The 144,179-nt window shown below is 47.2% G+C and overlaps 1 protein-coding gene and 1 pseudogene across 1 annotated transcript in view; one reads left to right on the forward strand and one right to left on the reverse strand.

Annotated features, from left to right (window-relative positions):
* Window positions 1–135,610: 135,610 nt before the first annotated feature.
* LOC107516845 (nodal modulator 1) overlaps window positions 135,611–144,179 on the reverse strand; it is a 48,265-nt gene continuing 39,696 nt past the window's right edge. The window contains exons 26-31 of the mRNA XM_016157006.2: window positions 142,972–143,055; window positions 141,742–141,852; window positions 139,647–139,748; window positions 137,992–138,111; window positions 136,809–136,901; window positions 135,611–136,168 (exon numbers count right to left, since the gene is read on the reverse strand). Of these exons, the coding sequence (XP_016012492.1) occupies window positions 136,037–136,168; window positions 136,809–136,901; window positions 137,992–138,111; window positions 139,647–139,748; window positions 141,742–141,852; window positions 142,972–143,055 (642 nt within the window). The 3' untranslated portion in view covers window positions 135,611–136,036. The remainder of the gene's footprint in view (window positions 136,169–136,808; window positions 136,902–137,991; window positions 138,112–139,646; window positions 139,749–141,741; window positions 141,853–142,971; window positions 143,056–144,179) is intronic.
* LOC118607321 lies at window positions 141,511–141,629 on the forward strand (annotated as a pseudogene).

The following is a 144,179-nucleotide window of genomic DNA, read 5'->3' on the forward strand; positions in this document are numbered from 1 at the left end:
CCACCGGAATCCCACGGCAGTAAAGGTCGTGGCGGAATTCAAACCCAGGCCCATCTGAGCCCAGGTCCCGCGGGCCTTCTGATGGGACTCCTTGGGGGCGACGAAACAGGAAGGAAAGATCAGAATGAGAACTTGCAGTTCTTCTGCTGTCCTTTTTAGAAGTGTCAACAGGGACGCCAAGATTTCACTGTGGACAGGACTGGCACTTTGCCCTCTCTCGGGAGTCTGGGGTCAAGTTGGCTGAGCCTTGAGCACTGGGACTACCGCCAGAAGGCAGCGGGCAGAGCCGCGTGAAGGCTGAGGGACAGGGCCTCTCCATCCAAGGCAGCAAACGGGTCCTCTGGGCTCACATGTCTCAGGGTCTTTCCTGAAAGGAAGACCCCACCTCACAGAAACGCCCCCCGAGGGACTGAGCGCTGTCCCCGCTGCGTGGCTTTCATGCGTAATTATAAGAGATCTACTGTCGCTTGTTTTCTGACTACAGCCACCGTGTCCACACCCTGCAGGGGTCTGCCCACCTCGGAGCCTTTGAAAGGGCTCCTTCGTCTGCCCCATTGACCACCAGGTACCTGCGTGGCTCACCTCATCAGTTTGTTCAGGTCTCTGCTCAAAGCTACGTCCTCGGCAAGAGCCCTCCCTCCCTTACCACCCTCTCAAAACAGGCGCCCGGTCCCCCCACGCCCCATCGGCTTGCTCCACTTTATTCACTCTCATAATGCTCACTGTCTCCTGACGTTTACCCGTGTGCTGACTTGCTGGCTGTGTCCCTTCTCTGAAAGCCCCATCAGAGCAGGGTCTGCCCACGATGCCTGCCCAAGCTCGCAGCCCCTCAGAGTAAATCGTAGGTGCAGAGGCCCTAAGGCGCAAAGGACCGTGGCGTGCTGGGGGACCGGGAAGAAGGCCAGTGAGGCAAGACGGTGACTCCCAGGGGGCGAGCTCAGGGAGGGATGCGGGGGCCAGGTCAGGGTGGCCTTTCAGACTACGGCAAGCGGTTTGGGTTTAATTCTCAGCATAACTGGTAGCCTCTAGAGAGTTGGAAGCTGGGATTCCGTTTCGTCTAAAGGTCATTCTTGCTGCTGCGTGAAGAATAGACTGAACAGGGCAAGAGGCAAAGCAGACGTGAAGGCTACTGGAACAGTGCAAGGGACGTGGGATGGCGGCTTGGATTACTGGGGTAGCACTGGGCATAGAGAGGTGCAGAGAGAAGGCTTGTGGGTGTCTCTCGGCCATTCGCTGATGAACTGGACGTGGAATGTAGGAGAAAGAAAAAGGCAAGGATGCCCCCAAGTTTAAGGACCCAAGCGGCTGAGTAGATGGTGGTGGCTTGTCCCAAGATGGGAGAGCTTCAGGGAACTGTCCTGGGGGTGGAGGGTGGGGATCGAGAATGAAAACTTGCTCATGTTTTGTTCCAAGCATTGGACCATCCCCCGCTTCAGTGCACAGAGCGCTGTCCATTCTCGCAAAGCCAAGCCCAGATTCCCTGCACGGGGAAGAAGGAAGAAGGGTCGTCGTGTTCACAAAAGACCACGACAAAAATGGGTCTGTACAGGACTTTGCACCAGACTCCGCCGAGTCCCTGATTTTCAAAGGCGTTGCCCAACACACACGCCATTCTTCCAGTGGGGTCAGGGGACTCAGTCCCCTCTGCTTCTGGCCGAGCCGGCCTCGTGATCAGCTCTGAGCAATAGAGTATGTGATGGAAGGGATGTGCCAGGTCTTCTGAGCCTTAAGAGGACTGGCAACGTTCACTCCCTGCCCATTACAAACCAGCTGCCATGCTGGGAGAGGCCCAAGCTACTTAGAGACAGCACACAGAGGAGAACTGAGGAAAAACCCGGCTGAGTTCCCAGCCAAGAGCTACGACCAACTCGCCAGCCACGTGGGTGACCCACATTAGATGGTCCAGCTGAGTCGAACTCCCGAGTGACCTCAGTCCTAGCTAATGTCACACGGAGCAGAAGGTTTGCCAGCTGAGCCCAGCCAGCCTCCAGAACCACAGCAACACGATGACTTACATAATGTCTTAACCCAATAAGGTTGTGGTGGTTTAATATCCAGCAATTGATCACTGAAACACTCAATCTAGTAACTACTGTTTCTAGGATTCTTTCGAGGTAGCAATAAAGCCTACATTAAGTGCACATATCAAATGAAAGACACATCATTATTCTAGAAACCTAAAAAGTCTGCTCAGTGTTTGTCTTAGAATCAAGAATGTGACCACTAAGTGACTCCAAGTTCTCTATCCTCCAGAGTCTCACGTTTACTCCAATTACATACAGATAACAGAACCGATCTGTAGACGACTCAGATTGCATCTTGGCTTATCACCTGGTTTGTCCCTGAATTTATTGCTTCTTCAGAGGGAGCAGACGTGTCCCCTCTCTCCCCCTCACGGGGCATATTTCAATAACACTCCTTTTTGATGAAGTAAGACACAGACACAGTCCAAAACTCAATTTATGGAAGTCAGTGGAGACCAGGGTTTGGATTGAAACTCCCAATCTTGCTTAATTAATGACACACGTTATGGCCCCTGGTCCCCTAACTGAGAGCAGCCTCCAGAGCTTGATGTGTTTTCCCAACGATAAAACGCAATAAATGAATTAGTGTCCTGAGGGATCGTGGCAGGAATAAAGGGAAAGACCACGGAAGATAGATGATGTCTCAACTAATTTTATGATTTATCGATCTCCGCTCTGCTCATTTTGCAATGTGGGAGAGCTCATTTTTCTGCCAGGCCCACAGTGGTGTCACCCTTGCTAAAAGATATGATTACCATCCCCAAAACTGTATTTGTGAAAACAAGAAGTGTGGCTTCTCGCCGCTGCTGACCTCAGCAGTTTTCCTTTATTATGTGTGCCGGACCTGCCAGGAACCGAAATTGATGCGCTTATCCAGAGACTTGTTGGATGGTCACGAGCCTTTTTCTCATTTTTCTTCCAAACAAGTTCATCTTTAAGCAAGTGCAGATTCATGGCTTAAATTACTGAGTTGACACTTCATCTGTTTCCAGTGTGTGTAACCTCACGAGGAGGATCTTTTGTGTGGTGAGAGAGCAGGAAAGGGGAGAGGGACGTCACCGCCAACTATTTGTGGCCCGTGTGTCAACTTGAGTTTAAAGATCTCTGCGTCAGGACGCAACACAAACCGATTTGGATGGCTCAACAATTCCATTCGGCGAATATTGATTGGGTGCCGGTATAGCGCTAAGTACTCTGGGGGTAGTCCGTCAGTCCGTGTTTAGTAAATATTTGCTTGGCACCTACTCTATTCAAAGTGCTGGTGTCATAGAGTGAACAAAACAGATGTCTCTTTTCTCATGGAAACTAGGCCCCAGTGAGAAAAGTTGGAATTTCAAAAGCCAATGACTATGAAGAGGGTAGAAAAGGATGTTTTAGTCAACTGTCGTGCTCTGTGCCACACAACCAGTGCCTTAGGACAACAAGCACTGACAGACAGATGCTCATGCAACTATGATTCTGTGAGGGCATGGCTGATCGAGGCAGGGCTTGGCTCCAGGCCCTCAGCTCGGATCATGTCTGTTCCACGCATCTCTCATTCTCCTGGGAGCAGCAGGTTGCCCAGGGCACGTTGTGCTCATGGCCATGGAGGAAGTGAAGAATGCAAGCCCAGTGACTTAGTCATATTTCGAATCTCTGCTCACTCACACCCTATCAGTCAAAGCGAGCCATGAGGCCACGCTCAGAATCATGGGAGAAGGAGGTAAATTCCATCTGTAACTGCAGAGAGAAGGCAGTGAGTATTCGATAGGCAATCATCCAAACCACCACACAGAATAATGGGATAAACCAGAGGTTTGTTAGCGAGAGGAGAGCTCAGTGAGTAGGGGGAGAGTTCAGTGGGATGATGTCCGGGAGGCTGGCAGGAAACAGACCTGGTCGGGCTGTAGGGCATATCAGATCTGCGACTTCAAACGATCCTTCTCGCTGTTGTGTAGAAGTGGACTGTAAGGGGCACGAGAGCAGGAGCAGGGGGCGCTGTTAGGACACTGGTGTAGCATTCCAGGGAAAAGATGGACGGCGTGGACGTGGGTAGTAGCAGTCAAGATGGAGGGAAGTGGCCAGGTTGAGAAACAGAAGCAAAGGGACATGGTAGTGAACTAGATAACACGTAGTTCATGGCCTTCGAGAGCTAATAAGCTATTAGATGAGACAAGGAGGTACAGCAATAGCCCAGATATAGTAACGTGTTTTTTAATAGAGCCATTAACAAAGCCCCAAGGAAACATGAAGAGCCCTGTGAACTTTGTCTGAGGGCCTCTGGACAATTTCAGAGAGGAGGTGACATTTGCGCTGGGCTACAAATGTGTCATCCCAAATGGCATCGAGCCGGAGAGGAAGAATCATCTCAATCGGATGTCACAAAGCCACACCTATGATGGGCACGCAGGAAAGTACAGCAGTCACACAGAGAGAGGACAACTCCTCAGGAAGACAAGGGCCAGTGGTTTAAGAGTACAGGCTCCGATGTGTTTTACCTGATGCGTACACAAAAAGGAGGCCACCAGGAGGCAAGGTGGGGGACAGGCAGGTACTATGCCACACACTATTCAAGGAGATCTCTCACCTACTAGGAGGGCTGTCCCCAAAAAGACAGAGACGAGTGCTGGCGAGGATGAGAAGAAAAGGAAGTACTGTGCACAATTGATTGGAATGGAAAATGGTACAGCCGCTATGGAAAACAGGGTGGATGTTCCTCCTCCACAAAAACAGAACTACCATATGACCCAGCCGTCCCACCTCTGGGTTCGTAGCCAAAGAAAATGAAATCGCTGTCTCAAAGCAGTATCCGCACTGCCGTGTTCACTGCAGCATTATTCACAGGGGCCAAGACATGGAAACAACTTGAGTGTCCAGCGATGGACAAATAGGTAAAGAAAACGTGACATCTACACAATGGAATATTGCACAGCCGTAAAAAGAAGGAAATCCTGCCACTTGCGACAACGTGAATGAACCTCGAGGGCATATGCTAAGTGATATGGCGGACGGAGAAAGGCGAATACTATACGGTCTCACTCACGCGCAATTCAAAAAAAGCCAACTCACAGGAACAGAGTAGAGTGCTGGTTACCGGGGCGGGGGGGGGGGTCATGGGGAGATGTTGGTCAAAGGGTATGAACTTCCGGTTGTAAGATAAGTAAGCTCTGGGGATCTAATATTTGGCATGGCAACTCTAGTCACCACCACAACTATAAAACACAACCACGTGAGGTGACAGGTGTGAACCAGCCTTAGTGCGGTGATTGTTACACTGTATGTATGTGTATCACATCGCCACACGTGCACTTATAGAACGTTCCATCACATTAAACATACATAAACTTATATCTGTCAATTACGTCTCCCCCGGGGGAGGATGGAGACGTGACCCAGTACACCCCCAGTTTGCCACCATGCTGCGAAAGGGGGAGGTGGTCTGGCAAACATGAAGCCTGAAAGACTTGAATGCATAGACCTCTGCCCACCTCTAGCTTAGTGATTTCTTTGCTCTTCAGTGCCCTCGGATATAAAACGACAGGCGTCATGTAGCATTAGCAGATATATGACGTATCCTAGACTCCCAAATATTTGTTAAAAAAAATAAATTAATATTTAATGCGGCATTGTTTATAATTGTAAAAACATAGAAATTACCCAAAGGGCCTCCATAGGACAATAATTAAATAAACAATGGTGTGTCCACACCTTGGAATATTATGTTACTATGCAAAATTTCCTCATTATAAAAATTCGTTATTGAAAATGTGAGGCGTACAGAAAGATGGCAAGACAAAAATGAAACCCACCCCTAGACAGAGCCTCTGTTAACATTTTTGGGGGGGTGGTATGTGGTATTTTTTTTGAGTTTGAATATGAGCGCCTTCGTGCCCATGTGTGCTTACCTAATACAATTGAAAGGATATCAAACTTATGAAATAGAATGCTGCTTCCCCCCTCAAAATCACTCAGAGGTGTTTTCCCATATCTATAAATTTTTTCAAAGAGGTTTAACAGGATATGATAAATCGGTACTGATTTTATGAGGGTAGAAAACTGGAATGCAAAATTATGTGTTCATCATGACTTCAATCACATAAACATTTCATAGAGACGTGTGTGTGTGTGTGTGTGTGTGTGTGTGTGTGTGTGTGTGTGTGTGTTGTGCTTGTCTGTGTGAATGGGTGTACAGAACTAGACCCATGGCTAACAATGGTTGTCTTGGGTCTTGGGTGCGAGACTCCAGTTGGCTATCATTTCATTGTTTATATTTTTCTGCATCTTCTTCATGTTATACAATGAACATATATTGCTACTACAATCAGAAAATAAAAGAATGTTTTGTAAACAAGGATGACGAATTTGAAAGAAAGTGAGGGTGAGGTGGTTAACCAACTCTGACACTTATGATTCTGTGGTTCCTTAAACTAGAAGTTTATGGAAGCTCGGGGCTTGCCTCAAACTCCCAGAGTTATGACTCCTGCTCTGGCCTTGCCTAGGGGTCATGGGACAAGCTGGAAGGGAGAAGTCCAGGCTGGGAGTCCGCAGGACCCTGAGGGTCTGTCCCATGAGCGCTTGGGGGAGCAGATAAGGGGACAGATCCGGGTGGTCTGACAAAGTCCAAACCAGAGAAAACTAGACTGAGAGACTCCAGACACTGGGAGGTCGGGGGCGAGAACGAGCAGCCAGCCTCCTAGAGCCTGATCCTCGGGGCTTCCCCATGTCCTCCCTCTCCTGACTAGGTGACAAGGACAGTCCCGTATGTCACTTTCCCCATGAAGTTAATGGAGAAGAGGGAATTCTCGCCGCGGGACCCGAAGGGTCATCAGCGGGCGAGGACCAGCTCAGAAAACTTCCACACGCTGCTGTTGCCTGGGAAGAAAAGTCCAAATTCTTTCAGCATAGACGCCAGGGCTCCCCTGACCCCCTCGGGCTCATTCTCCCGTCTCCGCTCACACATGTGCACGCGTGCCCACACCCGTTGGGCCTCTCTGCTCATGCTGGTCCCTCCACCCGGGATGCCCTTCCCTCGTTTCTATTTAAATTCTTTGCATCTCCAAAGCCATCTTCCAAGAAGCCTTTTGAAAAACCGTTCGGTGAATAAAGCAAGAGATGGCTTCTGCTCAAGCCAGGCGCCTGTCCTTGCCAGTTATGTGACCTCGAGCAAGTGGAATCATCCTTCTGATCCCAATTTTCGCATCAGTAAAATCGGATTATAATAGCAGATGCCTCAAAGGGCACTATAAGGATTAAAGGAGAAATTATTTTGAATATCTATCGAAAGGTAGTCACGCCCATTTCAGTACATGCCAGCAAATTTCAGTTGCCATGTCTCGCTAGTATGAGTTCTCCACCTCATCTTCTGGGTAGTATTTCGCCTATTTATTCACCATCTTCTGCCAAAGTTTCCTTTTAGGCCTCCTGGAGTCGAGGATAGTGCAACTGCTGAGAAGAGCACCTCCAAATTTAGACAGAGTTGGGTTGCACCCTGGCCGTGATGTCTCCTGGCTGTGTTCTCTTGAACGAATCATTTCACGTCTCGGAGCCTCGGTCATCCCACGTGAGAAATGGGTTTCAGGTTTAATGTTGGGAGGGTTACGGGGATTAAGGGATGCACGGCTCTTAGCACGGAGCCTGGCACATGATGCAAATGGGTGTCATCTCTGCCTCGCGGGGTTGCAGGGACAATCGCGTGGACTCGCGCCTGCAAAGCCCACGTCCAGAGTCCAGCACATAGGGAGACCCACAAAACCACAAGAGGAAAAATCCAGTGCTTGGTAAATGAGCCCGATGCCCCTCCCTCTACCCCCTGAGCAGCTGTAGGGATGTCAGTTGATCCCTTTTCAGACCAGAAAGGGCCATTCTCTCCAATTCCTCTGAGCTAGTTAAGCCGCCTTCCTCCCCGTCCTAAACAGGAGGACTCCTGGAGCTACATGGGATCAGCTCCTGCGTCATGAGGACCCACGGGCTAGGTAATGCACAGTCTGGCTCATTTGGAGCCAAGCAGAGACAGGCGCTGGAGGACATCCACCAGGCTTATTGCATTTCCTTCCCCATAAAGGAACCCCACGGTCCAGCCCGGCCAGCTCCTCTCATCAACCAGCTAATGGAGTTACAAGAGTCCACACCCCCCGCCCCTAGGAAGCTGACTTTAATAACGGGATACCAAGGAAAGAATGGTGCTAACAGGGAAAGGGAGGGAGGGCAGGTGAGGGCATGAATCTGCCACTGAGTGACACATCCTATATGAAGTTGATTCATGTCGGAGCAAATCTGGGAAGGGACCAGCTGATTCCGGCGGTGAAGTTATTGCTCTGCCAGTTTAATATTTTGCCATCTGCTAACTGAAGGCTCCACTGCCTGCTGGGTCCTATAAAGACTTTTATTTATTATATTACACATGGCAACATCTGCCACCGGATGAGGCTGTACTCAGCGCCCTAATTAAACAAGCACACGCTCCTGCAATTGCAGAGGGCTGGGTCTCACTGTCAGTGAGCAGAACCGCTGCAGGGAGTTAAAACTTGGAGTGTCCCAACCTGAAGCGTTTTACTGAGAGAAGGCAGCGTCTGGACCATTCGGCTGCCCTCCTGATGGTCGCTAAAGATGTGCAGCTAACTAAACTAAAAGCAGGCTGGAAAAAAATCACCTTAAAAAAAAAAATAGGCTGGTTTTATTTAATCTCTTCCACCCTGCCTCGCTCCCAAACAGAACTTGAAGTTCAGGACTTGGTTGGGCCAGCAGTCAGGGTTCCTGGTCTGCTTTTCTCACCGCTCTTGTCACGTGGTCCCCTGCCACACTGCTTTCTTGTGCACTCTCAGAAGTGCTGAACGTCCCTGTTGAAACAAGAAGCCCTACAGATGGGGAAAGCGGGTTCTAGAAGTTCCATTCATTTTGTCATTCATGCATTCATTCGTTGAATAAAGATCCAACCTATCAGGTGAGCTGCTGGACGAGACCGGCTACATCTCTGTCTTCATAACACACGCGTTTGACCAGAGTCTTCAAGTGCAGACCGCGGCGAGCGTTAGGACGGAAGGACGGTGGCTGACATGACGGCGAGCATGAGCCACCGGGCCAGCTCACGGTGGGATCTGTTTCCCCTGCTGCTCGAACAAGTCACAGACTTAGCGACTTAAAACGACACGAATTTCTTATCTTCCAGGTCCGCCGTTTGGAAGTCTGATGTAGGTCACACAGGGTTAAAATCAAGGTGTTGGCCGGGCCGTGCACCCTTCTGGAAACTTTAGGAAGGAAGTCATCCACCTGCCTTGTGTAGCTTCTAGAGGCCCCCTGCTTCCTTGGCTGGTGGCGCCGTCATCCGTCTCCAAAGGCAGCAACATGGCATCTCTCCGACCCTGCTTCTGGTCTCACTTCCTTCTCTCACTCTTCTTCTTCGACCTCTACGGACTCTGGTGAAAACACTCACCCCATCCAGACACTCCAGGACAATCTCCCCGCTTCAAACAGATCGGTATCCACGATTGTATCTGCGTTCTTCATGCCCCTTGCCATGCACCCTGCCGTGTTCACAGGCCCGGTATTCAGATGTGGACACACTTGGGATGGTTGCTATGCTGCCTGCCACAACGGGCAGGGGGTTATTTTAGACACAGTGGCCTCGGGAGGGCTTCTCCTTGATGTGATGACGAGAGGAGGTTGCAAGCAGCTAGGAAAAGGACGTGAACGACTCAGAGGCAGGAAAGAACTTGGAGTGACCACAGTACTGAAGGAAAGCCAGTCATGGACTTGAGATAGTCATATAGAGTCACGGGCAAGGGTGAGGCAGTCCAAGATGGAGCTGAAGAAGTAAAAACAGGACAGTCGTGTACAGTCTCAGAAGCAGCCTGGTTCAGTGATGTAAAGGCCAGATGCAAGAAGGAAACTTACTTTCACTTAGCACCTAATTTTTTACAGGCTCTGTGCCAGGACCTTTAAAGATATTATCTCATTTAATTCCTATGAGAACATAAAATATGCTTTGCAATTCTCGTCTTTCAGATGAGGAAGAAGTGATTCATACAACTAAGTGGTAGAAACTACTTGCAGGACGTGAACCCTGAAACACCCAGCTCCAAAGCCCATGCTCTCCCACCTCACGAGGCTGTTATCCAAATGATTGTGCCTTCCATGCGTCCGTGGAGATAGTGCCAGGACACTCGATCTGCCTCTTCACCCTTCCAATTGGTAGACAGGCTTCAGAATCCAAAAATAACATGCAGTCGAGTAGGCCACTTAACTTGTGCTTTGCTTGTTTCTGCTTTATCAAGGGAGGTACATGAAATTCCTCTTATTTGCCCTAAAGAGGATGGCTCACTGGGGAGACAGAGACGATATGTTTTCCAGTCTCAGTAAGAAGAACATACGTTAGTTAGGACACTGGCTAAGTTGCTGGAACAAGAGACCCCAAAACAAAATGGCTCAAATAAGGTAGGGATCTATTTCTTGTACATATTGGACCAGTGGTCACTAGTCACGGTTCTTCTGTCCTTTGCAACCATCCACAGAGCCGAGTCCCGTCTTACTATTCTTTCTTCTAGAGCATTATCCTCATCCCCAGGGCTGATTGAAGCGGGCTTACTAGAAGCCCAGTGAATATCAGCCTGACGGAGGATGGAATACAAGCATCTTCCTTGCAGATGATAACTTGAGCTTGCACATATCACTTCCACTTATATCTCATTGGCCATAACTTAGCTACACACCCACAGTTCCAAGAGAAGCTGGGAAATGTAGTCTCTAGCTGGATGGTCATGTACTTGGCTAAAGCTTGGGAGGTTTGATTACTAACGAGAATGAGGAGGAAATAATGGCCAGGGTATAATTAGCATTCTCTGCCATAAAGGGTGACTGTCCTTGTTGTTGCTCTAAGATCTAGTCCTTTCCTGCCCACTGCATATTGTTTAAAAAAAAAAAAAATTTAAGGCAGTAAATCTCTATTGTCCAGGGAAAAGAACCGAATTAATTTTTTTTTTCTTTCCAAGACTTGAATAAAAATGGCCTGGCCCTAAGTTGATCTTCCTAAGCTTCTGTCCCTCAAAAAGGCATAGACTTGGGGGACCCATGGTGGAGCAACACACACACACCTGATCTGGAACAGGGCCTTCTGAGGGGAGAGTCCTTGGAACAGAATGCTTTGGGTGTGGGAGCTACTGAGAGCAGAGAGTCAAATGCAGACCCGAGGGGGAGGGGTCACCCTGAGAATCATCAGGCCGCACTGTGAAGTCAAATCCTGAGGACTGCCTGTGGGGCTGGGCTGGTGTCCAACAGCGCCCTCTGTGGCAGTGAGGGACAATAACAGGCCAGCAAACACCAGAATCTGGAGTACAAGGTGTGGGGGCTCCTTCTTACCTGTACAAGGACACTAGGCATAGAGGAAAAGCTGTTAGCCCTTTACCACTGACTATGACGTTGGCCGCGGGCTTGTCGTGGAGCCCTGGGGTTTGTGGGTCTCCCACGGTGGAGGTAATCTCCAGCAAGGTGGCAGAGGGCTCCTGGCCAAGCCAGAAAGCGGAGAGTGAAGCGATTCTGATTAGTTTGGGAAGAATAAATAAATAAATGAAACATGTGACAATGCTTGCTCCTGGGGTGCTTGTGAAATGCTTATTACTGTCAAAAAATAAAAGAGGCGAAAATAAATTCCCTGAAGATCTCTTTAAATATGATGCGAAAATAACAGGGCTCAATAGGACGCAGAAGATCTGACTTAGGAAAGTACAGAGGAGTTCAGGAAGAGCCCAGGCCACCCGCCAAAGACCCTCTGGGCGCAATCTCTGAGCAAAGTCCCCTTTAAGTGACTCCTCAGCCAGGAGCCTGAGGGCCAGGCCAGGCCCAGGGAGAAGGGGGCTTAGATGGGTCTTCGGGGGCACATTTCAACAACGGCAATTCCCTGTCTGTTCTCCAACAAACGCCCATAAGTGGCCTCAAATGCTTCATCCATGAAATGGGAGGGTTAGAAATGATGTTTGCGGAACAGTCCAGGGCAGCAGAGGGAGCAGGGGAAAGGTGGGGAAGGAAATAGTAAGTGATTAGTGTTAAAATAACAACCAACCAGTTACTGTGGCAAGGCAGGGCGTGGGAACCTGAGACTTCCACGTGGGCCGGTTCTCTTATAATATGCTTTATAATTTACAGCACTAGACCCTCCCAGCTCCTGGCAAGAAGCAGAGGCAAATCCTCTCTGTGGCAAAGAGTCTCCTACTTAGGCCCTCAGGCTTCGAATAGATTAAGATAAGAACCTCTATTAGCTTACAACCAAAAGCCATCAAACTCACCAGGAAGTTCGCCACCTTGAGGGAGAATCGGCAGAAACAATAAACAACACACCTTTATCCCCCTGGACTTCAAACACTGGAAACACAGAAACAACCAGATACATAATATGATCAGGTATAGTTGGAAAAAAAAAATTAGAAATAGAATGTATGATTGTTAAAGTCAAAACTTCAATTGAGATTTTTTTTTAACAGCAGAAGAGAGAATTAAAACTTGAACATATAGCTGAAATGATTATCCAGAATGTAACACAAATAGACAGGACGTGAAAACTCTTAAAGAGAGTTTAACCTGTTGACTATTTAATGGTGAGGATACCCACTGTGTTTAAGAGAGGTTTTGTCTCTATAGAAGTTTCTAGATAGAAGATAGAAGAAAACAGACTATTTAACACATGTCTAATTGGAGTCCCTAGGGGAAAGAATAGAGAGATTAGATGAGAGGCAGTATTTAAAGTGATGGGGGGTAAGAATTTTCCAGAAATGGTAAAACCAATAAATCTTCAGATAATACAAGCACAACATATATAAGCAAGATTAATAAAAAGAAATCCATACACAGTGCAATGCAACCACAGAACATCAAAGATAGAGCAACGACCTAAGTTCCTAGAGGGAAAAAGCAGATTACCTTCAAATAGAGCTACGTTTAGATCATCAACTGAGTTTTTAGCCACAACAAGGGAAGCCAGAGACTCTGGAATCGCATCGTCGAAGTTCTATAAGAAAACAACCATCGCTCCATAACGGTGTACCAGGAAAACCTGTCTCCTAAGAATGAGCGTGAGCTGATGACATTCCATACAAACAAAAGCTGAGAGATGCTGTACGGATAGGTCTTCAAGAAAGGGATGCTAAATGGAACGGAACATGGCCCAGAGGGAAGTTCTCAGGTACAAGAAGAAATAGTTAGCAAACAAACTCTTATACTGGTAGGTAAATCTATATGTATCGATCTCTGTATAAAATATTAGTCACAACGTTCCAATTTGTGGGGTTTTAAAAGCAGATGCAATGGGTAAGATGGACGTTTGAGTCAGGAGGAAGACACTGGAGTTCTAGCATTGTGAAGTCCTTCTGTTTGGAGGGAGAAGTTAAGATGTTTACTGACCTTGGATTTTGTCTACACAGTAAAATTGTAAGGGAAAAAGCAAGAGAAAAGGGGCTTACATTTTTTTGGTATTATTAGAATTTGGGGAATTTAAACTTTCAAATTTTGGAATTTTAAATTTCAGAACTTGAAAAAGTCCAAACCAGTAGGGGGAAAATCAGAATATGAAAACTAACTAACAAAAACTTCAAAGAAAGGAGAGAAAAGAGGCATAGAAAAATACAGGTAAATCTTAGAAACCACACTGAGTGAAAGGCAAATCCCAAGGTGTTATTATAGTATGGTACCATTTTTATCAAGTTCAAAATCAAGGAAAACCAAATACATATAGTGAATAACACCTTTGTGATAAATGTATTATCCTAAAGGAATTGAATGATAAACACAAAAACGGGAGAGCGGATTTCTGTGTGAGAAAGGACGGGGCTGGGGGGAGCTAACTAATATGGGGGCAGATCCCACAGTATCGATCATTTTCGATGATAAAGTAAGCAATAATTTCGTGGGTCCTTGTTTTATTAATATGCTTAATAACTTATAAACTATATATAATTCAAATATTACATTAAAAAATACCTAAAAATAAATTAAACAGGTGAAACAGTAGGGGGGTAAGTTCTCTGAGGACGAGAGCAAAACCAAAGCTCTTCTGTGTCCTGTTCGTTGCGTACACAACAAAACCTGCCCACGTCACAACCAGAGGACTGACTGCTCTCCTTAGTCACCAAAGGATGATGAAAACCAAGGCTTCTCTGAAGCCAATGGCAATGGAACACACGGGAGTCTAAATTATATAATATAGCACATAATATAGCATAATAGGCATGATATAGATAATAGTAACAGAAAAATAAGCCAGTTTCTCAGCCATCAATTACCCTGTCTCTGTGTCTTCGAGTGGGAAGCGAGCCTGTAGCTATCCTGGGCTTCGGGTTGTTAAATCATGATGGATGATCCCGTGAGGAGCCAGACGAGATGAGTGGAATTCATTCATTTGCCTGGCACCCTGGGAACGCTTTCACTCCCCCCAGCCCTGCCTGCCTCTCCCCACAACTGGAGGCAGCGGTGGTTCCATACCACACAGACTGACGACGAGGTGGGGGAGAGACCCAGGACCACCCGACAAGCTAGCATCCCAGATCTCACCACAGTGGTTAGAAACTGAGCACACCTCACAGTCCAAAGGGCCGGCGGGGTGGCTGGGGAGCGCAGGAGGGCATGCTTGGCTCTCGAATCCTGCTTCTGCGGCTTACTGGCCCTGTGTCTGGAGGTAGATTATGTCCCCTGTTCACGACTCTGTTTTCTTATTAGGAAAATGGGAATAACAATGCGTAAATTCAAAATTTACACATGGTCATTGGGGACACATCCGCTTGCACCAGGTCTAACACCGCGTAGATTCCCCAAAATATCAGTCTCTTTTCCTTAGTAAGTTCCCTACACACGTCCACCTCTGATCCCCACCTTTAAATAAAGAAGAGCATGCAATCCTGACTGACAGACAGAAAATGCTATTTAAAACTACTACTGACTACAGCTGCTTCTGCCCCTAAGGGAGAGACATTATTTCTCTCCAGACTAAATATATTTTCTCTAGAAAAATACTTTGATGGGCAGCTTTGGTTATGAAATGTGAGCCTCCCCTCCTCTTCCCCACGGCACAGTTTAGAAGAAGACCATGAAGCAAAGAGGTAGCTAAACAGTTCTGCATGATAAAAACGAACAGAAATGCTGGGGTTTGGCAGCACGCTGGGAAGTGGGGTGATAGGAGAAAACGCATTTAAACAGCAACACTTGTCTCTGACAATCCTCCCTGTCATCTTCCCCTGCTCTATTTTTCTCATTAGAAATGATTAGCATCTTCCATGCTCTGTATTCTGCTTATTTTCTCATTTACCGTCTCTATCCCGCCCCCCCCCCAAATAGAATATAAGCTCCATGAGGGTAGAATTTTGGTTCTTGTTATTCACTGCTGTTTCCCCAGAGCCCAGAACAGTGCCTGGAAAATAAGAGGTCTCCAATACATTTTTCTTCAATAAATGATTAAGAAATGACTTCCGGGGAGTTTTGAAGCAGAACCACCACAGCCGATCTGCAGACCAATGAGAACAAATGACTACTGATTTATGTCTGCGTGTAGCAGTTGTTTGTTGTGTAGCATTATTGTACCAACAGGTGACTGCTACAAATAACACTGGCTGGGGTCAGATATGAGGAAAATCACATCAACGCTGTGTGGTTGACCGAGGACCAGCCTGGATTTAATCTTGTCCCACCACCTCTGAGCCTTTTTACCCTCCTCTGTAAGAAACAGACCCTCTATAAGATGGAATCACAAGTAAACATAAGGATTAATTTGCCACTTTTCCTCATAATAAACACTCAATAAACGGTAGCCATTATCTGCTCAAACAATTCTGATGATTGATGGGTTCCCTTAGTCTCCACGTAAAGCTAGTCTTGCTAAAAATATGAACTTTCGATTTTGATCCTGTATGATTTGAAAATAAAGGTGTGAAATTCATGATAATATTTTTGCCCAATAAGTTAGCAAAATGCAATTAATTATAATACTCAAAACCTATGGAACCAGTTATTCTCGTTCATTGAAAATTAGCATGCCTTCCTCTTTTGCTTTTTTTTTTTTTAAGTAATAGGACCACATTCTATTAAGGAACATGAAAATCTGTAGATATTTTAGCCCAGTAGCCACTTTCTAGAAACTACCCTAAGAAAATTATCATAAATTAAAAAAAACTTTATGAATGCAGACCTCCAACAAAGTATACCTGGTTGGTATTCTACTTCCAATTCGGAAAAAGAAAGTCACCACACAGTGCCCCTCTCTTCCAGATAACAAAAAGCCAGATAAGCTAGAAAAGCAGTTTTTAAAAACCCTTCAGTGAGCGAAGGACACAGATAAACCCAAATCAACTGAACCCCAGAAAGTAGCATTTCGGAGGAGAGAAGCGCTCCATCACTGATCTTATCCCTGGCAGGACTCCAGGAGGAAGTACCGCCCCCGATGAGATAAGCAGGACACGGCCGAACTCCTCCCAGGCTGGCCAGACACTTGTCATCTGGCACGATGATTAGAAGCCCAAGGAGCAGCAGCCCCAGAGCACGTCTCCACCCATCTGTGAACACTCTCTCACAGGCCTTTACCCACGTGGGGATGGCAGTCCACAACGGGGGTGAGAGAAGGAGAAGCAAGAGCTCCCCCTGAAACATGTGGAGCCTCCACGTCGAGCGTAAGGCAGCTGTCTTCCGAAACGAGGGGAGAGAGCTAAGCAGGGCGAGAGAGCTGAGGTCGACCCGCCAGAGCATTCCGGACAGGGAGGGCAGCCGAGACCCTTCCCAACACGAGAACTCCCTTCCCGGGCATTCTGGACTTCACAAGGGGTAGAAATGTCCCCTTCGCGATACCCAGGGGCAGAGCATCAGGGCTGAAGTCGGTCTTACAGGGTTCAGGAAGCAGGGAGAGTGGGACCAGAGAAGAAAGTTAGCTCTCCAGAGACCCCAAGGTAGGCAGGCATCTTGGGGCGAGAGCATAAGAGGTTCCTCATAGTCCCTAACACCGGTGGCTCAGCTTTAAATCATAGGCATTTTTCTAGAATCTCACCAGTTCTAATCCTGCCATCAAAACATTTGAAATCAGTAGTAAGCTACATAAAGCTAAATCTGCAACAAAATCCAGAGTGAGCTCAATGATAGGCCAGATAAACTCAGTTCCTACTCCAATGGCCCAGTGTAGGAAAAGGCATGCTCTTTTCTAGAAGTAAATATTTTTTACTTGAATCTCTATTCTTCTTTTATACAAAATGTCCAGTATATGATCAAGCATTTAAAGATACATAATTTTAAAAAAAGAAAAAAAGAGAAAAAAATGTGGTCCACAGTTAAGAGAGGAAACATTCAATAGAAACAGATTCAGAAATAACTCAGATGTTAAAGTTATTAGACAGGGACTTTAACTATGATAAAAATGCTTTTAAACATCTAATGGAAATTGTAGACAACATGTATAGAGAGATGGTATATTTCAGTAGAGACGTGTTCAGCAGGAAATGTTAGAAATGTTAGATGAAAATCAAATGGAATGATTAGAAATGAAAAACATAGCATTAGACATGAATTATTTGTTAAATGAGCTTAACAGCAAACCGGAAAATTAAAAACAAAAAAGGGGAAGTGTCAGCGAACTAAAAGGAAAATCGGTAGAGTATTCAGACTAAATCACAAAGAGAAACGATAACGAAAAAATCAGAACAGAATAGTCAACACCTGAGGGATGATATCAGTGAGCCTAACCTGGAATCCAGTGGTGTGAAGCTGTCCCAGAGAAGAGGAACCTAAAGTCATGGGCTAATGACGTTTCAGTCAAAGACAGACCACGTGCACGTGGATGGCCCCATGAGATTATAATGAAGGTGAAAAATCCTCTTACCTAGTTAACATCACAGTGCAAAGCATTACTCATGTGTTTGTGGTGATACTAGTGGAAACGAACCTACTGTGTTACCTGTCATATAAAAGTAAAACATACACAATTACGTGTGGTACTAATATTGATAATGACAATAAACGACTATGTTACTGGTTTGTGTATTTCATATACTCTTTATTATTATTTTAGAATGTACTCTTCCTACTTATTAAAAAAAAAAAGTATGCTGGATTAACACTGGCGGCAACCTCATACATCTCATCTTTACTGCATCTTTGGATTATATCATTTTCTCTTGTGCTTGACTTAATCTTGTGTTGTTTTATAAATTTAGTGTAGCCTAAGTGTACAGTGTTTATAAAGTCTACAGTAGTGGACAACAATGTCCTTAGCCTTCACATTCACTCACCACTCACTCATCCAGGGCAACTTCCAATCCTACAAACTCCATTCATGGTAAGTACCCTATACAGGTGTACCATTTTTTACCTTTTGTAGCCTCATCTTACTGTATTTTTTCTATGTTTAGATACACAAACACTTACCATCCTGTTACAATTGCCTACAGTTCAGGGAAGTAACATGCTATATAGGTTTGTAGCCTATGAGCAATAGGCCACGCTATAAAGCCCAGGGGCATAGTAGGTTGTACCATTTAGGTTTGTGTGAGTACACAATGATGAAATCGCCTAACGACGGATTTCTCAGAATGGATCCCTGTCATTAAGCTGTCTATGACTGTAATAATAAATAACAGAGAACATTTCAAAATGAATGAAAGATATAAATCTATAGATCCAAGAATCTCAGTGAACCCCAAGATAAACATAAAGAAAATTACTCCTAATTCCACAGCCAAAATCATGGAAACTGATGATAAAGAACAAATCTAAAAGCAAAATTAGAAAAACAATACATATGTGAATGAGGGGAAAGTAAATGATGACTGACTTCTTATCACAAACTAGAATATGGAAGCCAAAAAACAATTCAATCGTGTGTTTAAATCGTGTATTTAAGGTACTGGAAGCAAAAAAAATGGGAGCAGAGAACTCTAGATATAGCAAACATATCCTTCAAAACATATGAAATAAAGATATCCTCAGAGAGACAAAAGCCAAGAGACTTACTGAAAGAAGTTCTTCAGGCTGAAGGAAAATTATACCAGATGGCACCCGAAATCTGCGAGAAAGAATAAAGAGCATCAGAAAGGTAAATATCCATAAAAGGAACAGACCTTATTTTTATATCTGTATTTTCTCAGTTTTTAAAAATAACTATTGACTCCATAGATCAGAAATAATAACAATGTATTATAAGATTTACAGCTATGTCACTATAAAATAGAAAGCAATAAAAACACAAAGAACACAATCGACATAAGTGTAATTACACAGCCGTATTGTTTTTATACTGTTTGTGAGATAGTTAAATATTATTTGACAATATACTGTGAAGATGTACACTGTAACCTCTATAGCAACTTAGAAAGTTATAAGAGGAGGTATAATCTATCTACGGAGGAGATAAAATGTAATATTAAAAGACATGCAATTTTCCCAAACGAAGACAAGAATGAATAAAGAAATAAAGAACAAATAAAATAAATAGAGAACAAATACCTAAATGGGTGACATATCTAACCATATCAAGAATTACATTAAATGTAAATGAACTAAACGCTGTCATCAAAAGGCAGAGATTGTCAAATTGAATATAAAAAGCAAGACCCAACTATCTGCTGTTTTCAAGAAACACAATTTTATTGCACAGATACAGACAGGTAGAAAGTAAAAGGATAGAAAAAATATACTGTGAAAACACTAAAATTAAGAAATATGGTAGGACTACATTAATATCATACAAAATAGCCTTTAAGACAAAGAGTATTCCTGGAGACTAAGAAGAAAATTTCAACGTGATAAAAGGATTAATACACCAAGAAAACAAAACAGTGAAAAAAATACACACGCCTAATAACAGAGTTCCAAAACTCATAAAGAAATAATAAACGGAACTAAAAGGAGAAATAAACAAATCCACAATTAAGTTGGAGAATATATATCATCTTTTAGTAATTGATAGAACAAGCAAACAAAACACTTAGCAAAGAAAGAATATTTAAACACTCTATCAACCAAACTGACATGGTATACACGATACCACATCAGGTAATTGTAGAAAACACATTCTTTTTAAGTGCACATGGAACATTCAGCAAAAAGTACCATATTATGAGCCATATAACGAGTTTTAATGACATTAAAGAATGATATCATACAGAGAAACACAAAAGTATGACATTTGAAATCATTAACAATGAGATATCTAGAAAATCACCCAAGTATTGGGAACCAAAATGACATTTTCCTATATAACACATGGATTAAAGAAGAAATCATGAAGAAAATCAGAATATATTTTGGACTCAATAATAATGAAAACATAACATGTTAAAATTGTGGAATAAAGCTAAAGCAGTACTTAAAGGAAATTTAGTGGCTTTAAATACTTATATTGGAGAAGGAAGTTATAAATTTGATTATCTGTATTTCTACATTTAATAATGTAAGTAGAAAAACCTAAAGTAAGTTAAAGAAAGAAAATACTAAAAGTGAATAGAATGTCAAGAATAATCAAGAAAGAAGAGTAAACACAAATTACTAATATCAAGAATGAAAATAGAACATTACTACAGAGCCTACAGATATTTAAAAAGATAAAAAATGTTAAACAACATATGACAATAATTCAACAACTTATATTAATTAAGTGAAACCACAAATTATCAACTCTGAAGGCAAAAAAAGAAGTCCTGTATCTATTAAAGAAATTGAATTGGTAATAAGAAACCTTCCCACAAAGCAAACTTCAATTACATATGGTTCACTAGTAAATTCTAAAAAAATATTTAAGGGGGAAATAATATCATATCTGTACTTAGAAAAAAGAGGAGGTATCAGTTCCCAGCTTAACCTATAAGGCTACCATACCCTAATAGCATAGTCTGACAAAGATATTAGAAGGAAAAAAAGTAACAAGCCAATATATCTCATGAATATAGACACAAAATTCTAAACAAAATATCAGCAAATGGAATCCAGCAATATATAAAGTAGATAATACATCATGACCAACTAGGGCTTATTCCAAGAAAGCAAAGTTAATTTAACATGAAAGTCAATCAATGTAATTTATCACGCCAGCAGAATGAGAGAGAAATCATTTGATAATTTTAAAATATGCAGAAAACACATTTGAGCAAAAAATTACCAATCTTCATGATAAAAACTCAGTGAAGTAGAAATAGATGGGAATGTCTTCAATATAATAAAGCATGTCTATGATAAACCTACAGTTAATATCATAATCAATGTTAAAACATTAAGCCTTTTTCTCCTAAAATCAGGAAAAAGACGAGGAGGACTCTCCCATCACCTGTGTTTAATATTAACATACCGATGATCCCAGTCAGGACATAAAGTAAGTAAAAGAAATAAAAGGCATAAAGTTTGAAAAGAAGTAAATGGTTGTTATTTATATAAATATTCCTTTATAACCTGGGAGCAAAATTAATGCCAAAAATAATGGATCCTTTTAATAAATTTTGGCGAATCCATTTAATACACTATTTTGTAGTCATTTAGAATGAGATTCTATAAAGAATGCTAATAAAATTGGAAAATATTTGCTATAACCATCTGTAAAAGGCATTCTAGGGGAATTCTGAGAAAATATGAACTTGTTATTAGATGATTTTAATAAAGTATGTTTCACTTTGTTAGAAGTGATAGTGATATGTGGTTAATTGGAAATTCCTATTTTAGAAAATGCATTCTTAATCATTTAGGGCAAATAATTTAGAACTACTGACATTTGGACTGAATAATTCTCTATTGTTGGGAGATGGTAGGGCTATCCTGCTCTTTGTAGGACTTTTGGTGGCACCCCTGGCTCTACCCACTAAATGAGCATTCCCCATATGACAACCAAAAATGTCTCTTGACATTGACAGACATTTTCTGAGGGGGTCAAAATCACCCTCATTTGAGAACCACTATTTGAGGGTTAAACACCATGAGGTATGTGATTTATTTTATAACACTTCGGGGTGGGGGTGGGGGGTACCAACAACAGACAAAATAAATATAACAAAAATTAGTGTGAATCCTAAGTGATGAATATGTGGGTCTTTATTATAATATTCTATCTTCTTTTCTGTACGTTTAAAAGTTTCATCATAAGTCAAAATAATTGCAGTGCACCATAGATGTCGAATGCAATACTCAGAATTGTGCACTAGGATTACAAATATGTGAAATCATGTACAAAAAAATACTCAGAGAAATATATCAAAGTGGTCGTAGATGAGTTAGAGTATAGTTCATGGTTGATTTCCTTTCCCAGATTTTAAAATAATCTATAATTACATGCTTTTGGATTGAAAAAAAATTGACAAATATAAGAGTGTTGACATGCAATATTATTACTCATGTGTGGTCTAATATTAGAAGAGAATTAGCGGTAAACACAGCAGGGACAGAGAACTTTCCGAGGTAGAATCTCTGCTCTGGCTCTCTGCAAAGAAAGCATCTGCAAAGCAGAATGGCTCTGGTTGGGTCATAATCTGGATAGTGACTTCCCTTTTTTCTTCCCTTGCTGGCTAATTGAGTCATGTTAAACAAACAGACCTTCAGACTTCACACCAGATTAGTGTTCTTTGTAAATAAAATTATGGTTGGGAACATGCTTCCCTGGGCTGATAAGTAAATTTAGGAATTTAGAGATTTGGCATCGCATGCCAAAATGTCTAAATATCAGATTCTTCCTCATGTGTGAGTAAATGCCAAGGATCATCAAATGCCAAGAGCTCAGCTCACTCCGAATCAGAGGCTCCTCCAATCAAAAGAGCTCACCTGGAAAGTGGTCCCTTTCTCTCCTACCCCGCTGTGTGCATAGAGGTGGTCACCGATGTCCTGCCTGGTGAGGGTATTGCCTGGTTTCTATGACAACAAGGACAATACGATCTCTGAGGATTCTGCTGGCAAATGGTCTCTTTCTTTTGAATTCATGCATTCATCCGCATCTCCATTGAGCACCAGAGCCTCCTGTGATGCCAGGCATTTTTCTAATCACTGGCTACAACAGTCAACAGTGAATGAAACAAAAATCCCTGCCCACACAGCGCTTCCTTTTTAATGTATTCTTATTCAAATTTTCCCAAGATCTAGGAGTTGTGATCACACGGCTTTCAGGGAACGGATCCTGGGCATCTTCTGCCAAGAGTCGTTCAGGCAATGTATCTATTGTTCGTGTAAGGATAACAGTCTTCCGATATTGTGCCCATCACACAGCATAAGTTTTGCACCATTTTGGAAGAAGCTGACCAGGAAGTGCCCTTGAACCTTTCACTGCCTAGGAGACAAGGAACCTGAACCTGAGCTAAGAAGGGAACCGACTGCTCTGGGTGGGGTAAACTCTCCACTCGTGATGTCCTTTTCTCTCTGGGTAGCCAGCTGCTCACCCATCATGCAAGGATCAAGGGAACAGGAAGTGGGATCAGAGGAGCCTTCTGGCCTGGCTGCCTCAGTTCGAATAAAACCTCTGTCGCTTACCAGCTGTGTGTCACTGAACAACACACTCAACTTTCCAACCTCAATCTCCTCATCCAGAAAGCGAGGATAACGAGAGGACTTCACAGAGTTGTCTGAGATGCGCGTGGGATGTTTCATAGGAAGCAGTAAGCACAGTGCCTGTTGCATAGTAAACACTCAAATGTTAGCTATCCCACACTAATATCATAGAGTATATGTAACATAATGTACATTCGTCATAATGCTGTAATGAGTCATTAGTCTTTGTTACCCAGAAGCCCCAGTTACAAACCGAGCACCCACTATGCCCCAGGCATCCTGCTCACTGCTGTCCAAATGCTCTCCTTTAATCCTCCCAGCAGCCCGTGATGGCAGTATTACCATCTCTACTTTACAGGGGAGGATACTGAGCTCAGAGAGGTGAAGCAACCTGCCCAAGTGCACACAGCCGTGAGTAGCAGTCACTGTATGCAACTGAGAATTACAAACGTACTCATCCTTCAACTCTGCAATTCTACTCTCCTGCAGGTATACACACACCTGTGCAAAATGACATATGCACAATGTTATTCATTGCAATGTGATTTGTAACAGCAGAGGATTGCAACTAGCCTAAATGTCCATCAAGAGTGGAATGATTAGATAAATCATGATATCTCCATATAATAGAAAAACATGTAATTATAAACAAGAATGAAAGAACTCTCTCTACGCTAATTTGGAAAGATAATCAAGATATATTGTAAATAAAAAAGGCAGGACACAGAACCAGCCGTGCAATTAAAAGAAAAGGAGTACATATACATTTGTATTTGTTTATATATACCTGAAATTCTACAAAGATAAAGGACAAACCACTAACAATAGCTACCTGTGAAAAGGGGGTGTCAGAAGTAGGAGGGACATTTGCCACTGGGTACCCTGACATACTGTTTATTAAAAATTTTTCAAATCATGTGAATGAACTGCCTATTCAAAAAATGAAACAAACAAACAAAAATCTTTTAAGAGCATCACATTGGGAATCAAGGATTTGAAGAACAGGGCAAACTTGGACAACTTCCTTTACCCTGATCAGCCTCAGTTTCTTCATCAGCAAAGTCTCGGGGCCCTAAAACACTGTCCTTACCTACTAATAGCGTCATTGTCATCATCGCTACCATTTTAAACGCTGACTATGTGCCAGGCCCTGTAATAAGCCCTCACTGCATCATCTCAGGCAACTCCAGGAAGTAGGAACTATCATTATCCCCATTTCACAGTCGAGGAAACTAAATTCACAGGAGGGATGCAACTTGCCCAAGGTCACACAGCTTGTACACGGCAGACCTGCAATTTGAACCCAGGTCTCTCCAGATCAAAGGTCTATGTTTCAACTCTACGGTTTGCCGCCTCCATCCAAAGTGGTAATTTTCCTCCTTGTGCTCCCTGCTCCATTCAACAAATCCCTTCCACCAGTTCCCTTCTGAGCACCGTCAACTTCCACCAGGCCTGGTCCTCACTCATTTCCAATCACCCTTTATCCACCATAGCTTTGGAAATGAACTGTTACTAATGGCTAGTCATATGTCAGCCTAATGAATGGGATGCAGACTTCCATTAAAATAATGAAATTAGTGAGTTTCGAATCTGGTTACATCGCATGGCACACAGCCTTAAGTAATTACCAGCCCACGCTTTCCCTCGAATTAAAGTCAGTTTATTTATTTAAGGTCTTTGGTGGGGCCATCTCTATTAAGCTCACATCATCTATTTGGGGATGGATTTTTTTTTTTCACTTGTTTGTTTAAATGATGTTCGGGCTATTCCCCTGGTTAATAAAGTAGTAAACACAACCAGATGCAGCTCTGAACCATGTACAGAAGCAAAGAATATGTCAAAGAATAATTCTTTGAGGGTTTGGGTTTTGTTTGTTTGGTCTTTAAAAAAAAAAAAAATTCCCAAAAGATGGAAACAATAAGAAAGAAGCCCTTTGAGCTCCAGGAACTCCAATTATGCCGACATTTCTGCAGCAGAAATACACCAAGACCCATTCGGCAGGAACCCAGTGAACTAGCTAATCAGATTTCCTTGGATAATTTGCTCCAAAGGTCAGCTGCCTTAAAAAGAACCCAGTGCCTCATTATTCGGTAAAGCAGGCTGCACCCGGGCTGGGAATTGGAACTCAGCCTCGCATGGCAGAGAAGGAAATCTGGAATTGCTTTTAGCAATTCCTGCCACCTTGGCCTTGGCCGAAGTCTCATCCCACCCTGTAATGAGCCTACAGAAAAGATCACCTCCAGTGGAAGCACCTGAATTTGTGCTATCTCTGTCTCCAAGAGATCTCTGTCTCTCCTGTGTGCCCGGAGCATGGAAGGTGGGGGGCTCATCTGGAATGTTCATGCCGTGGTAAATTTCATGGTAAATTTCAGGAGAGGCTTTTACTGGTGTGAAGGGTGGGTGGCCAGACCTTGGTTCAAACCACAGTCAAATTCTACAAAATACCTGTCTAGTACTCCCCAGAACTATTGAGGTTGTAAGGGGCAAGAAAAGGAAAGGCAGAGAAACCGTCACAGACCAGAGGAGAATAAGGAGACATGAGGCCAGATGCAACTTGGGACCCCAGATTGGGTCGTGGACACAGAAAGGACATTGGTAGGAAAACTGGTGAAATCCAAATCAAAGCTGGAATTTAGTTAATAGTTAGGTTCCGATGTTAGTGTCTCCGTAACGTCAGGTGGTAACATTGGGAGGGCATTCTGCATCGTCACTGCAACCTCTCTGTACATCTCTAATTATTTCAAAATTTAAAAAATATATTTTGTATATTGTAAAACAAACAAACAGAAACCCTCCACAGTGTATTATGTGCAGTTCGGTGGAAATAATTAAGTTTAAGTTTATTGCATAATGAACTTGACATAGTGGTCTGAAAACAAAACGATACACACTCGAGAGAGGAGGGCAGAGCCAGTCCTGCAGTTTAAACACGCTCTTTTAGAATGCCAACGAAGACATAAACAAACAACAAAAAAGTAAACTAAAATTATATTCAAATGCAATGGATGTTCACGCTCTACCAACTGGAACAGGAAAACCCTGACAAGGGAACTGAGTTCCTCCGTGTTGGCTGGCCATGCCCACCCAGCCCCGCCACTCCCCGCTGGGGGGCTGCTGTGTGACAAGAAGAGCCTCAAAAAGCAAACGTCTCTGCTTCGGCTCCCACTCGCAGGGATTTGTAAAAACCCCAGACCCGGCTCTCGGCCTCCGATCCCTCCTCTCCCCAGGATCTACATGGAAAGAGGCGTGTGTGGGCGTCTACTGGGCCCCACCAGGTCGACTGAGACCCAGTCCTGGTGAGGAGGAATCATGGAGTCTTTGGGGGAGGAGTGGTTGAGCTGAGTCCTGTTTCGCAGATGGCCATCTCCCTGCCGGGTGCTCACGTGGCCAAAGGGGTGAGGGAGCTCCCTGGGGCCTCTCTTATGAGGAAACTAATCCCATTCACTAGTCTCCCCCTCATGACCGAACCACCTCCTAACGGCCTCACCTCCTAATACTATTGCCCTGAGGATTAGGCTTCAATATATGGATTTCAGAGGAACACAAACATTCAGTTCACAGCAAAGGTTTTGTGTGCTAAGGATTTTAACTTGATCTTGAAGGTGACGGAGACTTTTAACCAAGGGTCAGTGAAACGGCAACGTGTGCATTTCATAAAGATTCAACTGATGCAACGGGGAAGGTAGGTGGAAGGTAAGGCCGTGAGCAGTAAGGCCAGAGTGTGAATGCCCTGCCCAGAGGCCCTGGGCTGGGGAGACTTCTCCAAGGCTGCTGTGGGGAAGGTGCACGGAACAGGGGTTCACGCCACGATGAGAACTGAGTTTACCGTTTCTCTAATAGCTTTGTAGGTCAGCCCCAACCCTACTCGAACTGGAAGACACCCTCTGCCACCCTTCCATCCCATACTCCGAAAGCCTGCCCACCTGCACCGTGCACCTTTGCTGCCAACCCTCTGACTCTGTTACACTGCATCTTAAATCATTAACCTAAAGATCTCAGTTTCCTGCAAAAACAAGAACAAAACAAACAAACAAAAAACCAAGGGACTCGTGTGTGCTTACTATGTTAACAGCAGTATCATGATATGGGCACCAACTATATCAATGATGCTAGACTTTTATCTGCAAAGGCTGGTATGGTTGCCCCCATTCCACAGATAGGAAAGCTGAGCCTCCAAGAAGTTGAATAAACTCATCGCACAGCTCTTGATGAGGGCAGGGGTGGGATTTGGATCCAGAAAAGCTTGACTGCAATCACCCCTTCCATGGCACCTCACTCTCTCACTTCTTCTAATTTCTCTTTCCTCATTTACTGTGTTTCCCTCGCCCATGGAACCAAACACAAGACCAGATGGCTGGACCTGAATAAAATCCGTATAGCTGCACCTAGCTGTTTTTGAGACGCCCAGTCTTCCCTGCCAAAGCTCTAATGTTCCAATACTCCAGCCTTGCCGTGGCTGGCAGAGCAGCAAGGACAGTGGTTCCAAATGTCTTTTCTAACAGATCAGAGAAACAAGGTTGGTCTGCCATCTAAAATCAAATAATGGCTGCCTTTTCTTTTTTCCTGAAAAGAAAACATTGATGGATGGATGGATGGATGGATGGATGGATGGATGGATGGATGGATAGATGGATGATGGATGATGGATGATGGATGGATGGATGGATGGATGGATGGATGGATAGATGGATGGATGGATGATGGATGGATGGATGGATGATGGATGGATGGATGGATGGATGGATGATGGATGGATGGATGGATGATGGATGGATGATGGACAAATGGATGGACAAACAGACAATTATCCATTTACAAGTATAAACTATTTCTAAAAGAAAACACAGCGGTCATCATTCCTGGGAGGGGACACAGTGGCTGGGACAAATGTGAGACTGGGAGTTGCCTTTTACTGTACAATCTTTTGTATCCTTCAAGTTTTGAACCATGTGTGTCATATATTAAAATAAATAGCAATATAAAAATAATTTTAAAACACTCTGTTACATAGATATATACATGAATAGGTGGCTAGAAGAATAAATCCTCAAAATTTTAAAAATGTTTTAAATAAATAACTTTTAAGTGTTAAAAAAAAAAGTCTTTTTCCCACTGATTTTCCTTTAAATCTTGGCATCAATTTCTAATCTGTATAAAAATCTAACATAAGGTGGTATCCAACTTCACACATAATCGATTACAAAATTTGGTTATTTTAAGTCAAATGTGTCATAACGTTGCGGTGTTTTGCGAAGAGCATCTTGACTTCATGGTTTTCAGGCTCAGATCTACTACTCAAGGACCACTCCACGCAGTGAGGGAAAACAAGCTGAAGCCTGAACACACGAGCCCACCCAATTTTCTTTAGTTAAGCTGCCATTCTCAACTCGTGCCTCCAACCCCACCTGCATGCCGGGCCTCTAATACCAACCCTGCACCACTGGAAGAGGCTAAGGAAGGCCTGTGAGTAATCAGACCTTGCCAGGGGGAAGATAAGGAGACAAATGACTTCCCCCGCTACTGTCAACAGTATTTCCAGGAAGAAATGAAGAAAACTGTCTCTTGGCCATAAAGGACGTATTACTTTCCTTTCCATTGGTGTGGAAATGGAGCAGAGTTGCTTCAAAACTGGGTTTTTTAGCTTTCCCAGGAGCTGTTTGGGTTCCATACCCCAGAGAGGGTTACAGTGTTCAACAAAACTTTACAGCGTTTCTCCCGGGTTGTCATGGACCCCAGGTCCTGCCCTCGGAGGAGTTATGCTCTAATCCAAGATATAAAATATAATCCGAAAGAGGGGGAGGAAGTGTTTGCATGTCAAGTGTCTATAGCAAGTACTAAGTTACTTGCATGGAGGGAGGATGGTGGCAAGCGTGTGACAGGTTCCTTCCAAGTCCCGAGTGTGAGGGTGTAGGCGATGTAATAAGAACTATCACGGGCATGTTAAATCACCTGTGTTAACTACGGAACACCAGTTACAACTCTAGTCCTTCTGGGAGAGTTTGGAAATAACAAATTTCTCATCAACGAAAACAAAGGAAAACCACTTTGGTGTTAGGGTGTCTCAACTGACCGTGGTGGCCCAATGGCGCCATCTGGTGGTAATCCCTGCCACCGTTCCTCCTGCGGTCTGTGGCCCCTGCCCCGCCCTTGCCCAAATGCTTCACTCTCGGTGTCTGAGTCTTAGCAAGCACTGCAGAAGGGGTCCGGACAAGACAGAGCATCCTCTTGACTAGGACAGTAAGTAAAAAACATCTTAAGGAGGAGAAATTTGAGCGGGGTCAGCTGCTCTGTAGCTTCCTTTGGGGTCTCCTGTTCCACCATTATGCCTGTCCCTATGGCCCAGCACCGCGCTAAGCCATATGCTTGCACTAGCTCTGGATCCTCCATCACCCTAAAAGAGGGATACCATCACTGCCTCCACTTTACAGAGGAAGAAAGTGAGGCTGAGAGACATTAAACTGCTCAGCTGAAGGGACTCGGCTAATAAGTAGCAGAGCCAGGATTCGAACCCGGCTCTCTGCCCAACTCCAAAGCACACTGCTGTTCTTCGGGCCTCTGCCCTGCAGGCCTCCGCTATTGCTTGTGAAAAAGACAACCATCGCATAGGAAACTGTTCAATCTGAAGCATCTCTGCTTGCAGCCAAAGTGGCCGCCAGACAGTCCGCCCATGCGAAACAGAAGTCCCCGACAGCCCTGCGGGCCTGTGCCCTGGACCCTCTTGGTACCTGGCCAGCAGACATGGCAAAATGGGAAGGGTTGGAAGGCCTGGGGTCCAAGTCCCAGCTCTGCCCCTGAGGAGCTCAAGTAGGACACATCCACAACTGAGCCCTTGATCTTTCCAGAACAATCGTTCCTCCCCTGCTGAGCTCATCGGCTTCAGCTCTCCTTCCCACTCACTTCCCTCCGTAGGCCTCCTGGTTCTTCCTTCAACACAAGAGGTTCCCACCTCAGCACCTTCGCACGGGCCACTCCCTCTCCCTGGAAATGCTTTCTCCTCAAAGACACACGTGGCTCACTCTTACCTCAAGACTTCACACAAACGTCACCGTGTGAATGAGAACAAGCCTGGCTGCCCCCACCCCCAGCTGCATGCCCAAAGTCCTTTACCTGCTGTGTGTTTTCCATAGCAGCTGCCACTTCTACAAGGCTATATAGTTTACTTATCTGTTTTGTAGTTTATTGTCTGCTTCTTCCACTAGAGTACAAGTACCTCAAGGAACAGTAGGATCTATATAGTAAGTATATGGGTATCTCCTAGGAAACTGTTTCAGATCTGCTGTATGTTTGAAACTTTTCATAATAAAAAGTTAGGGTGATATGCCCGAAAGGCAGGCATTTATCTGCTTTGCTTACTGATGTATCCTAAGTGCCTGAAACAGAACATGGCATATAGTAAGTGCATGACAAATACTACCGAGTGAAGGAATTCATGAATAAATAGTGTTACTTTGGACAAGTAATTTTGTCTCCCTAAAACTCAGTGTGTCAACTGTAAAGTGGGTAAAATAGTAGCTACTTCATTTATTCAACAAGTATTTATTGATCATCGGCTGCACATCTGGAACTGTGTGAGGTACCAAAGACACCATCGCTGGGAACAAAGTAGACCAGGCCCAGCTCATGGGGCTTACGATCCAGTAAGCAATAGGGGTAGGCAGACATAATCACAATTTCATGTCACTTCGGTGCCACCCATGACATCTCATAAAACTGGTGCACTCCAAAGTCAGTCTTGGGGGTTCAGGAAGGAACTCTGAGCTGAGCAGCATTTAAACTGAGAGCTAAGGTTTGTGTAGGAATTATCTCCTCAATATCCACTTTCTCTTTCTTCCTTATTAATAGAATCCTGATGTTTTACTTTGTTTCCTGAGTGCGATAATGTATCCAGTTGAAAACCTTCCCTCATAGGCATCTCTTGCAGCTGTGGTTGGCCACCTGACATGGTGCTGAGGGGTGAAAGGAAGGGGAAGTATACCATTAGCCCTCTGGCCCTTTTTCCTTCCTCGGCTTCCATGCCTGCGGACATGACAGCTGGCGCTCAAGCAGCCATTTTGCAACCATGAGGATGGAGGCTGCAGGCAGAGCAGGAAGGTCGAAAGCTGGGGTCCCCACTGACATCTCTGACCCACTCTACCAGCCATGGCCTGTCTACCACTGAGCTTATTATTTTCGAACCAAATAAAACCCTGCCTATTTAAGCTATTATAGTAGATTTTTCCTATCTTAATAGCCATGAGAATCCTGTTTCCTGTGCAAGACACTGGTGAGGTTAAGGGTATGAAAGTGAAATAGTCTAAGGCCAGACAGAGCATAGCACGTGCAGAGGCCCAAGGGTGCAAGTGAGCAAAGGCAACTGAAGCAACAGGAGGAAGTTCGGTGTGGCTGGAACGGGGTGGATTCAAAGCGGGTGGATTCAGAGCAGTAATGAGGAGCCACTGCGAGCTGCTAGGAAAAATGAGTCAATTTACACAAAGTGGCCAATATGTAGTGGTTGCCCAATGAATGGTAAGCACCATGTTCATTTTTCGCTAAACTATCTTACTGAGGTCTAATTGACATGTAAGTTGTATACATTTAATGCACACGGTTCTGAGTCTGCGGATAAGTACACACCCATGAGACCATCGCCACCATCAAGGCCATAAACATGTCCGTCACCTCCCAAAGTTTCCTCCCTTTAGTACAGTTACTGTTGTTTTGTGTGCGTGGTAGGAATACTTAACATGAGATCTCCCCTCTCAGCAGATTGTAAGGGTACAGCAGAACACCGTCAACCGTGGGCTCGACGCCGCATAGCAGACCTCCACGACCTCTTTATCTTGTGTAACTGACACTATGCTCGCTTTGACCATCACCCCTTCCGCACAGTAAAGGAAATAACGAGCAAAATGAAAAGATAACCTGTGGAATGGGGGGAAAAATATTTGCAAACCATACAGCTGATAAGGGGCTTATAATCCAAAATACATAACAAACTCATACAACTCAACAGCAAAAATACAAACAATCCAATTTTTCAGATGGTCAAAGAACCTGAACAGACGTTTCTCCAAAGAATACATACAAAACGACCAACAGGTACGTGAAAAGATGCTCGACATCAGTAATCATCAGGGAAATATAAATCAAAACCACAATGAAATATCAACTCACACCTATTAGAACAGCTGGTATTTAAAAAATAAATAAAAGAAAAGTGTTGGTGAGAAAGGGTAACCCTCATGCACTATTGGTGGGATTATAAATTGGTGCAGCCGCTGTGGGAAACAGTATGGAGGTTCCTCAGAAAACTAAAAGTAGCTCTGCAATATGATCTATTCCGGGTATTTATCCAAAGGAATCGACATTCAAAGAGATAGCTGTGTTCCCATGTTCACTGCAGCATTATTCACAATGGCCAGCAACCTAAATGTCCTCAGATGGACGAATGGATAAAGAAAATGTGGTTTATGCATGCAATGGAATATTATTCAGCCCTTAAGAAGAAGGAAACCCTGCCATTTGTGACCCCGTGGATGAACCTGCATTATGTTAGGTGAAATAAATCGGACACAGAAGGACAACTAGAGTACCATCTCACTTAGGTGTATGTTTCAAACCTCGGATTACACATCAACAACTCCTCCCACAACCTGGAGACGCACCCGCCAGAGACCCCAGACGCAGGGGGACGCGCAGTGGAAGCGCGCCCCAGCTGGACAGGCGGGGTACTGCTCTGTTTGCACTTGCCGCTGTCAGGATTCGCTCCTACGCGGTGACTCACCCGCCGGCCCTTCTCTAACTGACCATGCTCCCCGGCGACGTGCAAGCTCATCTCGGATGACAGCAGAAACTTCTCGGTGAGGTGGCCTACAGAAGCGGCCTCATCCCTCCCTTCCTTGTCCCTGGGCTGTTTCCAGCAGACGACAGCGAATGCCTAAATGAGGATTTGATCAATGGGGACCGGGTTGATATTGATAAAGCGGCTGCGGTTTCTGCAAATCACCCAGTGCTCATAGATACTGAAGATTAATCTTTACAAAGACGGGGCAAAGGGGGAGGGGAGAAAAAACCAAGTCGATTTAGTTTCCGATTATTACTTTCTCCAGAAAGCACTGAAGAGTCAAAAGTTTAACTGATGTACATTAGACAGGGAGACAAATCCAGAAATATCACCCAATTACCCGCTAGCTTCTGGAAGGTATTTGTCATGATAGCAGGTGGGTTTGCCTTCTATAATCAGGAAGGAGAGAAGATGCCACAAAGAGGGTGCCGACTTGGTCCACTGCACAAGCGCTAACCTCGCCCGACCGACGTAGGCCTGGATATTTGTCCTCAGTCTACAGACTGTCCTTGAAAACACGGTTCCCCTGATTTCCTAGTTATTTTTATTTTATCCTTTAGAAATTATGCTGACTGTTCCTTCATGGAACAGGGTGGATTTTTTTTTTTTTTTTTTTTACTACAAAGAAATAATAAATAAAAGTGCTTAGCCTCTCTGGGCCTCTGATTTCACATTTGGAGCGTGGGGATAAGCCCAGGATATATTAGCACAGATTCACACCCCCGGCTGTGCTGGCATGAGGGGCTGGATACTTCTCTACTGTTGGGGGCGGCAGGGGAGGGGGGTCTGTCCTGTGCATTGTAGGGTGTTTAGTGTCATTCCGGGCTCCACCCAGTAGCAGTCACTCCTCCCCACCCCAAGTTGCAACAACAAAATAATGTCTCTAGATACCGCCAAATGTCCCCTGGGGAGGGGAATACAGGGGACAAAAATACCTGCCTCTAGTAATGCGCAAATACATAATACACACAAGAGTTGGAAAATGCCATTCAGAAAAGCTGCCATATTGCACTCCCATAAGCGACAAAACCAAACGCTATGCATAAGGCCAGTTAGAACCACTTTATTCGCAACCATGTCACAGCCGGAGCACCTGAGGCAGAGTTTTTCAGAACGTGCATCACAAAGCAATTTCCCAAGGCCGGAGCGGGCTCCACGGGTGGGCCACCTTATGGTCCCATGCATGCAGCCTGGTGCTTAGCACGCCCCGCTCTGCTACTGCTATCTTGAAATTCCTAATAAGCTTTTAACAAGGAGCCCCGCATTTTCATTTTGCTCTCGGCCCTGCAAACTATGTAGCCAGTCCTGCCTGAGGTGCTTATTTTAAACCCAGCTTCCTGAATAAAATGACTATTTCAAAGAGATAGCTGCACCTCCGTGTTCTCTGCAGCAGTATTCACAGTAGCCGAGAGACAGGGAAACAAGCTAAGTGTCCAGTGATGGACAAATGGAGAAAGAAAATGTGGCATTATATCTACAACGGATTATTATTCAGCTACACATACACAAACAAAACGGAAATCTGCCTTCTGCTACGATGTGGGTGAAACTTGAAGGTACTATGCGAAGTGGAATTAGACAGAGAGAGAGAGAAATACTGTATGATATCACACATAGGTAAAATCTAAAACAGCCAAACCCAGAGAAACAGAGGGTGAGATGGTCACCAGGCACTGGGAGATGGTGGGCATGCGGATATGTCGGCCAAAGAGTACAAACTTTTAGTTGTGAAATGAATAAGTCCTGGGGTCTGATGCACAGTGTGGTGATTGTAATTAATAATACTGTATCGTGCACTTGAAAGAAGCTATGGGAATAGATCTTAAATGTTCACACAACAACAACAACAAAAAAAATGGTGATGGAGATGGATGTGTTAACCAACCTTATCATGGTAATCATTTCACAAGGTATGTGTGTACCAAGGCACCTCTTTGTACACCTCAAACTTACACAATGTTATTTGTCAATTATATCTCAATAAAGCTGGGGAAAAAATTTAAATAAAATAAATGCAGGTTCCTGGACCCCACTATTTTTCAATATAATTCAGCTTGACGTCAGAGCCTGCACAAGACATGTCTTTGATTCTCTGACTTGAAATGAGCAAGCGAGAGAGGCTTTTCTCTCTGAAACCTAGGGAATTCCAGTTAAAAGTCATCTCTCATTTTAAATGTAGAAAGTGTGCAGCAGAGACGCAAGATGGGTTGGAAGACAAAACTCTGACAGTAGTCCAAGAGGGTTAAGTGACTTTACGGAAATAAATTTTAAAATATTTAAAACATTTAAATTGTCAAACTTTTGCATTTTTACTTCTAAATGAGTTCAGAAAAAAATCAGATTACTTGAGAGGAATGAAAAAAGAACAACTTTTATAAAACCAAAATCGCATTCCTAAACTCTCCACCTGCACGTAGAGGATGAGACCGACCTGGAATTTCCTGTAAGAGAGAGAACCAAGTCCTCACTGTGGATGCTTTGCCAGTAAGATTTTCCAAGTACAATTCGCCTTCCAGAATTTGCTGGATCTGATTCAGCTTTCTTAGTATTAATCAGTTTTCACTCACATTCCAACTATTTCCCCCCTCCCCAATTTTTTTTTTTTTTTGAAACAACGACCTAAAAACTCCTGGGAACTTTTGCATGAGAGGAACTTTCTAGACTGCATTTAGATGCCATATTTAATTAGCTATCAGAAAGCGAGATGGGTGGAACTTCCGAGGAGCTGACCCCACGTGATGATATCATGCTGCCCTGATCTATCGTCACACTGGGTTAAACACACGGCCTCTATTTTAGAAACTGAAATGGGCGTGGAGCGTGCCAAAATGGATTACAGGTACTTGACGCTGTGGGTCCTCAACCTGCCTGGCAAAGATGAAGGAGAAACTTAGAGCACTTGGCAGAAGCACAGAATGCAAAGGGAGCCCCCACCTGACGTTGCAAATAAAGTACACGTTTTTATCTGAAGGAAAACTACAAAAAATTGTTCTATTTCTTTAGGTCGTTTTTTTTTTCTTTTAAACTTGATCAGCGATGAGCCCTTTTCTCTGCTGAGGCCCTAGAAGCTCTGCGAAAGGAAATATGCAGGTGGAAACTGCGTGATAAAAGGGGGAGATTTGGGGAGCCCTATAGAAATGGTGGGGGGAGGCAGAGTTAGGGGAAAGAAAGAAGGATCTAGAAGCCCGTGTGCCAGAAAATCACCCCGTCCCGAAGACCCCAGTCTTCGGTGGAGTCCCATGACTGATTGGAGGGGTGTATAAACCCCCTAGCTCCTTCGCCCCTCAGCTGAGGTAACTCTGGAGAGCATGTTCTACACTGAGGCCAGCAAACTTTCTGTGCAGAAGGCCAGATAGTAAGTATTTTAGGCTTTGTGGGCCATAGGGCCTCTCACGGCTACTCAACTCTGCTGTTATAGTTAGTGCAAAGGCAGCTGTGGATGATATATAAGTGAACTGGTGTGACTGTGTCCCAATAAAACTTTATTTACAAAAACAGGCGGCAGGCCAGATTTGCAATGGGCCGTAGTTTGCAAATCCATGTTTTATGCCGTTTTCGAGTTAATCAGGGAGATTAAACTCTGTGACCCCCACAATGGTTACCCAACCTGATAATATACACTTTGTCAGCGACCTTCCTTTCCAAGCCTGTCCCCTTTGTCCTAATAGACTATCTCCTCTCCAGTCCTTGCCTCAGAGTCTGCTTCTGTGAGAAACAAATGAGACACCTGACTAGGGCACTTTTGGCTGCAAGTAACAGAGAGCTGAACTTTAAATGACATGGGTTTAGGAGGGGCAGATAAGTTAATTCAATAATGTCAGAGCATTAGTTTTCTTCGTGTTCCTTATAGCTACTTGCCTAGAACAGAGAACATGACCAATGCTAAACCAGTCACAGCTAAAAGGGAACAGGATGAGTATGCCTGCGTAGGCCAGCGGAGACCCATACCCTGGGGTCTCAAAGTACAGGCAACCGACGCATGAACAAAATTAGGGAACTCTTGGCAAAGAAGGGGTAATGGCTGTTGGGTAGGCAACCAACACATACCCAATAGTAGATGCTCAAAAAATGCTGTCTCAATATATGAATGCATGGATTGCTGAATTTAAACAACAGGTGGCAACTTTCTAGAAGAAAGACAAAGTAGAAAAGGTCATCCGGGACACAGAAGTGGTGCAGAATAGATCGAGAGTGACCTAGACATTCAAAGGAGATCTTAGAGGCTCTACATGGCCCGATCACCTAACTCAGAGCCTAACTCAGAACTAAAGGGGGACAGGAGGGTGCGTTCATTAAAAGTGGGCACAGAGGGCCAGATAGTACTTTACGATTCATGATGCTCGTATCTGTCTATTAATCTTACCGCCGGATCCAAAACACAAACCCAGGTGATAAGCCAGGCCAGGTATTGAAAAGAACAAAATACCGTTGAAATTTAAATGGACCAAAACAAATGGCTACAAGTAATGAAGAGGTCATTAACTGGAGAACTCAATATTGTTAAGATGGAAATTCTTCCCACTTATCTATAGAACCAATGCCATTCCACTCAAAATCCCAGCAGGGATTTTTTTTTTTTTTTGAGAAATTGACAAAGTAACTCTAAAATTTATGCAAAATTGCTAAGAACCAAAAATCACCAAAAAAGAGAGCAATGCTTCAGACTTATCCCATCACCTTATCAACATTCGCTGTGAAGCTAAAATAAAGACAGCATAAATGGCGGAACAGAAGAGGAAATCCAGAAACTGTGTGACGAAGACACCACTGTGATTCAGTGAGGAAAGACAGTCTTCAGCAGGTGATGCTGGGTCAGTAGGACACCAATATCAAGTGTCAAAAGTAATGTAGGGCAACTGAAAGTCTCATACTTTACTGGTGGACGTGTGGATTGGTACGACGTCCTTGGAAAACTGTGTGGCCATAAGTCGAAAGCAACCCAGTGCCCATCACACGTGGAATGCTACACAATTAGAAGACGAAATATGGCTACATGCAACAACATGAGGCTCTCCCTGCCTACCCCTGCGTCCTCCCCATTGTCCTCCACAGCCATTTCTGCCAATAAATTTCTTGCACAATGAATCCGGCTTTTACCTTCGGCTTCTCAAAATGGCCGAGGGGCAGACTGCGGGAAGTGAGAAATACGGCGAGGAGGTAGGACTGTGGCCATCTGAGGTGGCAGCCGCTGGTGGGAGTCCTGCCCTTCAAAAGCATCTCTCATGGTGAGCCTTACAGATGCAACACCAGGGGGGCCCTGAAGAACTGCCACTGGTCCTTCTGGAGCCCAGGCCTTCTCTCCGGGCTGGCTGGACGCGAACCTCAGAACGGCCGCTGTTAGAGCCGCCTGGGTCCATAACCACGGCAATCACGGGCGAGTGCTGTGTCTGTCCCCAACTCTGCTCCCTCACCGTTTTCCATGTCCTTCCTTTTAAAGACTTATTTAGGAAGACATGAGGCACTTTGCTTTAAAAAAAAAAAAAAGAATAAAAAGCAACAGAAGAAGTGTGTTTTGAAAATCAGCTTGAAACACATCAACAACCCTGTCAAAAACAAAGGGGAAAAAGCTAAAAATGTTCATGTCCCTTCAATCACTTCCACCAAGACTTCAGAGGGCACTTCAAGCAGGGAAATGAGCTCAGGCCCCTGGCAATACCCCAAGTTTATCTCTCCTGGGAGCAGGCCTACTGTACCATTTCCCGTGGACCCTTCCCCTACCACCCCCGAGCCCACTCCCATTCAATGATAAAAATATAGCCTTTAGAAGAAGAAATCAAATAACTAGTTAGAAGTAACACGTCCCTAGCATTCACTCACCCTCTTCATCCTCACCCCGTCCTTGCAAAAAAAAAAAAAAAAAATCTCATTTATCATGTTGATTTTCTCATCTCTTCCACACACCACGCAATTGGGTAAATAAGTTCTGTATTCAATCTTTTAACGGGGGTTATTCAATTTACTCAAGCCAATGTGAATGGTTCCCCCTGGTTTCCATGACAACCCTCAAGCACAGACTTCATATAAATGAGTTATTGCTTTTATGTTCTCATACCCTAAGACAATGGGGAAATTAACATAATGTGGTCATACCAAAAAAAAAAAATCAAAACAATCAAAATCCTCATATCCTCCCCAGAAATTCATAGGTAGCATTCTGTGAAAAGGAACCAAAGAGAAACGAGGTCTTTGCATTTGACAACGCTGTTAATGTTAGAGATTTCATTTCAGATGCATTTAAATGAAGCCAGACCATAATGCGGTTTTAAAAAGTGTATCATAGAGGAACAAAATGAAGGGAAAGGGATATAAAGGCAGGGACCCAAGTTCATCTTCAGGCCATACATCCTGCCCACGTGGCTGACGCGGCCTGCCTCGCTCTCGGCATTCTGGCCATGCTGGCATTCCTGCCCCAGGACCTTCACACGTGCTGTTCCCGAGGCCTGGGACATTCTCGCCCCGAGGTCCTCCCCACACCTTCTGAGCTTGGCTAATCCCTACTCATCCTTAAGGTCTAGGCTTAGAAAGGTCACTTGCTCAGCAAAGTCATGCTTCGCCACATGTCGACACGAGGTTGGACCCCCTGCGTTAGGCGTATCCTCCTGAGTCCTCGTATTCTTCATCACTAGGTGGGTTTCCCCAGAAGCAGGTCCTAAGAGAAGGGCTGAAGGCAAGCGGTTTATCTGGGAAGTGATCCCAGGAAACACTTCTGACAGTGGAGAAGCGAGATGAGTCAGGGGAAGACGCCAGTCTGGAGCGCCTTGAGCAAGGTAATTGGGCGGTGGCGTTTAGTCCCGCTGGGGACTTCTGGGGACTAGCACAGAATGCTCATCGCAGGCGAGGAAGGCAGGAGATCTGCTTCTAGTAATTGCCGGGGCATCCTCCCCTAATCGTGCGATTCTCTGCATTTCCAGCCTGCCCCACTAGGGGCTCCCCAGAGGAAGACCCAGGCAGTCTCATGGGGGTTCGCAGTAGGAATGGTGAGTACCAGGGGATTCGGGCAAGGCACCAACAGTATCTGCCACATCCTCCAATGCAAACAACACGATTACTACTAGAGAGTGGGAGAGTGGAATTATTACTGGAGATCAATGGAATAGGAGACAGAGGTTTCATTCAAAGCCAACAGGGATCCAATGAAAACAGAGGCACAGGAACAGGGGGAAAGTTTAGACTCAAAAGATATAAAAGACTCTGACTTTAGGCCTGGGTGACCGGTTAGACATTGGGGTAGAGGTCTTAAAATCCTCCGCCAATTTTTTTTTTTTTTTTTTTTTTTTTGCTGACCAAGGGCACACCTGGTAGGAAAGTCCAAACCAGGGCAATTCCAGGTCACAGGGCGAAAAGATCAATCTCTGGTCCCAGGTGTAGAAGTGCCTGTTCCTCCAATGAACTTCAGAACGAGCTCTCAGCCTCTGTTTGCTGAACTTCAAATCCTAAGTCTCTAAGCTTCTTGATGGTTCTGATTAGGGAAAGTAATTTGACTAACCATCAATAGGAAAATGCATCATTAAACAGAGATATAAACATTCAATCAGAAGTTATGCAACCACTAAAAGTGATAGATATGTTTAGGGTAGGTATTCAAAAAGATGTGTGTGTAACAAGACCATAACAGCGAACATGAAGTATGCTTATCGTTTACTTGTTGTCTTGAAAGATCAACAAAGGCAGGGAACTTTGCTTTGTCCATGCCGGATCCTCAGCACCAAGGACAGTTCCAGGCACACCCATATCCAACAGCCAACAGGGTAAAATTCACAATGCCTGGCATCCAATCAAAAGTTATCCAGCCTACCGTGGGTGGGAGCAAGGGCTGGACTCCCTCAGACCCACAAAGCCCCCTGGGGAATCTAGAACCCTAGTAGCTGCTAGGAGGAGCTAGGTAATCAAATAGAAGCACAGGGTGGAGCCAACTTTGATCGATAAAACGCAGGAGGCAGGAGGGAGCTGGCAGATAAATGACTCGCCCTTTCTCAAAACAGACAGTTCTGAGATGCAGCCATCCCACAGAGCCTCTCCAGGGGTGTCCCATGCAACAAGTTGTGCTTCTGTAAAGCTGTGGCCCCCACCTTGCATTTGCTTTCTCTCCCCCTCTGGCCTCACTTCCCTCTTTCTCTCCTTCTTCCTTCCTTGGGATTACACAGCCCAATAAAGCATTGGTGTTCACACTTTCTATCGGGCTCTGTTGCTAGGCTGAGAAAACCCTCCTAAAGTCTATGACTCGTGGAGTATCTCTGGAAGGACACTGCTCTGGTTAATCCCGAAACTGAACAGCTTAAAACAACAACCATGGTTATTATATCTCACAATTTTTGGCATCAGGAATTCCCAGCTAGGAAATTCTTCTCTTCCATGTGGCGTCCACTGGAGTCTCCCAGTGGTATTCAGTCGGGTTCCAGGGAGCTCTGAAGGGTCCGAACAGCTTCAGTGACATGCCAGATGCTCTGGTGGGGACAGCTGGACCCCTCCTCCTCACCATGTCATCTCAAGGCCTCCCCATGCGTCTCCAGCAGGGCCCCTGGACTCCTTACACAGTGGCCCGGGGATTTAAGACCAAGACTTCTAAGGGGCTGGAGGCAGAAACTGTCCGACCGCTCAAGTCTTGGGCCAGAACGAGCACGGCGTCACTTCGATGGCATTCTACCAGCCGAAGCAGTCACAGGCCAGCATGGGTCCAAGAAGAGGGGCGAGAGACCACCATTTCTCAATGGCGGAGTGTGAGGACATTCACAGCCATCTCGTAATCTCCAGACACAGACACACAAGAAACTGGGAAGGGGGCGAAGTGAGACTGGCGCACGAGGGTAGGAGGGACCCTTTCATCCCATGGGCATGATCTGCCATGTGTATGTATTACTGTTTTCAAATAAAAAATGTGGGGAGAGAGGAGGAGGGGAGGGGGGACACGTCAGCACTCCAGATCCTCATCTTCTGTGGCAGGGAGTCAATAGAAAATGTCTTCAACTGGTAAATCAAGAAACAGCTGCATAAGCATCTTATTTGGAGTTACAGCGATAAACACTAAAAATGGAAACAACGCTTCAAGGAGTTGACTCTGGGAACCAGGGCCTGGGGCGCAGGGGAGACAGGGAGGAGAGAAGGGACCAGCAACCACTGCTTTCCTTAGAAGCCCTCTGTTCTTTTACTTTTTACTATGTGTACATAGTACTTTGATAAAAAATGTAAGAGAGGGAAAAAAATAAGAAAAAGTGGTGATGGTTATTTTTAAAGCTATGTAATTAAACCTGGAAAGAGTCTCATTTTGCTAACAAAAAAAGTATCAGGATACATAACTATATTCATGGTACAATTGCAAGTATGTTTAATTAAAAAAAAGAAAACATATATATGGGGGAGGGGAAGACTCTAAAGAAATGTATCTACCAAGTAATAGTGAGTGGGTTTCTCAATTTTTCTATGGTTCTCAAATTTTTAGCAATGTGATTCTCTTGCTTTCATAGTGAAAAGAAATAAATTCATTTTTTTAAATAAATGAACTGAGTAGTAATTAAATAAAAATGTCAAAAGAGTCCCTGAAGAACTCGCAACTTCCTCACTAGAACTTTGTTTTAATTCCCAGGTCCTCCGAACTGAGGGATGGTTCTATGGGAGGGGGCTCTGTCCATAGACTCTGTCAGACTCTAGCCAGGCAGGCTCGTGGACTTGCTTACAAAACCTTCTGAGAAACAACTTAATCCATGTAGTTTTAATTCAACTGAACAATGACTTTTGTAAGCTTCCAATATATTCGGTTCTGAATCTGAGATGCTCAGTCATTAGATAAAAATGTATTGAGTACCTACCATGTGCCAGATAAAATGCTAGGGGCTGGGTAACCATGATAAATGAGATAGGTAAAACTTCCATCTCATTGGAGATATAAATTAGTCATGGAGACAGACAAGTACTAGGCAATTGTAATATATCCTCATAGATGCTGTGATTGGGGAAAGGGGGAGATAACCTGGAGGGCTTCCTGGAAGAAGCCAAATCTAAGCTCAGACTCAAAAGATGAAGCAGAGCACATCAGGCTAAAGGGGGAGAAGTGTTTTCAGCACAGAGAATACAATATGCAAACACACAGATATGAGAGAGAAGATGGTGAATTCAAGGACCTGAGAGTGTTCCTCGAATAAGATGTCCTATGATCAGAAGAATCTGTCCCAAAGGACCGCTTATTTGGGGGCTGTGGGCCTGGACTGCCTCAGTCAGAATCCTAGCCCTGCCACTTACAAGCGATGTGACCTCAGCCCAAGCACTTCACCTCACTGTGCCTCCGGCTCCACACATGGGGTCTTACTCTGTTTAGGCCTCTGTAAGACAACATCGCAGAATGGGGGGGAGAGGGGGCTTATAAACAACAGGAATGAATTTCTCACGGTTCTGGCGGCCGCGAGTCCTAGGTCAGGGCACCAAGCAGCCTCAGTGTCTAGTGAGAGTCCTGTTCCCAGTTCACAGACGGCACCTCCCCACTGGGTCCTCACGTGGCAGAAGGGATACAGGAGCGCTTTGGGGTCGCTTTTATAAGGGCATAAATCTCCATATCAAGGCTCCATCCTCATGACCTAATCACCTCCCAAAGGCCCCACCTCCTAATATAACCTTGGTGAGTGGGATTCACTATATGAATTTGGGGGATAAGGAGGCGGGACACAAACTTTCTCCTTCCCCATCCTCCTTCCCTCCTCTCCCTTCTGTCAAGAGCCCTCCCACTACGAGCCACACCCATCCAAATCCTGCTCCAGGCCTGGAAGGAGCTTGGAGATCCTTCAGCCACATAACTCGCAGGAACCCAGGCCCTCCCACAATAAACCACGCCCCCCGGAAGCCCAGGCCGAGGCCACGTGTCAGACCGCCCGACCGCACCGTGGTGCTCACTTCTAGGTCTGCATCGCAGGATCGATGAACGGTTCTGATGCCAGCCCCATGCCAGATGCAGAGGCCCCCTTTCGGGAAGACAAAGGCGAACCAGACGCCATCTCAGAGCTAGAGGGGCTGATCCAAAGGAGGAGAGCACAGAAGGGGACGCAGCAAATTCCAGCGCATGCCCGTTGTATTCTGAGCAGGGTGTCACCGAAGTACAGGGTTCATCTCACAAGGTGGATGATACAGCTGGCATAGTGTCTGGCGTATACCAGGTACTTGGTACGTGTCCACTCCCTTCTCCCTTGTTCCAGGCCACCTAGGCCGTGAATAGCAGAGCTGAGGGCCTTCTCTTTTACCAAAATCAAAATAGCCCCATGCCCCGTCCTGCCACCACCTAAACAGTTCATTTCTAAGTTATTCAATGCAAGAGACTAGCCCAGCTAAAATTATTCAAAATCGACCTTGAGATCAGGAACAAATTGGCTACAGCAGTCAGCGATTGGCAAATGCAATCTAAATGCCCCAGGCGGCATTAGAGCCTTCCACATTGACAGGAAGAGTCAATGTGCCTCCTGGAAAATTCTGAAAAAAAAAAAAAAAAAATTAAAGGTCACTGCATTTGTAGGCAGAATGGATTTCCTTGAGGCCACTGCAAACAGACTGCCTAAATTGCAAAGATTCTAAGCTTGACAGTTTCCAGAGAGCATCGGGTAAAAAGACCACCACCCACCCCTAACTCACGAACATCCAAGCTGCTGTTGGTGGGCATCTGAAGGTTCTCTTACCACCTATTCTCCTCCTGAAATTTTGCAACCAGCTCTGATGACCCGGGAGCACCGGACTGGCATCCGCCCTGTGTTCCAAGCGTTAGACCAGGCAGGGAAGCCAAGAAGGCACAAATCGGTAAGATGGGTCCGAACATTTCTGTAGGGAGGGAGGGGCTAAAGCAGGAAGAGCAAACCCCAAGGCCAAGTCCAGAAGGAAAAAGCAGGATCAAAATTGGGAAAGAGACTGGGCCAGAGAAATAGGCTGGGAACCAGCAAGGGACAGGCTGGGATAATAGCCTCGAGCAGCATTACGCATGCTGTCTGTTTTCGTTGTATTGGAATAGTATTAATATTAACAGTGATAGCTAATATTTATCGGGTGTCTTCTGGAGCCAGGTGCTGTGCTAAACTTTCACAAGCATCTTCTCAGTCCTCACAGTGCTCTACGCAGGACGTATTTGTTCCATTCCTATTTCACAGAAAAGAAAACGGAGGCCCAGAACAGCTTCTCCAAGGTCGCCCAGGTAATCCCGGAAACCCAGGAAATCTGGCTGCAGAGCTCAAGACCCTGTCTCTGTCACTTTGTTACACGAGGGGAGCTCAAGTGTGTTATTAGCTTCACTCAAATAAATAGCAGAAGTTATTTTGAACGAAAGCTAGTCACATGCATCGCATTTTTTAGACAAGCAAATTAATGCCCAATAAAAGTGAGGAGCATAATAGAGCTCTTCATGGAAGCTGGATTCATGGGAGCAAAAAATTAAAATTTATATACATCCATATATAATGAAAATATGATATACTGGTGTACATTACGATTCAGCAAATGTTTACCCCTCCCATTCCTTCCACCATAAGAGGAGTAAAATTCCCTTCCTCATTAATGCTGGGTTTGTTTTGGTCAATGGAACCCAGGCAAAAGTGACAGTGTATCAGATTCCAGCTTAGGCCTTAAAAAGCATCAAATATTTCTGCTCAGTCTTCTGGAAGCTGCCAACTCTCTCCAGGAAACCACTGCTTCTCCAGTCTGGGCCTCAGAAGGAAAGGTAGGGATCAGACCTGAATACAACTGATAGCCTAACGCAGTCGCCCCAGCCAAACCAGAGATCTATGCACAAGAAATGAATGCTTATTGTTATAACCCACTGTTTTTGAGGTTGCTTGTTACACAGCTGTAGGTGACTGATACATTTACACATGGATATGTGGACATATTGGACATATACATATTATATACAAGGGAGATATCCATTGTCATGCTCCCAGATACGTAGCCTATATAAGTACTTGACTTCTCTGAGTACATGTGCCAGTCTCATAGGATTATTGTGAGGTTTAAGTGAAATAATACACATAATGGGTTTAGCATAGAGCTAAATACATACTCATTCATTTATTCATTCATATATTTATTCAAATACTTGTTGAATAACTAAATTTGTCAGGCCCTTTTCTAGGTTTTTGGAATACAGTTACCAGCTGTATGAAAAAAGAAAAAGTAAAGCAGGGTAAGGAGAACCAGGAAGGCGGCCTTCCACGTGACGTGCCTGGCATATAACAGCGCTCGGCAAACGGTAGCTATTTTTATCCTCAGGATGATTAGCATGCAAGAAGGAGGTGCTCAGCTGCAGACAAAAAGGGAACCAGCCTCTCTGCACCCCAGCAGACCCCAGTCCTTGGACTTCTCAGCAAACCACAGCAACAGAGCCAGGACCTTCGCCGGGTGGACGGGGCCTCAGGTGCTTCCGAAGCAGACACACGAGTCTTGCAGCTTGAACCAGACTCACTGCAGGGCTGAGGACAGGTGGGCCATCTCTGCTTCTGCCTAGAAGAGGAGGTTCCTGGGGCCTGAGCCCTACTTCAGACCTACCGATCCCAGGAAACACACACGGCTGCAGGAGGTGAGCGAGGCCGATGGGGACCCTGCACGAAGGTGTCAGGGAACCCAGGGTGCTTCAAGGATTTTAAGGGGTGGAGGAACACACAAGCCTTTGCAAATGCAGCTAATGTGCTACCCTAGGGGCCCTAATTACATGTTTTTCCATCTCAGGAACAGCCGCAGGAGACATTATGTAGCAGTAAAAGTGTGGTCTTTGGCGCAAGACAACCTGGCTTCACATCTTGACTGTCCATCACAGACTGGCTCCTTCGGCTAGCCATGTCACCCAAGGAGCAACCCCACCCTGTTGTGAGAACTGAGATAACCACGTAACATCTTGCATGTAAAGCACCTCACAAGTGAAGTACTTAGTGCAGTACCTGCTATAAGGTAACTACTCATAGTTATGGCTCTTATTACAGACTCATTTTGCAAATGAGGTCACTGAGGCTCAGACAGGTTAAGCAATTTGCTCAAGATCAGACAGATGCTCTGACCTTGCCATCAAACCATGGGATTTTTCCTCCACCACATTATCCCCGACTGAACTATTTCTCGAACAAACCTCAAAAATCCTCCAGGGATGAATGCCAATCGACCCAGAAGCTTGCTGGCTTAACTCAAGGGCCTAATAGATAAATATTTTCAGAACAGGGACAAAGCTGGCCTTGAGCACTATGGACGACATAGTCATCGTAAGTGAACTTGGGGCTGGGGTTTGGTCCCTATATCAGTAGCAATTAGTAGCACGTAGTGTGAATTCAACAGATTGAATGTCATAAGCCCAGATGCTTACAGAGTTTGGGTAGTACTAGGGTAGTCATTTGTCCCAGCTTGAACACTAAAAGCCCCATACCCTGGCATATCACTCAAGCAAAACGGAACAACTGGTCACCCTGGTTGTAGCAATAACTGAATGAAGGAGGAAAAGGCTATGCCATCTGTCTGAGGTTTCCATTTCTGGGAAGTACTCATGTGTCATGTGTCAGCAGCAAGGGCCCTGGAGCCGGCCTCACCTGGTTTATATCCTATCTCCACTGCTCACCGGCTATGGGAGCTGGGGAAGGATTACTTGACCCCTACATGCATGTTTCTTCGCCTATAGCAGCCAAACTAATAGAGCACCCAACCCCGACTCCCTGGACAGAGTTGCTCAACCCGCACGCTGCTGACACTTTGGACCCAATCGCCCCTCGCTGCGGGGGCCGTCCCGTATATTATCGGATGTTTAGCGGCATCCTTGACTCGACTCACTAGATGCCAGGATCACGTACACAGCCCCTCCCCAAGTCGTGACAATCAAAAATGTCTCCAGACATTGCCAAATGTCTCCTGGGTGCAAAATTGTCCCTGATTGAGAACCACTGGCCCAGGCAGTGTCGTGAGGATAAGTGTGCAGATGCACACATCAGATCCTTTGGAGAGTCAGTTTCTACAGAAACAGACTGAAGCCTTAGCAATAAAGCAGAGAGGTGCTTTACTGCCAAAAGACAAAATGAAGCCAAAAGACAAGCAAGCAGGACCTTGGATGGGCTAGGGGCGGCACGGCCAAGACGCTTTAGGGAGGGACAAACTCTGCAAAGGAGCCTGACCTGGCCAGCATCCCTCTCGCAAAGCTTGGACTTTACTTTCACCCCAAGTACAAAGAGTTGAGTGAAGGACTCCTTGGCTACTGGCACGGCGCCATCGCAGAGAGCAAACGCCTCTCTTGTCGGATATATTCCATTCTCTCAAATGTGTACGTCTTCTCGTAAAGCACATTTGGTCATCAGATACGGAATGCTTACTGTATACCAAGTAGATAGTGGTGAAAAAAATAGACAAGTGTGCCTGCCCTCACGAAGCATGAACATACTGTGTTGGTTTGTGTGTAAGCATTTTTAACCGATAATCGTGTCATGCTATAGAACTGACTCTGTTCCTTACATTTTTCCCCTCCGCACTTTTAAGATCTATCCATATTGCTGTATAAACATCAGATCTAGTCTTCTAACCTAGCTGCTCAGCAGAATGTATGCGTTCATCATGTTTTACTGATCCATTCCCCTCCGATGGGCACCTCGATTGCTTCCGATTCTCCAACTGCCGCAAACACACCCCCTTGAGTGCCCTTTGGTGAAGCTTTCTCTGGGGTATAAATCCAGGAGCAGAACTGTGGTGTCTTGGGTCAGTACCACTCGGACTTTAACGTGCACGTGACTGACCCAGGGATCTTGTTAAAAGGCAGATTCTGACTCAGAAGGCCAGGTGATTCTGACGCTGGTTGGCGGGGACCACACCAGATCTGCAGTTTCGTTTGCTTTCGTACCAGATCTCCCTCCAGAATGCCTGCTCCAGTCTACACTCCAAGGAGTTGCCTTTAAAAGGGGCCACATGCCACTGGGCTCGCTGGCATGGTGTGGACTCCAGGGGCTGTTCCCTCAGCCACCCAAACTAAAGCATCATGTCTCACCACCAGCGAATACACATGACCCTTCTGCCTTAAGCTACCCTTGGTTAAGTATATCACAAAATCCAAGACTTTAAATGATGCAGTGGAGTGACCCAGCAGGGCAGTCAGCCCAACCCCTGGGCTTTACAAAGAGGGAAACTGAGGCTCAGAGATGTCCAAAAAATTACAGAAATTTTTGGCAGAGCCGGGTACAGAAATTCCTGGTTCTTGGCATCGTGTCTGTCTACAGAGCCCAGTAACCTGTCCAGAATTTACAGGAGTCAGGCACTTTGCTGATTTTTCTCTGTCTCTCCTGCCCAGCACCACCCGCTCCATCTCATACCCCACACACACCCCACCCTGCTTTTTAATTCTTGCCAGAACCATCCATTTTGCGACCAAGTGTTGACTTCAAGTCATAGATGAAATGACTGGCATTGCGAATCTTCCAGGCAGGACACAGAATTCTGGTCACAGCCCAGTCTGCGACGTCTCCCCCAGCTCTCCCTGCTTACTCTTCTGGGCAATAATTGTCCCCTACCGGCCCCGCCCCTCCTCCCTCGCCCCAACATTAATTTCCCCTGATTCATTTTTCATGCCTTTGAGCTCTGCCTTTTCAAAGCAGAATATGTTTCTGTAGCTGTTTCTCATACCTCCCTTGCCCTCATGAATATTTCAAATGCAACAGTGATATGATCGCTCAACCTTACAGGTACACCGGCTCTATCTTATTTATCTTACCAAGCCGCTTCCAACCCTGGGATTAAGTCCAAAACACCCTTGGAGAGTTTGTTTGGGTTGTTATTCCCCAGGCTGTTGCTGCCGTGTATGTAAATTAGAAAGTGAAGCAGCCTCGCCGCCCCCGCCAGCCACAGCCCCTGGCCCCAGACACCACCAGGTGCCAACCCGCCTGCCAGTTCTCCTCAGAGCGAGCTAGCAGTGTGCATTCTTCTCAAAGCCAGCCGGCAGGCCTCCTAATGAGTCCCTGTGCGGCATCAATCTCCCCCAACTTCCAGCTCAAAGGTCCCTTGGAAGCACAAAATAAATTCACTGTGTGACCTTGAGTAGGTCAACACCATTCTGAGGTCGTTTCCCTGTCTACAGAACACGGGGCTACACATGTGACCCTGAAGTCTTTCCAGCTCCAAAGCTCCACCTGAAATGGTATAACAAAGCTACCACTGACTAGCAGTGCGACCCTTAACTAGTCGCGTCTACCACTAAACTAGCTGTGGGCCTTCGACTCACTCTTAACTGTGTCTACCACTAACCAGTGGTATGACTCTCAACTAATGGTGTCTACCACCAACTAGCTGTGTTACTGTTAACTAGATGTGTCTACCACTAACTAGCTGTGTGAGCCGTATGTGAGTTACAGAAAGTTCTTAGAGCTTCCATTTCCTTCCCCCTAAAACACACGTGGTTACGAAGCCACCTATGGGGGTTGCAGCAGGGTGACTGGTTCTCCTACGACTTAAGAGGTTTCAAGGACACGGAGCTCTCAGTGCTAAAACCAGGAAAGTCCTGGGCAACTCAAGACTCGCTGGAGACCAAGGTTGTCGTGAGAATTACGAGGGAATCGGGCGACATGTAGAGAACCTAGTACATTTGTATACAGCATTAATTGTTGTGCCCGTGGCTGTAGAGGAATTATTTTCACTTCTGATTTTGCAAGCGTTTTTAAGTTTTTTTTTTACCGAAGCGATACGAGCACAAGATACAAAGGACTTGAGGTGAAAAGCAACGCTCTCTCACTCTGGCTCTCCTGCCGTCCTCCCACCCCACCCGGCTCCCCAACCCAAGCACCTGCGACCCCGTTTTAGCCTCCGATCCATCCAGCCTGACCCTGACACACGCATCCTCCGACTGCTCCTCTGTCCCTAGAACTTCCGGCCCTGGGGATCGGCTTCTCGTGGCAGGGCGGTATCCAACAATTCCATGGCACATGGGAATGAGGAGGGGGGCAGGCCCTGGAGGACCCCCACCCGTGCTGGGCCAGGCGTTACCTGTGTCGATGCGTGGGAGGCCCAGGTGGCAGATGGAGCAGTGTGGCAGCAGGTCTGGAAGCATTTCTCCACTGCTTGGTGTCAGTGAGCAGCGGCTCCTTGTGAGGGACTCCCGACTTTGGTAAGGACATCTTCCAAGCAGGGAGACTCGGATGTGAGCTGGGCACCTGGACCTCCCAGCAGAGACACAGCCAAAGCATCCTGGACACCTGTTTTTCATCTGGGTCTCCCTGGCAACGCTGTCTCCAGGAGATCATGGCCAGCTGGTCCAGGTTAATGCCAGTCCATTTGGAGTGGGAGAATACCAGCTCCACAAGGTAGGTGTAATCAGCTTCACCTCCTGGAGCCCAGGTGGCAGAGGTGCCTGAGTCCTGCCCTGGGCAGGAGGAAGGCCCAGCACCGGCTGCTGAGGGCCCCGCCTGGTGCAGGCCTTTGCTTCTCATGACTGCCACCTGACAGGCAGCAGGATGGTTCACCCTCCCGTCAGCTGGCATGCTCTGTCAAACACTAGTGAAGCTGTCACCCACAGAATGCACACCTGGGACTGAGGAAAGAGCGAAGCATGCCTAGAGAGAAGCAGGCCCCCCGGGGTGGGGGTCTGGATGAGGGGACATTCCAAATCCCTATGGCGCTATCCCACCTAAATCGAATCACTGCCACAGAGACACCTGCAGTGTTGCAGAAAGATCCGGGAGGCCAAACTGAATACTGTCCCTGATTCTGCTTCTTCCTTCTGAGGCTCTATCAGTTAAGGTTCTTTGGTTGCAAGCAACAGAAGTAAAATCAACATAAATTTAAAAGGGAGATCTCATAGCATCAAAGAAAGGACAGAATACCCAGACCGAAGGAGGTCCCAAGGATCTCACTGCTAGAAACGCCTGGACCACCTTTCTGCGGTGATGGTTCTCAGCCCAGGTGAGTCTTCCTGGGACCTCACCCTCCGAAACTGGGATTTCATTGGCCTGAGTGGGGCCATCGGTCCTGCTTTCCAAGATGCCCTAGTAATTCTAACGCGAGGCTAACAACGAGGACCATCATTCTGGAGATGCTACTCCAAGTGTGGTCCACAAACCAGCAGTACCGGGGTCGCCATCACCAGGGAGCTTGTTAGAAATGCGGACTCTCAGAACCACTCCCCGCCCTGGCCCTTCTGAATCAGAATCTACATTATAACAGGATCCTCAGGTAATTCTTGAGCAGATGAGAGTTTGAGAAGCAGGGGGCGGGGCTGGAGTGTCCTGGAATGACCAGGCTCTGACCACTGTACTTCCAGGAGAGGCTCTCCTTAAGATGCCAATCCCCAGAAGACAGGCATTTGATTGGCTATGCTGCGGTCACACCATGGCAGAGGGAGGGGCAGGAGGGGAAATGCTGGGAGCCCCACTGGACCCACAGGCAGGAGAAGGGCTGTCCCAGCAGGAGCAGGATGCAGGGCAGATGAAGACTGCACAGGTCTAGTCTATGGCCGTGCTGCCCTGAACAAGCCCGATCCTGTCTGATCTCAGAAGCTAAGCCGGGGTCAGGCCTGGTTATACTTGCATGGGAGACCACCTAAGAAGACCAGGTGCTATAGGCGTAAAAAATAAAAAATAAGGGATTGTAAACTGACAAGGTCTTTGCAATCTGCGAGGTCAACCAAGGGTGACCTCACCTAAAACAAAACAAAACAAACACTGCGCAGGTCCAGCACAGAGACTCTGGGCAAGTTCAGGGACAGGGGTAGCAGTTGCCCATTATTCAGTGCTTACTGTATGCCAGGCACTGTGCCACAGATGCCAAATCACCTCATGTGACCCCGTAATCCACAGGTAGATATGACTATTACTACCACTATTTTGCAAAGGAAAAAAAGGAAGGTTTAAGGCAGTAGCTCACAAATTGGAGCGTGCACCAGCATCACCCAGAGGGTTTGTGAAATCACAGATTTCTTCCTGGGTCCCACCCTCAGAGATTCTGATTCAGCGAATTTAGGATAAAGCCTGAGAATCTGTATTTCTAACAAGCTCCCAGCTGATGTGGAAGCTGCTGGTCCAGCTGCATGTTTTGGGAACCAGGCACTTGCCCTGCAAGCCTGGGAAAGGCAGCAAACACCAAGTTAGCGACTTTTTGAGAAACACTAATGTCCCCCACCAAAAAAAATGTGCCAAATATTAGGTAAGTCCCCATCTTCACTATGAGAAACCGCCCACCAGTGTTTAGAAAGATGCTTTACCCAGGAAATGGGGGAAGCTGGCATTTTGCAGAGAGAGCACATTGGAGGGAGGCAGGCCCGCTGGGAAATACAGTTAATGGGGATTCTTTGGAATTCATAGAATCGGGAGAGCCGAGTCCCTCCGCCACACACCTGGCTGGGAGGGTGGCAGCACTTCAGGAGGGGAGGCTGGGGAATGTCGGCACCCAGAGCGCTGGCTTTAACTCTAATTTCAACGTGCAACAAGCAATGCTTTAGCTCACGGTAGGTCTTCGGCAAGATGAGCACAGTGGGGCTAACCGTTGAGCAGAGTGACCCTCAACTATGCATCTCTGTCAAGCTAAAAAAGTAAAGAATAACACTCACAGGTGTCAGACTCCCCCGGTTCAAATCTGGGATCTGCCGTTTACTGGCTGTGATCTCTAGGCATGTTGCCTAACCACGCTGGGTCTTCTAACCTTACCTGTAAATGGGGGATCATTATGACTCCTAACCTACAGATTCCTGCAAGGACGAAATGAGACAACACATGTAAAATTCATGGTAAAATAGCCGGGCTGTTATAAGCTTCCCAATATTCCTTGTTTATATTATCACTGGCGGAGATGCTGGAAGTGTTGAAATCCTGTTGGCAATACCTTAACTAGCCGGACCCCTATCAATCACTGCAATCATGACTCTGACATCTGACTCTCCCATCCTGCTATTGGAAATATAAACAGGTACAATTTTTTCCAGAAAGCCATTTGGTAATATATATCGAGAGCCCTACAAACACTGACTTTGACCCAGAAAGTCTGCTACTAGGAATTCATTCTCGGGAAGCGATCCAGTATGGGGACAAAGACGAATGCTCGAGGATGCTATCACATTATTGCAAATAGTAAAAAATAAAGTGTCTACCACTAGGAGAACATTTATAAAATTACTCTGTGTCCATGAAATGGGATTTTCTACAATTATTAAAAGTAATAATTGCCGTGGGCTTTGGGATGAAGCTTCTTATGGTTTTGTATATCTTTTTTCAGGTATTCATCAATAATCATCTTTATGTTCAAAGAGGTAGGGTAGAACCTGGTACAGGAAGTGTCCGCAAACCGGATATTTAGCCCAGAGCGATTATTTCTGTCTGGGTGTGCAGTAAGTTACAGGAACCTCTTGGAAACATGGGTAATAATTAAAAGAGGAGTGTAGTGTTAGAAAGAGAGAAGGGAGGTAAAGGGTAATAGGAGAAGGGGCGGATATTTTCATGCATTCTTGAGAGAGACTGAGAACAATGATGGAAAAGACAGAGGGTAAAGAGAGCAAACCAGAGTTTCTGGGGTGCTCCCACTGGAGTCGTCACAAAACTGACCATCGGCAAAATCAGTTACATAATCTGATTGGGAAAGGGAATGGCGAAATACCCCATGAAAACACGTGGCCTTTTTTAGCTGACAGAAGCTCAGCGCTAACTGGCTTCACGGAGAAGCTCGCTGTGGGTGAGCTGCGTCTTCAGGGTCGACGGGACGTCTGCCCTTCCACAGAGTGAGCAGCTTGCTTTCTCCTCTTCCAGCCCTCTCCTCCTGTGCTTCACGCTCAGCCGGACTCGAGGAGGCTGGAGCCAGCAGCTCCCGGTTTCCATCCGGCGGGCCTCGCCACCCCAGCAAACAGAGAGCGGGTCCAACAAAATTCCTCCAACTGTCACTCATCGGCCCGACTTAAACACGGGGTTGTAAACCAATCACCATAGACAGAGGAGTGGCATTCTCTGATCTGCTCAGCCTGGGTGGGTGACACCCCTTTCCCTTGAGTCACCCACCCAGGCTGAGAATAAGGAAGGGGGTGTTCCACCAAAGAAAAAGGGGATGCTGGTCTCAGACAAAGGGACATGGAGACTGAAAAAGCAAAAGCAACAGATTCGCCCCAGAATAGGAGTACTCAGGGTGGCCCCAGGCAACACCAGGAGGAGGAGTCAGCAGGGCCCTGTAGTAGGTGGAGGTCCTCAGCCAGGAAGAACCCACCCTCTCTCTCCAGGCAACGACCTGGGGGAGGTGCTACCGGGACTAGGGGGTGGGGGCAGGCGCTGCTAACACCTCCAGCACGCAGAGCGGCCCCCAACTACCAAAGTCGTCTAACCCCGAATGCCCATAGCGCTGAGGCGGAGAGACCCTGAATCAGGGCGGCCGTCTAGTTTATCATCCGGCCCAGAACACTTCTGAGACAGGTAAAACCAGGAAGACATGCATATCGGGGGCTGTCCCAGCAAACCAGGGCATTGTGGTCACCCAGCCCCAGCACACTGTCCAGATAAGGGGCGAAACTGTCATCGGTGGGGGCTGAGAGTCAGGGGCCGCATCGCAGCCGCACGCTGGGCAGTTATAGGCAAGGCTTGCTTTTACCCCTTCTGCCCTCTCCCACCCTGAGTGCTGCCGACAATCCCGGGCGCCTACTTCTACGAGTTCACAAAAATCCCCCAGGACTAAGAGGAGTCGCCCACGGCCCGCTTCGAGAAACCATCTCTGGCATGGCCCGTGCCACGGGGCAGAGACAAACTGCCTGGCCGGGCAGAAGGAATCCCACCCCAATTAAACCACGGGACCCTGATGGGAGGAAGGCAGCGAAGGGCAGTCGGGAGCCTTTCGAGCAGCCCCGCCTTTCCCTTTTCATCTCGGAAGAGCCAATTTCAAACTAGCCTCGGGTCCTCAAAGAAATTAATTCGATTCTCTTGACCTTGCTCAGAGTGGACACATGTCCTCCACTGGAGCATCTGCTGCTGGTACAGCCAGGGCGAGAAAACCATTCCCTGGAAATGACTCGGGTTTTAGGACTGGGCCAAAATCATTTGCCTGAAGCCTGAGAAGCAGCTGCCCCAGAATTCTCAGGGCTGTAATTTTTGCTGGCAAATTCTAAAAAGGGTTCTCCTAGCCAAGGCGAGTTCCGAGTTAAAGGAGGTTCACACAAAGAGGCACGCGTGGGTGGGACTGGTCCCCCACAAACACGCAAACAGAATTCAGAGCTGGCGTCTGCCAAGCCCCTGTTCATACTGATAAGCCACAAGCACGATCACCATGAGTGCTGTATGTGCCAGGAGTGGTCCCTGAGCCTCATCCAAGGGGACCCTCGTGTGCAATCTCCTCCCCCTTAAAGTGAGCAGAACCTGTGACTTGCTTCTAACCAAGAGAATAGGGCAAGAGTGTCACCTCGTCGGTTACCTTTCATTACGTAAGCCTCTATGTTAGACAGGAGAGACTCCCCACTGCCCACGAAGAAGAAGCCACCATGTTGAGAGAGGACCGCATGCCAAGTCAGGCGGGAGGCCTCCAGGGGCTGACAGAGCTTCCGGCTACAAGCCAGCAAGAACACAAGGGCTCAGTCCTATGGCTGCAAGGAAATCCATCCTGTCCACAGCCTAACAGGGCTTGGCCTCAGGCCCTTCCCTGGCCTCGCCTCTGATCAGACCACAGCACCAGCCGACACTTGGATTGCAGCCTGTCAAGACCGTAAGCAGAGGACCCAGCTTATCTGTGCCCAGACTCCTGAGCTACAGAAACTGAGATGATAAATACCGAGTGTTATTGGGTGTGTGTTATTTAAGCTGTGAAGTTCATGGGAATTTTTACACAGCAAGAGAAAACTGATACACCATTTTTCAGAAGAGGAGCCAAGACTCTGAGATAAGTGAGAAAGCCGTGGCCACAATACCGATAATTGAGTCCGAGGCCACCTAGGTCCACCCTGCCGCTGCACACTTTTAATATAGAAAAGTAGAGAAAGCAACCCACATCAGCTTAGAGAGAGATTCAAGCGACAAACCAAGAGACTTGGTGCTCTAGTCTTGGCCCTGCTCAGTGTTTGCTGAGCAAATCACGGCAGTTCTCTCAAATACATTTGATTAGACGATACTGGTGATGATGATGACGATGATGACACTACGTAATGCTTGTCCTACACTTCTCCAGATCTTCCTATTTGGGCTTCAGACTCTGGGTCCCTCTCTCTCCTCAGTCAAACCTTCCTCCAAGTAAATAAGGTATAATCCATGTGGGCAATAAATTATTGAGTACCAGCTTTGTACCACACACCGTGTCAAAACTAAGAAAATTAGGGCGAATCAGATACCTTCCCTGTGCTCAAAGACTCATGGCCAAGGGCAGGGAGAAGGGGAAACAAATATGTGAGCAAACACAACTTGCATGTCAGTTGAAGTCTCCCTTTTGGTCTAATTAAGAGATGGTCCAATCCCATGAGGTATTCCAGCCCATCTGAAGCCCACCTCGATGTCCGTGTGAACTGCTTGCAGTTCACAGTCTCAGTTATTTATCTCCGATGGATCCAGCCACTCCACAGTACTTTCAGGGGCCTGGAGGACCCCATCCTGCTCTACCACCCTCCCTGTGAGGCCAAGTCTCCTCTCACTAACACAGGCTGGCGGCTGGGCTGTAAACTCCACAGCAAGGACAAAGGTGTGATTACTTCAGGGTGACTTCAGTTCATGGTTCACCCTGACACCCGACACATGGCTGGCTTTGCAGCTTTACACATCTCTCCAGCTGCAGGGGCCACACTGGGATGGACGGGAGCAGAGCACGCCACAGTCTGACTAGGAGGCTTTCCCACTTACTTATCCACACAGAGGGGCGAGGTAGAGTGACCCAGCCCCTGTCATGGGGGTCCGCTGTCTACACCTGTTCACTGGAAAACAAAACGATACTGGAAATCACGCCAGGCAAATGTGTAACTTACTGAATTCCAATAAGGCGAATTCTTGGCAACTACTTCTCATGGGTCAAGACTTTAAATATTGCCAGGCCCACCCCCACCAGGAGCCCTACTGTGTCCTTAGCCCCGAACACAGCCCCCTCCCCACCACCGCTGTAATCCTCACTAACCATCATCCCTTCTTTCTATTTCTTTCTAGGTTTATCACCCACATGTGCATCCTAGTTTAGTCTGGCCCCATTTTTTAACTTGAAGTGTCTTTTTTTTTTTTAACGAACTTTATTTTGAAAACATTTTAGATTTGCAGAAGATCTGCAAAGATAGCACAGAGACCTCCCATTTAGCCTCTAGCGTTATCATCTTGTATTACTGCGGTACATTTGTCAAAACCAAGAAACCAACATTATTATTAACTAAACCTTAGACTGTATTTGGATTTTATCAGTTTTTTTCATTAATTACTTTTTCTGTTCCTGGATCCCATTCAGGATACCATATTACATTTATTTTTTTCTTTTATTTTTTTCCAGCTTTATTGAGGCATAATTGAAAATAATGTTGCAGATATTTAGGGTACACAGTGTGATAATTTAATATATGGATACGCTGTGAAATGATTACCATAATTAAGTTAATTAACACATCCATCACCTCACATAGTTGCCATCTGTGTGTGTAATGAGAATACTTCAGTGTTACTCTCTTAGCAAATTTCAAGTACACACTACAGTATTATTAACTACAGTCACCACGCCGTGCGCTAGAGCCCCAGAAATTATTCACCTTGTAACAGAAAATGCGCGCCCTTTGACCAGCGTCTCCCTGTTCCCTCACACCTCAGCCCCTAGAGACCACTGTTCTCTGTTCCTTTTCTGTGTGTGAGACTTTTTTTAGATCCCACATATAAGTGACATCGTATAGGATAATGTCTTTCTGCATCTGGCTTATTTCACTCAGCGTAATGTCCTCCAAGTTCACCCACGTGTTACAAGCGGCAGGATTTTTTATTATGGCTGAATAATACTCTACTGTGTGTGCGTGTGTGTGCACGTGCGTGTGTGTGTGCGTGCGTGTGTTTGTGTGCGTGTGTGTGTGTGTGCGTGCGTGTGTTTGTGTGCGTGTGTGTGTGCGTGTGTGTGCGTGCGTGCACACATGCGCACACATGCATGTCTCGCTCTTCTTTATCCATGTGTCCATCAGCAAACACTCAGGCTAGTGGCGCATGTCCACTACTGCAAACTGGCATTGCTCTGGGCAGTAAGGTTTTGGCTATGACGCCGACAGCACAGGCAGTAAAACCCGACTACGCGTGGCCATCACATCTCCTAAGTCTCCTCGGTCTCGGGCAGTTTCCACATCTCCCCTTCTCCGTCATGACCTTGGCAGTTTCAGGGGGCACCTTGAAAGCCCCTCAGTCTGCATTTGTCTGGTTTTTTTTCCACAATATACTGGAGTTATAAGTTTTCAGAACAAATACCACATAGGTCAAGTGCCCCTCCCTTCGTGATGTGTCTTTTTAATCTACGGGTTCCCTTCTATCCCCTTCTTTACTTACAGCTAACTGTGGAAGGACCCAGGACATCCGGCCGGTGGCTACCCAGCCTGGATTGGCTGATCGCTCACTCACATTCATACAGTTAAGTGCCTTCCTCCATCCTGTGACGTGCCCCAAGTTGGCGGCTGGATTCTCAGACTGATATAATCCCATTATAAGGTAAAGAACTCACTCAAGGATAGCATCTGTATTGGTTTCCTGGGGCTGACGTAGCAAAGTGCCACAGATTGGGTGGCTTAAAATGACAGAAATTTATCCTCTCGGGGTTCTCGAAGGCAGAGGTGAGAAACCAAGGGGTTGGCAGAGCCGTGCTCCCCCAGAAGCCTCTTGGGGAGAACGTTTCCATGTCACTCCTCACTTCCGGCGGCCCCAGGCATCCCTTGGCTTGTGGCAGTCTCTCCAGCCTCTGCCTCGTCCCCACATGCTAGTCTCCCCTCTGTGTCTGTGTCCAAATTACTCCCTCCTTAGAGGACACCAGTCACGTTGGGCTGAGGGACCGCCCTGCCCCAGCACAGCCTCACCTCACCTAATTACATCTGCAACGACCTCGTTTTCAAATATGGCCGCGTTCTGAATACTGAGGGCTTAAACATATATTTGGGGAGACACCATTCAACCCATAACACGGGGTACCTCACAAAACCCAAAGACGCACAGCATGGCCTCATGGTAGAAAGCCAGCAGGAGCCAGCGCAGCCCCTCTGCCTGTCCAGGACTGCCTCGCCCATCCTTCCTGTGCCTCTGCGTTTTAGCCATTCTCTCCCTCTCCCCCCGTTTTCTCTCCTGCGGGTGCCCATGGGACAGGTGTGCCTGTGCAGTCGTCGCTTTCCCATCTCCCCTAGATTCACGCACCCACCAGAGACGAGCTCAGAGGCTGCCAACTCCGAACCCCTGGGAGAGGGTCCGCACGGCTGGCTCTGCCCCGTACTTGCCCCTTGGTACAATCGGCCATGGCCAGCGTCGAAGCAGCCATACATACAGAGTTCTGCACCCTCCAGGGCTCGGGGAAGCGCAGGTTTCTGAAGGAGAAACAATGCAGGGGGTGGGGGAGGAGGAGAAAAAATGATCAGCTGAGAAAACAGTTGGCGAATGACACAGTATTCCTGGTGGAGTGTGCAAGAGGAAGCTATACTCCACAAGACAAAGAACGCTCCCCCTGGCTTCTCAGGACTATATAAAGAGAAGCTGAAAGAAGCCGGATTCTCACAGAAAAGGCAGACTGGAGTCAGACACTTGGTTCAACTCCATATCCCGTATCTTTGGGAACGCGGGTTACATCCACGTAGGCACTGTCCTCTTCCACTCTCCTCGTCCCCTGGACACACGCCCCAATTCGCGGAGCGCGGCCTCAGCACCTCTGAAGTACTGTGTCTCAGAGACACTGTCTTGGTCAGCTCAGGCTGCTGTACCAAAAACACCTTGAACAGCGGGTGTTTCTCACAGTTCTAGAGCCTGGGACGCCTGAGATCAGGGGGCCGGCACGGCTGAGTTTTGGGGTGAGGGCCCTCTGCCTATCTCACAGACAGCTGTCTCCTCAGTGTCTCCTCATGGGGGATGAGGAGAGAGAGAGAGAGAGATCATCTCTGTCATGTCTCTTCTTACAAAGGCATTCGCCCCATTCATGAGGCTCCACCCTCCAGACCCAATCACCTCCCAAAGGCCTCGCCTCCTAATATATCGCCTTGGGGATTAAGCTCTAACATATGAACTTTGGGGGAACACACGTCCAGTCGACAGCAGACAGGGAGGGGGTGGGAGGCGTGATGAGCTTCGTCCTGGGCAGGACTGGCATTGACCTCCATCTGCATGAGGAGGCAGCCCCTTCAGTCATGAGCCCTGGCAGCTCCTCACAAGGGCTCCGGCACCCATTCCCTTCCCCCAGGAGGGCGCCCAGCCCGGCATTTCATTAACAGCTGTCACCAGAAGCCAAAAGGTCCTGGAAGAGCTGGGGTGAAGGCTCAGAGGATGCTGGAGGTGCCAAGCGACTCAGCAAGTACTTCCCCTCCATTTACCATCATCTCCTCAGCCGGTGGGACGGGCCACCTGAGATAGGGAGTTGGTCGATGTCTACGTACGTCAAGGTTGAGGGGGACAGAACTGGGCTGCCACCTTCTTCCACAGCGCCTGCAAGGTGCACCAGGCAGCAGTTATTTGCCCAGGCATTCTCCACCCCTGCCCCCACATGACAGATAAAATTATATTTAACCATGTGCTGGTGTGTCACCATGGAGACACTGACTGACTGACTCTGCACACCAACTCTGTGTTGTGCCCATTTTAAAGATAAGGAAACAGAGGCACAGGAGGTTTAAATGTTACTCCCAAGACCCTGGCAAATGATGTATCTATCTGACTCTAAATCCCTTGTGTTTCCACGCCAAGCCAAACTACCCCGTGGAGAGCACTGGTTGGAGGAGAGCAGCCGGAAGATGGAGGATGCTTCCAGAAGATGTCTCAGAAAGAGTTTGTCGTAATTCTCATGGTTACTATCTTGGACATAACAATAAATGCAGTTGGCTGCCTAACAACTTGCAACAGGCAGAATTTTTTCTGATGCAATGAATCAAAATCAGATTTGCGTAAGCAACAAATATGATCGATTAACTGAGACCAGAGATAGATTCAGGTATGGCTGGCCTCAGGCATTCTGATGCAAACGGGAACCTGCACTTCATCTCTGGGCAATTTTCTCCCTTTGTGATGTCCTCATTCTCATGCAGCCCTTCCCAGGCCCTAGCGATGCTCTACAACTTTTGGCTTCTATTCTACCAACTCAGCAACCCCAGTGCACAGACAGTCCCGACAAAAGTCTCAGGGCTGATGCTCATTGGTTAGCCTTGGGTCACACCTACTGGTCCATGCCTGAATCGATCACTGTGTTTAGAATGCTGGGTAAGCTGGTGGTCCGGAACTGGATCACATGGCCCCCTTCTAAAAAGGCGGGTGAGAAACAGTCCCTAAGAAAACACATATCTTGGAAATAAGGGAGAGGGAGGAGTGATATTCAACATAGGTAACAGCTAGCATGGTACAGAGACCCACCAGTCAGATCGGACACTGGCTGTAAGTAGCCAGAGTGGCCCTACCTGTGCATCCTGACTCAATAGCAGTGGGAGCAGTGATTACCCAAAGCAAACGGTGCTCTTACTGGAAGGGCAGCAGATGCATGCTGAAAAAGCAAAAAGTACAGATTTCCTCTACAAGGCTGCTTAGTATGTCCTTCACCCACCCCTGTACCCATGGCAAACTCCTACTCACCCTTCAAGACCCAGCCAAACAGTCTCCTCCTCCTCTGTAAGCTTTTAGGTTCCCACCTCACTCTGCTCCAAGTAGTTCATTCCTTCACTGGGACCACTTCTGGGCCTTATCGCTGCCTATACAATACCATGCTCGCACACTCTTCCAAGGTTTGGTTTATAAGTCTATGAGCTCCTAGGGCTGGGCCTGTGTTGTTCATCCCATATCTCCAGTGTCTAGCATTGGGTATTTCACATGGAAAATGTTCAATGATTATGTGATGGATGGATGGATGGATGGATGGATGGATGGATGAATAGATAGATGGATGGATGGATGAGTGAACGAATGAATAAAAAAACAAACAAATATATGTTTCCCCATGGAACCATAGGGTAAAAAGGAGGAGAATTAGGAGAAGAAGAAAGCTTTCCTAGAAGAAAAAAGTAGAGCAAGTCAGACTAATCAAAAGCGGCATGCGACACAAAATTAAAGTTTAAAAAGATGAAGGGGTTTTCCCAGTTTTGCATAGCTACTAAATGATGATGTTGACTTTTCCCTAGCACTGCATAGTGGATGAAAGAAGGGAATTTCTGCAAAACTATCAGGTTAATAACACAAAATTCATCATCAATAGGAGAAGCAAACAGGAAAATTTAGGGAGGGTGACTGGTATATCCATTAGGGATTCCCAACACGTTCTTATCACCCCAGGAGGAGTGAGAAAAAAAAGACCAGTCCCTTAATACAAGCCCGACTGCCTTGATCTCTTGCGGCTGTCATTTTAGAGGATTTTTATGCCACCGGAGATTAATGCTGCAATGCGGCCACAGAGCAAACTTTCACAATAACCCCCCAGCATAAACGCAGAGAAAGCTCAGGCCTATCACAGCCTCATGCGCATTTTAGATTTCTTTCCCAGTTGGCCCTTGATAAAGCATGTGGCCAACTTCATCACAGGAATCAGCTTCCTCCTTGGGCCTAAAATTAGAAGCCCCAACTGCCGACAGCTGGGTACAGAGCTCACTGCCTGCTGAGATCCCCTCCTCGTTTATCTTCTGCAGGAACATGTCCAGTTCATCACCTCTCCTGCTGGCTGCCCTGGAGGGAGGACAACAGGCAACAAGAGGGGACAGCTAGCAGATGGAGACGCAAGTGGTTTAGGAATGACCCCGGAGACAGTGGAGCCGGCTTGTCGCTGGAAAGCTTCCTGCCAGCAGGTCCAGGGTGGAGAACTCAGACGCCCACAGAGAAGAGCGTAACTTGGCAGAATGAGAGACGAGATCTAGTGCCAGATTCTGAATTCTGATGGGGCCCATAACGTAACACTTTGCCTAAATGATTCGTTTTGATAGTCAACACATCCAGATTCCTAATCACTCAGGATCATAACTGAAATCAAAATGAAAAATAATACATGATTATTAATGGGATAAAGTTATGAAGAAAGATGGATGGATGCTATGAGAATGTTTAATGCTGGATCCAGTTGGTTGGGAGAAGAGGGGAAGCCCAGGTGGGCTGAGGTCATGACATTTATGCTAAGACTAGAAGGACAACATGGAGTTATCCAGGTCTAAAGGAGGGAAAGCAGTCGTACAGAGAACAATATGTGCAAAGGCCCTGGGGTGAGGAGTGGCATGTGTTGGAGGAGCTGGGTTGTTGAGAGCAATGGGCGGAGAGTGGTAAGAGAGATGAGAGTTGGGAAGGCAAGCAGGAGCTCGCTCAGATAGGGTCGGGTAAACTCTGTTAAGTGTTTTACATGTTCACAGAAACCCATCAACACTTTCCAAGATGCTAGTGTTTATTTATTAGGCTTTTGGTTCTGTTTGGGGATTTTCGTCCATCTTCACCACTAGCATGTAAGATCCATGAAGGCAATGACCTTTGGCTCATAGCTCTATCAGCGACACCTAGAATGATTTCTAGACCTATGCAGTGCTCCCCTGCTCAACACCACAGCCATGACCCTTGACCTCTACCTCACTGGGAAGCTAAACAAAGATGATCACTGTCTATACTCATTATTATCGGGGTCCCCAAGACAACCCTCAGCCACACTGATTTGCTAGGACTCACACAGCTCATAAAAGCCATAATGGTTGTGGTTACTATTTATCACAAGTGAAGGATACCAATTAAAATCAGCAAAAGCAAAAGGTGTATAGAGTGATCAATATGGAGAAATCATGGTTTTCTACCACCTTCTCCCACAAAGAACACAAATTTAAACAATCACCTGTGGGCAAGAGCCTTTGTGGAGGACCAGGCTTCCGTGAGAGAAGTCCCCACGTGACATTGAAGAAAAAAAATGATATCTAAGATCAGATACACTGAGGAAAGTTGGAGAAAGAGTTTTGCTCCATCCATGTCGCCCTCCCCCGGGGCAGCAGAGCTCAGCGCCAAGAAAGGCCTTCTTGCCCGTGATCCCTGTGCAAGTACCCAACTGCCCCAGCTATGCGGGCCACTGCCAAAGGGACCCAGAGTGCCCAGGCATGCTGTGCGACTCGGGGTGGGCAGAACAGCGGCCAGGGCTCCTGGAGGGTGTCAAAGGGACACAGATCCCACTAACCATGTTGTGGATCCATCAGGAAACCTACCTACAAGCTGCTGGGGCCGTGTCACCTGCAGGTTCCTCCAAATGAACCACAGGAACCCCCAATGCTCCAGCACCTCACCCACGTCCCGCTGCACCCCGTGGCTGCCTCCCTGCATGCACCCCCAGTGGCCGTGAGAGCAAGCCTTTGCAGACACTTGGTTTGGACACCGACAAAAATCAACAAAATGAAAAGGTAACCTACAAAATGGGAGAAAATATTTGCAAACCATATTATACGATAAGAGGCCAATATCCAAAATATATAAGAAATTCATACTACTCAATAACCAAGAAAAATGTGATTTAAAACTGGGCAGAGGACCTGAATAGATATTTTTCCAGAGAAGACATACAAACAGCCAATAGGTACACGAAAAGATAATCAACATCACGAATCATCAGGGAAATATAAGTCAAAACCACAATGAAATATGTGTTAGAAAGGCTATGGTCAAAAAGACAAGAGACAACAAGTGTCAGCGAGGATACAGAGAAAATGCAACCCTTGTGCACTGTTGGTGAGAATGTAAATTGGTGCAGGCTCCATGAAAAACACTGTGGAAGTTCTTCAAAAAAAAATTAAAAATAGAACTATCACATGACCCAGCAATCCCACTCCTGGTTGTCTAGAATACATGGGGAGGAAATAAAATCAGGATCTCAAAGATATAGCTGCACCTCTGGCATTATATACAGTAGCCAAGACACAGAAACAACCTAAATGTCAACCAAAGGATGGCTGGATAAAGAAGATGTGGTCCATATCTCTACAATGGAATATTATTCAGCCATAAAAATAGCAGGAAATCCTGTTACTTGCAACAACAAAGTAGAAACCTGAGGGCATTATACTAAGTGAAATGGGTCAGACGGAAAAACAAATACTCTATGACCTCACTTATGTATGGAATCTAAAAAATCAAAACTCATAGAAAATGAGAATAGAACAGAAGCTGCCAGGAGTTGGAGGTGAAGGAAATGAGAGGTGTTGATCAAAGGATATGAACTTTCAGTTATAAGATGAATAACTCCTGAGGATCTACCATGTAGCATGGGAACTACAGATAAGAATGCTGTATTCCGTACTTGAAAGTTGCTAAGGGAGTAGGTCTTAAATGTTCTCACCACGCAGACAAAAAGGAATTATGAGGCAATTGAGGTGTTAACTAACCATATTTGGTAATCACTTTACAAGATTTGTATGTAGAATCATCACTTTAAGCTTAGAAAATGATATATGCCAATTATATTTCAGCGAAGCTGGATAAAGAATTTTTGAGTAAATAGAAAAGGATCCAGAAGTAGCCAGGCACGCGCTTCAGGCTGGCCGCTCCCAGGGAGTCGTAGGCACAGTGCCTACTTCTCCAGGTAAACGTGTGCGACAATAAAGTATTAACCAGACGTCCGTGCAAGCCTGTGCCCAGGCTTTTAATCAAGTGTTGGGCACACAGGCGAGAAGCACCTTGTGGCTGATGTTAATTACTCTGCCTCCAGCCTCTCCGGAGGTCTATATGATGCCACGTGGCCCAAAGCCCAAGGCATACAAACGCAGGCACTCCCCATAAATCACACTATGCGCACAGATTGGCTGGCATGCCCCAGGGCCCCGAGTAAACAGAGACTATTATCAGGCAGACTGTTCCAAGGACTAACGGGTCATCTCCTAGCAGCCAGCCAAGGGCCAGACCTTTCTCTGGCTTGTGCAGGATTTGAACAACCCAGACATACTGAGCAATGCTTCACTGCGTAAAGACAATATACAGGTGAGAAAGATGCTACACACTAGCTTCTGGGCGGCAGAGTAAACAGATGGAAGTGGGTTGAAAGAAGATAGAGCCAGGGACTGCCTCCACGCCACCTCCCCCCCCCCCTCCATGTGGGGCCTGCCTCATGGGTGGCAGGAACACCCTCTCCAGGACACTGGAGGGCAGGTGTCCCTCAGCAGGCCAGAGGGATGGCCTTCCTCCCCACTCATGCCTCACTGTGACATTTATGAGTCTGTCACAGGCCGGGTCTTCAGGAAAACAAATGCAGGGGTGGAGATCTGCGTGCAGGAGGTTCACTGGGGAGCAGCAGTACCTGTAAGGAAATGAGACTAGCACCCGGCAGGACAGGTAGACCCATGGACCAGCTGCTACAGACACCCAAGGAAATCCCGGGGGGAGCCTTGCATCTGGGACATCCCTTCAGAGGCATCTCAAATCAAGGCAAGGGACAAGGCCTTTGTAACCCTCAAAGGTCAGTCCTTGGACATGGATGCCTTGGGAAAGAGGGAGGGTTTTTTAGAACTAGGTAGCTTCCTCCGGCCAGAGGCGCAGCTCAGCTCTGAGCTGTGTCAGTGACCAACCATCCAGGTGGCTGGGGGCAGGAGTGCCTCAGTGGTCTTGCATAAAGAGGGCTGGGTGCCCAGCACAAAGCCTGAGGCCAACGAGGGAAGAGAAAGCAAAGAGAACCCTCGAATTAATTAAGGTTTAAAACTGGAGAATCCTGAATTGACTGTTTACTCAAGAGACAAGGTTTTAAACCAGAAGGGTCTGGGTTTACCTTGACTTGGCAAGACTGAGTGTCCTAGCACTGAAGTAAAGGGAGCAGCTGCGAACCTAGATTAAAGAAGGAAAGCGCAGGCGAAAGAAGTTTAGGATAAAGAAAGAAACACACTGAACTTTGTGAGCTGAGGTAAGTGTAAATATGTGGCAGCTCGTTTATCTCCGAGCACAGCATCTCAGTGGCATAGACGAGGGCCCCAAAGATGTAATAAACAGACGTCATTCCATCTCTCTGGCCTGAAGAAGCTGGGGCAGAGCAAGGTGACCACAGCATCTGTGAATGGTCACTAAGCTCCACCAGTCTGATCTCCTCAAAGGCGATGCTCCCTCCAAGATAAAGAAGAAAACTTTCCTTTTAAACTAAAAGATAATATTTTAAATGCACATCCTTTTTGCCCAGAAATTCTACTTCTAGACATATTTACCCTACAGATGAACAGATTCATGCACCAAGATGTAAATACAGGCATAGATTACAGTAGAAAATGACAGCAAACATCCTGAATGTGCACCATGAGGGAACCGGTTTACTAATCTTTTATGTGTATATCCGTACAGTGGAATACTACACAGCCATTAAAAAGAATGATGCATCTCTATACGTACAGATATGCAACAAAGATATATTGTTAAGTAAAAAAATCAAACTGCAGAATAACGTGTATGGTGTGCTGTCATTTATATCTTTTAAAACTAGGAGGAGGCTATATACAATATATTCTATACAAAGAAAGTATCTTCTGGAAAGTGTGAGGAGAAACCAGCAACATTTGTTACCTTTAGATGTTTAGGATGAAAAGAAGACTTCCTTTTCACGTATATTTTTTGTACTGTTTAATTTTTTGGCCATATACACAAACTCTCTACTCAAAAATGAGCTTTTTTTTTTTTTACTAGAAACAATGAAAAATCTGATAGACATGCAAAAATTAATTAGCTATTTCTATACCTTCAACATACATTTAAATTTGCAAGTATCCTGGCCCCCGAGATTGACTGGCTGTGAATTGAGAGCCTAAGTGATTTATTTCTTTTCATAGGGACAGATGTTGACATTGTTCCTGTGATTTTTCACAGATGTTTGCCTTTCAGCATCTTCAAAATTGGGTTTCTCTGTCAATTTGGAAATTCCAAATTTCTCACATCAAATCAAGATGACAGGAAAATTCAAAATCATTACCACATTTGGAAAGAGTCTGTAAGTGGCAAGTGACAAAGGGAACAGGAAGCTGTTTAAGGAGGAGCCTTCAGCCCTCCTGGTCCCCGTGTGCCTCAGTTTGCCTGACTGGGCTAGCTGGAGAGGAAGCCGCCCAGCAATAAAAAGGCACTATTATTACATCCATTTTATAGATGTGGAAACTGGAGACCAGAGGTGATGTGACTTTCTTAGCCACTGAGTGGTAGACCTGGGAATCAAACGAACCTGAACCCCAACCATGGGTCAAGCTGTGGTCAGCCCCTCTTAAGGTCAAGCTGGGTCTCCCGACTTTGTTATTATCAATAAGGCACTGGGCTCCCTGGACGAAAATGATGGCTAGTTCTGCTCCCACGGCTAAATGCAGTTACTTGGGGAGCTCTGAGAGGTAAGCAGGTTCAGGTGATGCCCCCAGGATGGGACCGGTGCCTTTATAAGAAAAGAAAGAGACCTGAGCTCTTTCTGTCTCCGCAGTGTGAGCACATAACCAGAAGGTGGCCATGTGCAGATCAGGAAGAGTATCCCTGCCAGACAGTACCTCTGCCAGCGCCTTGACCTTGGACTTCCCAGATGTTAGACCTGTGAGAAATCCACGCCTGTTATTGAAGCCAGCGAGTTCATGGCACTTTGCCATAGCAGCCCCGACTGACCAGCGCAGTAACAGACGGTGATGTTTCCTTCGACACGCCTCCTTTCCGGTGTCCACCTTGGGAAAGGCCAGCAGGACAGTGAAAGAAAGCACACCTCACAGACATGGGTGTTTCTGGGCTAATTACACTCATGATCGGTACTGAGAAAGTCGGGAAGTCAATGGTATTATGTCCCTGAAAACATACGATAGCTTGGAAAAACTTACTAAAGGATGTTAGGTTGCACACCCCCCCAAAAAAAAATGAGACAAGAGTTCTTTGTTTGATTGAATAGCTTAGAGAGCATTGAAGAGAACATGAGCTTGGAAGCTGAAAGCCTGATCTTGTTTACTGATAAATAATAATCGCCATTATAAAGCTAATGTCTATTGAGGAGGTAATTTATGGCAGGCACTGGGTGTTAAGCATGTTCTATGCATTGTGTCATTTAATCCTCATAACCCCATCACTACCCGTTAGTGCAGCCACATTCCCGGAAAAGTCCGTGTTCATTCAGTGTCTATAGGTTACCTCGTGCACAGAGAAGGTTCTAGATTCAGATCATCTTAAATAGGTTTCTAATCCATAGGAATGCCTGGTAAACCATTCATATATCAAGCAGAATTGGGGAGAATTTTTTTTTTTTTGCAGGACATCTAACTAACCTGCCTCCCACCCCGAGTGGTTCCTCCACCTTCCATCATCAGAACCACGAAAATCAAATATTCTAAAATACATCCAAGCGGGAAATTCAGTCCCCAGTGAAAACTTCTGTAAGAGGTTATCCAATTCCTAACCCCTAGTGATATTCCTGAAGTCCCTTTCCTGCCTCCCCAGCTCTGCATTTCTCAGTGTCCCTAGAACAAACCCCAAAAGACGTCTCTGACCCCAGACAGCTGATAGTTTCATGTCCCTCCCCCAACACCATGTCTCTCAATCCTTGTCAAGTAGACTAATTGAACCCTCTGTGCCCACTTTTCAGCTGTCTCCAGTCTCTTTGTCCCCCACATTTTATACCATAAAATCCCAGAAACCAGCCAGCACAAGAGCTGGCCTCTCCTGAGAAGGCAGGGAAGGCTTTGCACACTCTCAGAATGAGTCTTTGCCCCGTAGAGAGAGAACTTTGGTGCCAGGCACCTAACCAGAACTTTGAGATACAATAGTCTTGTCACCTACCTCGTAGGGGACAGGTAAGGTAATTATTGTTTAGACCAGGGGTCTGCAGACTACGGTCTGCATGCAGGCTGCGTCCATGCCATGTTCCTACAGCCAGCAAGCTAAGAATAATTTTACATTGTAAATGGCTCAGAAAAAAAAAATCAAAAGAGGAATAATATTTCATGACATGAAAATTACATGAAGCACAAACTTCAGAGCTCATAAGTAAGGTTTCTGTGGCATGCGGCCACACTCATTTGCTCACGTATTGCTTATGCCCTCTTTCGTGCAATAGAGACTGTATGGCCCCAAAAGCAGAAAATATTAACCACGTGGGTCTTTACGGTGAAAGCCTGCCGACTCCTGGTTTGGGCACTGAACTGATTTGGAGCGCCCACGATGTGCCGGGCACTAAGGCTGGCGAGAGGAAAGGCAACCAACAGGAAATGTTCCTTCTCAAGAACTTAAGAAGCACATAGACTTGGGACGCCGCCTCAGCTCTGCTGACCTTGAATCTGCTTCTTGACCTCAGTTTCCTCATCTGTAAAACAAGGCTGTGGAAGACCCACCTCACACAGACATGTGGATGTCAGATGGGAGTGACCTGTGCAAAGTGTCTGGACAGAGAAACAGGGTCAGCAAGTAACACGCCCTTTCTGTCTCCCGCTCACAGAGCAGACAGAAATAAGTGAGCGAGGCCATCTTCTCCTTGTCTAAATGTTTTCTCATCAGAAAATATCTTTCTTCTAAATGTCCCTTCCTCCATGAAAAGCCCCCATCAGAGGAATGTTAAAAAGCCCTAACCTACAGTTAGATGGAAGGCAAGACTGTGATCTCACAGCTAAATCATTTTAGTTTGCCTTTAACTGATCTAATGCTGCCCCCCCTTAAATTAATAATAATAATAATAATAATAATAATAATAATAATAATATGAATAATATGAATAATATGAGAAGTATAAAACTTCAACCTCCGGAGTTTTTAAAAACTAATTCAGTTGTAATCACAGAAGACCGAAATGAGGATTCATGACACATTTCTCTTCCTCCTGGGCAGATGAATCTATAACTTGCATTTGATTTTAAATGGGATTCTCCTGCATCTTCAGTGGGTTTGATTGATGGAGAGCATGAGGCCACTCAGTAAAATGATACAGTGGAGATCAAAGCATGAAAGATAATTTTCACCGAAACGTCTGTAGCTGATGGTGAGTTATAAGCCTTTGTCTCCCACTTTATGGAACGCAATTTCATTTAATGTCAAAATCTGTCACTTCAGCATTGTTTATCGAAATGCATCCTATACCACAGTCCCCCAAAGGATAGTGTCAAGTCAAAAGGCAAAAAATTAAATGAGTACAAACATCCCAGGACAAAATAAAGTAAGGAAAATGGCTTTCAATCTGCATAAACATTATCCCTCAGTGATGCATCTGGGACAAGAAATGAAGTCGTTCACCTGCAAGGTGAGTACAGGGTGGTGTCAGAGGCTCCTGCCACAGCCGGAAACCCCGCGAGTCCCGCTCCCCGGCGCATACCTCTCTGCTTCATAATTTTGCTTTTTTCGTGGGTCCAACTGGGTTTTCATCTTTCTACAACTTTTTTTAACCTTTTTATTTTTCACATCCATTCATGCCTTTAATCCATCCTGACGGAGGGTCCACCCTGCAGACAACACGGAGTCACCTAGAAGGCAGGGAGGCGGAACGCCAGGACCTCTGGTTGAGAGATCCGGGTGACCTCGGGCAGGTCCCTTCACCTTCTGGGACCTCAGTTTCTCCATTACAAAGGAGACGGCAAGCGGGGCTGTGGACTTGGGAATCCTTGTACATTGCCGGGTGCTTCGCAGGTGAAATCGCCATTCTCGGCTCTGCCACTGATTTATTTCGGAGGCCTAAGTGCTCACTGATTCCAGGAAGTTTTCACTACAGCTAAAGGTTACTGGTCTCAGCAGAAAGCTGTGAAGGAGATGACTCGACTGAGGCGCCTCAATCCCTCTGCCACCAACGGACTCCATGACGTTGGGACAGTCACTTTTAAGTCTCCTGGGTCTCACCAACTTCAGCAGGATGCCATATTCTGGAACTGTCCCAGCCTCCACCTCATCACTCGCCTCACCCCACAGGCTTGTCCTATACTTTGGTAGATGCTACTATTGTGTCTCTAAGAGAGAGCCCCTCCCTCTTTGCTAAGGTGACCCCTATCTTTAGGTTCTGAACAGGTACATGACTCTGAAGCAGCTATACCCCTCCTGAGCCTCAAGGAGTAAATCCTGATTGATCTGCAGCAATCATAGTAATATTGGCTCCCCTTCCAGTGATTGCTTTAGAACAGGCGTGCGACCAGTTCTGACCAAGGAGAGTTATGGAAAGTGTGCTGAAGCTTTGCGGAAGTTTCTCCTTGCTGTTAAAAGGGAGACAATTTTCCCCTTCTTGTCTTTGAGCACTGCTGCCAGAGATGTGATGTGGGGAGCTGTGGAAGCCCTCTTGTGACCATTAAGGAGAAGACTGAGACAAAGGCCACACTCTACACGTCAGAGCAGAAGGACGGCGAGAGCCCAGGTCTTTGGCACTGAACTGCTGAATACAGAAACCCTCGAGTCACCCTACCTCCCGACTCCTTGTTACGCAAGGTAATATCTCCTCAAATGCCTGCTTAAGCCATTTGAGTTTTCTGTTACTTGCTAACAAATAAATACATGTGGATTCTGAGTTATTTCCTTGCATGGGATGCTCCTAACACAATCCATCCTTGCTGGCCTCAGTGGCAGGTCATAGCTGAACTGAGGATGGTCCTGGAAGACTTCTCAGGAACAGAGTTAACTGCAAATATCTGCCTTATCTTGGATCCCTGCTATTCGGCCTCTGGTTTTCTGCACCGCCTTTTCAACTGCCCAGCTTCCCTTCATTTGGCTAAATCCTCTTCATACTTCAGGCTTCAACTTAACGGTCACTTCTTCTGCAAGGCCATCTCTGACCAGCCCCCACCCAAAGTCAAGATACACCATGATTTGAACATTCTTGTACCTCTAATACTTCTTCATAGCACTTATCATAATTTGTAATTATACATTTACTTGTTTGACTATGAATAATGTCCCCCCTAGGTAAGCTCTCTGAGGTCAGGGATCACATGTGTTTACCAATCTATATTCCATTCCTACAATAGAGCCAGGCACATAATAGTTGCCTCAGTCAATATTTATTGAACACATGAATTAACTGGTTAATAATTTTGGTCACACTGATTTCCTGCAAAAATCTAAAAATTCTGCCTAGAGTATCTTTCCAACCCCCCATTGTGGACGGTCTTGGGAACTAGGAGACAAAGGGACAGGCAGATTCTCCCTGCTCCCACAGCCAGCAGACTGAGAGGTTTTGTGGGGAACCGAACTTTCAGTGCTAAAACTAACGCAGTCCAGGAAAACCGGGATGGTTGGTCACCCTCCGTGTGACTGGGCACGTGACTGGGCATGTGACAGGGCATGTGACTGGGCATGTGACAGGGCACGTGACTGGGCGCTACCATTCGGATGATTTCTCCTGGAAATTGACTCATGATGCAAGAACGTGGGCCTGTTGGGTTTCCGTGGATTCCCATGGGGACAGCCATGGCCTGCAGACCAGCCCCTCCCTGACAGATGCCCTTGGCGGAGTTGCTGCGGTATAGCCCTCGGGAGTGGCCTCATTTGGGGGCCCTTCTCCTAGGCTGGTCCTTCAGCACTTCCCTCAGAATATTCTCTTTTTTCTTTACAGTGAGGTTCTGGAGTGATCAGCTGAGAACAGACATAGAGACAAGAAATCGTATCTTATTCTTTAAAGCCCCAGCACAAGTCCTGGGACAGAGTAAGTATTTGTGGGAGGTTGGATGAATGAATAAATGAGTGAGAAAATTAAATGAACTACTGCCCTCTCTGGGGTGTCATATTGACCAGGATCATGGCAGGGAACACATGGCACACTCAGAGGGGCCAACGGAGAAGCGGTTAATGAAGGGGTAAGTACGGGGGCGCAGGATGAAGGGAGGCCGGGAAGGAACGCTGCAGTTCCCCGGAACTGGGAGCGGTGAGGGGTCCCCACCAGCCCCAGGCCTAGCGGGGAAAGGAGAAGAGACAGGCATGGAACCCCAGGAGAGTGGCTGCAGACCTTGGGGCGACCTTCAGTAGACAGAGGCAGCCGACCCATGGCAGTCCAACTGAGAGGAGCAAAAGGAAGAAAAAGCCCAACCTCTCTCTCCTCCCACCTCTAAAATCCTATGAGGGTCCTCTGTGGGTGAACCCGAACGAGCCCCCAGAAGGTGACAGGGTCCAGGTGACATAATGCACAGAGTTCAGCCTCCCAGGAGTGGGCGAGAGGGGGGTGGAGAGTGGGTCCAGAGAGGCAAATGCAAAACATCCAGCCAGGACACCACCCAGAGGATGAGCCAAGATCATCTCCCTCACCCGGGATCTCCAGCCCCGGGGGGCTGAAGCTCCTTGGAGAATTTATCCGACCCAGTCACCGCCACCAGCACCGCCAGCCAACAGCAGGCTCACCCCAAAGTCTGGCATACGGCCTCCATCCGTACGAACTTCCATCATTATTTTGTTCATAAGGGAAACTATTCTCCAAAGCCCAGAGTAATTACGGAGCCCCAAAGTCTGGAGGCTGTCTGACTTCGAAGCAGATTCAGGGCTCCGGAGAGCCAAGAAGGCATATTAATGCTAGAAATGCAGACCCAGGCGGACAGCAAGCGTAGGCCGTCCCAGCCGACGCGCAGCCTCCCTTCCCTTCATCCAAAAGCAGCAAACGCGTTTGTTACTCGCCCTGGTCCCTTCGCTTCCGAGGCGTAGCAGGAACCTTTAACGGTTTAGCGGCCTCCAATGTCACAGTGCCCCCTTCACGCACAGAGAACACAAACTCTGCCATCTCTGGGTGGGAAACGTGGACTCACACTCCCCTTTTCCTCGTGTCCACTGAGCCGTCGGGAAGTCAGTTACAGCTCGTGGCTTTTTCAATGGTTCTAGGAGAGGGGGAAAGGTTCCCAAGTGCTAAGTAAAAATGTAAACATTGTATTGATGAGACGTGCACGTGATGTGCTCAATATAGCACCTGACGTGGAAAAAAAGTCAGTCCATGCTAGCCATCAGTGTTCATTATCCTCACTCTTACTCACACCGGCAATTTGTGGAGCATTCACTATGGGCTAGGTGTATTAATGACACTTGATCCTCACAGCAACTCCGTTTGAAGATCTATGCTATTTTCTGCCCATCATCCCTTTTCTAAGAAATGTCCACTCCTCCCCTGATCAGAGTTCCTAGACGCAGCGACGAACACATCACCCAAATGGGGCCAAAGTTTCTTTCCTTGGGATTTTGGACCTTGGAGCCAAGAGAACTGGATCCATCTCACTCCTGTCACTGAACCGATAAAATTAGAAACTTCGCATTTGTCTCCTGGAGAATGCTGCTCTATGCAGGAGACGCAGAACAATCCTGGAGATGTACCCATCCCGGACGCCGTTATCAAGGCCCAGTGGCCATCCTGCCTTCCTGTGGCTCCTTGTTCTATGAACCAGCCCAGTAATTTCTTACTATATCCCTCCTTGGCACTTGCAACCAAAGGATCCCAAATAACACAGATCTTTGAGACAAGTATTAATGTCCCTAATTCTCCAGATGAAAACATTAAGGCTCAAAAACAAAACAAAACAAAACAAAACAAAACAAACAAGAAAAAAGCAAAATAAATAATCTTCCCAAAATCTCCAGGACACCACGTGGTAAAAGCTAGCTTTTGAACCCAGGATTGTCTGACTCAAGTGCAGGCTCATTCTGCCCATTATATCAATTCTCCTCAGACCTCAACTGATTTCATTACTACCTTCCAGTATGAAATTTGAAAAAATAAAGAGGTGAGGGAGAGGCATCCAGTATAGGTTTGCATGCGATTGGGTTGAACTAAATAAAGTTGAATTGACTCACTGTATTTCCAGGAATCTAAGCTACATGCTTTTTCACATTTCATCATTTCTGAAACCCATTCATCTTGCAATCAATGCGAGCATTTAACGTAGCGTCTCTTTTTCCCGCAAAGAGCTGTTATCAAAATCAATGACCTAACTTACAATCGATGGTGCCTCATAAACAAGAAAATATGATAAGACACTGTCACCTTGGGGAGGCACCTGCTTATTCCGATGACGCTGTCATTGTTGAAAACACCTCTAGAGTCCTCCGGAACTGCACTGCTCGAACATTCGAGTTGAGGCAGCTCAGTTTTGCAGGGAAAGACGTCGCAGTGACCATGTGCCCCTCCCGTTCCCGCGGTGTGCATGTACGGTTAGCTGTTGACAAACACCACATGGCAGCCAGTCTTAAAATAAAACTGGCTGAGTTTGTATCCTCAGTAAAATCAGAGAACACACTAATTCCATTTATAAATACCAAATTTTGAAAACCATTTGGAAGGTGGCCTTAGTCCTAAGTAAAATAAACTCTTTGGAGCTGCATTTCATCAGCTCGTTGGAACTAAAGAACCTCATTTTTTGCATCAGTTCAAGTCCAACCAGCCCCACCTCTCACCCCTTCCTGTCTGGGGAGATAAGACTCATTAGTTGGGGGGAGGATGGATAGGAAAAGGTGACTCGGTACAATCCCTGTGGAGGGGAATCTAACTATCAAAATTATAGATGTGCGTATCCTTTTGACCCAGCAGTTTTACCTCTAGAAATAGAGGCTGCAAACGCACTTGCACATATAGGTACAAGATTATTCACAAGAACACTGTGATACCAAAATATTGAAATGCCTTTGATAAGGCACTGACGAAAAACACTTATAGTATAGACTTGGCATGAAATACTCTTCAGCTGTCTAAAAAAAAAAAAAGACAAAGATTTCTCTATTCTACTTCTCTGTACTGATATCTCCCCAAAATAGCATATTGAGAAAAGCAAGGTTTAGAATAGTATGTACAGCATGTTTTGAGTAGAGAGGGAAGAAAGGATTTGTGTTTATATTTGTGTGCATTTGCATATATCGATTCTAGGAACAAAGTAAGAAACGATTGAGGGTAGGAAGGATTAGGTATCTATTGCTGTATAACAAATTTCCCAAAATACACTGACTATTAGCCAGAGACCTCACTTCCTGGCCACATGGGCTCCGCCTCAGGGTACCTGAGTATTCTCACAACATGGCAGCTGGCTTCCCGCAAGGGAGGGAGATGAAGAGAAAGATGGAGAGGGAGACAGAGAGAGACAGAGACAGAGACAGAGACAGAGATGGATGGAGAAAGAGATGGAGAGAGGGAGAGAAGGAGGGGGAGAAGCAGGGGAGAACATGCCTCAGGGACAAACCAGCAGCCTGGAGCGTAGTTTGAGACTGTGCGACAGAACCATGGTTCTCAGCCTGGTGATGGAGAGGCACCCAGTATAGATTTGTGCTCAATTGGGTTGAACTGAACAGAGCTGAACTGAGTGACTGTGTTTCTAGGAATCGAAGCTGCATGCTTCTTCACATTTCATCAGTTCTAAAACACGTTCATCTCACAGCCCAGGGGAACCTCACCATAACCCTGAAACATATGAGGCTACAGGACGAACATGACCAGCTGCCTGCAGCATCGATGGACTTCACTCCGTAAGTGATTTGAAATCGATGTAGCACCAAGTAGAATGCAGAATTCACACATATCTAAGATAAAACATGAAACTTCAAAGAAACCCTCACCCTGGAGAGACTGTTTCAGGCTACGCTTACGGCGTTTAAATTTATTCATTCTCTTAGGGGTAGTTTGTTAAAAGTTTGAAAATCGCCGCTCTGGGCAAACTGCCCTCCAGAATAGCACAAGAAAATCCATCTCGTTACTATAAGATAAGTTTTATTTCAATAAAACTCATAGCAACAAGTCGATCACCTACCACCTTCACCCAACCTGACCACAAATAACTGCCAACTGTTTTTTACAAACCCAACCCACCCTCAGAGCACCAACATGCTAGTCGTTCTAAAGATGACAGGCGGCGAGGTTGCCCAGGTCCGCAGCCTTGAGGGCAGCACCCACACGAGGCGGGGCTCCCCCGGTGGCTATGCGGAGTGGGCAGTGCTCACGCGAAACTGTCAGCTCTGCTCTGTGTTTCTGTGTGGCTCGTGACCAGCAAACGGGGTTCGGTTCCTTGCTCTCTGCTTCTGCTTTCGGTACTTTTCCTTCTCTCCCCTGCACCACCCCCTGAAAACCCAAAGCGAATCACGTGATCCCTGAGCAACACATGGACGGTGGAGTGATAAGAACCCTGGACTCTGCATCTGACTGCCTGAACCTGAACTCCAGCTCCAGTCTCAGTTGCTGGGTGCCCTCAGGCAAGCTCGTATCCTGAGTCTGTTCCTTCCCCTGGAAACAATGAGAGTAAAAACATGCGTGAGGTCATATTACGTAAAGCTCTTAGCCCAGACTCGGCATAGAGTGACCCTTCAACAAATATTAGCATTATCACCGTCAAGGAAAAGGCGTCTGATAAATTCATTCTCATTAAGCAACGAATGTCTGTAACCATAATGACCTCTGACCAACCAGCCCAATGGCTGACGAGACACTGATAAACTTCATGTGGTTCTTCTTCATAATTCCCCTAGATTCCAAATTCTCCTTCATGAACACGGATGCTTGGCAGTCAGAAAGAAAGACGCATTAGCTCTCTGCCTCCACGTCCTGAACCCCGGCAACTGGCCACCGATTTCTGGTTCGGCTGGTCCACCTTTGGGGCACGGCTAGTTACTCCTGCTAAAAACAGACTCTCGTCTGGTCCTTGTTTTTTTTTTTTTTTTTTTTTTTTTTAAATAAAATAAAATAAAATGGGCATACGCCCTCCAGACAGCATGCGACTTCCTAAGCTAGAGAGAACAGGAGGAAATTGAAAATGTCTTTCTTCAACACAAATGTCCCCATTCCCTTGCATCTGCCCAGGCCGGGCTCCAACACTCGAGAAAAACCGTAAGCAGCTCACTTTCACTATGGATAACTATGAGCAGAAGCAGGGCGAGGCGGCCCTGCCGACGTGGAATGGTGAGAGAAATCGGGGAGAACCGGGGAAGAGTAATTCTAGCCATGTTTGACAGCCCATTAGACCTCAGCACCTGAGGATTTCACGGCCAGGAGCAGCCGCACACCTACACAGGATTATTTAAGAGATAAGGTGTACCTGGAATTAGCATATAGATCAGAGGCCCGCAGTTCAGTGCTGCTGAAGTGTGCCATCGATACCTGAAAAACTGTTTTCTGAAGCGAACTTTATACCACCCAAAATCTGTTCAAGAAGTGTGAACTGTAATCAGATGAACCCCACTCAAATCCAGTTTTGGCATCTAACTGCAGTGTCTCTTGGGGCAAGTCACCCGACCTCTCCAAACCTTCATTTCCCTAGCATGAAATCGGTGTTACAGGACCTCCCTCCACCACCTCATAGGTCTATGGGATGATAAAAAGGAACATGGTGAGTAAACGTTTTTTAAACTGTAGAGTGCTGTGCAAATGCGAAACAGCGTGAATACCTTCTTATATACTTATTTATACTCTGCTTTGTTACAAAAGAGGATTCAGGGTAGATGTCTGCAAGGCTCTTTATTTCATTTTGAATTTCAAGAGAGAAATAAATAAGAATCCTTGTTTTCCATAGGGACATGAATACGACTTCCACGAGGACACAAATATAATTACTTCACCTAATAAATCCTTTGCTCAGACATAGTGGAAAGATAAATTCCCCTCCTCCGGTCTCATGGGGTGTCAGTTACTCAGACATTCTAAAGTCACTGAACAAAAGCGCTACTGTGTGCCTGGTGCGTGTGGCTCCCAGCACAGTGTCCAGCACCGAAACACACGTCACAGTCCCCACCACATCCACTGCCCCCAGAGGCAGCACATGCAAAGTGGGAAAAGCGAACATTTTGGGAGTGTGAGGGGTCTATCTTTGCTATCTTTGAGACTTGGATTAAGTCTTCTCTGAGCCGCAGTTTCCTCCCATGGAAATCGGAGATCAAACATCTTCATAGCTTCACAGGATGACTAGAGATGTTACATGCTAAGGATGTAGCAGGGTACCAATTGATTTTTCAACAAAGAGTAGCTACTATTATTTTTTCATCACTGCATATTTTAAATTCCCTGTCCATAGAGCATTTCAGACTAAACTTTTTTTTAGGCAACAAACAACAACATTAACTTTATTTTTTATATTCATGTAAGTTCTCATAGTGTTTAGAATAGAGATCATGATAAGGACTTGCTTCTGTCTCTCTTTTTAAATAATTCACAGTTCTTATGTGTGACATTTAATATAGTACTTCGTGTCCCCCTACAGAGAATAAATTTAAATTGAAGAAGCAGAAACATGGGGAGAGTTTTTGTTTGGGCTTAATTTGTACTCAAGTAAAAGAAAATTCTATCCTAGGAGCTAGAGTGATAAAACTAAAAGTCAGGAAGGAAAAGAATGGCTAATTAAGCATTGAAACTAAAAATTCTTTCTTTATCACTACTTTATTAAGGCCTAACAATTGTCAGGCACAGGGGCTTAGATGTGCCATTCTAGTTAATGGTTGGTTACAAATTTCTACCATAAACTCATCTTCCTTCCAGGGTCTTAAATCTCAGGCACTGGGAGCTAATAAGGAGAGAAAGCTCTTAGGCCCAGGGCAATCTCTCTCTCAATCCAATCTCTCTCTCGCTCCCGCCCCTCCGCCCTGCCATCACTGTTTGTAAGAAGCTCTTGATTGCATTCTCAGAAACCCAGCCCCAGCTAAATTAACCAAGAAAGAAGGACTACATGGGTTTATCCAGCTGGAGCAGTTTACAAAAAGGAAGGGACAAGAACCAGAGCCCCAGGGACTAGAAAAAGGACTCACTGCCACCAAGACACACACTCTCTTTCCCTCCATTTCTCTTCTCTGTCTTGGCTCAGCCTTATTCTCCATCTCTCTGTCTACACGGAGGAGGAAAAGAAGATGCTCACAGCTCCATAGTCACATCCTCCCTATAAAGGAACCATGACAAGTCACTCCCGGGGGAAAAGCCTGATGGACCCCGCTTAGGCCACATGCTGCTCCATGGTCAACCCTGCTGGATGAATGGACCGTGGCTGACCAGGTGTGTGCCATTTGCCCATAACAGCAGACACTGGCAATGCCCTGCCTGGGCCACTTGGACCCTCGCTCTCTCCATACAACCTGAAGGCATCCCACCGCAAGCACCTGGGACTCGCTCCCTGAGGGCTGAGCCGAGAAGAGCCAGAAGAAAAACTCTCCAGGAGCATCCCTCAGACCAGGGCAGATGGGAGACCAAAGACGAATATCTCAGTGTTCTCACCATTTGGGGGGGATGCCCTAAGGTGCGCTCCAGACTGTCGACCAGAGCTTGCCCAAAGGATTGAGCCCCAGATGCCCCCAGAAGTCACTTGTTTGTTACCATACTCTGCCCCAGATACCCCCAGAAGTCGCTTATTTGTTACCACACTCTGCACGAGCTTAAATTCCCTCATCTCTCTCCTCCCTGGGAAGGTTACTTTTACATGTCAATACTGACTGGGCCAAGGGGTACCCGGAGAGCTGGTCAGACAGCATTCTGGGTGTGTCCGTGAGGCTGTTTTGGGGTGAGATGAACATTTCAGTCCGTAGACTAAGTGAAGCAGGTTGCCTTCCCTGAGGCGGGTGGGCCTCAGAGAATCAGTTGAAGACCCGAATAGAGCCAAAAAGCCGACCCTCCCCTGAGTACAAAAGGATTCCTCCTGTGTGACTGCCTTAGAGCTGAGACAGCAGCTCTTCCTGGGTTTGGAGCCTGCTGGCCCTCAGACTGGAACTACGCCATCGGCTCTCTTGGGCCTCCAGCCTGCTGACTCACCCTATAGATCTTGGGGCTTATCAGCCTCCATAACTGTGTGCCAACTCCTTATGCCGCTTCCTTATAATAAATAAATGGGTTTTTTTTTAATTTTCATAGTTCTTAAATGTTTACTTATTTATTATATAATAGGATGTATATATATATATATATATATATATATATATATAGAGAGAGAGAGAGAGAGAGAGAGAGAGAGAGAGAGAGAGAGAAAGTCACCCTACAAATAACCATTTACGTGCAAATCCAATCTCGGGGCCTCCTTCCAGGGGGACCCAGCCTACGCTACCCATGGCTTTCACAGCAGAGGAAAGAGCCCCAGGATCAGAGGACTTGGGGAACCCCGTGGGGGCGGGGAGCGTTACATAAACAAAAAGGTGCTGGACAAATAAAACGGCCCAGGTCCTAGGGCCCACATGCTGAGCGGGTGGGATGGGGGAGGCACAGCTCTCAACAAGTGTCAAGACCGCTGGACTGTGGAGCCGCCCGGGCAGCTCAAACGCCTGTCTCCACAGGGACGGGCTCCTTTCCTGGCTCCTCCACCCTCCGCCTGGGCTCGCCGTGGCTCCGGTAAGCATGGGAGCTCAGCAGCTCTATTCCTGTTTGCTCAGCCTCTAGCCTAGTCTCCCAATCTCCAGCTCTGCTCTCACCCATTCAACTGCACAGGTAAACTTGACTTTCACAGCTTTGGTTTCTCAGATGGCTTGAAAGCAAGGGTTGCAAGCTTAAATGCCCACAGTGGGGGGAGGGGGGATGCAGATATGTAACACGGATGAATGAAGAAGACTGGAAATGGGATGACAGGGCCTGGTGGGGACTGTGGCAAACTGGAGAGCGCCCGCCTCATCTAGGGAGACAGCAAGGACTCCATTCTGGCTGATTTGTGGAAATGGAAGTTGCCACGTCGCTATTTTTTAAAGAAAAGAAGAAAATCCAGGTTCAATATACAGACTGTCAAATGCTGGCAACGAACTTTTTAAACATAAACACTGTGTGAGCCAAGTCGATTCCTGCCAGGCCTGTGACACATGGATCATTGTATGGTGGCCCTGAGGATGAACCTCGCAGACTTCCCTCTGCTGGGGGTGTCCCTGACCGGAGCTCCCAGCTGCTGTGCCCTGAAGTCCACAGGCCGAGCATGGCAGGGACACTCCTGCCCCCGAAGCTGGCTCGAGGGCTCCCCTATGGCGATCCCCCCCTAACGTCCTCCCTCTCTCCTTCACACGCGGAGCGGTCTGAGGGCTCTCCCAGCCTCCTCTGCTCCCTCCCTATTTTCTATTACGGGCATTCTAATAAAAATCATGCTTGTTCCGTCCCACACTGGAGTTTACTTCTCAGAAGAACTAGACTAACACACCATCTTGCAAATTCTGCTTCCAACTCTCAGCTTACACGCAATTATATCCTCCAAACTCTGGCTATTTGGGTCTAATTCCATCCCAGCTCCCACCCCTGGGTCCTCCCCTCCAGGGATTCCCACCAGGGAGACACTGTGGCCTAAAGAATTCAAATCCCAGAAGCCTCCGTGATGAACTTGGCCCCTTTGCTGACTGAACGAGGACCACGCACAAGGTCTTGGAACAACTCCAGTACAGCTTCTGCAGATAAGAAACTTTCTCCCAGAAGACATGCTCTGAACTTTCCTATTGATACTCCTTGAGAACAAAGAAGCTTTCGTGATCGCCTGTTTCCGTCTACTTTCCGAACCCCTTCTCCCCAGCATCCTACCTCCCGCATAGACACTGTGGGGAATGCATCTTTGGAGAAATTCATGCAAACTCTGCAGTTGGACCTTTCATCTCCAGCCTTGGCAGTGTCTGGCTGTGCCCAGAGGCGGAGAAAAGGTATAGAAAACAAACCTGTCAGGAATCAACCAGTTAATTTATGGTGGTCAGAAATCAGTAAATAGTATCCAAATGCGGAGAAGAAAGCCCTGAACTTGAAGTCAGGAGGTCTAAACAAGGTTTAAGTCCTGCTTTCTCAGCCACCTGCTGTGTGATCTTAGGCGGGTTACTTAACCCCCCTGCACAACCTGTAAAACGGAGCTAGAGATATCCACCCCTAAGAAAGCTCATGGGGTCCAAATTGAATCCAGAGGAAATACTTGGCAATTGAAGTGCTCTGACTGACCCGTCCACTTTCAACCAAATGATCTGTTCCGCACATCAAAAGAATTTATTCTTGGAGTGACAGCAGCAGCATCATGGCAGAATATATATCAATTGTCAGGCTGCATGCCTTGTATGATGTTATATTTCAATTGTACCTCAAGAAATCTTGAAAAAAAAGAAGACATTCTTTCATTCTAATAATTAGCTTGAGGACGCAAAGGCTAAGCATAAGCACGATTAGAGGAATGATGACGCCTGTGGATGTGGGGGAGCTATCAAGTGATGGAAATGTTCTAGAACTGGGTTTTGGCAATTGTTATACACCAACAACTAAAAATCAATGAACTGTAGACTTACAGTGGATGAAAGTTACACTGTTTACGTTATACCCCAACAAAAGTTGTTAAAAAAAAAAAAAAAAAAAAAAAAAAAATGCTCCCAACCCCAGCCTCCCAGAGCCGTGAGATCCGGCCACCTCCCAAGTCTCCTAACGCCATGGCTACCGCCGTCCTCACTCACTCTCCTTCAGCCACAGTGCCGGGTCCCTCCCAGGCTCGCTCCTGTCTCAGGGCCTCTGCACCTTTCCCAGGGCATCACCCCGTTGCTCACTGCCCGTGATTCAGGTCTCAGCTCAGAGTCTCCTAGACGTCTTAATGTCACTCCCACTCCCCACTTCTGATAGGTCCGTCACGGGGCTGCCGGTGGTGATGTATTCAGAGTACTTCCTACTCTTGGAAACCTTTATAGACTTACTTATTTATTGTTTGGCTCCTCGGCTGTTATGGGAGCTCTATGAATGCAGGGAACATGTCTATCTCATCACTCCTGTGTCATCAGCACTAAGGACAGTACCTGGCACATTGTGAGAGCTTAGCGGGTGTTTGCTGAATGAATATCAAGAAAAGATATGAATTTGATATACTAACAGCCAAATATCTCTTTAGCTCGGTTTCCTCATCTGTTACGTGAAGATGCTACCACAGGTCTTTGTGGGGAGGAGGAGGGTGGCAAGTGATGAGAAAATTACATCAGCTATTTAAAGGACTCCATAAATGCTAGCCATCTTTCCTCCCAAACTTTTCCCCTTCTTTCCTTTCTCCCTTGACTAAAACAATCGCAACTAAACAAATTGTCCTTTAGATTGAGATCAGCAGCAAAGCTTCCAATGTGATCAACCAATTGCCAATTAACATCTGCTGACTAAATTTGCTGTTGAACACCAGACCTCTGGGCCAGCCTCATTTATAATACAGATAGGGAAACCGAGGCCCAGAGAGGGTGAGGAGTTCACGACAATCACACAGCCAGTCTGCACCAGAGCCAGGAGTAAACATCAGCTGTTCTGATGCCGATGTAGTTTCTTTCTAATGCTCCAGGCTGACTCTGGACACTGCTGAAAACAGCATTTCTGTTTTCTTTGGGACAATAAGCCTTCCTTCACCGTTCATCTGTATGGTTTGACACCATCCGCTGGCACTAAGGGTGAGCATACCGCCAGGACTGACTGAGCACCACCTTCTACTTCCATAGGCACGATAATTGGTTGAGAGATGAATACATGACCCCTGTGGGTCAATGAGAAGCCCCAGGGCTTCTGTCGAGACTCTAGGTAATGGTAAGTTCTTTCCTGTGGGGTTACTAACTGGCTAAGAGATAAGTCAGGAGCTACTGAAGACACAGGAAATAGTCTGAGAGTGAAATCAACAGGAATGCAAATAAAACTGAGAGCTAGAGATCAGAGAGATTCCAAAGTACATCACTTGAGCACCTGGATCCAGCCATACCTGACGTTTAGGTCCGTTTGTGGGCTTTGAAGTTACACGGAACAACAGCAAGGTGTAATGGAGTTTGGCTGATATACCACCTCACCTCTCATCCAATTTCATAGAATATAAAATATATTATCTATTAAAATTTATGAAAGAGCCACTATTTTAAAAATGGTATTTCCCTCCTCTTTCACTATGTGCCCTAGAAGAGATTCCTAACACATTCTGGGATTTGGCTTTTTTCTCTCTCAAATGGAGCATGTACAATATATCCTGCTTGCCTTGCGGGGAAAGTCAGATTACCTTATCCAGGCAAGTACAGAGAAAAGTATAAGACATTATTTTCCAAGAAATTCCAGTACATAAATCGAAGAGCATATGAACAAGGCCTCTAGATTCAGACCGATGAATTCAAATTCCAGCAACATCACTCACTGCCTGTGTGACCTTGGACAAGTCACCTAACCTCTCCAGTCCTCAGTTTCCACTTCTGTAATAGGGCGACTCCAATCAATGCTATTGCATAGGATGCTTGTAGACAGTAACAGATACATAAAATGCTTAGTGCAATATCTAGCACAGCATAAACACTCAAAATACAGTGTCCTATGGTAGTTGTTGGTACTTTTTATATTGTTATAATAAATGTTGCTGGTATTATAATGAATGTTGGTAATTTTGTTACTGTTGTACTTTATATTCTATCACCAACAAAACTCCCTCTACTATCCCCAAAACAAATTCCATCCTACAATCCACCAGCCCCTTTGGCAGACCCAGCTAGTTGGCTTGTCAAGGAAATTACTTCTTCTCCAATCAGGACAACTTTAAGGAAGAAAAATAAAACACAGCTAGACCAGCTTCGACTGCCATTCAGAAAAGTTTCCCAATTACTACAACATTTCTGCACATCAAATATGAATTACTTTAATTGCCCCAAAAGAACACACTGTTGAAACATTTGACTTCCCCAGAACTAATTGTCTGTCAAAAAGATATTTTGCAGCCAAGCAAATCACTTAATTGGACATCTAATTTAACTGAAACCTTTTTTTCCTGCTTATTTCAGGCTTTCTTCTCTTGTTTTTGCCAAATTGTGAATGCTGGGCACGACTTTCAAAAATAATTTCTTTTTTTCCCATTGTAAAAGTAATATACATTCATTACAGAGAGCTGAAAAAAATTTAAAATGCAAAAGGAAAAAATAACAATTGCCCCTAGACTCACTGCCCAGAGAAAGACTATCAAAATTTTAGTAAATTTCCTTCCCAATTGTTTTCTGTAATAGATTATTCTACATAATTAACAAAAACATATTTAATTTTGTAGCGTGAACTTTTCACTTGATGTTTTAAGTTGAATATTTCCACTTGCCATTCCAAGGTCTTCAGAAAATTAGAAATGGCAGAATATTTCCAACAACAGTCGGTTTAAGGCTTGGACCTAATGTTGGACCTTTCAGTTGTTATGAATAACTTTCTGCTCGTGTTTCAGATATATTTTCCTTAGCAATCTTCTCTTTATTAGGAGACAATTCTCCATGTATCTGTCACATTTCTGCACATCTTGTGTCAGCTTTTGTTCCTGATTATCTTTGCAGGGATGTTTGTCTAGCTAACAGCATTGGAAGAGAGAGATAATAGAGCAGAAGGCAGATTTGTTTGCTGGCCAGGATTATAAAGATAATGACTCTCTCTAGTGCAAAGGCTGGGCTGTCCGTTTATGAAAAGAATGGGACTCCTCAGCTGCGATGCAAACCTGCTGTGTGCGTGGCATCCACCTTGGTCCACCTCCATGTCACCCTTGAGGAACTTGGGGGTCCAGAAGAACTGGCTCACACAGTTCTTGCTGTGCCATGAATAATACAGTTCTTTGTCTCTAACCCAGGAGTCTTGTGCCTTCTGCCCACACCTGTGAAACCAGCAGATAACTTGCTAGCTTGCATGTAAGGTAATATTCCAGACCTCTCATAGTTCTTGATGCTCTAGAGGTGAACTTGATGGGTCAAAGGGCATGAACAATTCCTAAGCCTCTTAATATCTATTTCCAAATAACTCTCCAAACTTAAATGTGAATCACTGCCTGAAATCTGTCTTGTTCAGGAAGGGATATATCTGCCTGACTTGACTTTCAGGTGGCCTCTCATCTGGAGCCCATAGCAGCCTAAGCCACCATTCCTACCTCATGTCCCATAAGAGGCTGTCTTCGTCACCACTCAGGTCCCTCAGACTAGCTGGCTTTCTTTTCTTGATTACTCTTCTGTATAATAAAAAGTGGGCATGAGGGTCAACATGAAAGGGAAAAGGGGGAATTTGTTTAATTTCTATCGAGTGCCAAGCACAGTGGAGAGAACACTTAGATAACATAGGAGACACCCATTATTTTTATCTATCAAGCAGCCTCTGCTCTAAGAACCTTTAATGGCATCTGCGCCTGGCCACATGGGAGACCATGTGACCTAAACCGAAGCAATCAGAGTCCTTCCTGAGGATTTTTTCCCACTGTAACCACATAAGGAGGTCTCTTTCCTTCTGGATTAGGGAAGGCTGCTGAAGCCGTGGTTCTAGCCAAGTATGGAAAAGAACAAAACCAGCATAGCGAACAGATGTGCGAGGCACGGGGGATGGCTGACTGTGGGGTTCCAGAGGCTCCCCCTGCTCAGTCGCACCCCTGCCCTTCCTGGATTTGGTTACTGGGATCGATAACTTCCCCTCTCAGGGCCTAAATTACTTCCAATGAGTTTCCATCTTTTGCAACCAAAATAATCCTATTCATAGTAGCTAGCATTCAGTGAGTGTTTAACGTGCTACATCCAATAACCCACCTGCCTGATCCTCTATACGATGTGGGAGGAGAGGTACTCGGATTAACTCTCAATTTACAAAAGGGGAAGCTGAGGTTTAGTGAAGTGAAACGACTTGCCCAGGGTCACTCAGCTAAGGGGCAGAGTCAAAATTTAAACCCAGAGCCCACATTCTTCACCACCACATTATAATAGAGATATTTTATCTCTTTCCGTGGTGCTGGGGAAGACAGCTGGGGATTGAAGGAAGAGGAAATCAAGTGAGCACTAATCAGGTCGCGTGCTTCACGGGGCACAGGGAGTGGTGGCCCGGCTCAAGTCCAGCCAGCTCTCAGCACGGTCAGCAGCAGGGCAGCGCCCTCACCAGCCATCCGCGGTGTTATGGACTGCACCGTGTATTCTCAAAATTCATATGTTGAAGCCTTAACCCCCAATGTGGCTGTACTTGGAGATAAGACGTTTAAAAGGTGACTAAATTAAAATGAAGCCCTCAGGGTGGGACTCTAATCCAGTCTGGCTGCTGTCCTTATAAGAGGTTAGGAACAAAGAGGGGCTCAGATGCACAGGGAGGGGTGACCCTGTGATGGCACCGTAAGAAGGCGGGCAGTCACCTGCAAGACAAGGAGACTCCCTCAGACACCATGCCTGCGACCCCTTGACCTTAAACTTCCAGCATCCAGAATTGTGAAAAAGTTTATTTACGTTGTTTAAGCCACCCAGTCTGTGGAATGTGTTACACAGACCTAGTAAGCTAATATACATGGTAACTCATCACCACTCAGCAATCCCTGGCACATAGTATAGGTGCACACGCACGCAAAGATTTCTAGAATATGGAATCCGTGGACCCTGCAGCCATGCCGATGGCAGGTCATATTCATCCGGGGAACCCGGCTTGCTTCCCACTCCCGTCCTGCAGGCCTTTCACGCCTGCCGAGGAAGCGCTTCGTGTGCACACCACGCCACTTTGACGGGCCACACGGGACAGTCAGAAGCAGCTTCCAAATCAAATACAGACCCAGTGCTTGTGACCTGCCATCCCATCTGTATCTTTATGGGGAAAAATTTTTTATATCATATTTTAACTACGGTCTTGGCAAAGGAAAAATAAAAACGGCCTCGAAATGGGAGGATGTCAGATAGAGCCTTCCCGCTTTATCCACAGCTCTGCTTTAAAGCGTTCTATAGTTTCGGTTCCTCGCAGTCAACCACGGTCCGAAAATATTAAATGGAAAATTCCAGAAGTAAACAATTCGCATGTTTTACTGCGTGCCGTTCTGAGAAGTGCGAAGTGTCGTGCCTTCCCAGTCCTCACCCGGTACGCGAATCGTCCCCTCGTCCAGCGCGTCCACGGTTATCAGAGTGACCGTCACAGCTTCGTACTGTAGAGCTCATGTTCAAGGAGCCCTTATTTCACTTAATAATGGCCCCAAAGTGCAAGCGTAGCGATGCTGGCAATTCAGACAGGCCAAAGGGAGGCCATAGAGTGCTCCCTTTAAGTGAAAGGTATGTATGTATAAGAAAAATGCATAGTACAAGGTATGGTATTTGCAGTTTCAGGTATCCACTGGGGGTCTTGGACGTATCCCCCACAGATAAGGGGGACCACATCCTGTAGTGAACGAGCTATACTATGATACAGGTAGGGGATTTGCCAAGGGTTGGCCCCTCAGAAGCTGGCCGCCTTCTTATGGCAGAGCTGCTGGGTGTAAGGGTGTGCGTGTGTGAAGCATGAGATGACACACCCTGGGGTCAAGGTCAGGCAAGATGATGGGGGGAAAGGTGGGGGCTGGATATTTGATGATTTTGGGAAATGGTTTTACATTGTTTGGGGAACAGTTTTAAGTTCACTTCAAAAGAATACGAAGATGGGCTCCTGTGCGCTCAGCCTGATCTTATGCACTTGGACACACGCACACCCTTCTCAATGTTCAGGAGACCTCGGCTGTCCGGAGGTGAATTTACCACGAAGCTAATAAAGCTTAGGCTTCAGGACCAATGGGTCCCTTGACATGCTGGACTTGGTGTGGAGGAGGCTCTAGGTGGGAAAGGAAAGCCAGGTTTCAAGAATAAAGCACCTCTAGGTTCACATTTCTGATAAATTACCTACAAAGATATCAGAAGGGTGGAAGGTAAATATATAAAGTCTCCAGAAAATTTTTTTTCTCATTCCAAACAAATAGTCCCTTTTGTGCCTAATTTTATATTTCTACTTCTGTATTTTTTTTTCGTAAAAAGAGATCCCCAAATTGTATAAGCTTCAGGCCCTACAAAACCTGGATCCAGTTCTGTCGAAGTGATGTATTCTTTATGATACCTATAGAGAAATCCAGACTATTTCTGAGCAGATCAGATTTTCTGATACCAAGAGGAGTTCAATTTTGCATATCCCACTGTCAAACCTTAGAGACTCTATGGGAGGGTAAGTCTTGATGGAGACCATCAAGCTCCGGGCTCGACAGATTTGGGGAGAGTGCGCTAGGGGGACGTCCTAAAACAACTACACTCATGGGAAGAACCAAAGGGGAGTCTGTATGTGAATGTCTTGGCCCTCAGGCTCGGGAGACTTCAGATAACTGTCAAATCCCCAGGCATGAATGGAGGGTAAAGAATTAAAACTCACCGCTGTTTGCTTAGAGTTTACTTAATTAAGCCACTCTGTCCTTAATTGATAGAAACAAGATTTTTAATAATTGAAGTAATCTCCACCTTGCTACATAAAAGCAAAAGCAATAGCCTCTCCTGCGTGACACCCTCGACACAGGTTTCCTATTTTACTACTCAAGTAGTTATTACGGCTCCAATTTCATGGGCGAGAATGTGGAGCGAGGCTCGGATAAGTGAAAGCGCTGACCCAAGGTCACACAGCCAGTGAGGCAGGAAGTTGTAATTCGGTCCCTCAGACCTCAAAAGTCTGTGCTCCTTCCTCCACCCCGCCCTCTCTGATCTCGATGACTTTCAACGTGGGTGATTGCTTGTATCCGGCATGGGCGAGGCTATGCTTCAGTAACAAAGATGCATGGAACTGCAGTCACTTAAAACGGCAAAGTTTCACGGCCCACTCACACATCACGCCAAGTCGGATGGAGGCCCTGCACGGTGCCGACCTCACGCGCGCACGGAGCGGCCACACCCGGGGACGTTGCCAGGATCTGAAGCAGAGAAAAGAGTGTAGCAGCTCAGACTCTGGCTCTCAAAGCTGCCACCTGACAATGGCAACCATCACTTCTGTGTGATGTCATCGGCCAACGCAAGTCCACGGTCACGTCCAACTTTGGGGAGAAGAGGGTCCTACTTGTCCCCAGAAGACAGAGAACTAGGAATACGTGGTGAAGAGCATGAGTGATTTACCTGGGGCTTAAAACACCTTCTCGCATTTTATTCCCATCTGGATAATATCAGATGCCTTATCTGACCCCCCATCACGAAGGTGGGAGAGGAAACACATAACTTTCCTATAGTTGTCCAGGAAGACTTAGTAAAAAGTCTGGGTTTGGGGTGTTTTCTTTCAGAATGTTTCCCATTCATCAGACCCTGTTGGTCTGGCAGATAATTCTGCCAAGACCTCTCAAAACCAAGGCTAAGGTTTATCTATCCATGATCCCCAAATTCCTCATTCGAAAGAAAATTGATTCTGGAAATACCTGCAGCCTCATTTCCCTGAGCATGACCCATTCTGACCCTCCGACATCCCCCTGGTCAGGGCAAAATGTGCCGAATCCTAAAGATGGAAGACTCCAGTACCCAAAACTAATGGGTTGCAGAAGACAGGCTGTGCAAATTAGTATCATCACTGCTAGGTGCTGAATGAACACTCTGTGGCCAGCAAGTTATACCGTTATATACTTAGTCACTCAATCAACAACAATTTACTGAATTAACAGAGCATCGTAGTTACAAGCACAGCTCTGGAGCAAGAGGGCCTCGGTTCAAATCCCACCTCCCCTGCTTATTAGCTATAAGACGTCTCTGTGCCTCAGTTTCCCCATCTTGAAATGTGTGAAATTAATAGTTATCTACTTCAGTGGGTTGAGAGGATTAAACGAGGTAATCTGTGTAGATCACTTAGAAAACTGCCATCTCCGTACAAAGCGCTACATAAATATCCGTGGTTATTACTACGATGTGTGAGGCAGGCACCGGTCTGCCTGGTGGGGGACACAGCATGAATAGAAGACCCCCTGTCCCCATGGAGCTTACACTCTCGTGAAGGACCCGGGCTTTCCTAGGAGGCAACCCCCGCTGCAGCCGTGCCTGAAGCTACTTCTTCTCGGAACATTCCAGTTTCCTGAAGCATTAGGGCCAGTTTGAGCTGAGTTTCTGTCACTTGCGAACAAAAGCGTCCTGCCAAATATAAGTCCGCAGGGCCTACGCTCTTTCTACGCCTTCGGCCTCTGCTCCGCTGAGGGGTCGTTTTAGTCTGTACCTCACACCACCAGTGTGTCAAACCTGTTCACCCACCTGGTGAGGCCCTTGCATATTCAAACCAGTCTTTAAACAGAGCTAGAAACTATAAACAGGAAGTTGTAACGAGCATGAAACGGAAGCACGATGCGGATCATTACACAAGAGAGCAACAAAATCCGTCTGGGTGCCTACGAATTTTACGGAGAGACCATGACTGTGTTCTGAAATTTTGTTTTAATAAAGAATAATTTATGGAGTAAACTAGATTTCCTGGTGTTTTACCTCATTAATCCCGCCCTTAATATAAGAAGGAAAACTTCTTAATTGCCAGCTAATTTCATCAATATGACTCATTCGTCTCACTGCTGGGAGGCACCGCCACACCCAGACGACATCTGCCACCCTGAAGGCAAAGGGCAAGCAGGACAGGGGAGGAGGCGCTGGGTGCTGGCAGGACACACGTGCCTTTGGCGTCTGGAGGGCCTAGTTTTCCATCCCAGCTCCATCGCTTATTAATTGAGTGCCTTAGTTTGGATTTCCCCGGAGATGAGAATTCAGTGCGAGTAGTTTATTTGGGAGGCAAATGAAATGTGACAGAGGAAGCGAGACAGGTGAGGGAAGGCAGCCAACAGAGTGCAAATTATCAAACCAATTACCGCTTTGGAGAACTGGAGTTTGGCCCTGACGGGAAACCCTGGGAGCTGGTGCAGAACATGTCTGGTCGTGGGCTGGCATATGTTCAATGACCGACTCTCCAGAAGAAAGGAAAAGGCCCTGATTTGTCGTGTTTGCCCATTTCCATAGTGTAAATACTGATTTCAACCAACACAACGTCACTAAACAAGGAGTTAGGAAAAGACACACACCACCGGCCCTTGCATGCCTCACGGTCACCTCCCCTGGGGTGACGGGGCTGGGGTAGCCATCCGCCAACACTCCAATCGAAGGATGCCCCCGGGGGTGCTGTGACTTCCCCCAGCACCTCCACGCCATCATGTGGGTGAGCAAAGATGGCTTACAACCAGAGCAAAGTCCTCAGACCGATGCATTTGGTTGGGCCAATGGACACATAAGAGGTAAAGGTCCGGAGACAGGGGTTGAACACCGAGCACCTGTCGCCCTGTGTAACTGTGACAGAGCTGTCTCTCCTCTCTGTGCCCCCAGGACTTCATTTGTGAAATGAGGAACCCTGAAATCTTTCAACAAATCTCTATGGGGCCCTTACTAGGTGGCAGGTGCTACTGAGGCCACTGGAGACATGATCTTGAGCAAAAGGCACAAAGTCTCTGTTAGAGGGCTCACATTCCAGTGCGGGCGATGGCCTCTCTCTACTCAGGCAAACCATGAAGAAGACCGTTCCGGAGATGCCTGAGAGGGCGACGGGACAGAGATTCACCTGCAGGAAGGGGTGCAAAGGAAAACCTTCTGACGGGGTAACACGAAGGGTGAGACCGATGGGACGAGAATGAGCGCGCCCTGCAAGGGTCTGGGGAACAGCGTTCCCGGCAGAGGGAACTGCAAATGAAAAGCCCTGAGGCAGTAAGGAGCCTGGCTCGTTCACAGAAGGGGATGGAGACCGGTGTGGCTGGATCCAGGTAGGCCGGGAGGTAGCGGGGGACGGGGTGGCAGCTGAGGGAGAGGTTGGCGTCCGCAGTGCCCGGTCGGCTTCATGAGGGGTTTGGATAATAACACAGTCTTCTTAAAGATTCATTACTAGGATGCGATGAGCTCCACGCATGTAACAGGCACGACCCATTTCATTAACCCAGGAAACAGTCACATCTCTCGTTTTTTCCAGTTAATTTTATGCCTTCCCACTATGCTCCCAGAGGGGCAAGAAGTCCAGGATCTCCCTCTAGACTTCCATTCCCGCGGGGCAAAAATCCTGAAGACTAAGTTAATGCAAAAGTCAATTCCAAACTCCAGGCAGAGAGAGACCTGAGAAGCTGGTCCATTCCCGGCAGCCCCGTTTTCCCCAACCCTCATCCCTGAGGTGGCCGCGGATGCTGCTGTCGAAAGCCAGGTGGGTGCAGTCAGGGTTGTCTGCTCCCCACTGTGATGACGCCCACATCACCCGGTCCCGACCGAGGACGCAATGACCCTGCTCCGCGCTCTAGCTCCCAGGTTCCAGCTCCTTGGACTTATATGCAAAAACTCGGCCCTTCCCTCCTGTGTTCCCCTCTACTGCCTCAGGGTCCTGTCCGCAAGCTGGGGCCATCCCAACCTCTCCTCGGAATACTGAGCCATAAGCTGGGCCAACAGCTGGGACAGTCTCTCTCCTTTGGCATATTTTATTTCCAGAATTTTGTTTTCCTTCTCTACCATTAGGCATTTGTTGGAAATAGTCCCATCCATCCAAATAGACCCCCAAATCTCATAAAGAAGGGGTAGGACAGGGATGAGTAATAACTAATGACTATATCAAGCTGCTACTCCATGCCTAGCCCCATAAATATAAATACTTTCTCTATAGATAGATGAGATAGAGATAGAGATAGAGATAGAAATAGAGATAGAGAGAGATATATAGATATAGATAGATATAAAAGTGACAGATGTGTTTCTTATGCAGATAAGTAACAGAAGTTACTTGTGATTTGAAACTATGCAGTCTGACAAGAGAGCCCAAGCTTTCAAGTACAAGGCTCTATAACCTCTCTGACCTGCTTCCTTCTAGAACAGTCTCTGAGTTCGTTATGCAACGTGATGGGCCTTCTCCCCACAAATCCCTTTGGGCACCGGAGATCTTGACATGGCAGGCTTGCTCAGGTCAGAAAAGCTTGTGTTGCTCCCTCTGCCCAGAATGACTTGCAGAACTAAGAGTGTCAGCGCGAGTGGCTGAGCAGCAGACGAAGGCCGTTTCAGGCACGTTTCCACCCCGTGCACAACTCCAAGGACTGAAGATCGATTCCTTGCAGTTTCTCTGTTTTTTAAAGATTGTCCACTATGACAATGAATCCCTGCCCAATCCAGAGAAGACAGTTTTCTTGACATCCCTGGGATCCTGTCCCGAAGGGCCGGCCCATTTTAATTAAGACGATTGGAAATTCTTTGCAAACCAGCCAATCCTCAGTCCACTTTGCCATCTACCTCCTTTCGTCAGTCTCCTGCAGTCTGGACATTGTCCCTCTGCCCTAAATCAAACCAGGGCCAGGTACCAGACATCCGGGGACACCTCTAGATCCCAGAGCTTTCCAAGATTATTCAGACTGTCCAATCCTGTTCTTGCTCAGTGCGCCTACCCACCTCACTCATGAAAACCACAATAATGCTCAGCCCCATGCTTTGCTCCTTCTGCCTCCTGAATGGCCCTGGTGCTTCCCTGGGTGGCCCTGCGTGGCATGGCACACCCCTTCCCTTGAGAATCGTAAGTAACAAACTATCTTTTCAATAGCAATCATCTTCTGACCTCACCAAACCTGAATAAAACCAAAATCCTAAGTACATTTTTAAAAATAAATGGATATCACAATGCCAGCTTATGGTATGATTTGCACCTGAGCAGCTAAGAGTGCTTAAATAAAGGACACACGTCTCTCAAAGATGCTACTAGGAGAGGTGAGACAGTACTGTGGGAAAGTGCTCTGTACGACCTCAGAAGATCACAGTTCCAACCCGACTCTGCCACTCGTTGGCTGGGTCATTTTGGGCACGTCCTTATATCTTTCCAGGCCTTAGATACCTTCTTCTCCAATGGGGGGTGACGGTGCCTGTCCCACCTGCCCCACAGAGCTACGGTGAGAACCAAATGAGATCAAGATGTGAAAGTTCTTTGTAAATTTTGAAAGACAACCAGGAGCAAAAATTCACAAGGCATGAGCTGCTAGGAGGCAGTAGAGCCTGGCAGTTAGAGCTTTGAAGCTCTTAAGTCAGACTACTTGGGTCCAGTGTAACCTCAAGCAGCTCAATTTCCCTAAGTCTCAGCTTCCCCACCTATAAAATGGGTACGACAATACATTTCCCATGAAGTTAATTTGTGGGTAAGCTAAGATGAGGCATGTTTACCAGAAAAAGAGAACAGGGATAGGTCTCATTGGGAGAAAAAAAAATCTGGATCACACTTACCCTAGGAAGGGCAGACTAGCTAAAGATCTGGAGGAGGGGCTAGCCCCCATGCTCCCCTCTGGAATAAGGACTCCAATAATTTGTACCAGTGTCCTCAGCCATTGTCACCCCTGGAGCTCACTCTCCACAGTATCTGACACATGGTCAGTGCTCAGTACACATGAATAACAGGTGGCATTGAGAAGAAACAAGATGCTTGAGGTCTCCCCTCCAGCCTCCCTCCCTACCAACAAGCAAAAGCATGACGGGAGTGCTCTGTCTTCTGTATTGGTATTAAAATCTGGTTCTAGGACCTGTGCCCTCACAGAGCCACATCAGATGTCTGATGAGCGCCTCAAACTCAGCTTGTCCAAAAATAAATTTATCCTGCTTCCCAAATAATTTTACTCCTATGTCTTGGCTCCCTTTCTCAGTGAATATCATCACCATTCACCTGGTTACCTCAGGGAAGCATCTGAATATCACCTTTGAGTCTTCCTCCTTTACACCCCACATTCAACCAATTGCCATGTTCTCTTTAATCTCCTTCCTAAACCATGAGTTTACTTTGAGAACTATCTTAAAGGCATTATATGGAGCCAAACAAGGTAAGTATCCGTGACAGGACACAGTGGCCCAGCAGCCTGAGACGGGTATATAACCTGAATCTAATCATGAGAAAATGTCAGATGACCCCAGAATTCAAGACCCTACACAAAATAAATGGCCTGTAGTCTTCCAAAGTATCAAGATAAAAAATGTAACAAGGATACCGAGGAACGCTTCCAGGCGAAGACATGACAATGCTAAGGCAGGACCCGTTACAAAGGCGCTTTTGGAATAGTCAGCGAACCTTGAATGGGGTCTGTGGATTAGATGGTGGTAACATATCAATGTAATTTCCCGATTGTGATGGTTGTATTTTGATTATAGAGGAGGTCCTTTATTGTAAGAAACACACGCTAAAGTATTGGGAGATGGTGGGCATGGTGTCAGAAACATACTCACAAATGATTTGGGGAGAAAGGAGTTATTTGTACTGCAGTTGCAACTCTTCTCTAAGTCTGAGATCTTCTTACAATAAAAAGGAAAAAAAATTAGGGTTTTATTTCAAAGGGGGAAAAAAGGGAATATAGATGTTCAGATATGCAAACAGCAGGCTCCACCACAGATGGAACTTAAATAATGTATCAGAGAAGGTCATTCCAAGGAAGTAATATTTAAAGCCAGAGCCAAAGACAGGGGGAAAAAAAAAAAAAAAGCCAACCATGTGAAGACCAGGGAGACAAACTTTTTAGGCAGAGCAAAGAGCATATACAAAGAAGCTGAACTTGTTTTCAGAGTTATAACTCTCGCTTTATGGTTGAAAATAAACAAACTATCATTGCTTCAGAAACTTAACTAAGCACCACTGTGAGAGAGAGCTATGGGCACAACGGTGCTGCGAAACAAACCACCGCAAAGTCTTAGCAACCTTTAATTTTTCATTCATGCTTTTGTCGATTGGCTGGTGCACCTCTGCCCAGCCGCAGGCCTGCGGTCACGCTGGGGTAACTCTGCTCCTCGTGACCAATGACTGACCGAGGCCTGTCATACTCATGGAGGAGGCAGGAGCACAAGAGGGCAAGCCTTATCACACGAGAACATTTCAAGAATCTGCTGGAGTTAGGTCTTCTCACATCCCATTGGCCAAAGAAAAAGCCTCATGGTCAATTAAACAGTCAAAGTGTGTGTGTGAGGGGGTACATACAGGATACCCACCACAGAGACACGTGGCCTTGCCAAGCATCAATGAGGTAAGAGAGGGAGAGAATGGGTATTTACTGACCAATAACCCAACCTACCATAAAGCTAAAAAACAAAGCCCACCATTAGAATTAGCTTCTACCTAATCTATTTCATAAATGAGGAGGGAGGATGAATAAATTCTTCTTAAGAACCTTGTATACCCTATACACACACTTACTTTTGGAGGCCTCACCAGACAGCATGACAAACGCATTACAAATCTGCCTACATCCTATGTTAAATGGATTTTTTTGCCATCAAATAATTTGATGAAATTTCTAAATTTTGCTTCTAAAATTATTTGGCAATAAGTGACTTATTTAAAATTTGATTGGATGTGATTTCTTGGCAATTTACATACTCAGAAGCTCTTTAAAGTGGGAAATTCTAATTTACCATCGTTTTCAGATGTAATGAAATCTCTATGAACACTAAATTTAACAATTAGCAATATTGACAAAGTAGCGCAGTTTGTAGGAAATTTTTTAAATATTCATTAATGTCAACTTTGCTATTTTCTTTCTGCATTTTAGAGCCAATATTTTTTTCCCCTAGGTTTCAAACATGTTTGTGGACCCTTAGACCCTTGAAAAACTTATCGATCCCAAAAAGACTGTGTCTAATGAATTAAAAACACATTTTGACTGGAATCAAATATAAGTGGGATTGGCCATGAAATGGGTATACCTTCCAACCCCAAACTCCTTGCCATAGAAAAATGAGAGCAGCTAACTGCAATAGAACCCAACCGATTTCGGAGGCCATCTGTGTAGAAGGGTGAATGCCTTACGTTTGCTGATCTGCAGGGCCTTTCAACTCATGCACAATGCCATTCATACTGTATCCACTCCATTTATAAAGTAAATAAAAGTGTCATCTTCCAATCTCGGCTCATTTCATCTTATAAGAGAAGTCTCCCTACCCAATACCTTGCTATCATTTCCCTGTGGTGATTAAAAAAACAACAGGTAATAAAAGTTGGCCTACTGGTTGGTCCTCCAAGGACCGAGATGTGATTGAAGGAGCAATAACATACCCTAAAGCTCTAAGGAAAGTTTTCTCAATAATGTAACAGAGTTAGAGTTCACGGTGGAGGAGCTAGCTTTACTATAAGTATCAGCACCATAAACTGCTGGTATTCAATCAGTTACATATGTATTAAAGGAGGCCAATTGCAACACTCATTTGTATGGACACATGTCACAAAAATACAGCTCTCTGCCCTTTCTGGTGATTTGGCAATGTGGGGAAAATCATCAACCACAGATAAGATTCTGGAAAAGGTGCTAATCTCTACAGTTGCCCTGATCGAGCATCTGCTCTGTGTCACGCACTTGACACATGCAAATGGGATGGTGGTGTAAGTTTCAATCGAGGGCATGTTTATGTTCCTTACAATCCCCCCATCACCTAGCTCAGCATCTGGCACATGTTAGCCACCCGAGAAACACTTAGCGGGTGAATAAATGAGTCAGTGGCTCCAGGACCCTACCTTCCAGATTATCAGCTCCATCGCCCTGCTTTTGAGGTCCCTACACACATCTCTGGAAATCTCTCGGTGAGTGTCTGGGGGAGGTCTCACACGAGCTGCGCCATCAGTCAATGCCTTTGTTTGCACCCCTGCCTCTCCCCTCACCTCGTCGTAGTCATTCCTTCCAAAGGCCACTGTTCACAAGTCTATCGGATACTCTGCATTCCTGGGACTCCCAAACCTCCTGGAACAAGAGGTACTACAACACCAAGTCTGAGTGCTTTCCTGGACACTATTTATAGATGGTACGTTTGCAAATTGAAAAAAAATAATCGGGTCATAATGCCGTGTAAATAAAACACACACAGCAACACCAATATTTTTTAAAGAATCAGAAACATATACACCAAAATGTTAATGTGGTTATCTCTGGGTGGCAAAATGCTGGTTAATCTTTATTTTCTTTTTCTATTCATTTTTTGTATGTATTTTCCAAACTGGTTTCTTGACAACAAGTGTGCATTGTTTTTGAGATAATAAATGCTTGGCTCATTTAAGGAGTGTTTTTGATGGCAGATCAGGAACTTAGGAGGCAAGGACTGTTCTCCTTACACCCTGTAAGAAACCACCTCACCAGCAGCAGCCCTGTTCTGAAATAAAACTCAGTCCCTGAGTTAGAAGCCAGTTTAACCATGGCGAGAAGGAAGTCAGTTAAAATCCTACATGTGCTCACTTCCGTCACAAACTCTGGGTGCCAAGAGCAACCCAGCTGCCTCATGCTACTTTCTGTCTTCCAGTCACTTGTCTTTTGGCCCTTCTTTCTTCAAGAGTGGGACTTTGCAGTTTCAAGAAAACACTGTGACCTCACACATTCTTAAAACAGGAAGTCATTTATTTCCCTATGTATTCAACAAATTACTTTGTGAATGCCCATTGCAGGGCACTGTTAGGTGCCGGGGATGCTGTGAGGTGCTGGGGATACCCCAGTGACCAACCCACAGATTTGGTCCCTGTCCTCATGGAGTGGACAGCCCAGTGAAGAAATTAGACTTAATTGAGTAAACGCACTAATGGATATAGAATCAGAAACCAGAATAAGTGCCCTGTAGGGAGGGATATGGTTTGACACACTGGAAGCTGTGGAAGCTTCCAGGGGACGTGCCTGGGCTCTGAAGAATAGACAGGAGTTAAATGGGCAGGTGACGTGGATTAAGGCGGAAGGAGCAGCATGCGCAAGGGCCCTGTCGCCCTGCGCCAAACCCAGGGAGCGAAGGAAAGTGGGATATGAGGCTGGAGAGATGAGCGGGGTCTGGGCCATGAGAGACTTCATAAGCCACACTGAGAACTTTGGTCTTTATCCTAAAATCAGTGCAAGGCTATTGGAGGGTAGCAAGCCCTCGATTAGACAAAAACTCCAGTTAGCTAGATCTGCTTCTGCCCTTGCCTTTCAGGGGAGGGAAGCATAGAAGTCAAAGCATGTGATGATGTGGGTCCGATTAGGTTTCCAGGGTCTGCCCCTGGTCAGTCCATTTCGGGCCCATCTCACACACTATAGTAAGTGTTCCTATTAATCGTTCATTATGTGCCAGGCATTGTGAAGTTATACGCTTGGTACATATTATCACATTTCATCCTCACAATGCGCTTCAGGTCCTATTACTCCCTGTTTTACAGATGAGGAAACTGAGGTTCCGAGAGGTGAGTGGTAACTTCTCCCAAGTGGCATGGCCAGTCGTTGGCGGGGCCGGGACTCCAACCCATGTGATTCTCTCTCCAAAGACCATTCCCCTTTCCCTGAGCCATGCGGCCCCATCAGGGGTCCTGGGAAGTAGGAGGAAATTTTAAGAATTATAAGAATCAGATCCTGCAAGCTCCTTAATCATCAAAGAAAGTCTGGAACGAGGAGATGTTTGCAGGAAGTCACAGCAGGAAAGAACATTTTCGACAGGGGAGCAGCACGGAGGCATGAACCCACACGGCTCACCATAAACACAGCAGGGAGGGGTTCACAGGCGGGAGGAGACCCAGAGAGAGAGAAGTGGGGCAGGGTACAGCGGCACGGGAGTCCGGGGCAGTCAGGCAGCCACCGACACGCGATTATAGAAAACCGTCACGTTTTCAGGATGCAGTCCACTTGCAGATCACAGCAAGATGCTCTGTCAAGCCTCTGCCTGCACCTTGAGCTTGAAAATGGTGCATTGTAGTCAATCAACTTCGATTTGGGGAAGAGACACATGCAAAAGGAAAGAAACTTCAGCCTCCTTTTAATAAACACGTCCAGGGAAGAGTTGGCCAGCAACGTGCCGTCTCCGAGGTCTCAGACTCCCCATCGGTGGGAAGGGGGGCCATGGGACACAGAGGATATCAGCTGGAGCCACAAGCACCACCTTCGACAAGCCAGAGGACTCATGTGTTTTCTTCTTCGTTGACTTTAGGCCCTGGAGAGATGCCACAGTAATTTACAGAAAGAGCAGTTAAAAGTAGACAGTGCCTAGATATTCTTTCCGCCAGTTCATTTTAGTTCGTTTGGTAAACATTTTGCATTTGCAAGTTGACAGAGTTTCATAATAACTGTCAATGTCAATGATAAATGCCATCATGATACCCTTCCAGGCTTGGGGGAGGGGGTGCAGTGGGGGCTGACTTCTTTGTCTCCTGTCCCTTCCGTTATTAATGATGATGATGATGATTCACATTTTTATAGCCTTGTGATTTCAGAGAGCTTCAGGCTATAGCTCTTACCTACTTTACTTCATTTGTCCCCTCCACAATGTGCAGAGAACCTGAAGTTTGACAGCGTCAGAAAAGGCACACAGTTGAGGGATCTGCATAAAACAGGACGCACAAACCATAATGCCTACGGAATCCACGCAGGTAACACAAATGATGACAGAGGAAGAAATGAAAAGCCAAAGAGAATGGTGGGGTCTGTGGCAAGCTGGAGTGCAGGCCCCATTGAAAGGTGGGGCCGGCTGCTGCTCATCTTGTACCCACCGACCATTTCCATGTGCAAATAAGGGCCCAGTACTGCCAGACTTCAATACACCGAGAAGCTAAAAGACTAGGTGCTATGTACCTCTCCCAATTATGAAATGACTATAACAGGATTTTTAAACACGATACCAATCATACAAGATGCATCTGACCATCAAAGTTCCCAAGACTCACATATGGGCCTCCTGTCCTCAGGGAACTGCTGATCAGCACTCCATTCCATACAGAAACATCCTCACCACCCCCACCCCCAGAAGAATGCTGATCGCACCATGTTAGTTCAGGTGCCTATACCTGGCTGATCACCTGTGGCCGTGAAGACAGGCGTCACAATGGGCCTGTCCACCTCTGAGCGGGGTCAACATGGAAGAACACAGCAGCCGCCACCAAGGCCACGTGGAGGGTAGGGTTGTTGTGGAGTAGGGGGCAGGGGGCGGGGGACCCTGGGCACGGAGGAGTTCAGAGACCCACCCCTAGTTCACTCTACATTACGGACAGTGACTTGGAAGGACAGTGGATGTAGTGGCCACCTGTGAGGTGGCACAGATCATTCCCCAGCTGCCAAGGGTGTTGGCTCCTGGAGGCTCCCCGGAAACCCCTCTTGGCCAAAGAGAACTGCCTCACCCTGGGTCACACCCCCAGGGAGCAGTCCACAGCTTATGACTAGACTGGTCAGTGGCGAAGGCAGAGTGAGAGGCCTTTTCCAGCTTCAGAGCTCCCAGATTAGCTGAGGTCTTGGGGTGGGGTGCCGTGGAAGGGTGGGTAAGACAGCTCAGGAGTGCGGGAGGAGGTTCAGGAGATGTCATACCAGGCCTGATCCACAAGGAGACAGACAAATCTGGTTCGACTCTGAAGCCCTAGCACAGGACCTGCCCAGTCATTTATGCTGAGAAATATTCCCCTGTTCAGGCTCAGAGTCAGTTTCCTTGCCTGCAAAAAAGAAAGTCCTTCCCAAACCTGAAATTCCCCAAGGCTAAGGATGGATGGAGGGATGGGGTGGACAGAGCAGTTTGCTGGACTGACAGTAATAAGCCTCACTCTTTCATGCCAATGGAACAGCCTGAAGGATGACACCCCTCAGAGCCTCCCATGGCCCCAAAAGAGAGGGTATGGCACCCACAAAATAACTCCAATCACTCGAGGATCAGCAGATGTCCCCGGAGAAGTAAATGGACCACAGAAGGACATGGCCCAGTCAGGTCAGGCAAGTGGCAGAGGAGGCCCGAGGGTCCAGCCATGAGCCCAAAAGCCCATTCATCCACCACCCAGCCAACTCTTCCATGGACCCCCAGCAATCGGACACATAACGGATGCTCAGAAGATGTAGCTGAATGTCTACAGGTTACCAGGTACTTTCTCATCCATCATCACCCGAGACTCTCATGAAAGACACATGAGGCATAGAGGCCATTTTCCCCCATTTTACTGATGAAGCAACTGAGGTTCTGATAACTCAGTGATGTGCCCCAGGTCACACAGCTGGAAAAGAGGCAGAGCCAGGATTCAAATCCTGGTCCCTGGCTTTCATTCCCCTTCCCGCCCACAATGCCCTTCCTCATACCTCCAGCCCCTCTCATTCCTCAAAGCTATGTTGGAGATCGGCCTCTCCCGACGGCCTTGTAGATTCCTGCCTCCCTTTCCAACCCTGGCCTCTGGCTTCGGGCCTGCATAAAATGACCTCCACGTGGCCCACACTCTCTGGGTGTGCATTTGGAGAGTTCCCCTCAAATCTTATCAAGGCCTTGGGCCTGCTGGCAAGACTGGCAGCTGCTTGCACACAGGACAGGGCTGAGTTAAGCAGCTATGCTATGGGCCGAATTTACCCCTTCCCCAAACTCATGGCGAAGCCCTACTCCCTTCCTGTGATGGTGCTCGGAGACGAGGCCATCGGAGATTGGAGTTAGATGAGGTCATGAGAGTGAGGCCTCACAATGGGACCAGTGGCCTTAGGAGGAGATGGAGATCTCTCTCTCTCTCTCGGCCACAATGTGAGGGCACAGCAAGATGGTGGCCACCCACACACATCAGGAAGAGTCCTCACAGGGAACAGAATTGGCTGGCACCTTGATCTGGTCCTTCCAGCCTCCGGAACTGTGAGAAATCAGTGCCTGTGGTTTAAGAGAGCCAGCCTGTGGTCCTTTGTTATGGCAGCCTGACTGGGCTAGGACAAGCTGCTTATCATCCTCGAAGGATGCTCATCCCAGCACTGCACACAGCCGATCTGGGCTCAGTTTGACAGCACGTCCCAGCATCTGCCTGCTGGGGAAGTCTCAGGCCGCAGCGGGGCAGTGAGGGGATGGTGGGGGAACAGGAGGGGACCAGACAGGGGCTGTCTGCAAACAGCCTCCTGACAGAGTCCCCCAAGAGCTCTGGAAGCAGTGGCCACGCCTCCCCAGCACACTCTCGACCTGCTTCTGTCCCTGCCAGCTCCCAGCACTCTGCTAACTCTTCTCTCAGACACTACCAAGGTAGGGACCACGTCCCTCGGCCCCCTCCAGGTCAGCCAGATGGCACTACCAGCAGCACAGAGCCAGAACCCCACCTACCTGGACCCCAAGGGCCCTGTCTGATCTCAGCCTGTTCCACAAATCAGACCCTCAGCACAGCAAAACCGAGCTTCCCTTCCAGCTGGCCATGTGACAGCCGCCAGATTTCAGACGTCCCAGAACACAGGAAAGAGGCTGTGATGAGGCCGCGAAGAGCCACAGGCCAGCTCTCCCTTCCATCCACACTCCACGCTAACAAGCCTGAGAGGAGACCCCGCAGGGTCCACGAGAAGAGACCAAGGGACAGGCATTAATGAGCAAGTAGGGGTGAGGACGCCGATGCGAAATATATGTTCTTTGTCATTCATGTGTCCTGCGCTTTGATTACCTGTTTCAAGAAAATAAGTTATTTGACCCGCCCCTGATATTTCTGGATTTAGATGGGATCTTTTTAAGGATAGTTCACATAGAAAGGAAAGTCGGCTTTGTAGCCATGATGCTGTGACCATTTTTATTTAGTTGATGGGGATTCTCAAGGCATGGAAGTGCATGTTTCTGGAGAGCAGGGCACCTTCCTAGTGGAACCCCAAATCTGCCTTCGCCAATGTCCTTATTCAATTCTTTTTTCCCCTGGTCAAATGAAAAAATATTTAATTGAGATAGAATTGACATATAACACTGTGTAGGTTCAAGGGGTATGATGTGTTGATTTGATACACATACAGTGCAACACGATTACTGAGATAGCATTGCTAACACCTCCGTCACATTATTTAACCCAATAATCTGTGACATTTCTCAGGACATGTGCTCAAGAGAGGCTGTGGCTTCCAGACTAGCCTGCAGTCTGAAATGTCCTTCCTTTTTGAGCAAATCCAAGCTAGCACTTACGTCAAGTGCAAGTTCACGTGAAGATGCTAGGGTCAAAGGCTGAGCAATCACGAAAACTCAGGAGCTGCTTGTGACATCTCCTCATAACCGCAATTTATTACAGATCTTCAGTTAGTGTTCTCAGGATCCTGAGCTCTGACGTGGCTGTTTAAACCAGTTCTGACCTCACCACCTCCCAAAGGCTGCACGTCCAAATACCATCACAATGGGGGTTAGGATTTCAACATGAATTTAGAGGGGACACGAACATTCAGTCTCCAGCGTTAGCCAAGACTTTGGAGAAGGGGTCTGGGTCACCACAGACACGGCAGAGGGAAGATGGTGTGGGCTTTAGAGCCAGCCAATCCTGGGGACTTGGAGACGGCAGGGTTGTTGGGGGTAAGCAGACAGTCCTGGGTTTGAATCCCTGTTCCCTCACTTATTGTCCGTGGGATCTTAGGAAAACCACTTAACCTCTCTGAGTCTCAGCTTCCTCAGCTGCAAAATGGAGATAATAAGCCCTGTTTGTCATGATACGGTGCGTGTTCTGCTGGTGATGCCAACCCAGGGACACAGCTGGAGTACATCCAAGGCTCGTCCCTGCTTCAAAAACTGACCTCGAGGGGAAAAAAGAAAACTGGTCTTGCCGAGCCAGTACACACTCTTGCTTTTTCTCATAACCTGATATGGTACAGAAACGTCCAGTGAAGAAGCCAACAGGTACTGAAATGTCAATTAAAAGACAATTATTAATCGCTGCAAGTCCAGCCTGCTCCAGGGAGCCCAGGCCTTCTGCTCCGGCTGATGCTGAGGCTCTGTCTGCTGGGGCTGGAGTTTGATACGAGACAGAATCGTCATCACCTCTGCCCTGAAGCGCCAGCAGCCGCCCACAAAGAGCAGAGCGAGGAACGAAGGGCAGTGAGGAATAAGTTATTGTGTTTCCTCCTCGGAGGTTAGTCCATTTACGAATGGGTAGATTCAGAGTAGTGTTTCTTTATTGGCCCCTCTGTTTCCATGACTTCAGAAATAAACAGGTGACCAACCCTGACCGCCTCCCATCAGTTTGCCCCCTCTTGCAAGTGGGAGGTATAGGCTGTGCTGGACCGAATTCAAAGGCAGGACCACGTCTCTACTGGTTCTCCTGCAGCCGGGGGACCGGGGGGCTCGGATGGGTCCATTGGGAAGGGAGCGCTGCTCTCCACCCTGGCAACCCTGCAGCTCTCCAAGTCTGTGACTCACTGACTATGGGATCCGGTGTAGCGCATTTGTTCCTTTACTCAGTATTTACTGTGCCTTACAATGTGCCAGGACCGGGCTGAGCACAGAGCATTCGGAAATGACAAAGACAGCCTAATCCTTGCCCTCAAAGAACTTGTTTTAATATAGGGGTACTCAACCTTGGCACCCTGGCATTCTTGACATTTGGGGTCAAACAATTCTTTGCTGTGGGGGCTGCCCTGTGCATCACGAGACATGGAGCAGCATCCCTGGCCTCTCCCCACGAGCTGCCAGGAGCACCCTCCACTCAACTGCGACAACCAAAATGTCTCCAAACATTGCCAAACATCCCCTGAGGGCCAAGCACCCCACCTCCACCTTCCTATAGTTAAGAAGCAATGTTCAGATGGGCAGGGCAGTACAGTGGAGTGTAGCTTTGGAGCTAGATGGGCCTGGGTTCTCTCACCTTATTTGACCTTGGCAAATTACTCACTTCTCTGAACTGTATTTTACATATTTTCAAATTAGGGGCAGTATCCATACTTTTGCAAGGTTTTCAAGAGGACTATTGATCAGATGTGTCAAGTACTGTGGCAGACAATGTCAACAGCCACCAAAAGCCATCCTTCCCAGCCCAGTTCTTGCTGACAGAACCCCAGTTCTGTTCAAGGATTCAGATCTCGGGGGAGTTGGCTCAGTCCCTTGCTGGGGGCAGGGGTGACACCGAGGTCTAGCCAATGCGATATAAGGGGCACCTGAGGGAGGGGCCCCTCTGGGAAAGAACTTCCTCTCTGATAGAAGAGGTTGATAAAGAGTGAGGCGATTTTTAAACATGTGCACAAATTCTTCGTCACACCTCCCATCAAAAGTGGAGCCTTTTAGGTGAGAGCTAATTTCAGCGACTCACTTGTAATGAATAGAATGTAGCAGAAGTGACAGTGTGTGACTTCCAAGATTAGAACATGAACGGCATTGTGGCCTCCTCCTTGTGCTCTCCTGGATCACTTGCTCTGGCAGAACTGTTGTGGGGACACTCAAGCACCCCTGTGGAGGGTCCCGTGTGGAGGGAAGAGGCCCCTGGCTAACAACTAACACCAACTTGCCAGATGTGTACGAAATTCATCTTAGAGCAGATCTCATGGCCCCGGTCAGGTCTTCAGATGACAACGGCTCTGGCCAACATCTTGACTGAAACCTCAAGAGACATGCTCGGCCAGAATCACCCGGCGGAGCCAAACCTGAATTCCTGGCCACAGGGAATACATGTTTGTTATTTTAAGCTGCTACATTTTTGGAGTAATTTGGATAACTAACACAAGAAGAAACTATCTGAAGCCCCACATGCCCCATCGCCTCCCAACCCTGCCTGTGGACTTTGTCAGATGAGGACATGAGGTTAGAGCCACGTCAGCCAGCTTACGACCATGAGCGGGGCCAGGAGAGTCTCAGTGGGTCCCAGACTCAGGAAACCAACCGAAAAGCTGCCACTTCCAGACATCTTGCTACAGGAGAAAAATACTCCCTGCTTCCTTAAACCATGGTTTCCCGGAGCTTCATGCTAGAAAGACAGTTATTATCTACAATGTTATTTGCACTGTAACTTCCCCAGGCTCTTCCCATGAGCTCCATCCCCTCTCGACAGCACACGAGTGCACCTAGCCCTGCACTGGAGGGACGGGTAGTGCAAGGGGTGGAGAGCACCAAACCGGGAAGCTCTGAAGTTGTCACCTTTCATCCTTTATTCTGAGAGACCTGATATTCCTGACAGGCCAGGACCAGGCACCCACGCTCTTAGTCATCTCAGGCTGCCATAAAAAAATACCACCCCGTGGGCGGCTTAAGCCACCGAGATGTATTTTCTCACAGTTCTGGAGGCTGGCAGTCCGAGATGAGGGTGCCAGCAGGGTCAAGTTCTGGAGAGAGAGTTCTTCCTGGCTTGCAGGCAGCCACCTTCATGCTATGTCCTCACATGGCAGAGAGAGCAGAGGTCTCTTACATGGGCACTAATCCCACCATGGGGTCCCACCTCCAAGACCTCATCTAAGCCTAATCACCTCCCAAAGGCCCCGCCTCCAAATACCCTCATGCTTTGGGGCCAGGGCTTCGACATGTGAATTTGGGCGGGGGCGGGACGGGACGGGACATGATTCAATTGGGCTCATACCAAACTGCAGAAACTTCAATTCTCTATTCTCTATGCGACTGAGGAAAACAGCACAGCGGTCCCCTTTCCTCCCTCTCATCCTGTTTACAGGGGACGGCAGCTGATTCTCAAATTCAGAGGGAGCTTTAACGTGGGCATTAGATCTCATTTACACAGGCGGGAAGCAACACAAGCAGGATAAAACCATTATATTCATGTCGAAAAGGCTTCTGGCAGGGCGAGCGGTAAGACTGGCAGAGGTGAAGTTTGCCATTAATTCATTTCAAGTCTATTTTAGTCTTGTGCCTCCTTCTAGTAATCAATCCAGCTTGGAGCCCACCAGCCTGGGTTCAAAACTTAGGTCAGCCACCCACTCAGTAGCGAAGTAACCTTGGGTCACTTCACCTTGCAGTGCCTCAGTTTCTTCGCCTGTACTATGGGGACATTAGTTCAAGGAGCTCATGCATAAAAAGGGCTTTAAGGTGGTGTCTGGAAGACAGCGAGCACTCATTCACACGGGCAGCTATTTCTTATTGTCGTTGTCATGATCAGTATTTTTATTATTATCTTTTACTGAGGAAAGCGAGAGGCCTGCAACAAGACCGTGGGATTGATGACCCTGCAGGGAGTGGCCCAGAGAACTGGCAGAAATTCTCGAAACTGGGAAGCTCCAGGCTCTGGGCCTCTCACCTTTTTAATACTCTGTGGCTCAGTTGCTCCATCTACAAAATGGCAGTAGGGAACGATGCCTTAGGAGATCACGAAGAATGAGCAGGAAGCTTGAAACGGCTGGACACATGCACTGCTCCCCTCCCTGGTTCTGACAGCACCTGGGATTAGGAGCTGGAGTTTCAGGTATGAGAATGGATTATGTCAAGGCCTTTTGGGACCATGGAGGCTGTCTTCAGTGGAGAGATGAAAAAGCTGCCTAAGAAATAAAACCGAATCTACACTTTAAAGGCAAGACCCTGAATAAGTTGGCTCTCCCCAGGAATGCATCTCTTGGCCGATATTTGGGGGCTTGCTGTGACAAACGCCGCAGGAGAGTATACAATAGCGACGTGTCCCTTATTCCTTGTAAACAGGATTCAGTTTTCTTAAGGAAATGTGGCTCTCTCAGTTTCAAGGGAAGCTGGGCCCTCCCCTGTTTCAGGATGATCTGTCTTAGCCAGGCTTGGCGAACCACAGCGCTAGCTAAACCCAGAACAGCGCCTGGTTTCGTGTGGCTCAGGAGCTGAAAATGGCTTTATCTTTGTAGGTAGTTGGAAAAGAACAAAAGTATAATATTCCAAATACATAAAAGTTATATGAATTTCATATCTCTCTCCATAAATAGACCCATTCATTTATGTATTACCTGTGGCTGCTGACTACAACGGCACAGTTGCTACAGACTGTAATGGCTGGCTTAAGGCTAAAATATTTACTACTGGCTCTTGACAGGAAAAGATCTCTAGTTTAAGCCAGATGTTCTCAAACTCGGTGTCCACCTGGAGGGCTTATCTACACACAGATTGTGGGCCCTACCCCAGGGTTTCTGATTCACTAGGTCTAGATTGGGGCCCAAGAATTTGTATTTATAACAAAGTTCCCAGGTGATGCTGATGATGCTAGTCTGGGGGCCACACTTTGAGAACCACAGGTCTAAGCCAATCATGGTCATTTCTTTTCCTTGACAGTGATTGGTTTAGAATAGGGCATGTGACACAGTCTGACCAATGAGATTCAAGGTGAAGTCAGTGGGACCTTGTGGGTACGTGATCATTAAAAGGGACAGGTAGAAGGGCTAGGCTCTCATCTCCTCCGACTATATCATCTTATGACCATGAGAGGGCATCCCTGAGGACAAGAGCCGCCTGCTATGGATGGCAAAAAAGGCAGACAGATGGAAAGAAACTGGATTTACCAGTACACAACTAAGCCATTGAAAGAACTAACCACAGGCCACCTTCTGTGAAACAATTACCGTCATTATTGTCCACTTCCAGTTGGGTTCTAAGTGATTCAAAGCCAAGTACATCCTACATGGTATCCCTACTCTGCACAGCCCCACGCTAGGTTCCAACTCCACCCCTCACCACTGTGAGGACACCACCAATCCCAGACCAGGAGGGCCGGGTCAGGCATAGGGGGCCACACTCCCTGCCGTCCAACAGGATATAGAGTAGATCTGAGGAAGAAGAAAGCATTATTTTGGGAGCCGTAACATTCCAAGTTGAAGCTTTAATTCCACCACTCAGTAACTGGGAGCAGAACACCAACCCCCTCCCCCGCGCCCCCGTCCCGCCATACTCCGGGGTGTGACTTATACCTGCGCGGCTGATGGAGGCAGCCCTGTCTGTCTGTGCATCTGGGCAAGCTCGTTAACCACTGTCAGCCATTAGCATGTCGTGAACACTCACCGGGTCCCAGACACTGTGCTAAACCTTTCACTTACATGACCTCACTTAATCCTCACAACGACCCTGGGAGGCAGGAGGATCACGTCCCCCACCTGACAGCTCAAGAAACTGAGGCCCTGGAAGTTAAGTGGCTTGTCCAAGGTCACACAACTTGTATGTGTAGAGAGAGGGTTCCAACTCAGATGCGACTGGCTCAAGAACCCATATATTCGAGTTCTACACTAAATGGCAGGCTGCATGCAAAGGCCTTGGGCACACATCAGGGGCTCCAGAAACATGATTGCCTCTGAGTGTCCAACACACGGTCTCCTTCCTCTCTCATCACTCACGGCTCAGCCTACAAAAGGAGGCAGAATGTCGACGCCGCTTTCGAAAGCCGGCCAGCTCTGGCCAGTCAGCCAGAGTGAAGCTGACATGAGCATCAAGGGAAATATTACTGCAGGATAACTCAAGACGCGGACAATGAGACAGTGCCCCCCGAGAACAGCAGCAGCGTGACTGCGCAGGTCCGGGCCTGCCTGGCCTCTCACAGGCGTGGGTTCCGGGGCCGCAGCCTGGTCTTACCTGCCAGCCTCCACGCCTGGCTGAGCGTCCCCTGCCACCCTGCTAGCTTCCTGGTGTCTAATCGGCCCCGTGATCCCACCCTGGAGAGCTGGGCTGTTTGCCTTGCCCCTCTGGAGGGCGGGCGGAGGCAGTAAAACGGGCAGCAGTTCTGGAGCCGTCACAACTCCTGGCTGAAACCAAACATGACAGATTTACCATTGGGCAGGCTGTTCCATTTATTATTTAACGCTCGCAATAAATATTTGCATGACCCAGCACTGGAGGGAACGCTCTGTGATAACTCACTGCGTTTCCCTGCCAAACACCACTGCTCTCGGGTCCCAAAGCTGCAGCAGAGAATATTTTATGCCATTCTAAGGAGCCAGGTGATGCTCCTCTGGCAGGAAACCTTTTCTAGCCCATCTCCAAGGAGCGAAAAGGGAGCAAGGAGATTGTGGTCCCAGGAAGCGACAGATGAGAAATAAAGGTAACAGCTAACGGTTACTCAGTGTGGCGCCAGGCTCTGAACTAAGCCGTTTACATTCATTCATTCAATATGTATCTCTTGAGGGTAGAGCTGCCAGACTTAGCAAATAAAATACAGGACACCCAGTGAAATTTGAAATTCAGATACACAGTGAATAATTTTTAGTGCAAGTGTGTCCCATGCAATGCTAGAAAATTATTCGATGCTTATGAAAAATTCAAACTTAACCTGCCCCATTTTTCCCTAATAACTGTAATTGAGGTAATCTCCAAATGAAACTGCATACCAAAGGGGGTTTATTTTCAACTGGAGGTCAGGGATAGGCCTCGAAGGTGACACTTGAGCTGAGATGTCAATGAAGGGGACCTCCATGACAAAAGGGGAATTGAGTTCCAGGCCCAGAGAACAGCCCATGCAAAAACCTTGGGGCTGGGAAAGAAACAAAAAAAAAGTGTGGCGTTTGAGGAACAGAGAGAAGGTCATGCGTGTGAAGGAGGGGAAAGTGACAGGAGACACACAGGGCCTACGGTCACCATAAAGAATCTGGATGTCACTCTAAGTCAAAAGGAAGCCAGTGGAGGGCTTTTTTCAGTTGGAAAGAGCCAGACTGGGGCCCAACTCCTGCTGCCTGGATTTCTGAATCCAGCAGAGGTGCAAGCACCTGACGCTGGCAGGAAAGGAGAAGAGGAAAGCACAAGAATGAGAAAGTGCTTTAGGAGAGAGCCGGTCATGTCTTGCAGGAGACGCTCACATAACAAGCCAGCCGCCCTCACAGAAACCTCCGTTTTCCTTGAGCTGTTCCCTTAGCCAGACAGCCGGAGGGAGGGGGACGTCAGTGGTGACAATGCTATCAATTTCCATTTTGCTTTTGTCAAATACAGAAAAGGACATTTCAAAGACTTTTAAAAATAACTTCCAGACAACTCAAGGGTGGGGGGAAAAAAAAGGAGGAAAGAAAAGTTAGTCAGCCTGCTAGGCAATAGCAATAATGACAGTAAGTAATACAAATAAAAATAACTGTGTCTTCCCATATGTTGTAGCACTTGCTCCTTAGTGCTCTGTAAAGCAGGTGGGGAGGGTCTTGATATCGCCATTTCAAGAAAAGGAAACTGAGTCTCAGAAAAGTAAGGCCTAACAGCTGGGAAAGAGCCAAGTAGGGTCTGAAGGTAAGTTTGTCTGACCCCAAAGCGTAGGCTCCCCAAAGCCCTCTGGGGACTTGCTATGGACTGAGTTGTGTCCCCGCAAAATTCATATGCCTAAGCCCTAACCTCAGTGTGACCATCTGGAGAAAGGATGTTTAGGAGGTAATTAGGTTAAATGAGGTCATAAAGGTAGGACTCCAATTGGATGGAACTGCATCCTTATAAAAAGAGGAAGAGACATCCTCCGCCTCCCTCCATCTCCCTCCCTCTCTCCCAGTCCTGTGAGGACACAGCGGGAAGGTAGCCAGCCCTCTGCAAGCCAGGAGGAGGGCCCTCACTGGAACCAACTATGCTGGCACCCTGATCTCAGACTCCCAGCCACCACTGATTGTGAGCAATCAATGTCTGCTGTTCAGCCTCCCTGCCCCAGTCCACGGTGTTTTCTTAGGGCAGCCCGGGCCGACTAAGAGTGTTAATGTGAACCCAACCACAGCCCAGCTCTCAGCCAGCCCATCCTGCCCCGCAGCCTTCCTCCTAGCTGACACCTATAGGGACTAACCGCCCCCTAAACACACACCCTGGGCAAGCACGTCCCTTCTACCCTTTCTCCTCCCAGACTCGCATGCCTCAGTGAATGTCAAGCGCAAAGGCCTAGCAGGACAAGGACTTCCCCTCTGGAAAGGGACACAGTGGCAGAGTGCTAGGAGCACGGCTTCGGTATTAGAAAACCTGATTCCAATCCCAGCTCTGTTAATAAGTGGGTGGCCTTAACCCTCAGTTTCCCTCTCTACGGAATGGGAATAATACAGTCCACACCACTAGGATCATTGTGGAATGCTAGATATAAAACAAAATGCTAGATATAAATAAGATACTAGATATAAAAAAATCGATATGGTGCCTGGCGCAGTCAGTTCCTGATAAGTAGAGCTGTTAGTGATAATAATTACAACAACGACGACACTTAAATCATGGGATTGAGTGTCTATTCATTTAACAAATTTTTACTGAACACCCATTATATGCTAGGCATTTGGGGATACAACAGGGCACGAGATACACACGATTCCACCTTCATGAAAATTATAATGGAAAAAAAAACAGACTTACAGTATAACGAAAGAAACACATTGGTAAAAAAAAAATCAGGTATGTAAAGTATTAAAAGTGTTGAAGAATGCAGTAAGGGAAGGTTTCTGTGAGAGAATTCTCTTCTTCAGCATAAGAGAAGGCCTCAAAGGACATTCAGCTGAGACCTAGGGTTCTCAGCTAAGCAAAGACCAGCAGCCACAGCCTTCCCAGCATAGAAAGCAGCCCAGGCAAATGGAGAGAGGCTGGAGACAACCTGGTTTGTACTGGGGGTGGGAGTGGTGGGGGCTAAAAGGAGGCAGGCTGGACTAGAAGCAAGGAAGGGAGATGCAATTGGAGAAGTCAGCCAGGATCCAAGCACACAGGGTTTGATAATCCATTTCTAGGGAGGTTATTCTGAAATCAAAGAAAAACAGGCACTCAAGCTAAGAACATAGCACCTTGGCTGGTTCAGAATAAGAGCACTCTTCCCTATCCTGAAACAGCCAAAATAAATAAAAATGACCTCTCCGTTTTGACGTTTTGGGTTTGGTTTTGCCTTGCAACTGTTTCATTACAAAATGAGCATGGACTGGTGGGTGAGGTGAGGTGGGAGAAGGGATGTGAAGGAACAGGTTCAAAATTAAACAAGCCAGAAACGCCTGGATGGGAGTTTTCTCTCTAGATCTCTGCAGGAATGGCCATATCAGTGGAACTGCAGGAGACAGAATGGAAGTCAGCAGAGCCTGAAATTCTTTCTGCAGCCACGACCCAGACACCAGGCAGGTAGTGAAGCTGCCCTCGCCCCACCTGTACCCATAAGGCCTGTCTGAGGACACAGTCTGCCAACAACCACCTGACACCAGAATGACCCTCGCATAGCTACTCTAGGCTGAAGCCACCAGCCTGGACCACTTCCATGACAGGAAAGCAAAATATATTCTTGCTGGCATAAAGCTAAAAAAAAAAAAAAAAAAAATCTGGCAATTGGTAAGAACAGAACCACAGTCTAAGTCTATGACAATTCATCCAGCATGAAGTTGGGTGTGAGTCAGCCCCTTCGTGGACTTTTAAAATTCATTACATTTTATTTATGCAATCACAATCCACACAGAACTTACAGTAAATGCTAAGAAATATGTATGACAAAATTATAAAATATAAATTAGAAACTGAGACTAGAGAAAACAATTAGAATAAGAAGTAATAACAAAAATAGAGCAGGATGGAAGGCAGAATAAAGATACAGAGGCCAGAAGGTCAGCTACTAAATTGGATCTGAAAATATGGCTCTGAGTTCCCTAGTGACCAAGTCAAAAAGGGCATTCATGGCCAACAAGGAAAAAAAACGCTCTACTCTCTAAAACCAGCACTGCCTTGCCATGTGACTTCAGGTAAGTGATTTAACCTCTATTTGAACTCAGTTTTCTCATCTCCAAAAAGGGATGAGAAACTCTTGAATCTTTATGACTCCCTTTTTGGGTAATAAAAAATCTGTAATAAAAACAAAGAATGGCTGATCCTCCAGCTTAGATTCCAAAATAAAGATTCCTGAACTCAGATGTCTGTAAGGCCCAGTCAGTAATAAAAATGGGAGAGGCAGTCCAGACATAACACAATAGGGAGTGGAAGGGATTGTGGGAAACTGGAGAGGCTGTGCTCTAAGTGAAGTGGGCAGCTGCTTCTCATCCCCGGCGGATTACTGCCCTACAGAAATGTGGGCCCATGTTGATTTTTAAGAGGACCTCAAAATCAGTTTTTCATGTAAACTCTTCTAACTTTTAAATGTTTGCTTTAAATTCGAATTTACTTAAAACAATATACAAGCCAAACATAGCCACATCTGAAGGCCAGTTGCCAGAAAGAAAGAGCAAAATCTCTTTAGTGTCTTACACATGGATTTTTTTCTACCTTCAGGTGAAATTGCAATCCCCAGACGCTATCTTCCCCAGCTAAGCATCTGAAAGAGGCACTTCTCAGCAAAGGTATGATTCTTTCTTTCAATACACTGTTGAGTCCTGACTGTATTTTAGGGACAGTGAAGGGTACATCAGTGTGATAAACAGACCAGCCTGGCTATCTACACCATCCAGAATGCTGGATGGCTCCCAGGAAGTTCTCAAGGTTTGGTGATGTGTGCAGAAATCAGCCCGAAATTCAGCATCGCCTTCGAGGCATAACTGCTGAATTTATTTCTATTAGAACCCAGAAAACACCCATTCCTCTCCAAGTCATTCTCGCACTGTCCAGCCCCCTTCATAGAGCCTGGCACTCCGTTCACCACCAGTTCAGTTCAACAAGCACTTGTCAAATGCCTACTGAATGCAGGTACTGTGCTGACAGTTGGGGTTATCAAGACAAATTATATGGGACCACCGGTCCACACTCCAAGTAAGTCTGAGATAGGAGAGGCAACTGAACTTATCTTAGAGTATTTTAACTCACAAAGAGCCAAGTGATATAATGGAAAGCTACTTAACCTGACCTGTGTTTGAATTAGAGTTCTCCCAACCACTAGCTATGTTATCTTGGGCAAGTCATCAACTCTCTGTCTTTTCCTTTGCCTACAAAAAATATTTTTTTTTTTTTTAAAAGGGATATAATACCACCTAACTTACAGTTTGTTGAAAACGGGACTGGACTATAGTGCTGCAAAAACTGTGCACTGCCCAATTCCAAGGGGTGCTGCTTCACATAAACTATGCTGCATATGGGGCCCCCTGGAGTTGTGCAGCTCCCAGTAGGGACAGCTGCCCATGGCAACTCTGGTTGAAGAGCAAATATCACACAAGAAACAGAGTATCTAACACATGGTAGGGGCTCAACACATGAAACCGTTGCTACTACCGAAACCAACTGGAAAATAAAACCTGGTTTTCTTTTTTTTTTAATTAAATTCAAATTGTTTTTTCAATTACAGTTGACATTCAATAGTCTCTCAGTTTTGGGCATACAGCATAGTGGTTAGACATTTATATAACTTACAAAGTGATCCCCCGATGACTCTAATACTCACCTAACACCATACCTAGTTACTGGTAGGTCAAAAATAAAATAAAATAAAATAAAATAAATAAAATAAAAAATAAAATAAAATAAAAAATAAAATAAAATAAAATATAAAATAAAATTAATTAATTAAATAAAATAAAATAAAATATAAAATAATAAAATAAAATATAAATAAATAAATAAAATAAATAATAAATAAATAAAATAAAATATAAAATAATAAAATAATAAACTAATAATAAAAATAAAAAATAAAATAACATAAAATAAAATAAAATAAATAAAATAAAAAAATAAAATCCAATAAAATAATCAATAATAAATAAATAAAATAATATATTAATTATTATACTAAAATATTAATTAATACATAAATAAAATAACATTACATATACTAAATAAATAAAATTAAATACCATAAATAATCACCTAATTACTAAATAAAATCAATCATCAATTCTATTCCTCTAAATTAAACAAATAAAATAAATAAAAAATAAAAATAAATAAATGAAATAATAATAATAAATAAATAAATAAAATAAAATAAAATAAAAATAAATAAAAATAAATAAAATAAATAAAATAAAATAAAATAAAAGACAAACAGGGTTTTCTTAACTTCTCCTTTCCGCCACCTTTTCAACAAGAACCTCACTACATAATACAAAGCGCTCCTGAACAATGAGGGCCCCTCGGACTCAAGCCGAGCCCATCAGGCGTGGACTGCACTACGCTTCCCGCTCCAGGGAAACACACGTACCCGTCCGGAGCCTCGGCTTACGCGCGGCCGGTCCTGTCAGTCCGCGTGGTGCATGTCCCTCCTGACCCCGCCCCGCCTGGGGCTTCAGGGTGACGCCTACGGCTCGGCCGTCCACTCTCTTCCTTGGTCCAGAGCGACTGTCCAGGGCATGTGCTCCCGGTCTGCACTCCTGGGATGCTCTTTCCCTTTTAAGACATTGTCTTTTTTTTAATGAAATTAAAATCGTTTTTTCAATTACAGTTTACGATAATTACAGTATTTAGACATTGTCTCAAATGTCTGAATATGGCCGGCATCTGGCTCCCGCCTGCCTCCTCCGGAGGTGCTACCGGCCAGGTCTCTTCCCCCTGCGAAGCCGTACAAACCACCTGGAACCAGGTGGGCAAACAGAGGACTCCTCGTACCGCACGACGGAGGGGTCCGGGGCTGGCTCTGGGCGCGGGTTCGGGATTCGGGGGCCCGAACGGTCCCGTGGGATGGACCCCTCCTCCGTCTCTTGACTCTGCTCTCGTCCCCGCTGGGGTCGCGCGGTGGCCGTCCGTGACTTCGCTCGTTAGAAGCTGACGAGAGCCCTCCGGCCAGAGGAAAAGGCAGAAAGGAGCTCGGTTACGCGGCGCGGCCCGAGTGACGACTCGGGGCGTTCGATCTTCGGCCTCGGCCCCCCCCATTTCTCTTCACCGGGCTTGCCCGGCCCCGCGGGGAGGCTCCATTTCTTATTCTCTGGTTCCAGCTCCGTCGGAGGTCACGGACAGGATGACCCACGAACTGGACCCGGGCGACGGGAGGCTCCTCGCTCCTCCCTGTGCTTGGAAGGCACGCTTCGCCCACTCTTCCTGCACTAGGAGCTGTCTCCGGGCCCCCGGCCTCAGAGGGGAAGGTGTGAGGCGGCCATCTGGACGTGACCGAACCCGCGAAGGCCTCGGGCGCACGCGCATGAGGAGGTCTCGCCTTTCCCGCCCAAGACCAGCCTCGCAGGTTGCTTGCTAAAGCTGCAAACCACCACTCCGGAGCGGCCCGCTTTGCCCGCTGCTTCTCCCTGCCCCCCGGGGTAGGGGGCCAGTTGCAAGTTTCACCCGGGAAACTCCTGAGCTTTAGAATCTGAGCTCCCACTGCCACCTTCTTAAAGGCGGGAAACCGCGTCGTCTACCTCAGACCGCTGAGGCAGAAGCCCCGCCTCTTCTTCCTGTCCTGCCCTCAGGCCATTGGTGGAGCGTAGATTGTCAGACTCTCCACCCAATCACTGATCGAGTTGGTTCCCGCCTCAGCCCTAGCAAACTTCTCCTGAAGGACTCTCATCTCGTATGTTTTTCTCTGATTTTTTGTTGCAAGTGATAGAAGCCCATCTTATTGGAAAGATACTGAAGAATCATTATTATTATGAGATATGTTAGATATAATGATAGTTTTAGTAGTATATTATTATAGATTGTTAAATATAACATTATTGTTATTATTATGTAAAATAATATTATTGTGGCTACGAGGGGCTGATGGGTGGGGGAAATGGGGAGATGTTAGTCAAACGGTACAAACTTCCAGTTATAAGATGAATATGTCCTAGGGATCTAAGATACAGCATGATTATTGTTGATAATACTGTATTATGTACTTGAAAGTCGCTAAGAGAGTAGATATTAAATGTTCTCACCACACACACACAAAAGAGAAACAGCAGTTACATGACATGATGGAAGTGTTTAGCTAACAATGTAGTGCTAATCACTGTGCAATATATAAACATATAAAACCAAGTTATATGCCTTAAACTTAGTGTTATATGTCAATTATATCTCAATAAAGCTGGGGAAATAATATAATTATTTAGTGGTAGTATTAAATTATTAACATTATTGTTGCTATTTTTATTAGGAGGAGGAGGAAGAAGAGGAGGAGGAAGAGACGTTTATGAAGCATGAATACTTCCCAGCTGCTAGGCCAAGCACTTTGCATGGAGCTCTTATCCCTCACAACCACCCTGAGGTAAGTATTCTACTTTATCCCGTTTTACAGAAGACAAAAACTGCTGTCACACAGCCAGGATTTGAACTGCTGGTCTGGCTCCAGAGGCTGCACCCATCCATCCCTGTTAGACTGTAATCAAAGGAAGAGTCACCAGAAGAGCAGACAAGTATAACTGCAACCGATCACTTGAATTCCAGCCGGAATTCATCGCTCTTCATCTCTGCCTCTGTCAACTTTTTCCTTCTCACAACAGATGGGCTTCCCTCCTACAGCAAAAGATGAGGCTCTCGACAGCCCCCAGACTCACGTCTCATAGACTCCACTATAGAGAAGGACTGACTGACACTCACTCTGCTTCCAAGTCCAAAACCCCAGGGAAGAGCGCTGACTGGCCCAGCTAGGGTCATGTGCCAAACTCAGCACACATCACATGTAGGCAGGGGGCCAGTATTACAGTTTCAGTGCTTTGGTGGCAAATCAATCAATGGTAGGTGGAGGCAGAACCCTACTAGGGGGTCAAAGTGACAGGGATGGAAAAGGGGGTAAAAGCCATATTCATGAGAAAGGAGGCAAGCTGGGGACACCAGCATTTATTTCATCCTGAGAGCAAGGGAAGGTTGCCAGAAAGCGTCACTGAGAAGAAGCCAGTTGGTCAAGGATGCGGTGGGGGGCAAGAGGCTCAGAGCTGTGGCCCTTCTGACATCTGGTCCAGATGCTGGACATCTTTCTTTCAAAAGCACACATGCAGCTTTAATGAGGGACTAAAGAGAACGGTCCTCTCGGACTCCCGTGGAGAGGCATTAGCATGTGTTATCATCCTGCTCTGCCTGCCTGCGTGAAATATGAAGGGGGTCTTTGAAGACACAATGAAAGCGTTTAGCAATCCTCGGGGACAGCTCATCTGAAAATACCCCACGCACAGGACTCGTGTAACATGTTACGTTTCACAGCAGCACGGTGGGTGGGAGGTAGCCTAAATTCACAATTGACATTTGCTTCCACATCATCCTGTTTGTAAGTCCTTCTGTCTTCTTCCTCCCCCACCCCAGTCCTGATCACATCTCAAAACCCCCAAGATTGTGGGGCAAGAAAGAGGGACATGAAATCGGGAAGAGAAAGCAGCCAATACTGTCTCTAGACAGCTCCGGCTGGGGGCCGCTGGAGCTTAATCCTGTGAGGTGAAACTTTGAGTCAGCATTATTTCAGCCACGGGGGCAGGGGCAGGGGTGTTTACACACCTGCCAGTCACTGGTTGAGGGATGCTCTCAGGAGCATTAATTTCCAGACACTTCCAGACTGTCTCCTGCAAGGGCAGAATAGGGTTCCGCAGTTTTGAAGATATCCCGGCAGCTAGAATTTGGCCAACACTTACTGATACAGTAAAGGCCAAAGCAGTGGTGTAGTGGTAAATGTTCAACAACTGGCTCTCCAGATTGGGGAGCGGGGAGAGGAAAGAAGGAAGGAAGGAAGAAAGAAAGAAGGGATGAGAGCCTTGATTTGTAATGTTTGCTGATTCAGTGGTATAAATACTCCCACTATGGCCAACTGCGAGCTACCAACTTGATGTCAACTGGCTTGCAAAATTTCTGAAAATTTGTGCACATTTTCTGAAAATTTAACAGCTGACTTGTGAGCTCATACTAGCCGACTCCAGCACACCACTAAGACAGAGGGCAACTAAGGTGTCTGCCACACATGCCAAGTCACCTGGGGTAGTTCGACACAGCTAGGTATGACTCCAAAATCCATGGTCTTTGCATTCTACCGTGGTGGGCATTATTCATCCTTCTTCCTTCTCAGCCTGGAACTGTGCGAAGATTGTGGTGATGAACAGAAACTGGGGAAGAGAAAGGAGAAGCTAGTGCTCGAAGGACAGAGACATTCACATTGAGAGGGACCTTCAAAATCATCCATTCTGACCCACACTGACTGCTGGGTTCCTCCTGATAGCATCCTGCCCAGTGATCATCCAGCCTCTACTTGCATAGCTCCCGTGATGGGGAGCTCACCACTTTTCCGACAGCCTTTCAGCTTGTGAAGAGTCCCACATTACCAGACCTAGGCAAGATTCAGCCAACTGCCTGTAAAGAAGTCATTCCACTGCGTCTAAAGCGATGGATGGGCTTGGCACTGCAGAAGGGCACTTGAAGGATGAGCAAGCCGCTGGATCCGACACGTGGAGCAGATGAAGTGCCTGGTCCCAGACCAACTTCACCATCAGCTCCTTCTGTCAAAGCCACTCACCAAAAGGGAGGCTACTATATGATAAATGCTGGCCTCGGTCAGACCAATGAAGCATCACGTGCAGGGTTCTGTCTCCAACAGGGCTCAACAGGCCTCGGTGACTTCCTCCCAGGCTGAAAGATTAAGACAGAGCTCAAACTTTCCTGTGCACGAGAGTCATCGGGAAGCTTTCTGAGCCCCAACCCCAGAGATCCTTACTCAGTAGGTCTGGGGCAGGGCCTGAGGGTCTGCATTTCTCAGGTGGTGATGATGCTGGGAGCCTAATGGGTATACGACCTGCGCAGCTGCGAGACGCCCTGTGCTCAGAAGGGCCCCATGCTTGGTTTAATGCTCTGCTGCCATCATCTTTACGTTATTGATCATTTTTTAGCAAGAGAGACTATATTTCCATTTTGCACTGAGCCTCACAAATTACATGGTAACTGGTCCCCAAACCATACTTAAGCAGCATTGTATTAAGACCCCAGGCAGACAAGCCTCTCCTAAGTGGAAGTGTGAATGCAGTCTGAACGGTTGTTCAGCTTACATTCACTGAGCGCCTACTGTGTGCGGGCACTGGTGCAGGTATTGGGAAGGGCTGCCCTTGGGAGTTCACAGCAAATGGAAGATCTTGAACTTCATCCTTCAGCCCATATGTGCCTGGTGGCGCATTGGTGGCCATGCACGTGCTGCTGAACAGAGGACCAGGCTCTGCTCCGAGTGAGCACCAACCCTCCTGAGAGAGACTCCTCCACCCTCACTGAAAACCGGAAAATAAAACCAAACCAAGTTAACAATTAAAAAATGACGCCTCGTGGATCAGAACACAGATGTTCAAAGGTCACAGAACCATCCTTTAAAAGTATAAGTTAGCAGGATGGAGCTAGAAGCTATGGAGACGTGCCATCTGGGAAGAATGCGTCAATAGGAGAATTTTTAGTACCAAGAGCCACCTGCCATTTCGTGAGCCGGTCCCTCAGCTGGATACCCACCCAGCCCTCCTAACAACCCGAGCTGGGACTCTGTTGGCCCTGGCTTACAGTTGAGGAAACTGAGGTTCAGAGATAAAAGTGACAAGCCCAAGGTTATACTGCCAGTAAGTGGTGGGGCTGGCCCCCAAATCCACACTTGTGTTAATTTGTAGAGTTAAACATCTGGAGCTATCTCAAGAAAGAAGGGGAGACTAGGAGAGGTGGTGAGGCCTCATGCTGGAAGCATTCCTGCAAAGGCTCCCCACGCACGCCCCCCCCCCCCACAGGCATCCTGGAGAACCCCGAACGTCAGATGCAGGATGGACTGAGTGAGGTAGAGTCCTCGCAGGATCAGGGAGGTGGTAGAGCATCGTGGCTGTGATGGGGGCACCAGGGCCAGACTGACTAGGGTCAAGTCCTGACCTCATCGCTCGTTTAGCTGCGTGACTCAGACCAATTACTTGGTCTCCAGGGCTGGAGTCACCACATCCCAAGTACCTGACTAGAGGCTCCACTCGGATCTACCCCCCGAAAGCCTGTAAAGTGAGACAGTCAGCACCTCTCCAAGAGTCATCTTAAAAGACAGAAGGGTCCCCGGGGACAGAGCAGTTCACAACCATTCAACCTGCGAAGCACATCCCACATCTATCTATTTCTCTGCACTTCAATTTCTGTCAGCCTGGTCCAAGCCACCATTCATGTCTCCTTTGGATTAAGCCAGTGACCTCCCAGCTGCACTCTGTCCAAGCTCTTAATCCCCTATAACAGAGATCAACAAACTATGGCCCTCGGGCCAAACCCAGCCAGTCACATGTTTTCTGTCAATAAAGTTTTATTGGAACAAAGCCGTGTCCATTCCTGTAGGTACTACCATCTAGAGCTGTTTTCCCTGCACGAGGGCAGAGCCGAGTAGTTGCCGTAGAGACCATATGGCGCCTTAAGTATTTGCTGTCTGGCCTTTTACAGGAAGTCGCCCAATCTCTGCTCTGCCGTCCCTTCTCCCAGTCCCCATCCCGTCACCCAGTTCTGTTTTCCTCTTGGCATCTGTCACTAAGATGATGCCATGTATTTGCGTGTTTACTTGACCAATGCCTGTCTTCCTTCCTACTAGAATATAAAGTTCTGTGAGAGTGAGGACTTTGCCTTTTTTTTTTTTTTTTTGATTCACTATATGCCCAGAACCTAGACCACTGCCTGGCACATAACAGGTACTTTCTACGTTTTTGTTAAGTGAGTAAATGATTTTGTTACCCGCAAAGACAAAATAAGAGACTATAATTACAGCAGGTATGAATTAGACCAGCTACAAATACATGAACACTTCCTACTTCGAAGCCTTGAGACTTGAAAAAGCCTATCATAGTAAACTAAGGAACCATTTTCCAACAACTAAATTAGGAAAAAACTCTAGCACTCAATGCTGGTAATGCTGTATGATGGTAGGTAGCTACAAACCCTGTAGAAAGCAATAAGGTACTTTGTGTCAAAAGCCATAACAATGTTCACTCAATAGACTTGGTATCCCCACTCTTAAGAATTTAAAAAAAAAAAAATCAGCAGTAGCAGAGATTTGTTTTTGTTTTTGTTTTGCATAAAGGGGTTTTCTGTTTTATTACCTGAAAAATACTGTAACAAGCTAACTGCCCAACAATTGGTGTACACAGCCAATAACCATGATCATTATGAAAACTCAGTGGAGTCACACAGAAAAAGGATTATGACAAATGAAAGAAATCAAATGAAAATGAGAATACATATTATGGTTCCGAGTAGGAAAACTACTTATGAACAAGGACCAGGAGAGAGCAAGAAATAATGGAAATGCCTATTATGTGTGGTGGAGATGCTGGCTGCTCATCAGATTTGGACCTTCCTTCCTCCTGGACATGCAAACAACCAGACTTCCCAGCAGGCCTTGCACCTTGGTGGGGCCATATGCCTGAGTCCATGCATGAAACGGGAATGGAAATGATGTGCCACGCCCTGCTCTGGCCCATAAAATCCTACCAGGCAAGCTTCACCATGCCATATCTCTAAGGTGACCTTGGAAGCCCTGTGCTGGAGATGGTAGACTCTCTGAGCACGTGCTCCAAATGACTGTGCATGATACAAACCTACGTCTCCCCGTTCCACCTAGAACCGTGCTTAACCGTAACATGAGTCAGAAATAAATTGCCGTGCATGTGCCATTCGGTCTGGGCCTATTTGTTAGAGCAGGTTAGCTGCCCCTAACTGATTCCCTGATAAAATGTCTGGCACTTAAGAGCTCACACGTTAGAGTCAGAAAGACTTGAGTTCAAGTCCCAGCGACACCACTTACTACGTGATCCCAGTACTTAACTGCTCTGAGCCTCAGTTTCCTCATCAGTTTGTTTTGAGAATCAAATGGGAAAATTAAAAAAGCCTTAGTATTGTACCTAAGATGAAGAAGGGGGCGTGGCCAACGGGACAAGTGTCCCTGAAGCCAGCTGCATCCCGCCATTCCTTGGACTCGGGAGACACGTGCCCAAGCTAGCTGGAGCTGGGTTTTTAACCCTCGCAAACAAGATTGCAAACCAGTTCAACACTGCTCCAAGCATTAATGTCTCTCTCAACCCATCACCCGGGGAGAGGTGGTCCAGCCTGGGTAAACCCAGGGAAAGGCTAGCTCACCCCTAGGCAGGCTTAGGATAGAGCCAGTGGGCAGTTACTGGCCCAACGTCCTCTGCACCTGAGTGGCAGAACCACGTCCCAAAACCAGGAAGACCCACAAAGCAGCCTTTCCCAAGCCATGGCCCCATCCCTGGTGCCCACTCAGGTCAGGCTACCCTGTCTTCCTGGACAGAGAAGTCACAGATGAGCAGGCAGTGGTTAGTGGGCTGTGCCCAGGCTGAAAACATTTCCAGATGGCATCTCTAAAAGGCCCTCAAAGCCAGCAGAGGCTAAGTCATGCCCAAGAGGCCAGAGGCCCAATATGGTAGGGATGGTTCAGAGTCCTGATGAACGAGGCCTTGCAGTGCCCTCCTCCTGTGCCAGCTGGCCATCACTCGAGGGGTCCGGAGCAGCAGGTGGGTAGCGCCATGCCAGGCAGGGGTAATGAGCAGGGCTCCAGGCTCAATCTCACACACACACATACACACAAACACACGCACGCATGCACGCACACGACCCCACACATGAATGCATGCATACACAGAGAACTGCCTTCACACTTCACACACACATACACTCCATCCAACGCAACACCTGCTGCTGACAATAGCACAGACAACGGGGCCACCACAGTGTGCCATGGAGCAAGCCCTGGAGTCTGGGCCCGCGTTTTTTGCATGTGTCAGGGGGATAAAGACATTTGACAACACCCTTGAGTTGCATCCCCCACAGGGTCCCTGCCTACAGACTCCACCAAACCTGCCTCATGCACATGGTCCCCACAAACCCTTCCGCCCTGGCTCCCCAAGCATCAGTCACTGTCCCAGCAACTGCAGAGAGTGCTAGAGCTGTAACAGCAGGACACGGACGGCCGGAGAAGGACAGAAGCACAGCCAGAGACGGGATGGGGGGCCTGGGGGTTCCTAAGGGGCGGCTCTCAGGAGAAGAGAAGTGAGGGCCACAGGAAGCAGAGCGGAGAGCCAAGTGAGAATGTGGTCTCCAGCGTCCGGCCTCGGCCTGAGCCCACGGGAATGCTGGCACCCAGGCTGCACCCCTGCGAGGCAGGGGCCAGCAATTCCTACTGCCGAATCAGGCATCGGGCCACGGCATCCTCTCCCGGGTCAGGTGGCTCTCATCCGGAGAGGGCCGTTCTCCGGAGAAGGGGACAGCTGTGAGCTCTCGGCAGCAGGCACTCAGAGCAGCAGCGGAAAGGGGCGCTGGCCAGGTAAAGGCGATCCGGGTAGGACCCTGGCAGTGTCTGCATCAGGGCAGACCAATGGAAGGAAAGGGAGAATCCATCCCTACTCGTTTTGACAGCTTTCAAAATGCTGAACATTTGTCATGGCATGGGCCCTGACCAATCAGAATGACACTGTGATCAACCCCACGGCTAGCTGTAAAATACGGGCACAGCCACCCCAGTGGGGATCAGCTGAATGTCAACCCCCCCTCTTCCAGGAGATTATGCTATGACTCGAACCCTGCAGCTGTTGCTCCATGAGCATCATTTCACGGGACCCTCGCAACTGCCTGTAACGCCACCATTATCCCCATTTCACTGCAAACAGCCTAGGGTTCAGGGACATTAAACAGTTCTCCTAAAGTCACACGATCCAGTAAATAACAGAGGCAGGGCCTGCACTCAGACCTTTCCGGCTCCAGAGCCAAGGAAATTTTTCCACTCTGTCTCGCTGGCTTGAAAGAGATCAAAAAAGAAAACAAGCAAAAGCAGCCCTGCTGCCAAGAGACACGAGGGTCCCTCGGTGATGCCGGGATCACGATTCCATCATGTTCAGAGGGGAATGAAAGGGACAGGAAACAAGCAAGGTGTGATCCGCTGTCATGTCGGGAGACGCTCTTTCCAGAGAAATGTACGTTTCACAGAATCAATATGCTCTGAAGCCTCGGAAAGCCGATGAAGACATGCAGCCCTGACCCGTGCTACGAGAGGCGGTAGCAATTAAAACAAATCCTCTGATGCAATTAGGTCATAAACATTCAATATTAATGATCCATTTCACTCCCAAAGCAGCAAGCTGTGTGCTCTGTTGTCAAAAGCCCGACTTGTCCCAAAATGAGATTTCTCACCCTTCCTGCTAAGGATGATGACAGAACTTGTGTCCCCAAGCCAGGGATCGGCAAACTTTTTCTGTAAAGGGCAAGATGGATAGTAAGTATTTTGTAAGCCATACGATCTCTGTGATAACCACTCAGCTTATGCCCCTATCTCCCCCACCTCATGGGCCACGTCCTGTCTGTCTCCTTGGAGGCCATCCTCTGAAGGCTGAACTGTCCCCCGCAGAGCCTGCTTGGCCTCTTTGCTGTTCTTCAGACTCAAGAAACCTATGCAATCTCTGCCCCCTCCGCCTGACGGCTCTTCTTCCAGACCTTTGCATAACTGGCTCAACGTCACCTCCTCAGAGTGGCCTTCCCTGACACCAATCACCCTCTGCCACATTGCCCTGTTCATTTTTATTTTTTTTAACGCTTATCAAATATCCAAGAAACTCTCATTTACTTGTCCGCTGCCCCCTCTCTTCCATCAGCACTACGTGTCAGGAGAGTCAAGGCCTGGCTGTGTGTCCTCAACACTCAGTCTGCAGAGCAGCGCCTGGCAAAGGCCAGACGCTCGGTTAATGCTTGTTGAGTGAATGAATGACTCCTCACAAAGATCAACCTTTAACACAGCACCTACTAGATGAGTTGCCAGCAAACTTTTTCTAGAATGGGCCAGAGAATAAATATCGTAAGCTGCGTAGGCCATACAGTTTTTGCACAACTCCTCACCACTGCCATCGTAGGCAAAAACAAGCATGGACAATCTGTAAACAAGTGGGCGTGGCTGTGTTCCCACGACACTTTATTTATGAAAACAGGTGGCAGGAGAGATCCGGCCCGAGGGCCACGGTTTGCTGACCCTGTACACAACCAGTGCAAGTCTTATGTCTTCACATGTGAACAGTTCTTTGCCATCGTAACTGAGTATCGAGCATCACTTAGGCGAGGCATTCGTGAAACTGAGAGGGAAGCGGCATTTTTAGTAGGCAGCAGAATGTTCTTTTTCCATCTTGCTGCCCGCCTCAGCCCATGAAAAGCAGCAAGAGAGGCCCACCCCGAGTCCTCAGCAGCTGTTTGCCACGGCTCCCGCTCGGCTCAACAAACAGCAACAGGATGAAAACGCCGCAGCTGTCTGCTACCCTCCTCCTGCCAGCTGCCTCCCCTGCAGAGACCAGACCAGCCTCTGGAGGCATCGATTCTGCACAGATTCGGGGACTCCTTGTTCCAATGCAGTCCTCGACTTCACAAAACCCTCAAATTCCAAAAAGCAACTGCAAGATGGGCTGCTGTTTCATCCACAGAGTGGAACAGTGAAAAAATTCCCTCATCCAAAAGACATGTAAATCAGCGGCACCTTGAACAATCCCAGGTGTACGGTGTAGTCACGATATTCGTGACCCAACCACAATCCCACCACTGTATCGTGAAGCATAAACACTTGCTCCGACAGAGAAGGGCACAGGAAGAGGGCTATATCGTACCTTCCTGGAAAGGAGCCTCCGGGCCTTAGCACACAGTAGGCCCACGGGAACATGAGTCTCTTCCCTCTTCTAGGCGTGTCATGATAATATCATGGTCATTTTTTGCTAACGGAAAGGAAAAGCCAGGAATGGTGGGTGACTTTGAGCAGGCTTTGTCACGTTCTATAGGGAGTGGAGCTGACTTCTATCGGTTTTGCCCACCCAGGTCCACTAGTAGTTCCTTAGAAAATGCAGCGTCCGGGTCACAGGAGCTACCCATGGCACGGCCATAGGGTGGCTCGGGTCTGGCCAGGCCCCATGAGACTGCAGTTCGCCCATCACCCTCCCCAGGCCTGGCACCTGGTGCTGCGAGATCGAAGCCCTCCTTCGGCTGAGCCTGCAAACTGGGATGGGGTGAGGCCCGATGCTGTGGGTGACGGAAGCAGAACAAACCGGCAAAGGCCAAGAGCCAGTGTGCCCAAAACTCTGCTCCCAGGTACCTCTCATCATCTCCACTTTTGTGGATGTGTGCCCAGCGTCTGCCCCTGCCCCTGCCTCAGGCAGAGCAGTGACTGAGCAAACAGCTCTGGGCCTGGTTTACATGGCTGTCAGTTTCTAGCAAAGTGGTCTTTCAGAGCTGATCCCGGAGAGCTGGCGTGGGGCCTCGAAGGAGGAAAGAACAAGGCCGACTCACAAAGGGGAGCAGAGCCAGGAGACTGCGATGACCCTGGACCCAGCCATGGATACAGCCAGGCCCTCGACTGCTCAGTTATGTCCTCGGTGAAATGCCCTGTTTTTCTTAAGCTAGTTGGAGTTGAGTTTCTATTAGTCAAACTAAAAGAGCCTTGACTAACACACGAGTAGACATGCACCACTTTGCCGGGAGGCTCGCAGCCCGTCCATTCACATTACAGACATTTACGGGTAACTGTTCCAGTTACCTAACGTTGGATGACGAGTTACCCCAAAACGCAGAGACCTAACACAACCACATACTATACTCACAGAGTCTGCGGGTTAGAGTTTGGGAAGAGCCCCGCTGCGGAGTACTCACTGGGCGTCTCGGAAGCGGCGGCAGTCCGGGGCAGTGGGGCTGCAGTCATCCAGAGGCTGGCCTGGGGCCAGCAGGCTGTCGGCACGGGCCTCGGCTCCGCGGGGCTGCCCGAGCATCCTCACTGCAGCCAGCCGCGCACCCCCTGCTTCAGGAGCCAAAGTGGGAAGTGCAACGCCTTCTGTGACTTAGCCGGAGAGGTCACACATCCTCACTCATGTCTGCCGTATTTCATTAATCACACAGGGCCAGCCCTGATTCAATGTGGGAGGGACCAGGCAGGGCAATGTCAATCACTGGGGACCATCTCGAGGCTGGTACCTGTCCCAAACACCACCCCGCACATGCAAGGGACTGGAAACCAGAGGACGCCCAGTGAACGTTCACTCAGCCTAGACCAAGCAGAATGCAACGGTGCCCACTGTGTCCCCCAAACCCTTCCCGACTCTGCTCTTCAGGTTCATCCAGCTTTGAAGGACAATCTTGCCTACCAAAGGGACTGGATTTAAGCGTTTAGTCACCTAGCTCTTTGAAAGGTCCTCTGTCGTCAAGACCCTTCCCATGACCCGACCCTCCATTGCACAGATGGCTACACGTCACTCTGCCTTTACTGACTTCATCACAGCTTATGCCCAGGTCTCCTGCACACGACATCCACTTTCTAAACCCCTGAGTCATCCCCAGACAACCTGGCATGTAACCACATTGTCTCATTTTGTACAGCAGGGGCCATAATGCCTAGTGGTTAGGACCTGGGTTCAAATCCCAGCTCTGCCACTCGGTGCTGCGAGATCTTTACATCTCAGTTTCCTCGCTATCAAATGGGACTGAAGGGACATACAAATCCTAAGGTCGTGACTGTCTGACTGCTCGTGCCCGAGAGGGCTCGGCACTGGGCCCGCCACACGGTACCCGCTCCCGGAAGGCTGGTCTCCCCTGCTGGTCTCTGGACTCAGGAGGGTGACCACTTAGGCCCGATTTCAAGAACCTTCTCGCCTCACAACTAGACCGTCAGAGTTAGGCACAGGCACCGCCTCTGCCCTCTGCCTCTCTTGCAGCCGCCGGCCCCTCCCACCTACACACGCGCATGCTCACGCCCACCTGCAGCCAGCCCATCCCGTCACCTCCGACAATGCTTGCTGGTTGGTCGATAAAATTCAAAACTCGAAAACCCAGAAGAGACGACTAAGGTAAAGCCAGCATCTTAGAGAGACGCTTCCGTAAAGATCTGTAGGCGTGTCTGCGTTGAGAGTTTACGGTCCCTTTAATAAGCAAAGATGCGCAAGTGACAAGAGTTCTTTAAAAAGCATTTTAGACGTTTTTAAAATTTTTCTCAGGGAGGGAAAAAAAATCTGTCATGTAACTTTCGCCCCAATCAAAGTCCTGAACACCATTAACACTGAGACCTCACAGGGGGATCGGACTTGTCCTGAGACGGCCAGAAAACGAAGCAAGCAACACAACAGGGCAGGCCCGACTTCCGAATGTTCGCGAAACATGCAGCCTCCTTCCAGGAACGGAGCCCACGTCCCAGCGACACCAACGGTGACCCGGAGCCAGCGACGGGGGCACACTGCCACTTACTGGCAGCCTCCGGAACTGGACGGATCGTCCTGACATTTAGTTGTATCTTTCACAAGCTCTTAACCTTTACACCTGTCAATAAAAAGCCCCATTAACATTTAAAAGGGATGTGACTGCGTGTCCACTTGGAAGAACAGTAAGAAAACATTCCGCAAAAACAGATTATGTAACTCGGCTGTCCCAGATCTCCAAGAGTTTACTTCCTTCCATGGTAAAAAAAAAAAAAAAAAAAACGGTGAAATGGCAAACAGCCCAGCAGCCGCTAGACGGACACAGCAAGCCTGCACCTGGCCACCGAGAGCCGGGAACCCTCACGCTCGCCTCCTGCTCTGGCGTTACCCCCTGCACGACCTCCTGCCCTGTTTTTGCTCTCTCCACTCACTACCCTTCAGACTCGGCACGAAGGTCACATCCACGAAGCTTCCCTAAGCCCTCCGGTGGGAACGCGCCTCTGCTCGGTGCCCCCACGGCCACTTCAGCTTCCTCCACCAGGGGACCCTCAGCTGCCTGCACTGCCCTTGTCTGCTCACTGGCTGGCCTTCTGCCCAACAATGGGGTGCGCGCTCCGCGGAGGCAGACACGGTGTGACCTCTGTGCAGGCACCACTCACGGCTTACAGAACGCCCACGGCGTGTCAAGCATGGGGACACCGGGAACAAGTGTCGTCTACTCTACCCCCCTCCACACACGTCCCCAGTGCCTGTCCTCTGTGGTGCTCAACAGATGCTGGATGGATGTGTACCCTCCTTCGACACAACTGATTACTCCCTACGGGGAAAGGCATTAACGCCGCTCAAATGCTGTGAATTTCTGTGGATCCCTCGCGCAAACCAGCGGCCTTCAGGCCTTACCCATCCGAAACACACGTTTTGTATGGCCAAAAACACCAGGTTTTCAAAACACTGAATGCTGCTCATGTTTAAAACTTGGAAGATTTCGCATAAAACGCTATCTTTCTGGCTTCTCCAGAAACATGAGCACGCACTTCTGCGGTCCCAGTGAGCTAGAGAAACCGGCTCCTGGGGACAGGGCGGGGATGTTTTGTTTTGCCGTGAGCACCGCCCCCCTCCCCCCCCACACACAGTCACTGTGTATCACCAAGTCTTTGCCGAGGACTTTCTTGTCCTGGCCCTTCACTCAGGACCTGCGTGCCCTACTGCAGGCATCTCAGTCTGGGAGCCTGGCACTATGTCGCTGTCGTCCAAGGAGTACGTGAGACGAGCTACAGCACAGACGAACGGGTAACTTTATTGATTTTGCCCCTCGCACGCCCTCCTGGCAGCGGACACACACTGCCGTCTCCGGCACGGCCCTTGGATGCAAAGGGACGACGGAGAACGTGACTCCAACAGGTATTTCACGGGAGGCCCCAAACCCACGCTTGCTAGAATTCCTCTCTCAGATGAATGCTGCAGAGCAAGGACTACGTTCCCACACCATCGGCACAGCTTCAATACCTCTCTGACAAAAAATAATAATAATAATAATAAGTTATCTTCGACTCAGACAATAAACTGTGCTCAGCAGAGTGACGGGAGGGTCTGTTGGTCGCACTGCACTGGCGGGCCGGGCACGTGGCAGGACGGGCGCAGGGGCGAGGGGCACGGCGCTGTGGCCCGTCCCCGGTGGGGCTTCACCGCCCCTCCTCCTCACGTCCGCCTTGTCTTCTGTTTCTTGGCTTGTCTCTTCGCATCTTCTGGGCCGCTGCTGTCGGACGCTGTCTGGCCGAGAGCCCGGACGCCCTGCAGCCGACTTGTCAACTGCAACAGCAAGGGAATGAGCTGGAAAGAAAGGCAGAGGGTGAGAGGGAGAGGAAGGCCAGGAGACTTCTGCCCCATGGGCACCAGAACCCCACCGTCGGCTCACCTCCTTCCCCAGGCCCCGTCGCCACCGCGTGCTAACGGGAGGACCTCAGCTCCAAGTGAGGCAGCTCGCACTAGGGACTCAGCAGAGACAGGCTGGCCCTGTGAGCAACTCATCGCCAGGAGCGGGGGTCCCTGACCCCCAGGCCATGGATCAGTACCAGTCCATGGCCTGTTAGGAAACGGACCGCATAGCAGGTGAGTAGAGGGCAAGTGAGTGAAGCTTCATGTGCATCTGCAGCCGCTCCCCAGGGCTGGCCTCACTGCCTCAGCTCCACCTCGGATCGTCAGGCGTTAGATTCTCACAGGAGCACCAGTCCCTGCTGCCAGAAAGGCTGGGGACCACTGCCTGGCAATAACCAAGATTTAAGGGTCAGGAGATGCTACGCGATACTTATGGCCTCGACAGGACGGCAGGGTCTGCACTCGGGGACTTCGCAGTCCCTTCCAACCCTAAAATGTCCTTTCTATGGCACTGGACAGTATTCTCTGTCACTGCACAGCTGCGAGGGACCGCTCGCTGACACGTCCGCCTTCACGCGATTCCCGGAGTCCCTACCTTATCGTGGTTGTAGCCAGCCAGCAGGACGAGCAGCGTCAGAGGCAGGGCGATGTAGGAACCCTGCGCGATGTCTTGCTCGGGCAGCTTCCTCTGTGAACACCAAGAGCAACGTCACTCGTCTGCCACCCACTACTGCGCAGCCGTGACCCACCAGCCTTCCCGACTGGCTACCCCAGACGCCAGGCGACCCCACGCGACCCGAGCTCTGCCTCTCCGAAGCCAGCAACTAGGGCAACTCGAACAGATTTTCAGATGACGCGCCCTCTGCTACCCAAACTCATGTCCTGCTCTGACACTCAGAAACGGCGGCCGTCACACGGTGCTCCTCGGCCCCCCAAGGTCCGCTGTCTACACCGAGGACCTCACACACTGTGGAGAGCAGGGAGGTCCTATGGTCAAGAAGGAAAGAGTTCACTGAGTCCCAGATGCGCACTGTCCCAGGCTCAGGCACATCGTGACGAATGGGCCAGTCTCCAAGATTACGCCTAGCGAGACAGAGCACCTGCTACTTGTATCCCAGTGGCCATTCACATTTTCTTCCAAAAGAGCCCTCACCTTTCACTTGGGCCAATCAGAACACAGGCCACATGTCTGTTCTTTTTTAGTATGTCTAATACGAGATTCAGTAAGGTCCACACACGGCAACTAGCTGATACACTGAGTGAATTTCTTTTAAACCACAGGTATGATCCGTACAATTTTTTTTCTCTTGCAATCTGTCATATAAGTCAGGTTCCGGATTGCTGACCTGCAGTTTCCCACAACCTTTATTGTGTGGTATCCATTACATGCTGCTGCGTCCTCTCTAATTGTCCTATAAACTGGCAGCTGGCTCTAGGAATCTGGGCGGGTCAGGCATCATGTGACTCCGGGAGGACCACAACGCCACCAATCACAACACAGTAGCCAAGCGGTACCACCTTCCTCCCCAAAAAGTCACACCTGAGCCACAGGCCTAAACAATTCCACCCCCCTCATCGCCAGTTTCGTCCTCAAAGGCACGAAGACATCGGGCTGGGACAAGTAGACACGCACCTGGGGAAACCCGGGATGCAGGACCCAGGATGCTGCAGGGCCCACACCGAGGCCCCTGTAAACAGCCGACCTCCCTCTCCCCAAACCTCGGGCGCAGAGAGTGTGAATCTGCCTTCTCCCGCCAGCCCCACGGGGTTTTCCTTACCGTGGGATTAAAAATCAAGGTGATGTGCTTATGGTAGCCCACTGCGGTGAAAGAAACTTGAGGCAAAACGTAGTCGTACTGGGACCTGGGGAGCGTGGAGTCCAGAAGCACGACGTAATTCTGTGCACGAGCAAGAAGTCGTTTCATAAAGGGCAGTCTGGGCAAAGCAAATGAAAACTAAAACCTCACGTGTAGCTGTGATGTGAAGGACTTTATGTTTTAAATGAAATCCCCACGTTTACACATCTAAACCTAAGTCGCTAACTACAGAGTAATAAACCTCATTGGGCTATTCTGTCAGTGAAGGCGGTGTGTCCCCAACGTCCCTGAGACTGTGTCTTCTGATATAGCTTACGAGGCCTGTGGCACTTTTTATGAGCATGTTCAACTACGACAATTATGGCCCTTTGAGGACCTGGCTTTATGAAACACTAGACGTTCTAACGAGCCAGTACGGAGGAGGGAAGTACATGATCAAACTGGGGAAGACGGTTTGCGATCCAAAACGAGGGTGACTTTGCAAGGACGACACTTCAGGGACTCGTTAACTGGCGCACCGTAAGAACATAGCGTCTCTGGAAAGGTCCCAGTGACGGTCACAGCCCTGCGTGCTGAGCCCAAGTGCCAGGCCAACGCCTGCTCTGCTCTCAGCCACCAGCAAGACTGGGGTGACCACCCAGACTTACAGATGGGGGGTGCGAGGCCTGGAGGATTTGACAGTGACTTGCCCATGGTCACTAAGCTAGCAAGGTGCCGAGCACGCTTGGAACCCAGGTGAGGTCTGACCCCAGAGCCCAAACTGCGTAAGGAATGTATTTCAGAGGGCATCTCCAGAAATGGGGAGGAACCCCCAAATTCCATCACAACCTATTTCATTACTGTATAGCCACGTCAAGCCGAGAAAGGACATAGTGTATCATTCCTCATTCCCGTGGCAGGTGGTGAGAAGCCGGGAGAGGGAAAGTCACACAACAGGCCCACTCCTGACATCCCCAGGCTAAGTCCTCCAGAGAGGAATCGAATTCTTTGCAAAGGTCGCTCCCACCAGGCCGACTACAACAGTTTGCTCTGTTCAGTTCGAATTGATAATAAACATTCTATAATCAGTAAATGATGTCTGACATTAGAGACCTGGTTAAATCAATTATGGTGTTTCCGATGTTATGGACTATCGTGCAAACATTAAAAATCACGTTATAGATGATTTAATGATAGAGAAAAGATTTGTGACGCAGTCTTCAATGAAGAGCGTGCCTTACAAAATAACTGTACAGCACAGTCCCAGCTCTGAATTATTCACATAAACACATCTGTATATTTATACTTATACGTGTGCACGCACTGAGAAAAGACCAACAGGTGCCTATCAACGCCTCGACAGTGGTTACTTCTGGAGCGTGGGGTTGTGTCTGATTTCCTTCCCTGAGTCTCCTTCCATGAATGTGTGTTATTTTTGTAAGTGGAAAAACAGTGATTAAGAAAAAACTCATCACTAACTGAACCCGACCGCCTTTGATTCTGAGAGGACGACATCACCCACGTCTACGGAGTGGGATTTAGGGAGAAAATGAGAGAACGGTGCTTCCTGAAACGAGAGTGGAGCCGAAACGAGGACAGAAGCGAGAATGGCGCCCTGGCCGTCACCTGGCCGTTACCTGGCCGTCTCTGAGCAGCGGTGGGAAGTGGAAGAAGAGGGACTGGCCGAGCGAGACCGTCTGAACCGGGTTGTCGAGGTTTTCGCTCTTGTAGAGCTTTACCTGGAGAGCAAAACAAAGCAGGATGGCCTCGTGAACGGAAACACGCCGAGCCTCTCATCTTGGACGTCCTCGGGACAGCTGATCTCCCGGGGGAAGGGTCGTGGAAGCGTGGATGTGTGAGCGAGATACCGTCCTCAACCTTCCACGGCTCCGGAAGCGCAAGACGTGACAGATTCTGACGACTTACGTTAACACTCAAAACGGAAATGATGCTAAAACGAACAGCTTCTAACATATCTATAGTATGCCAGGCATGCAACCAGTGCCTTAGATATACTGTCACCAATCCTGGCTATGACTATTATCACTCAGAGAACCTGTGTCGCCTAAGGTCACCTAATTTATACGTGGTGGAGCCTGAGACTCAACCCACATCACCGAGGGTCTCGCCTCCCAGGCCCTGCCTCTCCGTATGCTGCAATCTTAACTCCACGAGCATTCATTAAACCTGAAGCGCGTTCCCATTTTGCCTTTGGGTCTCCGGGCCGCTTCCAGAAGCAGTTTAGTGCTTGTCTCTGGCCCTTCTCTCTCTCCGGCCTGGGGCTACTGGCCATTCTCACACCGGATGTGATGGGGCATGATGGTGCTGACTGATGCTACTGCTGGAGGTCCATCCTGCACCCCCCACAGGAGAGTGCCAGAGCCGCCCCTCCCGGGGGCCCACGCTGACACTGTCTACACAACACACAAGTCAGGAAGAGTTTTCCTAAAACAAAAGTCACAGGAAAAACTGGAGGCGGAAACCCATGGGTCCCATCAAAGACCACGTCTGAGTTCTTTTCACCTGTACGTGTTCTAAGTAAATGTGAATTCACTGCCTACTTTAAAAATCAGGTGACTTTGAAAAACCCTAACTGCCAGATTCTCTGGAAAATTGGAAAGTGATCTTAACCCTGGGCCAGAAGGCAAACACAGCAGCAAACGGAGCGGAGTGGCACCGTCCCCTCCCATCTGCCCCCCTGGGACGGGACATGGCTTCTCCAGTGTGCCCCACACCCACCCGGCCCTCCTCACTCTCTGAGCTTGCCTGGCTGGCCCACAGAGGGAGCATGCCCGCAACCCCTGAACTGAAGGGCAGGGCGGAGGTGAGTTAAAACCTAAGTGCACATTCTCACCCAAGCCCAACACTCTGCGGTCCATGATTCTGAGTCCCTCTGAAAATTCCACTCCTGCGGCAATTCATTAACATCTTTCAAAAGGTCGCAGGGCACTGTACAACACTTCTGCATTAATCACTGACATGGACGTCTTGTTAGAGCTTGAAAAGACCTCAAGAGGTCACTGAGTCCAACTCCCTGGTTTTAGGAGGGAGGGATGGAACCGAGGTCCGTGGGAATGAAGTGACAGCCCAAGGCGGCAAGGTGAGTAACCGCCGGTGACTAGTGACAGCCCAGACCATCTGGGTTTTGGTCCACTGCCCACCACCTCCACCCCAGACAGAATTTAAACAGTCAGGAGGAACTCTCCCTTAAAATGGTCTGTTTTAGACTCCAGGTCGTATTGATCACTCATTAGGCTCCTACTACAATCCTTCCAAAGACATACACTGTCAGCAGAATGGTGGTCTGACACTGGATGGCCTTCCTCGCCCGCAGTCGGCACTCATTCCCCCAGACACATGCCGGGATGGAAGCTTCTTAAATCTCAACCTCAACCCTCAGCGTCCCCACCTACAGGACCCGAAAGCCAGTGCTAGACAGGCCCGGACATCCTGCTCCAACTCGCCTCAGAGCGACTATTGTCACCTTAAAAAGCTGGCCTTGTCTACGGCCATGCCACCCTGAACAAGCCTGACCCTATCTGATCTCGGAAGCTAAGCAGGGTCGGCCCTGGTTAGTACTTGGATGGGCGACTACCTAGGAAGACCAGGTGCTGCAGGCATAAAAAATAAAAAAATAAGGGACCGTAAGCTGACAAGGTCCTTGCAATCTGTGAGATCAAGCAAGGGTTGCCTCGCCTAAAAAAAATGAAAATAAAAATAAACTGGCCTTACCCATAACGTAGGAAGATACTCGGAGGAAGTGATCACATTGCCACTTAAATCAAACTGATTAATCTGCCGGAAAACTATGATGTTTACATCGTCTATGTCGTTATTCCCGACCTAGAAAGAGAAGGAACGCTGGTACCGAGGAAGCCGGAGGAGGATCTGCTGCTCCAGCTGTGGCATCCCAGGGGCTGTTTCAGAACGAACCTCGCTGCTTCTATTAGGAGAGCCAAGTTCACTACAGAAGCAGCCCAAGTCCAAGGTCACAAACCCAGGCATTTTGACAAGCACAGCGTTTATTTTCTTAGTTTTAATTACTTGCCACCGTTTAAACACTTTTCATATTCAAAAAAAGCCAGACTTTCCAGCTTCCCTTGAAAAAAGACGGAGATGTTTTCACTTGGCCACAATCAGCAGGAGCTGAGCCACGTCTGCCCCGTCTGGGTGAGCGTGTGCTCTCCTGTTTGTCACTCGTTCGCACCTGACGGGCCGCAGTCCACACGACTGCTTGTGATCCTGGCCTAAGTCACCCCGGCAAGGAAATATAAAATTGTAAAACGTAGCCATCACGGCCATCGAAAACGCCAGATGCCACAAAGATGTCAGGAAAGCCCACTTGCTAGGCCCAATAGTCCTGAATGGTTCACCATCTCCCTCCCTAACGTAATGCCACCTAATAAGGCCGCCAAGAGGCAGCCCCTTTTGTCCCACCCAAGTCCCCCAGTGTAGCAAGTGAGAGTTATTCCTTGGAGAAAAGCTTCCCTTTAAATGATTCCCAGCCACTTCCTGTGACCTGGAGGGCTGCCTCTTTAGGGATCAATTAGCTAAGATATTATCTGAAATCTCAAGACTCCGCTGACCAAATGGTAAAAACAAGGTCATGTGAATGAACACAGGGAAGCAGCATTAAGCCCACGTCCTCTTTTTCACACTCCCTTGACTGGAAATGCTACTTGTGCCTTAAGATCCTTCGCTTGCCGAATGATGATCAGAGCTTGCGGGGGAAGTGGGGAAATGATAGTTCAGATGCCTTCTCTGGATGCATGACAGCCATGCTGTTCATTAAAAAACCCCACGTAAGATGCTGCTTGGGAAGATGACACTGTTCTAAGAGGACCCTTAATTAGGATTTGAAGATCCCCCAAAACAGATGCAAGGCAGTCAGCCAGAGGAGCACCAAAGGACTCGGATCGGGGACGCGTCACACCCGGTGCGCTGGGGAATTTCACGCCTTACCGCAACCAGCCGGTGGTGGGGGAGCGCCCGTTCGATGTGATCGTTGCCTTCCGCCTTGAGCTGAACGTGGTACACGCACCCCGGCTGCAAACAAACGCAGAGAAAGGCTCGCCTCACGTGACCTGGTCTGGGCCTGTTCTGACCGCAGGCCCTGACCAGGACGGGAGCGTTGCTGCCCCACCTCAGTCCCCAGTCGGCAGGGCCCATCGACCTTCTGAGGAGTTCCTTTAAAAAGCACCGTGATGAAAACACATTTATCTGACGTTCTGCAATTCCTCCAATCCCCATTTCTTCTACCCAAGGAAAACTAAATGTGGTTGCTCATTCCAAGCATGATATGCTCTTATTCTGAGACAATTCTTCTTTCGTTGCTGTCCAACCCTTCCTCTCTGTGTACGTGCATCAAATGATATCTGGAATGACACTCCCAAATGCTTACCGCGGATTTTATTTCCAGGAAGCGAGATTTCAGGTTTCTTCCTTTTTAAAAAATTTTCTTCTTTATACTTTTTATTCCATTACTCTAATTTACACAGGCATATATCATGTTTGCCAAAAAAGTTACCACTCTAAAACTTTTCTTTTGACATTGTACACATGGAGAATGTACATATATTAACTCAAATAATTTCTGGCAGATGACAGTATTTTTTTCTAAGAAAGCCAGCATATGATGACAATTTTCCAAGAGATGGAAGTAAATTGCATCAAAGGAATGAGGTTTTTGGTTTGTTTTTCATACTGCTGCATGGGCTAGTGGCAGCTCTGATAGAGAGGGATGAGTTCAAAAGAAAATCTCTAGAAGACTGAAAATCAAGCCATAATTCAAAGTAAGGCTTTAGTATAAACAAACTCACTTTTTGTAAATTTCTGGATTATTTTTTCTTACACACTTATTTAAAGAAAATATCTGTATCTTACCCCAAAGGATAATAGATCACTTATATTAGGCTGGGTTTAAAAAAAAAAACAAAAAACTTTCAAAACAACCAATTTCTGATCACCAGCAGCACAGCTGGGTTCATAGGTGTGTCTATACGCACCTGAGAAGGGAGAACCCTGAGAATGTGAATGTGACCGTTTATTTTTAAACGAGCATGGATAATGCGGGGCTGGTCTCCTAAAATAATGTGCACTGTGATCGTGCCCACTGCAGACAGAGCGGCCTCAGAAACGGCACCCACTCTGCACCACACGGGGCAATTCCA

The sequence above is a fragment of the Rousettus aegyptiacus genome, unplaced genomic scaffold (genome assembly GCF_014176215.1).
Source record: "Rousettus aegyptiacus isolate mRouAeg1 unplaced genomic scaffold, mRouAeg1.p scaffold_m13_p_8, whole genome shotgun sequence".
In the NCBI taxonomy this organism is placed as follows: Eukaryota; Metazoa; Chordata; class Mammalia; order Chiroptera; family Pteropodidae; genus Rousettus; species Rousettus aegyptiacus.